Source organism: Mesoplodon densirostris, chromosome 1 (assembly GCF_025265405.1).
Source record: "Mesoplodon densirostris isolate mMesDen1 chromosome 1, mMesDen1 primary haplotype, whole genome shotgun sequence".
NCBI lineage: Eukaryota > Metazoa > Chordata > Mammalia > Artiodactyla > Ziphiidae > Mesoplodon > Mesoplodon densirostris.
Window position 1 is genome coordinate 203,236,989 of NC_082661.1, and position 144,179 is coordinate 203,381,167.

General features: G+C 42.8%; 2 protein-coding genes across 5 annotated transcripts; both read left to right on the forward strand.

Moving 5' to 3' along the window:
• The first annotated feature begins 1,086 nt into the window (after window positions 1-1,086).
• GUCY1A1 (guanylate cyclase 1 soluble subunit alpha 1) lies at window positions 1,087-62,319 on the forward strand. 3 transcript variants are annotated; one of them, XM_060114513.1, is made up of 9 exons: window positions 1,087-1,312; window positions 31,558-31,947; window positions 38,990-39,051; window positions 42,982-43,040; window positions 44,347-45,056; window positions 46,558-47,043; window positions 50,575-50,718; window positions 55,617-55,771; window positions 60,044-62,319. In XM_060114513.1, exons 2-9 carry the CDS (start codon window positions 31,690-31,692, stop codon window positions 60,243-60,245), a joined length of 2,076 nt encoding a protein of 691 aa, XP_059970496.1. In that variant the 5' UTR covers window positions 1,087-1,312; window positions 31,558-31,689; the 3' UTR covers window positions 60,246-62,319. The 3 variants fall into 3 exon arrangements, with proteins under 3 accessions (XP_059970496.1, XP_059970503.1, XP_059970505.1); XM_060114520.1 differs by lacking the exon at window positions 1,087-1,312 and adding an exon at window positions 1,452-1,736; XM_060114522.1 differs by lacking the exon at window positions 1,087-1,312 and adding an exon at window positions 2,284-2,332.
• Window positions 62,320-84,704: 22,385 nt separating this feature from the next.
• GUCY1B1 (guanylate cyclase 1 soluble subunit beta 1) lies at window positions 84,705-131,817 on the forward strand. 2 transcript variants are annotated; one of them, XM_060114526.1, is made up of 14 exons: window positions 84,705-84,809; window positions 85,343-85,416; window positions 98,228-98,328; window positions 99,854-99,972; window positions 112,661-112,858; window positions 115,750-115,980; window positions 117,246-117,362; window positions 118,328-118,461; window positions 122,830-123,027; window positions 126,130-126,367; window positions 127,346-127,486; window positions 128,893-129,047; window positions 129,305-129,479; window positions 130,592-131,817. In XM_060114526.1, exons 1-14 carry the CDS (start codon window positions 84,807-84,809, stop codon window positions 130,613-130,615), a joined length of 1,908 nt encoding a protein of 635 aa, XP_059970509.1. In that variant the 5' UTR covers window positions 84,705-84,806; the 3' UTR covers window positions 130,616-131,817. The 2 variants fall into 2 exon arrangements, with proteins under 2 accessions (XP_059970509.1, XP_059970515.1); XM_060114532.1 differs by having other exon boundaries at window positions 129,353-129,479.
• The last annotated feature ends 12,362 nt before the right edge of the window (window positions 131,818-144,179 follow it).

Below are 144,179 nucleotides of genomic sequence, written 5' to 3' on the forward strand. Positions count from 1 at the left end.
GCCTTTGCTCACAAGTTTGCCTCTGCCTGAAAAACACAGAAGACAAAAACTTCCTCTATTTTATCTTTTCCCAGATATGATCTGTGCTTTAAGGCCTGACTCTACTGCTATCCTGATATGAAATAGTCTCCAGTCAGACGGTATCTGTGCTTCCTCTGAGCTTTCAAATCATTAGCTTTATCTTTCTTAAAATACTATGAAATCCTCTTTCAACTATGCGATACCGGGTACTTCTTATTTGTTTCCTCTTAGGACTTAAATTCTCTGAAGACAAAAGCCCTTTTGACCTAAGAGATTATCATGCATCGGGTGTAGAGAAAGAGATGGTTTCAGAGATGGCAGATCTGGACCAGTTGCCGGATACTAAGGCAAATTTTAGTTAAACGCCCTTTTTCTTATTTAAATGTCTTTTTTCTTATTTAAATGTCTGTTTATTCTGACTGATGTTTGCCTTGAAGACAGCATAGTTGTCAAGGCTGCGAGATGAGTCTAAAATAGAGAGATTATGTGGGTAACTGGGGAGAAATATACGAATTGGAGGTAACCACGAACAATGTATCTCAGAGTTCCTGGGTTTGAAGAAAGATCGCATAATTATCATGACTAATTATGAATTCAAAATGAAACAGCGTAATGAGATTTTCTGAGGTCGGAAAGGTGACTCAAAACACTTATATAAGAACTTATTTTTCTGTTCTGGAATACACACATACACACACACCGCACATCCAACAAACAGAACGAAATGTACCGAACCAAGCAGAATCAGGACCTTACTGGAAAGATGTAAATGCTCTGCAGCCATAGAACTGCATTTGCAAATGAGCAGATTGGCTTTAACCTGAGAACCAGGGCATGAAAACCTGAAAACCATCCATGCAGAGACATCAATTTCCCAGCAGAAATGCTGGAGTTTCTAACTACGGAGAACTGAGGTTTTTCCGGCCCAGTGCATAGTGGAAAACATTGTTTTTTAAGTCGGCCAAATTTTCCTTGCGTTCCCTCCCTCCTTCTCCTTTCTCTTCCTTTGTCCCTGTTCCCTGGTCTCCGTCTCCACACAGGAACTGCTGGGAAGGCGACTGGGCGGCTGGAGTACTCAGTCCCCCTGCCCTAGTATGGTCGCAGTGGGTGACACTCAGCCCCGACTGGCTTTCCAGGAGCAGATTTCGGTGCAGTTTCCCTACAGTTTGGCTGCTAGAGTCCACGCAGAAAGCAGGGAGCCGCCGTGGGAGCCCCCCGCCCCCCAAGGCGACCGACACTTGCGGGGAGGGCGCGCCGCGAGCGGACCGGGGCCCGGCGTAACCTCACCATGGTGCGTTTCAGCCGCTGCTTTTTCTCAGTCTTTTGGTGCAGGGAAGGGGAGGGGTTCCGAAAAGACCGCAGGGAGAGGCGCTGCGGGGGATCCTTGGGGCTGAGAGCGGGGGGAGGAGAGAAGGAGGGAGAGAGGGAGAGAGAGAGCTGCAGCCCGGGGCCGGGGCTGCCTGAGCGTGGGCGCCGCGCGGGAACCGGGTTTGCTGCGCGCCGCGCCCGCCCCGCCTGTTGAGCGGCAGCCGGGAAGAAGCGCGGCCGCCGCCGGCGGTGGGGACACCGGTGCAGGGACCGGCAGGTGCCGCCGCCGGGCTCTCCTCTGCCGCCCGCCGCCCACTCTCCTCCTGCGCGGGCGGCGCGGATCTGCGAGGCGCGCCCCGGAGCTGCCGGCGAGCCGGAAACGCAGCCCGAGGTCGGGACGCCCCCGAGTAAGTGGTCGCCGCGCGCCCTCGCCGGCCTCGGTTCCCGGGGGGCGGCCCTCTCCGCGGCCCCCCGTCCGGGCCCTCGCGTGCCCCCCCGGAAGCCCTCCTGTGCTCCCGGGGCCGGGCCCGGTTCCCACGCCGGGGGCAGCTCCGCGCCCCGGGGCCCCGCGGCGGCCGAGGGCGGAGGGCCCGCGGGGAGTAAGGCCGCGCGGGCGTCACCACAGCCTCGTCCGGCCGCGCTGCTCGTGAGCGGTTCGCGCTCCTGGGGGCCGGGCGGCTGCGACCCCGGGATCGCTCAGAGGGGCCGCCGCGAACTTCCAGGGGGGCTGCCGGGCTCCGCCGGGGAGTGTGCGTGTGTCTGCGTGCGTGTGCGTGTGTGTGCGCGTGCGTGTGTGTCTGTGCGTGTGTGTGTGTGCGCGCGCGTGTCTGTGTGTGCGCGCGCGTGTTAATTACTGCTTGGGGATCCGATGCCCACTGTGACCGCGGCGGCCTGGGGAGCGGTGGGCGTCGGGCCGGTGCCCGCAGCCTGTCCTGGGTGGTCCGAGCAGCCTCGCGGTGGCACTTGTGTGGACGCTCCGCTGCGAGTTGTCATGTGATTTCAGGTTATGCATTCCGTGTGTCTTTCCTTTGCTCCCTCGTTTCCCGGGGTTGCGCCTTCATTTTGCACTTGGTGAACAGTGTGTATCTTCTGAAGTAAGCCAGAAGGTTGAACGTGTCGCTTAATTGTGACTGGGGCGTCTTGGTTTCCAACACACTGAAACCCCCTGGAATTTTAAGTAGAACAGGTCATATATATACAGTTTTAAATTAGAGCTTGATTTACATACCAGGGTCAGTCCTGTGATAGTTATTTCATCAAATGCTTACCTCCTAACCAGAACTGCTCTTGGGAGGAATATCGCTGACCCTCTGATGACACGTGGATAAGCGTTAGAGCCTTCAGTGATGGATGTAGATTTTTATACCTTGGTTCCTAGTGTGGAACTAATCTGTTGCTTTTCCTGAAACGGCTGTGTTTTTTTGTTTTCTTTGGGAGTTGTCATTTCAGGTACTATATTATGAAGAGTGACAAAAATCAATAATAACAGCAAGTAACAGAAATATGATGTCTAAAATTTCGAAGCAAATCTTAATTTGTCAAAAAGCCGTGTTGGCAGTGTTATGCTTTTGGTGAAGTTTGCCGGTGTAGTCTGTGCTCTCTGTTCAGTTATTACACAGCTCGGTCTGTGAATTGCTTCCGGGGATCCTGAAATTGTATTTAAACGTTTGAGTCTCTGCATTTTTAGGGAGATAATCCAGAGTCCTCAGATATCTAAAGGGATCTATGACCCAACAGAAAAATAAGAAGCACGGAGTTAAAATAAATAAGCTATACTTTTCACGTCAAAACAGTAGGCTCTTTACATCAAGCCTGTAGACATAAAGTAGTAGGAAAAATTCTAGAATAATTATTGGTACAGTAATTAAACATCTCATATAAAACAGACCCACTTGTATGTTTTTAAATGTATCAGCGAGGAGACTTAAGTAGCTGAAGTTTATTTAATACAAATTTGTAATGAATAGATGGGTATTCTGTTTTTTCTTGTGCTGTAGGATCTTTTTTCTAATGTATGACAGAGAAAATAAGAATTTTATTTTTCTCTCTTTGAGACCCAACACAAATAGAAAGTACTTATGCTTGGTGTGGTGTTTCATAGTGTATGACTATAAAAAGCCCCTTTAAGTCCCCCTACTAGGTATCTGGGTATAAAATAACATGTCCAAGATACTATTTTGTCATTTTTTTGTCGTTCTTGAGAATGTAGAAGGAGACGTAGCTTCCCAAGGTTTGGTCCTCAAATCTCATATAACTATGGTTTATAAAATGATCTTGTGTTAAAGCATTATGTTAAAAAACTTTTAAAATTAATATTGGATTAAAGACTAAAGAAGTAAGTGATAACTCAAATTGTTATTTCCATTATGAATGTTAGATTTTCCAGGAAGTTGCTTAGCTTTCCTTTTATTTGCTAGGATATATAACTTTTGTATCATTGATTTTTATACCACTTAATTATAAATATTTACCCAAGCAACTCTTCTGAAACATTACAGTTTATTACTTTTCTGCATATTTGTAGAAACAGTTGCTTTTCTTTCTAAAATATCAATAATTTCACTGGTTTTTAGTCTCTGGGCCATCTAGATGTTTTCAGTAAATATTCGTTAGGTGCCTGTGCAGCAGTTTTGGTTGGGGCTCTCCATCTTAATACAAGAAAATCTTTTGGCAAGTTTTAGGTCTTTAGATGAACCAATTTAGCCGCTCATAGATGAGTTGACTCATTCGGCATTGGAGTGATTTTGTGGCTATCCTGACTCACATTTGCTTCTTTTGTTTCTCTCAAACAGTTTGGAAGTGTCTGACCTAGTTCATCTATTTCTCGCTCCCCTGAGTGCAGACCCACAGGCTTGTTCTTCCTGCAGCCTTCAGGCTTACAGGGTCTGAACAGAATTATTTGCCAGGAGTGGGGAGCTTTAGGCCAGTCCCCGCCCAGCAGCAGTAGAAGAGTGACTGCCTTATGAACCCTGAGGGGCTTTGGGCCATGATCCTCCCTCCCCCAGGCCCAGCCACAGAAATGTGATTATCAACTGCGTGTAGTTGCTTGCCTGGAATCCTTTCTGGCCGTTAATAATCTTTTTATTAAAAATAAACTCTCCCTTTCAGAAAATCAAAGGCAGCTTAAGTTAATTCACTCGGGTACCACTTCTTCCTTCTCACCACAGTAGGAATTAGCAAGAAGCCAACAGAAGACAGTGGCTTTGGGAGTGAACACCCCAGGAAAGGCACCCCCAGGAAAGCTTCTTAATCCTGAAGTTTTTCCAGGTCTGACATAACTATGTGTCCCCTTTCACTCTGCTACCTTACATTAAAAATACCTTTTTAGGGACTTCCCTGGTGGTCCAGTGGTTAAGACTCCACGCTCCCAATGCAAGGGGCATGGGTTTGATCCCTGGTCAGGGAACCAAGATACTAATGCCGTGCAGTGTGGCCAAAAAAATAAATTAATTAAAAATATAAATAAAAATACCAGTTCAGACAGGGAAGCCAGAGAAAGACAAATATCATACGGTATCACTTGCATGTGGAATTGGAAAAAAAAAGATACAAATGAACTTATTTACAAAACAGAAACAGACTCACAGACATAGAAAACAAACTTATGGTTACCAAGGGGAAAGGGACGGGGAGGGATAAGTTAGGATACACACTGATGTATATAAAGCAGATCATCATCAAGGACCTACTTTATAGCACAGGGAATATCTTGTAATAACCTATAAGGGAAAAGAATCTGAAAAGGTATATATATGTGTGTGTGTGTGTGTGTGTGTGTGTGTGTGTGTGTATCTGAATCACTTTGCTGTACACCTGAAGCTAACACAACATTGTAAATCAACATACTTAAGTTGAAAAAGAAACACCTGTTCAGATGTCTGTATTGCTACCAAACTCAGATATCCCTCAGGATATTCATCCTTGGATTCGCAGTAGCTGACACATAGTGGGTGTCTTCCTAATTATTGATTTAAGTTTTTTGATGCCTTGATGCTGTAGGTATTCTGTTCGACAGTACCATCTAAGGAGTAGTATCTGTTTTTCAAGGAGGCTACATGGACTGTTGTGGTCTTGGTCCTACACACATGCCTGTGCTTTTCTCCCATGGGGCCTGCAGGCTGTTCAGAGCTGCTTCTAACTGTTAATTCTTTCACCATCGCCCAGCTACCCTTGGTCTTTCTAAATTTACACCGTTCACGGGTGTTACCCTCTCCCTGTGACCAGTGCTTATTGACTTCCTGAATATTCCACTTCCCTTGGGAATCTACGCTAACAGAGGATCTGCTTCCTACACTTTGATCAGCTGTCATTGCTCAGAAGTTCATTCAGCATCTACGCGCTGGATCCACAGGACCTCAGCCTGCGCTGCTTCGCTTTGGGAATCCACTGGTGTTCACCCCCCGCCCTCCGGGCCTTCCCATCACTCAGGGCTGCCCAGCTGAAAAAGCTGAGCCTTCCATATTCTCCTTCTGACCCCACCTCCTGTCCTTCCAGTAAGCCCCTCACTCGGCACCGCGCACACCCTCCTGTCCTGTGACTGCTCCTTGGCCAGTCCCGATCTTCTCCGGTTTTCCTCTTTGCTCAGCGCACTGACGTTGGACAGCCATGTCAGCTCTGCTCATCCCTTAATCTCTTACCACTAGCCCTACCAGCACCTGAGTCACTCCACCTTCAGCTTCAGGGATGGTTAACATTGCTCGGAAGTTATTCTGTTCTTTCCTGGATAATTCCTATCAAATTCCCCATAAGACATGTTCCAGAGTCCTCCAGGTTTTCCAGTCCAAATTATCTTTATTTTTTCACTTTTAGCAGATGATCTTATTTCCAAATTCAAGGAGAATATGAAGATCAATTTAGGCGAGCTATTGATCAAGATTCATCTTGAAATTCAAGGAGAATATGAAGATCAATTTAGGCGAGCTATTGATCAAGATTCATCTTGAACGCGGGAGGCATTCCTTTATTTGACCTGCTCTGAGCCTAAGAACTCTTTCCTTATAGTGAACTGTACTATTTGCCTCTGTAATATTCATATGCCAATTTTTACCTCTTAGAGTACTTATACAGAAACCTTTTCTACATAACAGAGATATAATATGTCTATGATCTCTATGGTAATATTCATTTCCTTCGACTTGTCCTTAATTGGCATAGGTCGAGAATCCCATTATCATCAAGGAATTTCTCCTTCGGATGAATTCCTGTTTTTCTGAAAGTGTGGTACTGAGAGCTGGGCAGACAGGAACGGACTAACATCAGTGGACTTGTCTGGCTATCTCCTTTGGGTACCACATGGTAAATCATCCTAAAGTCAAATTTGTCCTCTCCCCTTCTATATTTTTGGCATCCATACTGCACTGTCTAATTAGGCCTCTTTTTGCATACTTCTCTGCAAGTATACTTCTTTTCGTCAATTTGTACATTTGGCTACTAGATTTGGGACTTAAAAAAATACTTATTGCAATTAAATTTAACCTTTACCTTTCATTAGCCTGTTGTTCCAGAAGGTCAGGATATTTTTGGATGCTGATTCCATGATACAGATTAGCTATTCTTCCCCATTTAGAGACATGAGCAGATGTGATCAGGATGCAGTTAATATCTTCATCCAATAACTATGCAGAGTGGAGAACGGGCAGGACGTTTGGTCCTAGACGCCTTCCCTTGCTTTGCAGGAGCCCATGAATTAGTGGTCTTTATAAGGCCATTCGGGCAGCGTTATAGTCAAGTGATTCTCCTTCCTCAGCGTTTACATTCCTTCATGTGGGCGGGGCGCATGCATTCTGTGACAGAAGCAGTCAGGTTCCTTGCTGGACTGCATTTCCACTTTCTGCAAAATAGCTATGAAGTAACCCTGTAAAAACAAAAGGAAATAGCCCTGGGCTCCTTTGTAATGATGGGTTCCTTTGACCTCTCCCTAGCTGGTAGGTAACAACACTGCACACTTTGGGCGCTTACAGATGGTAATGTTAAGAATCTCGTGGGAGGCGTGCCTGGAATCAGTGTCAAGCTCTCAAGGCTAAAGTTGGAATCTACCTTCTTTGTTTTGAAAATTGAGACCGTGGCTGGCTTCTTTGCTCCCTGTCACCCCTCCCTTCACATAACATTTTAAAAGATGATTGTATCTGTTCCCCTATCACATCCACACGTGCTTTCAGTACTTTGTGATGAAATTTTTCCAAATTAATGGATTTAAACTCATTTAGAATATTGAACATCATACTATGGCTTGGGCCTTAAACTTGTTACTTGATTTTTATCTTGCTTTTGCCAGTATAATGATATTTTCTCGAGGAACTGAGATGGAAGCAAACCAGAATCGGGTAGTTATGCTGGTCCAGTCAGTCACCTTCGTCTGAATTTCTTCACCCCCAGCAGTTAGTGTGCTCTTCCTATAGCTAATAAACGCTGTTAGCACCACTGTGCCTGGCAATAATAACACGAATTTTTTTTGAATTTGTAGTCTTTGAAAGCTTCAGCTTATGTTATGTTTTATGACACACTTTTCAGAGGTTAGTCACTTTTTTGTACCTCTCAGGATGAAGTGTTATTATGGATTATGCGTGTTACTGAGGAAGATGCAAAGTTTATGACATTCCTGCCTGAAGGGGCTTAAAGTCTGTGTGTGGAGATAACCACCCAGAAACAGCCTTGGAATTACACATGTCAGCACTTTACCAGGAGCTTAATATTTGTGCTGCAGTTTTAGAAACTTTTCAAGAACTTGAAAAGCCAGAGTCCCACAGGAGGGTAATGCTGAAGAAGGCTTTCTAGGGAAGGTCTGGCGCTGAGCAGAGATTCTACAACAGGATGAGGATGCTGGACTTTGCAGGACCTGTGGGATTTAAAGAGTGGGAAGAGCGGAGTGTGAGTGTGTGTGTGAGGGTGTGTGAGGTTGTCAGTGCCTGTGTGTGAGTGTGAGGGTGTGTGTGAGTGTGTCTGTGTGAGGGTGTGAGTGTATGTGTGTGTGTGTGAGGGTGTGTGTATGAGGGTGTATGTGAAGGTGAGTGTGTGAGTGTGTGTGAGACTGAGAGGTCAGTGTATGTGTGAGTGTATGAGAGTGTGCGTAGGAGAGTGTGAGTATGAGGGTGTGTGGGGTTGTCAGTGCATGTGTGTGAGTGTGAGGGGTGTGTGAAGGAGTGTGTGAGTGTGTCTGTGAGTGTGTGTGTATGAGGATGTGTGTGAAGGTGGGTGTGTAAGTTGTGTGAGTGTATGAGTGTGTGTGAGGGTGTGTGAGTGTGAGGTCAGTGTATGTGTGAGTGTGTGTGTGAGTGTGTGTGTGTGTGTGTGTGAGTGTGAGTGTGTGAGACAAACCTATGGATGGAGAACCGGCAATGCCACTTCTCACCCCATACTCTGCAGCATCCCTTTGTGGGAAACACTGTGACCTCCCCTCCTCTTCTGGATTCCCTGGCCCCTTGCTGGGTCTTTGAGGGGCCCGTGCCTACTCAACCTTTACATCTCAAACTAGGCTCTACTTCCTAGAAACTTGCCCTGCTCTTCCAGGTCTGAATCGAGGGCATTGTTATGTTTCCTTGCACCTCCCTGTTCATCCCCTGTGCTATTATTTATCCTTGGCTATAATTTTTTTATTGAAGTATAGTTGACTTACAGTGTCATGTTAGTTTCAGGTGTCCAGCAAAATGATTCACTTATATATATATATGCATATATATATATATATATATATATATATATATATATATTCTTTCTGAGATTCTTTTCCATTACATGTTATTAAAAGATATTGAGTAGAGTTCCCTGTGCTATACAGTGGTCCTTGTTGATTGTCTGTTTTATATACAGTAGTGTGTATCTGTGAATCCCAAACTCCTAATTTATCCCTCCCCCATTTCCCCTTTGGTAACCATAAGTTTGCTCTCTGTGTCTGTGCGTCTGTTTCTGTTTTGTAGACAAGCTCATTTCTATCACTTTTCTAGATTCCCCTCTAAGCGATGTCATATGGTACTTGTCTTTCTCCATCTTATCCTCCGCTGTAATCACTTGCTGAATTGACTGTTCTCCCCAATGGGAGGAGATGCCATTTCACTTTAGTTCCCATTCTGTTCACAGACACGTAATAAAAGTACTCCAGGGATCACGAGCGTTTGGTCAGAATGTGTGATGTGAAATGGGCATGTCAGAGCAGTGAGTGCTAGGAAATACCGACAAAAAGAGTTAAGGTTAAAAGGGGTTAGGTTACAACTAGACCAGGATGTCTACTGAACCTTTCTTTGTTAGGTTTTGCGGAACCATTTTGTTGTTCAGAGTTTTGGGGAAAGGATGTGTGGCATATGCATTACTTTTCAGTAGACCTTCATAGTCAATTCCAACCCTTCAGAGTTTTAGATGCATCTCTAGACTTAGGGAGATTGTTTGAGTCCTCACATTGCATCAGGTGTTTCCATTCATGAGGTTGACAAACCCTAGAACTTTAATAATGCGTATTTTTATTAGAGGAGTCTGGTTATGTTACTAGTCTAATTTTATATGAATGCACTGAAATTGCTAGCTGCTTCTTCTCATTCATTTTGCAGCTTCAGATATCCTCTATTACAAGTAGTTAAATGATACATGGCTCATAGGATTAACTTAATTAAACACAGGACAAATAATTTCAACATTTCACTAGTATAATATGAATTTTTAATTTGTGTATTGGTGAATATAAAACTGAATCAGTATGGGTTAATTCGGAATTTAGAGGATTACAAATATAATGTGGAAGATACTTGGATAAACACAGTCACATAGTCGAGACTTGATAGGTCAAGATTTGAGGCAAGAGATTCTTACCCTGGATCAACACTGTACGTTTCCAAATGTGCTTAGCAACAGGCAATCCTCCCAGTGAAAACTCGGGGTAAAATTTCATTTTTCAATGTCTTAAAATATTTGCAGTCACTAGTGACTAATGACTCACATTCTTCTTTGTTCGTCTCTACTCCAAGTAACAATATGCCACAGCCTCTATTTGTGGATCTTTTCTGTGGGGACGGTTTAGAGTAATATTCTTAAGCTCTTGTTGTGTCATCTTAGGCTGAAAAGTGTTCCCCTGGTGGTGTGTGTGAGAGCTGTGATGTTTCTTGACAGAGCCTATTGCATAGCAGGCTGTCCTAAGTGAAGTTGCTGTCTTCTGGTCCTCCTCTTTCCCCGCTCCCTCTGAAGCTCTAAGAGTTTATCCTGACTTAGGCTGGGTTGTCACCTGCAACTCACCTGCTGGCTCGGCCAGGAGCAAGAAGGTTGTGTATCACAGGTATCATGAGGCCACACCCCACAAACGTTTCTCTACCATCGGCCCTGCCCTGTGGCCAGCTCATTTGGATTGATGCGGTCCTGTGGAGTGTATCTCTGGAGGCCACAGGGAACTGTTTTACCCAGAAAAGCAGCACAAGCTTGTTTGTCCAAGAACAGAAGTCACTTTTATTATGTTGCCTTCTGCCTTCAATCAAGACCATGGTTTCTTGAATATAGTCTTTCAAAGTCAAGAGAAAAAGGAAAGTGGTAGACGTCGCATGTGGGGCTTAAGAAAGGCAGGTGAGTCGGGTGCCTTGGGCAGCAGGGCGCTTAAGCAGCGAGGAGGAGACCCGGGGAAGCCCTGGGAAGAGCTCTTTGTTCACATGTTTTCTTCCCTGTTCGTCTTCTTTGTCGCTGATGAAGAACCATCCCCTTGGGGATGGTTAGAACATTTTTGCTCACCAGCCTTGATCATCCGTCTAAATCCAACTGGAGTAAAATCTGTTTAGTTATTCCTGTCTTAATACTGGCTCTGTTTCAGTGCACAGTGGATGTTGGGAGCTGTGTGCCGTCAGTCTGTTTTACTCACAGTAAAATGGTGTTTGGCTGTGGTTGCCTGCATTAGCTGTCTTTGACAAATAAGCGTTGGTCACTGCTTGAGTACCGAGAAGTGGTGCTGCATGCTGCGTGTCACACGCCGTGTAAAGTGGTGTAGAAACGGCGCAGTGCTCACAGCTTCCACTGGGTGATCTGATGGCCGCACTTCACCTCTAACTCTGCTCCCATGTCTCAGTCACCCTCCTACTAGAATATTGCGTCACAGCCATGTTGTCATAGCTGCAGTTTGTCACCAAACTCTTTCTTGTTTTCTCTTTTTCTTTTGCGCATACTCTTCTGCTCCTTGGAATACCTTTTCTTGTTTGTTATGCCTTGTTATTTCTTACTCATTCAACAAGGCTCAGCTTAAGAGTCATTCATTTGAGAAAGCACTTACCAATGTACCGTGTCAGCGTTTGATGCAGATTTTCTGTGTCCCCATCACAGCATGTCATGGTAGTTCACACTTCACTGAATTTGTGTGTTTTTATCCTGTTCACCCACCAGCCCCTACATGAGACCCTCCTTTAGGGTTTAATGTTGGCTTCTTTGTATTTGTTTGTTTTTGTTTTTAATTCATGAAACCTTATCCCTTAGAATGTAGTAATAGGTGCTTAATAAATAATTTGCAGGATGTATGAACAAATGAATAAACGAATGGTTGGATGGATGGGTAAATTCAGGAATTCAGGTAGACAGAAAGATGAAAGATTTTACATAGGTAGAATAATTAGAAAGAAGGGTCTTAAAGAAAGCATCTGTGATGGAGTCCAGAGCAGAATATCAGCTTTAAAGGAGAAAGCTATGGTCTTGTCCGGCATTGGAGAGAAGCATGCGTTGCCGGATGGAGAGTAGTGTGATATGAAGGTAAAGCGGTGGTGTGTCCACACGGTTAGTGAGGTTGAAACTTAAAGTTTAACATCTGTGAGCAGTAACTCTGCATTTGGTAAAAGAACCCACAGTCAATATACAATCGTTTGAAGTGAAAAGGAATATGTTTTCTATATTTAACACATTCAGGTTGCTCTAGTGGAAGTATGAAAAAACCCAGCCTTACACTGATGCATAGTTGAAAAGGGAGGAGGGGTTTAATATGTTTTAAGACAACTGTACATATTCTTTTGGTATAAAAAATTCAAAATTTGAGAAGTGATCATTTCATAAAGGTTACTTGCCACATGGGTTCTGAAACCATGAAAATCCATTGTTCTGTGAATGGAGCCTTTATTCCTTCATGAATTTGGAACACCATGGTCACTGGAAAATACTGGTTCCCCTTGTTTTGCAGGTCTTCCAAATGTTGACAAACTTTACATTTTATATTATACAGTATCAAAATAATCACATTAATTAACATCACCACTGATCTCATCAGTACTGGGAAGCTGTCAGGCTACCATGGCAGATGTACATGGTGCAGCTGTGGATTGAGGACATTTTCCAGTTCCCTCTTTCTAAGCAAAAAAAATCTGTCTTTAAGTAGAGGAAAAGTATAAATAAATTTTTCTTTACATTCGAATAAGTATTATTGAATTCTAAAATAATAACTGTTAAAATAAAAATTTTAAATTTGGAAAAGCTAATATAATTTAATATCATTGCAAGACAAAACCCCAAAGTGTAGTTACTTCTTGTGTTTACATGTAGATGTAAGAAGAACTTGGGAATTTCAAAATAATGATTTTTTGGACAATAATGAGGTTACAGAGAACAGAGCAAGTATAACGAATGAAAGGTAGAAGGAGCACAGTAGAAGTTCGGAGAACAAAGGGAGTTAATACCTGAATATACACATCCATACCCTAAACCTACTATGGTAGAAAAATCTACAGGGGCATGCATTTCATTAGCTGCAAAATGATGACCTTGTAGATGTCATGTTAACTTCCAGAAAGCTGCACTGTGTACTTGAGAGAGAATGACAATGGAAAGGACACATGGTATCCCAGTGCTGTTATGAAAGCAGTTCTGACCTTGCACCTTCTAGGAGAGGCTCTCAGGGCACCCCAGGGTGTGCAGAACTTGGAGCCCTTTGACAACTACTGCTTTGTTAACCAAGCCTTGAACAAAGTAGCATCAAGGGGCTAATGTAAACCTAATTTCAGGTCATAATAGTCAACATTCATTAAGTACATACTATATTCCAAGCATTGTTAAAACGCAATTACCTTTCTTGAAACCCTTCAGAGTGTTCTACCCTTATCATTTAATTTAAGATGAGGAAACAAAGTCAAGAGTAGAAAACTAATTTGCCTAAATGTCATACACTGAATTAGTGGTGGAACCAGTCTTTTTAGCCAGGCAGGGTCTATCCTCTAAAAACTATGCTTTAGGACTTCCTTGGTGGCTCAGTGGTTAAGAATCTGCCTGCCAATGCAGGGGACACGGGTTCAAGTGCTGGTCCAGGAAGATCCCACATGCCACGGAGCAACTAAGCCCGTGAGCCACAGATGCTAAGCCTGAACTCTAGAGCCTGCAAGCCACAACTATTGAGCCTGCACTCTAGAGCCCACAAGCCACAACTACTGAGCCCACGTGCCACAACTACTGAAGCCCATGAGCCTAGAGCCTGTGCTCCGCAACAAGAGAAACCACTGCAATGAGAAGCCCACGCACCACAACGAAGAGTAGCCCTCGCTTGCCACAACTAGAGAAAGCTGGCGTGCAGCAGTGAAGACCCAATGCAGCAAAAATAAATTAATAAAAATAAATAAATTAATTAAAAAAAACTATGCTTTACCACCTTAATGGCTTACATATAAGTTTTTCTGTTGGTTTGTATATGATTTTACATATAATCAGTAGCATTTGTTTTTAAAATAGATTAGACTCTATAGCATTATGAGCTTTAGCGTTAGGTTTTGATGATCTATGAACTTCCAAATAAAACACATAAAACCAGAAAAAAATTAATACATTTAATACAAATGATAGAAATTCAGTTAAATTAAAGTATCTTTAAATTCTCCACCAAAGTTATGACTGTAATGTTTAGGAAACTTCTTTTTTTTTCATATTAACTCGAAGAATGTTTTGTTGGATTTATAATTTAAGGTAAAGAGGGTTTTTTTCTTCTTTCAGCCCATACGTTTTTTTTGCATTATCTGCTATTCTCTGTTCTGGTGAAAAGTAAGTAAAAATCATTTACTCCCTCTTTGTTATATTTCTTTTTTTCACCTCTGGATGTTTTTTAAAAGTTTTCTTTTTATCTTTGAATTTCAGAGGTTTGATAACATTATGCCTAGGTGTAGTTTTCTTTGTATTTATCATGTGTGGGGTTAAATGAACTTCTTGGATCTGTGTTTGATGCTATCATCAAATATGGAATATTCCCAGACATTATTTGTTCAAATGTTTTTCTGCTTCCATTTCCTCTCTTTTTTCCCCTGGACTCTAGATACATGTATGTTAGACCTTTAGATATTGTTCTACAGATTTCAGATGCTTTTCTATTTTATCACTCTTTATTCTCTTTGTGTTTTTGTTGGGGTTATTTCTATTAACCTGACTGCATGTTCACTGATCCTTTCCTCTAATGTTAAATGGAACTCTTTATTTCCCTTGCTGTGATTTTTCATTTTTAACATTTCCGATTGCTTCTTTTTCTTTATGTTCTGTTTCTTAATGGAAACTCCCTATTTATGCCTGCTATTCAACTAGGCCACTGGATTCTTTAATATATTTATCACGGGTGTTTTAAAGTTCCTGTCTGGTAACAACATCTGGGCCATTTCTTGGTCTCTTTCTGGTGACAGTTTTCTCTTGACCGTGGGTCACTTTTTTCTTCCTCTTCTCATGTCATCTATCAGGTCTGTGTGTCATGTACCACATACACATATTAGGCTGTGAGTGTGGAGGACCAGCCCATCTTATCTTCAGGGTCCTTGGTGACCTAATCTCTCCTCCAGCAGCTAAAAGTCTGATAGACATTTAACCAGCCACTCTTGACCCCGGCCTGTGGGAGATTCTGCCACCTTCCACCACTTGATCTGGGATGAAAATAGCCCAGGTCTCATCTCTTCCATGGCTTCTTATTTATTTATTTTGGAATTTAGTTCATTTAGGTTCTTTTAGTCCTCCACTGAGTTGGGGTGTTTTGTTTTGTTTTTTTTTTTAATGACTTGGCTAAGGTATGACACTTACAATAAACCTCAAATACAAAAAATATACAATTGGGTAAGATTTGACAGGTGTATACGCCTTTAACCCATCACCACAATCAAGGTAGAAGTCGTTTCCGTCACCCCTAAACAATTTCTTGTGTCCTTTTCCAGTCAGCACCCCTCCTCTGTCTCCAGGCAATCGTTGATCTGCTGTCCGTAAGTCCGGTTTTGCTTGCAGTGTCTTGGTTTTATACAAAGTACTATTACAGTGTGGACTCTTGTATGTGCAGTCCCATCACTCAGATAATGATTTTGAGACTTACCTTCTTTCTTTCATGTTTCTGCTGGATAATAGTCCTTTTCACATATGGCTATACAACATCTTTTTCATTCATTCACGTGATCGAAGACATTTCAATTGTTTCCAGTTTTTGATTGTTACAAGTAAACCTGCTTCATGAATGTCTGTGTCCAAGTCTTTGTTTGTATATGTATTTACCTTTCTCATGAGTAAATACCTAGAAATGGAATAGCTGGGTGGTATGATAGGGTGTGTTCAACCTTTTAAGAAACCACCAAACTGCTTTCCGAAGTAGTCTGCTCCTTTTTACTTTCCCACCAGCAGTTTACGAAAAATTCCCATTATTCCGCATCAGCATCAAGTCTTGGCATTGTCAGACTTCTACATTTTAGACATTCTAATGGTTTTTTGTCTCACGACTAATATTACTGAACATAAGGAGATGTTTATTAGCTAGTATTAGGTTTAGGTGCGGGTGGGAGTGTTGCCGAGTCCAAGCTCGCTCCGCTTGCCATGATATATCGAAAGACGCGGTGTTGACGCAGGCAATAGGGACTTTATTCGCAAAGCCGGTCCCGAAGAAGCATCTTAACCAGGTTTGGATGCTAGTTTCTTTTATAGAACAAGGAGAGGGAGGTGAGGAGGTAAAGTACAATTAAAAAGGTAATAAGTTGTAGCAGATATTTCCGGTTCCGCCCAGACTCCAGAGGGGATGTACGAATTTCTTCCTTCCTGCAGACGTTCACAGGTGGGCCTGGTCAGGGTGTTTCCTGTGAGCTGAACAAAGGTATTTTAGCTTCATGCTCATGACCTGGGAGGCCGGGTTCCCAGAGATGGGCCATTATGGATAATTTAAGCTTATAGGCAACTTGATTATAGTGATTAACTTGTAGCAAAAAGCAACAGAACACAAAGGTTAAAGTAAAAGAAGCAGCTCCAAAAGCGGAGTCAGATTTGTTCTTCCCTGTTACAGGACCTCATGATGGGATTAAGTGCCCTTTTAAGAAGAGATACCTGAGAACTTTTGCGTCTCTCTCTCTCTCTCTCTCTCTCTCTTCTCTCTTGCCCCCCTCCATGTGACAAGGTAGGCATCTGCAAGCCACAAAGCCAGCTTTCACCAAAACTCACCCATGCTAACACCCTGCCATTGACTTCCAGCCTGAAGAACCTGAGAAGACGTGTTAAGGTTGTCGCGGGCACCCAGTTACCCAGTTTGTGGTGCTGAGTTACAGCAGGCCTGGCTGACCACCACACCCCCTGACCCTCTTCGGTCTCCCAACAAACCCCTCTGTTTGAACGTGTGTCCTCTTCTTTTTCATTCTCAGCATACTTTCCTGATCTCTGCTTCTGCATCTGAGTCATAACATCCTTCTTCAATTCTTAAGTACGAATATTTCCCCAGAGTCATCCATTTGGCCATCTTCTCTCTCTTTTGCGGCCCTTTGACATTGAACAGTTTGACTTAAAGTCCTGATTTAAATGGCTTCCTCTATCTAGAGGACCACAGATTCATATCTCTAATCTGTTTTACACTCCTTAATTAAAGACTTCAATTTTCAGGTGCATCTCTACCTAGATGTCTCGCTAAGAATTCAGGATCCATGTGTACAAAACACAGCTGACCATCCCTTTGTCAAACTGGCTTCTGGGGCCTCTTTCTATTAATGGCCCAACATCCTTCCAGACAGAACCTGAGTCATCCCGCTCCTCAGACCTAGTCATTGGCCACTGATGCCAACTTTAATTTTGTAGTATCTCTAGCACCAACCTTTCCTGCCTTTCCCACAGCTTCCTGCATTCCCCCCACCCCGTTCACCTCGCTGTACTTCCTCCATGCGTGCCCTTTTGCTCATGACTTCATGTCCAATCTCTTGTCATTTTCAAATGAGCTTAGTGAATTTCATGCATTTCTATGTGTAGTGAGATTCTTCCTTTCCAAAAAAGGTAAACATTAAATAATAAAATAATGAAAGTGATAAAAAAGAAAAGGAAAATAATTGGACAAAAATAGTAAAAACGAATAGGACGGCTCATACAAAATAATAAGATAGAAAAGGGAAATACATAGGAAAACTTTTTGAAAATGATTTCTTCTCCAGTTGTGTGTTGCTTACATATGTGTATTTGTGCTGCACGTACAAAAGGATCCAGGGAAAATAAAGGGAAAAGACTGAGTGAACCATATAATAAGGACTTAATATATCTGTATCCCATCCATGTTTATACCAGATGACTCCAAGCCGGTAGTCCTGTCTTTTAATTCCAGCATAAAATTAACTTACTAGGAGCGTAAAGTTAGATAAATTGCAACCTACATTGGCTAGTTAGATTAAGGCTGGAAACATACTTAACTTTCAGTTAAGTGGCAAAGACAGGGTAATGAGTAAGTCAGGCTATTTAGAAAATATGTTTAGAGAATTAAAAAAGGACTAAAGATAGCTTCTTGAGAAAGTGCAAAAGGTGATGAGAAAATCGTGAAAAAGAGCCTGGGGAAATGTTTCAGAAACTGTAGACAGCCAAGCCAGTTTTGCAGCATGTATTGATGCTGGTGCGAGGTGAAGAGGAAGGGTGACCCTCCGACCGGACCAAAATGGAGCATGTGTGGTAACTCTCAGATCAACAGGTGTGGGACTTGAACTCAGAGGACGGAGCGTGGAAATGTTCTTGAAGCATCACAGCCATTGCGGGGCCTCCACGGATGGAGGGGGCTTCTCTGCCTTTCAGTTGAGGAGGTGACCAGAGTGTGTGGAGTGATCACGTGGCCTCAGCTGCTGAGCGAGCTCTGTCCCTCAGGAGCTTTGGGGTTTGGGCCAAGTCACGAGAATCTGGATTTCTGTTCCGCCGTTTGCGAGTGGGAAGGACTGCAGTTAACAGCCTCTAAGGTCTCCTCAAGTTCTGAACTTGTATCATGTAAGTGCCTGTGTCCTTATGTTGACTTTTGTGTAAAAGATATTGAAACACAGGAGACACATTGTTTGTGTTCGCTGTGAACAGGAAAGTTTCTTCGGACCCTCCCTGTTTTCAGTTGGTCAGAGATGAGAAGGCCTTAAAACAATGTAGTTGTGGTTTTGGGTTTAATGGGAAAGAACTTGCTCTCTCAACATGCCCCTTGGGGTGTCCAGACACACACCTGCAAATCTGTGTTCAGAAGCCAGGTGTCATTTCTGGTAATGATTTCTTCTGAACTGATCCTAATGTAGAAACTCAGAAAGAAGTGAATTTCTGTTGGAATTTGCTGCATTTCTTCGGCTGGCCTGGTTCCAGCATAAGCTTCAAGGACCGTGTCTCAGTGTCAGTGACAGAAGGCCATTTTCTGTCTCAAGAGTCAGAAAGAGCTGAACGGAAAACTCTAGAAGGCCCGTGACTGCCCAGCAGCCTCTAACCAGTCAGTGACCTGTGTACCACACTCCCCTGGAGCTGCCGGAGAAACCTCTCTCCCCCCGCCGGAGGTCTCCAGGACGGGAGCCTTGGGTGAATCACAGAAAAAGGAAGATCTAACTCAAAAAATCTAACTCTCTTCTGTGTCAACATTACTCTAATCCAGCTCTGGGTTTTTTTTCACCTTTATTAGCCTTTTCCCTAGGATTTTAAAGGAAAATTTCTCAGAAAAATATGCTTTCCCATAATTTATTCCTCTCCTTTACAATAAAGATGCTTTAAGTGTGTCAGAGGCAACCACAGCCTTTCTAGTTGTCTTTTTTTTTTTATAAATTTATTTTTGGCTGCGTTGGGTCTTCATTGCGGTGCATGGGCTTCTCATTGCGGTGGCTTCTCTTGTTGCGGAGCACGGGCTCTAGGCGCGCGGGCTTCAGTAGTTGTGGTTCACAGGTTCTAGAGTGCAGGCTCAGAAGTTGTGGCGCACGGGCTTAGTTGCTCCGCGGCACAGTGGGATCTTCCCAGACCAGGGCTCGAACCCGTGTCCCCTACATTGGCAGGCGGATTCTTAACCACTGCACCACCAGGGAAGCCCCTCTAGTTGTCTTCTGATTCTACTTTGATTCCTAAAACCAAAGAGGCTCAAAGAGACATTTTGCACAACGGGGTCTCCTTAGAGTTCACGGGGTCCCGAGAGGGCCCCTCCCACCTGCGTTTCCGGGATGTCTTCATTCCCTCGGTCCCAGGCCCAAAAGTCTGACCTTCATTTTAGCAGATAAATTTAACCTTTGTTTTCCCCGACTGTATGTACTGCCAGAACAATTTGAGTAATAATCACTATGGTATGTAAAAGTCCCCCATTTTTCAGTCACCCCAGAGCATTGGCTTTATAACCAGATGGGCCTGGGTTCACCTCCTGTTTCTGCCAGTCACTAGCAACGACCAAGGACAAGTTCCTTAATCTACATTTTAGATTCTTCTTGTGTAACATAGACACACTCGCTCCCCATCAGATGGTTGTGAAGATTCAATGAGATAATGTATATGATGTCTATAAGGTCAGCAGACTGAATCTATAAAGGACCAGACAGTAAATATTTTAGGCTTTGCTGGCCTTGGGGTCTCTGTTGCAATTACTCAGCTCTGCCACTGTTGTTCCAAAGCAGCAGCCTTAGGCCACAGGTAAATGGATGCGCTTGTAAACATTGAAAAGCCCTGTTTTCCTCCTTTCATCAGTACTTCACTTCCGACAGCAACTGTGTGTGTTTCCTCCCCAAGAAATTCCCGACACCAGCTGGGCGTCCTACAGTTTCATTCAGTTCTGAGACCGTATCCCATGGATTAAGGGCTCAGCCCCACAAGGCTGCCCCAACTTCAGAGCCTAATCACAAATTCATGCCCACAACCAGCTCTAAATGGAAGCTTCCCGTGGCCCACCCGTTGGGTTCCATATTATGCTAGAGGAGACCACAGAATTCAGGAAACAGCTTGCTTACTATATTACCTGTTGATTGTAAACGGATACAATTCAAGAGCGGCCAGATGGAAGAGACCCACAGGGCAGGTGTGGGGAAGGACCCGGAGCTTCCATGAGCTCTGGGTGCATCATCCTTCTACACCTCCACGTGTTCCCCAGCCCAGAGCTCACCCCTGCGCTTGGGGTTTTCTGTGGAGGCTTCGTTATGTAGGGATGATTGTTTAACTCATTGCCCATTAGTGATTAACTCAACCTCCAACCCCCCTGCCCGCCCCGGAGAGATCTGGGAGGGATGCAAAGTTCCAACCTTCTAATCTCAGGTTGGCTTCCCTGGCAAGGAGGCTCCGTCCTAGGCTGCCCAGGGGCCTCTAGCCACCAGCTACCTGGTTTGCGTAAAATACACCATCACTCTGGAGATTCCAAGGGTTTGGGGAGCTGGGTGCCAGGAAACAGAAAAGGGCGAGAGTGGGCAGAGACCAGCTATATGTTTCTTATTATGGCACAACATGGCTGTGTTCCAGTGAAGCTGTATTTGTGGACACTGCAATTTGAATTTCATTTCTTGCTTGTTTATCATGAGACATTCTTTCGGCTTGCCTCCATTACATAATGTGAAGGCCATTCTCAGCACAAAGGCTGGACGAAACCGGGCAGTAGGCTGGACCTGACCCACAGGCCAACCCCGTGAGTGCCCAGTGGCCTGCTCAGGGCTGGCTTAGCTTTGTCTGACCCTCCCGTTGGCTCACCACCCGCGCCTCCATTGCCATGCATTTCTTTGGGTCTCCTTGGTTTTCTCTTTGTTGGTGCCTGTGTGGCCAGGCGTACGCATCTTGATTGATTTGTTCTTGGTGAGGCTGGGAAGGTTCTGTCTCCAGCAATGCTCACAGATCTTAAGTTTTTATGACTCTGTTAGTTTGTGGTCTTTCTTCTCAAGGATCTTGGGAAAAGTTCCAAGGGCTGGATTAGGAGAATCCAGAGTCATTGTTGTGTCTTCTTCCATAATCTTCCTTCCAAATATGACAGGTTAGAGCCCAGATGATTTGACTTTCTTCCACCATAGAGTGAATTCTGTGCTCGTAAGGTCACCCTTCCTTCCCATCAAGGAGAAGCCACCTTAATGCCTCCTCGTTGTTCAAAATGTTAAGTCAGATGCTCCACAGATATGACAGTCAATCCCAGAATGTACTATACTCTTGTCACAAACCCTGTTTTAGTCAGTCGCTGGGTGAGGTACCTTGATTTCACAAATATCTTAAAATTAACATTCCAATAAGTGTCTCACCTCTCCCTCCTCATCACCTAAACCTTTCTACAGAGTAAGTCAACTTTGAGAAGGTAAGTAGATAAAAGGGTTAACACCGAATCAATTTTGAGAACAGGTAACTTATCAAAGTAATGATAGGAGAAAAAATATTTTTATAACAAATACTAATCATTTGTCAATCTAGTGTTCTAGGAAAAGAAAATCAGATACCATGGAATTTCTATTTTACCTTGGTTGTTATGAGTTTATTTTGTTTAAAAAATTTCCACATTGGGAATAATGTGTATTTATTGAAAATAATATGCACTCCAATGACATAATAATCGATTGATATAACGAGTTTGGTTTAATGAGTAGAAAAAGAGATTTAAAATCTAGCATAGTTCTTCAATGTTTATTCTAATATTTTATGAAAGAAATTTGGCATGCAACTTATTAGCTAATAGAATTACATAAGATGAAACCAAAATAGCATCTTAGTGCCCTGGGCTGTGCTGTAAACTCTATTATTTTGTAATTCAATAAAAGGAGCCCTAACTATTGACATAGATAACAACTTTCTTGGTATGCAGTAGTGTTCTTCAAGTGGAGAATGATTTTTATATTTGTGGGACACCAAGCACCTGATATAAATCAGAGTTCCCTTAGCTTTGAAAAGTGAAGAGAAAAAATATCATAGCTTGAAAATATTACCTGTCTTTCTGAGAAGATAGAATACACTTGTCAATCATTTATTTAGTGACCTTCTGTGTGATTGTTCTGTGGAAGGCCTTTACATATATTTTCTCTGATCCTTCGTATATCCCTGTTTCATACCATTTTACCAGTGAGGTAACAGAAGCTCAATGAAGTTAAGAAAATGGTTCAGTGTCACACTACTGCTGAGAAGGAAATGTGCTGGTTGACATTTATTCAGCACATACTGTGCTAGGTGCTTTCCTAAGTACTTTATATGTATCGATGTTTCCCTTCACAACACATGGATGAAATCGTTGTTATTAGGATCCCTATTTCCACATGGAGAAAGTGGAGGTGAAGTTAGGCTAAGAATTTGACTCAAGTCACAGAGCTGGTAGAGGGTAGAGGAAGAGGCAAAGGCAGAGCCTTGGTCCCGGAGCCTCACTCAACTCCTCACATGGGGTCCATTTGGAAAGATTCATCAGGGTATACTACCTAAGTCATAACGAGATCTGTAGAGTCTTAGAGATTGTGACTTTTTTGGGTTTTCTCCCATGTAGTTAACTGGGCTTTTCAACTTACCTGTTATTTATTTATTTTTTGGCTGCACAGCTTGGGGGATCTTAGTTTCCCAACCAGGGATTGAACCTGGGCCCTGGGCAGTGAAAGTGCCGAGTTCTACCCACTGGACCACCAGGGAATTCCCGCCTTACTTGTAAATTTCAATCAAACATTGTTGAGAATACAGGCACTTCTTATACAACATAACTTCCTAAAAAACTGTGTGTTGCAAAACTACACACTAAAAATAAAAGGATTTATGGGAAGAAAATATGTTGGGGTGAAACCAGTCAGTACTTATGGACCCTAACAAAAGGTATAACAGTCCTAACAAATATACAAGCTTGGTTAAAAAGACAAGCTGAATTCTGATGAATACCGCGCTACAGTAGTTATAGGACTGACTTAAAGGAAAAAAAAGGTAGCTTGATTGGAAGGGACTATATTATAGGAAAGCACAGAGCCTGCTGAGCTATAGAGACAAGGAACCCATGAAGGAAAGTCTATAACAGGTTTTTCCAAGACAGGGCGTGTGTTCAGACTGAGCTGAGGGGACCTGCAGGGGTGGGTGGGTGTCTTCAAATGTGACCGCTACTTTACGCTGACATTATTCCCCTATTTATTAGTATGAGCCAAACCACAATGCAGAAATACACAGTGTTTATCTGCAAATAGATGAAAACAAGATGGCTTTTTATAGAGTAAAAAGGCCTTACTCGTCTCCCTTAACCCTTTTCATAATAATAATCACTATATTTTCTGTAAATGTTTTTATTTTTATTTAATTTTATTTATTTTTGGCCTCATTGGGTCTTCGTGGCTGTGCGCGGGCTTCTCATTGCGGTGGCTTCTCTTGTTGCTCTAGAGCGCAGGCTCAGTAGTTGTGGCTCATGGGCTTAGTTGTTCCGGGGCATGTGGTATCGTCCCAGACCAGGGCTCGAACCCGTGTACCTTGCATTGGCAGGCGGATTCTTAACCCCTGCACCACCAGGGAAGCCCCTGTAAATGTATTTTTAAATGACTATGTCTTTGTAAGGAACTATTTGAGCAGTATAACTATGATAGGGATTAGAGGAATAGCTGGAGATTATTTCATGTGTTTGAGGAACAAAATATCGAAACGTTTATCTGATTTCCTCATGACCTGCCATAAGTGGGAATGATATTTAATTTGAAGAGATAGTAACTGTATGCATTCAGATTTCAGTGATGATTGTTAAAAGCACAGATATTTAGGATTTATAGTCCCAAAGGTTTTACTCTTTAACTAGTTATAAAGCATCCTGCAGACACTTTGCTGTAACAATTGAGAGTCAAAAAATGATCATTCTTAGAGTTAAAAACCTCCCTACTCTAGAGTGCACTGAACTTCGCTTTTACTTCAAACTTGTCACTGAATTGCCTGCTGAATGCAATAAGAAAGGTATGGATCACAGCCACCCTATTTTCAAGAAAGGATTAGTGTAGTGTGTTAAACATAAGTTATGTCCCGTAGTGTAGCTTTAGTGAGGCAGTTGTTTCCAGCAGAGGATGCTGGTATTTTGGGTCCCCAGAGCTGAGGTTGCCGTGGACTCGAGTTGACCTCTTAGTTTTGGGGAAGGTGACCAGTACTGGCTCTTAGGAACAAAAATATTTAAGAAAAGCACCCTCCACTCTTGCAGAGAGCTAGAGATGCCTTGCACCGGGAGGGTGAGTCCCTGGCCTGGAATCTGAACAGCAGTCAGCTTGCCCACGTCTGGGCTTTTGAAGAAGGAAGAATTGCTTCCCTAAAGGGGGTTTCAGTAGGAGAGTTGAAGCATCCAGCTCCCACGAGGGGTTTTGCAATATTGAAAACTGCACATCTGGGCTTAGTGATGGCCTAACGACCAAATCCTGGGAAGTGAACTGCGGACCATTTTGGTGGCCGTCCTTGGACCCTGGTCTCCCCTCCGCGGGGCTGGGGTATTGAGAAGGTGAGTCCGGGGCCTGTGGGCTCCCTTTCCTTCATCGCCACGTCCCCCCAGGAGACACAGCCTGTGGGTTCTCTCTCTGAAACACTGCAGGGGTTAATCCACTTTTTATCCTCAGGGTGTCTCGGTAATCCCACCCAGATCGGCCGCCTGTCCAACTCTGACCCATCCTTCATCCTGCATTTCAGATAATCTTTTAAAAATATCCCGGGCTTCCCTGGTGGCGCGGTGGTTGAGAGTCCGCCTCCCGATGCAGGGGACACGGGTTCGTGCCCCAGTCTGGGAAGATCCCACATGCCGCGGAGCGGCTGGGCCCGTGAGCCATGGCCGCTGAGACTGTGCGTCCGGAGCCTGTGCTCCACAACGGGAGAGGCCGCAACAGTGAGAGGCCCAAGTACCGCAAAAAAAAAAAAAAAAAAAAAAAAAAAATCCCGATCTCACCTCTTAGTCACTCGGCTGATTGCCCTCAGAAGAGAGGGGTGGCTTACGCAGTGTGGATTACACGCTTGCGTCTGGGCCATCCTGGCCTCCCCGGGAGCTCCCCGACTGCTTGCTCCAGCCGGGCCGGGATTGGTTCAGTTCCTGGAACGTGACTGGGTCCGTCCTAGCCTCCAAGCGCGCTGTTCTCTCTGGGGCTCTCTTCACCTGGCTCGTGGCCACTGTTCAGCTCGCTGTCTCTTCCTGCTGGGACTGGGTTTGGATCCCTCGTGTTCCTGCTGGGACTGGGTTTGGATCCCTCGTGTCCCTCCTGGATCACAGTGTGGCTGTCCTTTAATAGCACACATCACACTGGGAACTGTCGTGTCAGGAGGAGTTTTCCTAAAGGAAGCCCTCCTACGCTGCTGGTGGGAGTGTAAGTCGGTGCAGCCACTGTGGAGAACGGTATGGAGGTGCCTTTAAAACTAAAAATAGAGTTGCTGTTATGACCCAACAATCCCACTCCTGGGCATCTATCTGGGGAAAACCATAATTCAAAAAGACACATGCACCCCAGTGTTTGCATCAGCACTATTTATGGTAACCGGGTCATGGAAGCAACCTAATTACCCATCGACAGAGGAATGGATAAAGAAGATGTGGTACGAATATGCAATGGGATATTACTCAGCCATAAAAAAGAACGGAATGATGCCATTTGCAGCAACATGGATGGACCTAGAGATTATCATACTGAGTGAAGTAAGTCAGACAGAGAAAGACAAATGCTATGTGATATTGCTAATATGTGGAATTGAAAATATGGTACAAATGAACTTATTTACAAAGCAGATACAGACTCACAGACATAGAGAACAGACTTGGGTGACCAAAGGAAAAAAGGGGTGGGGGAGGGATAAATTAGGAGTTACAAAAAAAAAAAATAGTTTTTCTACTGGATTGTAAGCTCCACGTGGCTGTGATGTCTTTTGTGTGTGGCTCTGCCCTTGTGTCTGGAAGAAGATCCCACACAGTTAGGTCATCCATAAACGCTTGTTGAACAGAATGAAAGTGAACAAATGAAGGAATGAAGTAATGAAGCAGGAAGCAATCCAGGGCATCAAAGAATCCATGGGAGTGGAGGTTATGAAAAGCAAAATGCCAGCGGCAGGGGGAAGTCAGGTGTGTGCAGAGCTTTAACAGGAGCTCATGGTTGAATTTAGCAAGGAGGTTTGGGTGATGTTGTAGAAGCAAAGCCAGGGCCTTGTAGGCACAGGAATAAATCTCGTCTGAGGGGGTGAGCACAGCCCAGGGGCTGTGACCAGAAGGGGAAGCAGAGCGGACTGGGGAGCTGGGAGCAGGGCCTTCACTGGCCCTCCCTCCGCCCAGCACTGCACAAACTTGGAAGTTCTCACCAGCTTTTCTACTACTTTGTCCTGCTGTCCTGATCTATTGCAGGGGAAAGTTCTATAAATATTGCTTACTGCCAGGTGAAAAGAAACACATTTTAAAGGCCTGATTTTTGGATTTTTATTTAATAATTTTTCAGCTTTTAAGGAATGAAAACATTGGATTTTCTGACCATGAAGCTGTCTTCTTGACGTTTATTTATGAAAATGGTTGCTACAGCTTGGGCCGGGGTTGGCACATTTTATCCTTACTGAGGGAGTTTGTTTTGAAGTTCTCTCTTCTTTCAGCTACTCTTCAAAATCTGGACTTTGGAATTTAATCTTAAAACACTTACATTTCTTGAATCACAGGTTTCATCATGGCTGGGCGCTAAGTCTGGCATTTGACCTGCTGTTGGAAAACAGGCTTTCTGTGTGAGAGAATATGCATAGGGTGCTTTCTTCAGGTTTTTTTTTTTTTCATGTGGTAACAAGGGTTTTGTGCTTCATTCTCTGCTAGAGGTTCATGATGGAGAATCCCATTACCTGCACAGCAAGGCATCCTCATTACTTTTTTAAATTTTTATTGGAGTCTAGTTGCTTTACCATGCTGTGTTAGTTTTAGGTGCACAGCACAGTGAATCAGTCATACACACACATAGATCCACTTTTTCTGCCTCCTGATTATTAATTTGAGGCCAATACATGGGTCTTTATTCTCACCCTAGTGGAGTTAATCACTTACCGGTAAAGGGAGAGAGCAGTCAATGGATTTGGAGGCCGTTTAATCATCAACCCTGGGGATGGCAAGTACCTCTCCGAGTTTCTGAGAATCTCTCTCCCACTGCTTGCCAAGGCCTTGTCACCAAATTTATCACTTTGATTCACTTGTTTTTTCCTTCCCCTGTCATTGCCATCTCTACACCCAGCTCTGTACTGGATTCAGGAACTGACCCAACTGTTTCTGAAGTTGCTGCTAATGTTACACGTAAAAATCGTCATTCGTTCTGTTGAAGAACGTAGTCTGTCTTCCTGGCAAATGCAAGACAGACACGGGTTTCCAAGGTGTCAGCACTGGGTGCATCTGTTCATAGTGTAATCTCATCAGCTGAGCAGATGATGGATGCTAATTGCTTGTTGATACATATGTGATTTAATGAGACTAAACACTTAACTGATCTTGAAGTATGCACAACTTGTTTCCTGTCGCTGTTTTTAGTTTTTTTTTTTTTTTTTTTAAAAAAACATGTTAGTCACATTGGCTGGAAATTAGAGCATTGTGCCATCTCGGAGAAGAAAGAATTTCCAGGAACGTTGACTGGTCAGTTGTATCCTGCTCTAGTGAGATTGAAGAGAAGATGAGGGTAAAATATCAGGTTTGGGGACAGGGGTTGAAATCCAATTTAAATGAGAAGATTAAGCATAATGGAAGAATTTACATAAACTACATTATGTCAAACTCCTAGGTCCAATACTAAAATTATAATAGGTACCAGGATAACTTACTTGAGGAAGAAATTCCAGACCTGCATCAGCTCCAACATATAATCTTGTATTTTTTGTGGCCTTCTTTTTTTTTTTGAGTGACCTCTTTTCTAGTTATTGTATTATATGTTTACATAACTGAAACCATGGCATTCAATTAATACTGTTCTTCTTCCTAAAAATTCATATAAAATAATGGTATTATAATTTTTTATGAATGAATATTTATTTAATATTATCTACTATACTCTCCTTTATTATCTTCAAGTTCCACAGAACTGGATCCACAGAGGTTCTTTATTTTAGGGGTGGGATGGGGAAAAGAGGTGAGGAAGTAACTCTGACCCTATAGTCAAAATTATATTTGGATTAAAATGCTTCAGTTAATTTGCTCAGCTTTTTGCAAACAGCAGTCAGCACACTATGGCCTGTGGGCCCAGTGCAGCCTGTTTTTATGGGAACACGTCCATGCCCGGCCCTCTGTGTATCTGCTGTGGCTGCTTTCCTGCCAGCAATGGCAGAATGGAGCCACTGACTGCAAAGCTGAAGTGACCTATGGCCCTTTACAGGAAGGTTTGACCCTGATCTACAGTGTGTGTGAGGACAGGAATTAGTAAACAGTAACAGTTATGTTGAGATACATTAAAGACTGAGAAACAGACACTTGTAGAATTGAATCTTAAACGAAGCCTGGTTGAGAGCCCTAGACCTGTAGGTTTTTCAGAATCCAAGTAACCGTTCCTGCATCACCAGATTACCTTTGGGCCACTCAGCAGCCCGCTGACAGAGACGGTGCCCTCTTCTCTGCCCACAGAATAAAGTTTCTGCTCCTGAATGGGGAGGATCGTCCTTGGAACCTTCTGAAGATGAGTAAATGACGTGTGATCACAGACTTGGGGCTTGACTTTAAGAAACGGAGAGTCACTTATATGTGTAATCTTAAAAAATGATACAAATGAACTTATTTACAAAACAGAAACAGACTCACAGACATAGAAAACAAACTTATGGTTATCAAAGGGGAAAGACGGGGGGCAGGGATAAATTAGGAGTTTGGGATTAACATACACACACTACTATAGAGATAACCAACAAGGATCAACTGTATAGCACAGAGAACTCTACTCAATATTTTGTAACAACCTATAAGGGGAAATCATCTGAAAAAATAGGTATATATGTGTATAACTGAGTCACTTTGCTGAAACTAACACAACATTGTAAATCAACTATAGTCCAATATAACAAAAAATTTTAAAACGAAAAAAGAAAAAGAAGCAGAGAGTCCTGGCAACTTCTTCTGGCCAGTCAGCATCCATCATCTTCCTCAAACCTGATAACCCAGCAACACCCCAGGGGCTGTCAGATGTGAATTTAGCTTCCTTATTTGTTCCAGTTTAGGAAGTGAATTGTCCATTGTTGTAAGCTTGTTAGTAACTCATCTATGACAAGTTACAAGCTGGTGCTTATACATATTAGGAACATATTGAGAGCACTGAGGGGCATAGAAAAGACAAAAAAATAATCAAACTCCAGTTCCAAAGACCGAAATATAAGATTTTTTTTTTAGCATCTTTATTGGAGTATGATTGCTTCACAATGGTGCGCTAGTTTCTGCTCTGTACAAAGTGAATCAGCTATACATACACCTGCCATAAGATTTGATCCCGGATGATTCAAGTACCACCAGCCAGTGAGCAGGAGAATTATGCTCTTATTTGCTTTCTAATGTAAACTTAAAAACCATATCTTTAAGATAAACTAATCCTACTGTATAAACTAAGCCTCATTATTTAGAAGCTAGTCTCACTTGGTAAAATATGAGTTTGGGTTCATCTCGAAGGCATTGGCTATGGAGTCAGATGGACCTACATTTGAACCCTAGTTCTGGCACTTTCTAGCATTTCAAATGGAATGACCTAAACTTTGAGCCTCTGGCCCATTGGAGATAATAATATCTATTCCCAATGGTTTCTGTGTGGCTTAAATGTAAATACAGAGTTCCCAGCCCTGTACCAGGCACTTAGTGGTGTTAAGTAACCATGGGTTCTTTTTCACTCTTTTTTTTGTGCTTTTTGGTTTTCCAAGTATGGAAATAGTTGGTGGACCCAAGGTAATCAAGATCATTGTATTGGGTTTTTTTTGTTTTTGTTTTTAATAAATTTATTTTCTTTATTTTTATTTTTGGCTGTGTTGGGTCTTCGTTGCTGCTCACGGGCTTTCTCTAGTTGCGGCGAGTAGGGGCTACTCTTCATTGTGGTGCACGGGCTTCTCATTGCGGTGGCTTCTCTTGTTGCAGAGCATGGGCTCTAGGCGTGCGGGCTCAGTAGTTGTGGCATACGAACTCAGTAGTTGAGGCTCACGGGCTCGGTATCTGTGGCTTGCGAGCTCTAGAGAGCAGGCTCAGTAGTTGTGGCTCATGGGCTTAGTTGCTCCACGGCATGTGGGATCTTACTGGACCAGGGCTTGAACCCGTGTCCCCTGCATTGGCAGGTGGATTCTTAACCACTGCGCCACCAGGGAAGCCCGAGATCATTGTACTGTTGATAAGCTGAATTTACAACCACACGGTTCCACTGAAAGGTAACTAATGAGACGTGGGTTGTGAATTGTGTGGAGACTCAGTCAGAGCATCAACAAAAACAAAAGTAAGAGGGAAAGTCGGCCAGAAGGGCCATGCGTGTGACTTCAGGGACCCCTAGGAAGAGAGGCTTTCTTGGTTTACCCCGGTGTTGTCTGGATTCAGATCCAGAGACCCTTGCAAATCCAATGGCATGGACTTAGGAATCAGGAGTTCTTTGAAAAACTATTACGTGTTTTGCATTTTGGTGATATTTTTATGTTATTTTACTATTTATAGAGACAAGTATCTTCTTTGCCAGTAATCATTTCAATTAATTTTTTTCATGTAATCCTTTTCATGTAAAAGTCAGTGTTTCAGATCTGATCACATATACTTGGGCCTCATTATATACATTTTTTTCTTTAGGTATGTTTAGGAGACATTAGACATGCTATTCTGATTTTTCAGAAAAGACAGCACAATGAGAATGTAGCAGTACCAGCAGTGACATGACATAGACTGAGACTCAGCCTCTGCCATAAAACCCTTGTGTTTCACTCTTGTGGCATCACACAGGACCAAATGGGCTATAAAGATGAGAATCAGTAGTTTGTGCTAAAGACATTTTGGAGAAAATTGCATTCCGTTTGAAAAATATTAAAATACTAAAAGGTAGTACTAGTATACTAGGATGCATACGTATTAAATAAAGATCTTTACCAGATGTTCCATCCATTAATTGACATTTGCACCAGAATTTTTTTTTTACTTGAAAATGACATAGCACTGTATGGTCTTTGCTTTTTCACACCTGCCTTTCTCTGTTTCCGTAGGAATCCAGAGTCGCCCGTCTTTCTGTTGTGACCTTCTGCTGCCCCTGGACGCTCCAGACACCAGTGTCGCTGATCCCGTAGTGGCTTCTGTGGCTCGGTCCCCGTAAGAGCAGCCGCCAGGAGGTGACCACCATGTTTTGTGCGAAGCTGAAGGACCTGCAGATCACGGGCGACTGCCCCTTCTCGCTGCTGGCCCCGGGCCAGGTCCCCAACGAGCCTGCGGGCGAGGCGGCAGGGGGCGGGCCCGCAGCTCCGCCCGAAGGGCAGGGCCTCTGTCCCGGCGACCCCGGGAAGAAGCCGCCCGGAGGGCTTCCTCAGAGAAAGAGCAGCCGCAGCCGCGTCTACCTGCACACTTTGGCAGAGAGTATTTGCAAACTGATTTTCCCGGAGGTGAGTGCCTGGCCTTTTGAGATTTTACTGATATTTTGAAAATGGCAAAAGGATGTTTTCCTAAGGAAATGTGAACACTTGCTTTCTCACTTTCAAGGCTACAGTCGATGTAGACTGTTTTCTGGAAACATTTTAAAACATTTTTTTAAAGCAGTCATTTTCTTGGGCTTCCCTGGTGGCGCAGTGGTTGGGTGTCCACCTGCCGATGCAGGGGACACAGGTTCGTGCCCCGGTCAGGGAAGATTCCACATGCCACGGAGCGGCTGGGCCCGTGAGCCATGGCCGCTGAGCCTGCGCATCCAGAGCCTGTGCTCCGCAACGGGAGAGGCCACAACAGTGAGAGGCCCGCGTACCCCCCCCCCAAAAAAAACAGTCATTTTCTTAAATTGTGTTTAATCTGAAAATGTTTAAAATCTTTCATGCTTTTCCAAAGCATCCTGCACTCTGACAAGCTTTACGACTTTGGGCCGCTGCTTCACCCTTTGGCCTCAGCATCCGTACCTGAAAATGGAAATGCTCAAACATAGAGTCTGCATGGGCATTAGGTGAAATAATCCACAGCTCTCGCCACCCACAAGGACCCATTTTCTACTTATGGATGCCAAGCTAGTTTTTATGGATTCATTAGCTATATTTTTAGAACTGAATTCCTTGAAGAATAACTCATTCCCTGCTGGGTTTTCCTAAGAGCATCATCTGTTCCCTGGCAACTTGCTGAGCTGGGAAGACCGCCACATCCTGCTGGTTGAGTCTGATGTCTCCACTCACCCCAGGCCTGACCTGCTTCCTTGAGTCAGGGTCACGGGCCTGCCCGTGACACCCACCTGCCCTCAGCTCAGACACATCTTGGTGTAGCTCTGTGAGCTGGGCTGCACAGCCTGATGCCGTTTTGAGATGTGGAGCGCAGCCCTTAAGGGAATTCTGGAAAGACCGATGCTGTAAGGTCTCACTTATATGTGGAATCTTAAGAACAAGAAGAACAACTCATAGAAAGTACAGACTGGCAGTTATAAGATAAATGAGTGCTAGGGTGTCACATGCAGCACCATCACTGGACCTGGCACTGCTGTGTGATGTGTAGGAAAGTCGTTAGGCAAATCCTTTGAGTTCTCATCACATGGAGACTTTGTTTTTCTTTTTTCTTTCTGTTCTTTTTACTGTATCTATACGAGAAGGTGGATGTTAGCTGAACCTATTGTGGTAATTATTTCACACTCTATGTAAATCAGGCCGTCATGCTGTGCCCTGTAAACTTAGACAGTGATGTATGTCAATTAATTCTCAATAAAACAGGGGGAAAAAGAACTCTGGGGACAGAGCATAGACCAGGTAAAATATCTTTGGAATGGATGGGGCGTGTGGAGGGTTCCTTGCCCCTTGGGGTCAAAGAGAAGAGCTACTGAAAAGCTTCATGGTGTGTCTTCCTCCCTCTGTCGGTGTTCATGGTTTTATATAAATTCGCATCAACTGGAAGACTGGGGATTGATGTGGTGAAGCTCCAGCTCTCATCATCCATGGATGATTTTTAATTGACTCCACACCACCCTTGTGCCTGTGTGAAGCACTGAAGACTGGTGACTTTTAGGACTGGAAGGGACGTCAGAGAGAAACTTGTTTCACTCCCAAGAGGGACTAGAGAGGCTAAGTGACTTGACCAAAGTCACACAGCTTTGGAAGGATAGAGCAGTTACTGCTGTCAACCATATGGACTCGAGTGACAAAGAAGAGACTTGAATTGAAGCTTGAAGGATGGATACATTCGAATTAGCAGGAAGTGGAGGGAACTTAACGTCAAATATAAAAAAAAACACAGTAGTACTTTGGTTCGTGGCCTTTGAGATGGAAATATTTAATTATTCTCTCCCTGCTCCAGTCACTAGCCAGCCAGCTTTGGCTGGGGTGAGGGATGTAGCCCTTCTCAGGCAGGTGGCTGGCATCACAGTCTGGGAAGCGGTTGGTACTCTCATTTCCAAGGACAGAGCGGGAGGCACAGGGATGAACAGATGGTGAGGTTGGACAGCTGGAGACCTTCCATGCTTTCCCTGGGTCTTGTCATTACCATGTTGGCTTCATTATTCTGTTTGATACACTTTGAGTTCCTACAATAGAAGTCATACACATGTTGGAACCTCTTTTAAAAACATTCTGAACACCAAACATATATGTTCCTGTTTTCCTTTTCTTTACTTAGAAGGATCTGTGTTGTTTGTTCATGAGCTCACAGGAATAATCATCAAGGTTTGACTGCGCTGTCATGTAGCAGGGAAGGCGAGGATGTAGGCCTTCCAAGAGGCATGAGGGGACCCTTGGCATCAAGGACCAGGACTCTTTTCCCACAACTGAGGCCATTTTCATTAAAACCGGGAACGTCCCAGGGCCGTGTAGTAAACAACCTAGATTACTTCATCCCCTGTCCGAACATCTACGTGTCTTTGATTAAGTAGGACTTTTTTTTTTTTATTAGTTTCTGCTTTATAACAAAGTGAATCAGTCATACATATACTTCTGTTCCCCCATCCCTTCCGATTTATGGATAACCGATTCTTTTTAAGTGGACAGATTTAATGCTTACTCTACTGTTCAGTTTCAGTTCTATCAGTAACCCAAAGGAAGAGACTCCAAATAGCATTTGATGGCCCCCTAGTCCTTGCTTTCGATAATTAGATTTAACGCCCCAATTATGTTTTATGGGGGGACAAGTATATCCTTAGCAGATTTAGAGTGGGAGATGGCTTTCCAGAGTTGTGGAATCATAGGTTACAGAAGTCTTTTTGCTCATCTAGTGCAAACTTTTCATTAGTTTGAAGAAATTGACACATAAAAGCCCACTTGCTTTAAGTAAAAGATAACTGAGGAGACGGAATGTTCTCTGCACCTCATTCCTAATCTTTTGCTCTTTCTGTTACATTGTTAGCTGATTTTTCTTGAATATTCTCCCCAGTAATCCTGTAAGCTCCTCAGGCAGAATGTCTTTAAAGAAATTATGATATGATATTAGCCACAGTTGTAGCAAATCAGAACCCACTTCCTGAACGGAATCAATTGAGTCAGATATACTTATATAAAGTAAATCATCCCAAATCCAAGACCTTGTGAGATTAAGAGGGTCTGAGGGCACTCCTGAAGTCTCTAAATGTGCTGCAAAATATTGGGTTGCAAGAGAAAAAAGAGAAGCAGTTTGACAGCATCCTTAAGAGGGAAATATCCTTGGTCTAGAAAATCATTAAAAACTGTAGAAAACACCCCATCCCAGCTCCTGCCATACTTAAAACCTTTCAATGACTTTTCATTGCTCTAACATAAAAATAAACTTTCTTAATATAGCCTCCAGGCCAAAAAAAAAACTGTAGAAAAGTTAAAAATCAACTGAAATAGCAACATATCCATAAACCAGACCAATGAAATTCCATTCAGAGTGTTCCCAACAATATTGCACCAAACAGCAGTTGTACCTGAAGTATTAATATATGAGTATCCTCTAGGGCTGTCCTGCAGTGATTGATTCTGTGTCATGAGGCCTGAGGTCTCAGGAAAGTTGAGTCCTGCTCATGGATTTCTTGTGAACTGCGTCATGTCAGGGTCTAGGCTCAGGTTGTATTGTAGAAGCCCTAGCACCAAGGTAGGAAACTATGCACCAGCAGCCTTTACCAATGCATGTTTTGTCTGAAAAGCTTGTTGGTTTTGTTTTGTCTTGTTTTGAATTTATAACAAGTTTCCAGAGGTGCAGTGGTGGGTGATGAAAGTAGACAGGAAAGCCTGGTAAGCCACAATATCACCAACTTATGCTACTACAGCTTGGCTGGGACTTTGGAACTTTCTTCTTTAGAAAAACAAATTCCTTTTTTTTAAAATTTTATTGGAGTATGGTTGATTTACAATGTTGTGTTAGTTTCAGATATACAGCATAGTGATTCGGTCATCCACATGCATATATCCATTCTTTTTCAGATTCTTTTCCTGTATAGGTCATCACAGAGTAATGAGTAGAATTCCCTGTGCTGTACAGCAGGTCCTAAGTTCTGATTCAACATGGAAAGTCAGGAAGACACCTGTTCCACAAACCCCAGCAATGAGAGTGGGACCATTTCTCCTTTCTTACAATGGCAGCATATATGCTAGGAGGAAAGGACTAGAAAAAGAAGTCCCTGGTGGCAGTGGGAAGGAAATGAAAGACCAGGAAGAATACAGACTGGCAAGGATAAAACCATGTACCTGGTGTTTTAACCGAAAGGTCAAGAGGAGGAGAGAGAAGGGTGCTGTCTCAACCAGCGCTCGGGGCGAGGAAGGAAAAAGTCTTTGGTGCCAGAATTGGTTGGACTGTCTTTTCTCATTGCTCATCCAAAGGTCCTGGTCAGAGCAGCAATTCATATATAAACAAATGTAATGAAACTATTTTAAATTGGAAACAATCTAAATCCATTTTTGAACAAGCTGAAAGAGTAACACCTCTGTACTGGCTTATATCTTCTCACTGATAGAAATATTATGGACCAAGCCTTCAAGACTGAATAGCTGATGGGGGCACGGGGGTGGTGGTCATTCATTCATTCATTCATTCATCCCATCACTGTGTAGCGAGCATCTCCTGTGGCCAGGTACTATCTAGGTGCTGGACATGCAGTAGTGAGCAAAACAGGTATTCCCTGCCCTTTTGGAGTCTCTATTCTAGTGGAGAAGACAGAAAATGAGAAACAAATGTCAGGTAGCAAATGCTTGAAAGACAGGCTCGTGCAGAGGCAGTGACCCTCATTATGTGGCTGACCCCTTTTCCCATATGAATAGGTTTTACAGAAAGATGGATGGGGTGGAGCTGAAACTGGCCGTCTCACATATAACTGATAAGAGTGCCAATTGCTACAAACTTTTATGAAATTAATTTGGAAAGAGCTACTGAAAATTAAAAATCCACAGACTTCAAGGGTTTCACTGAAAAAAAATATAGCTTATGGACATAAAAAGTAATATATGAGAGAAAAAAAAAAAGGCCCTTGAGAAACTGAAGATTCTTGAGCACCCCCGGCTGATCTGCCTCATTTATGGTCTTGGGTTTAATGTTCCCTTCCTCCTGCACTGATTCAAGCGACCTGAGGAACAGGCCCCCATTTCTCTTCCCAAACCCGTTCCCCACCTGCCAGGCATCCGGCCCTTCATCGGAATCTGCCCACTGTTCCAGCTCTTCTTTCCTCCTGAGGCAGATGTGTCCTCTCTCTCCTTACCGGAAGCGTCAGAAAAATGGTTCTACGTGGTAAATCTAAGTTCTCCTTTATTTCTTTTCAGCCCTTGTATTTTCTTTCAAGAAATTTCACATTTCTTTTCTAAGCTCTATATGCTCTTTAAAAACCAAAAGTTGGGGCCTCCCTGGTGGCGCAGTGGTTAAGAGTCCGCCTGTCGATGCAGGGGATACGGGTTCGTGCCCCGGTCTGGGAGGATCCCATATGCCGCGGAGCGGCTGGGCCCGTGAGCCATGGCCGCTGGGCCTGCGCATCCGGAGCCTGTGCTCCGCAACGGGAGAGGCCACAACAGTGAGAGGCCCGCATACCGCAAAAAGAAAAAAAAAAATAATAATAAAAACCAAAAGTTTTGGGGCTTCCCTGGTGGCACAGTGGTTAAGAATCCATCTGCCAATGCAGGGGACACGGGTTCGAGCCCTGGTCCGGGAAGATCCCACATGCCATGGAGCAACTAAGCCTGTGCACCACAACTACTGAGCCTGCGCTCTAGATCCTGCGAGCCACAACTACTGAGCCCACGTGCCACAACTACTGAGCCTGCGCTCTAGAGCCACAACTACTGAGCCCGCCTGTCACAACTACTGAGCCTGCGCGCCTAGAGCCCGTGCTCCGCAACAAGAGAAGCCACCGCAATGAGAAGCCCGTGCACTGCAACGAAGAGTAGCCCCCACTCGCCGCAACTAGAGAAAGCCTGCACGCAGCAACGAAGATCCAACACAGCCATAAATAAATAAATAAATAAATATTTTAAAATCACCAAAATTTATTTTCATAATTCATTTCATTAAAGCAGAAGCTTGGTCTATTTTGCTTAAGTTTACTGTCTCACTTGACCAGTGGAAATTCCAAGAGAAATATAAATAGTTCTCAAGGAAAAAGGAATTTCACAACTTGGGGTATAGCCAGAGAATTCTCCACTGTCCTCTGGGTAAACCGCACAAAGAACTGGTGGCTATATACACACATAGATACATATGATTTTTTTACAGAATGCAAAGAAATTACCAGTGCTTTACTTCCCACTTATCAACAAGCTGTTAAGAGAGATTAATAGTATTGAAACCAGTGTTTAAAACTCTGCAGGCTTATGTACAACTATCTTGCAATCTAGGAAGATTCATGAGATACTCAGAAATCAATAGAAGAGAAGAACACTGCAAGTATTTGGTGAAGATTATTCGTTCAAAGAAAGGAAATGAGTGCAAGATCGGGGAAATCTGAGATTTGTTTCAATTGGTGATCAACTGACCTTGGTGACAGATTGGATTTAAGGGATAAAAGAAAGGGGAGGGACATACTCAGGAGTTTTCTAGAGCAGGACACGTAAACCGTACATGAGACAGAAATGTGGGTTTTTGGGAAGGGTGGAGGTCACTGGGGTAGCTGGTGTGGGTCTGTGGAAGGAGTGTGAGTCTCTTGGCTTGAGCGCCCCTGAGACTGAAGTCCTGGCCACACACCCAAGGGGTTTCCAGCCCCCGAGGAAGGGGTGCCCGCGATTCCTCCACGAAGGCTTGACTTCACCAAACCAGGTCTCCTGTTTGATTCCAGCTCAATGGCTGTCAGTGAGCGCCCACCGAGGGCAAAGCCTACATCCAGACCCAAGTGAGTCTGAGAGCTTTGCTTCTGCCCAAGTGTGAAAAACCCATAGAAAATCTATCCCCTTTTCCACAGTGTCAGTTCACTACACTTATTAAAGTAACTGCTTCTGCTTCTTCATAAGGAGCTTTCAGCACCAATTTTCTGTAAAGTATGTATCTTCAAGAATATGATTATTTAAGGGAATGTTTTAAACTTTTCCTTTCAATTTTCAGTTTGAGCGGCTGAACCTTGCCCTTCAGAGAACACTGGCAAAACACAAGATAAAGGAAAGCAGGTAAGTTGAATCACTTTAGTTGCACGAATCTCCTGTTGCAATCGCTGACACAGCTACTAATAACCAACACTGAGTGATGCATGCGTGTGTTTTGAATCATTTTGGTATGCCGGGAACTGGGCTAACACTCATATGAAAGCAAGTGTATTCATTTTATATATAACTAAGCTCAGGTTCCTGTAAAATATCTGGGCTCGTATAGCTGTTCAGGCAAAGGCAGAACTTAGTTTCAAGCCTTGGGTTTTCAGAGCCCATGATTTTAACCATGTTGCCCTGTGCTGTTGCTTTTAATAAGTTCCCAGAAGGCCTGTTCTTTCCTAGCAAGGGATAGCTTCTGAAATGTTTTACAAAGGTAAGGCATGGGTTAGAGCAGAGTCCTTGCTGGAAGAACACTGCCGAGAGGCTGGGGCCTGCCTGTCCCTCCCCCATAGCCTCGACCACAGGTTCAACTTTCAGCTCCTGCATCAGGAGGATGGGAAAGGATACAGGGGCAAGAGGAGGGCCACTCAGGGGTCTGGGGCAGTACTCAGGGAGGTGTTTCACTATTTTCCTAACTGGTTCGGTTATACTGGTGTGCGAATACCAGTTCCGTTTATACTTTGTTCTTTTACTCTGTCTTTGAAATTTTCTTTAAGAAAGCTTTCTGTAGCAGTTTCATATATAAGGTAATTAAAAAAAACAAAACAAAACAAAAAAAACAACCTGGGGGCTTCCCTGGTGGCGCAGTGGTTGAGAGTCCGCCTGCCGATGCAGGGGACACGGGTTCGTGCCCTGGTCCGGGAAGATCCCACATGCCGCGGAGCAGCTGGGCCCGTGAGCCAAGGCCGCTGAGCCTGCGCGTCTGGAGCCTGTGCTCCGCAACAGAAGAGGCCACAACAGTGAGAGGCCCGCGCACAGCAAAAAAAAAAAAAAAAAAAAAACAAACCCTGACTTTTAGAGTTCATTTTAAAAATACATCTCGGCTCATTTACTGCTGGTGGATAACTTGATTTGGCCTTGTTTTGGTTTTCCTGAAATCAAGGGATTACTCCATGTGCAAATAATACAATAAACACTTGAGTTCAAATTTTCAGAATTGAACTTGGAAGTTTTGCAAACCAGTATCATTGTCGGGAATATTTTACAAGTTCATTCATCTGTCTGCTGCTCAGGAGTGGATAATCGGCTCTGCGGATTATCAGGGCTGAATTTCCCTTGCTGACTAACTGGTTCCACACTGTAGGCAGCAGGCAAAGCCAAGAAGGGGTCAGAGACAGGTCCAAAAAGAGAGAGTGTGAATCTATGTGTCTGACAGAAGCTGTGTTTACAGAGTGATATGGAAAGCATTCCAGAATGCCTCTGACCTTAATTCTCAGTCAGGCTGATAAGATAGCCAACAAGTTCTGTAGCTGTGCTACTGTGTCTGTCTGCCTAGGGCTTTGGCAGACAGTTTACTCAGAATTTATTCTCAGGGCCTTGTGTCCTGAAATGTGCCTAAGCTAGATGCAGATATTCAGTTAGGATGTGTTCCCAGAGATGTATCTCTTTAAAAAAAAATTCTCAAAACTTAAAAAAATTATTTTATTTGGAAATTAAAAAAAATCTTTTACCACCTCCCTGACTTCTTAAAGAGTTGATCACACTTTTAAATTGTCCTAATCACTATTCCACTGTTGAAATAAGATGAAGGACCTTTTTTCTTATGAGACTGCCTGCTGATATGCTAAATGGCTTCTCTCTGCTTTCCTTCTTTAGTTCTTCAAGACATTGGGCCTTTCTCCCCATCTTTCTGGCAGGTCAGCTGCCGTTTCTACTGCAGTCAGTTTGCTGCCTGCTGAGGGTACCTTAACTGCTCCATCTGCCACCTCTGTTAAGTCAATGAGTTTTAGTACAGCCCGTTATTATACCTCTTTGGGTTGGTTGCACAGAGAGCTTTGGGTTTGTTTCTTTTTCTAGGACCTTTTGATCACATCACAGCATCGTGTGTGAACTTGTGGCTGGTGTGTGTGTCTCTGTGTACAATATATGCACATTTGCTGGTGTCCATGCAGGCTTACACCTCTTTTTTTATTTTTTTTTTGAGGGTAAAGAAAGGGAGCTTATTTTGTTTTTTGTTTTTTGTTTTCTTTTTAAATAAATTTATTTATTTATTTATTTTGGCTGCGTTGGGTCTTCGTTGCTGCACTTGTGGACTTTCTCTAGTTGCGGCGAGCGGGGGCTACTCTTTGTTGCGGTGCACGGGCTTCTCATTGCGATGGCTTCTCTTGTTGTGGAGCACGGGCTCTAGGCGCACAGGCTTCAGTAGTTGTGGCGTGTGGGCTTCAGTAGTTGTGGTTCGCGGGCTCTAGAGCGTAGGCTTAGTAGTTGTGGCGCACGGGCCCAGCTGCTCCGCGGCATGTGGGATCTTCCCGGACCAGGGCTCAAACCCGTGTCCCCTGCATTGGCAGGCAGATTCTTAACCACTGTGCCACCAGGGAAGTCCCAGGGAGCTTATTCTGAATCGCACTATGTGTTGTTTGGATTAGCTAAGCTTTGCTGGGAGTTAGCAGAAGAGGTCTCTGAGCAGCTTTGTTCTCATTCTTTAGAAAAAAAAAAAACAGAAGTTGCTTAAGGAAGAAGAAGGAGCAAATGTAAAGACTGGAAACATAACATAATATATAACAAAGGGTTGGGGGGGTCTCTAGATAACATAATATATAACAAAGGGTTGGGGGGTCTCTAGATTCAAACTAGATATAATCAAACTATTTAGATAAGAACATACAGAAATATATATTTCTAGTAACCTAGTATTTTAAATAATTATAAGCAGTATACCTTTATGCGATCAAGTAGACAACAGAGCAACTTCCTTCTCAAAAATGTTTCCTTTTGAAACTTCTCTACATATATCAAGCTTTACTGAAATCTTTTTAACATTTTAAATTCATGCCTGTTTCCTCTTGGCTTGTCTAATGGCAAGCTGAACCACAAGTAGAACTTGGGTATCTTTTAATACACTTCAGTAGTTTGTCAAAATTGGTCATAATCAGTCTTCACTATCAGAAATCATCAAAAAAACAATTAGGCAAACAGGAATCAACAAGTTGTCCAGTTGAAATTACAAAAACCTTCTATCAGTCAAAATGTATGCTATTACCCACTTTTGTGCTACATAAAGCAGCGAAGAAGTTGAATAAGGAATAGATTTCTTTAGTTACTAATTTTTATGTAAGATCAAGGATAAAAGTTTAATGTGATGATGTCTGAGAGCTAAATATATAGAACCCAAAACTCAAAAGCAGGATGTACTATGTATTTGCTTTAGAAAATAATTAAGAACTTACTTAAAAGTGAAATCCCGGGCCTCCCTGGTGGCGCAAGTGGTTAAGAGTCCGCCTGCCGATGCAGGGGATACGGGTTCGTGCCCCGGTCTGGGAGGATCCCATATGCCGCGGAGCGGCTGGGCCCGTGAGCCATGGCCGCTGGGCCTGCGCGTCCGGAGCCTGTGCTCCGCAACGGGAGAGGCCACAACAGTGAGAGGCCCACATACCGCAAAAAGAAAAAAAAAAAAAAAAAAAAAAAAGTGAAATCCCTCAGTACAGAGATTTTTCTTCTTGGTTGGGTTATCAGAAAACCCCATGCTGATTTATTTTCATCTTTTCCTGCCATTTCATACCACTGGTTTTCTGCCAGTACAGCCTCTATACTATTAACCAATGTGAAGTTAGCTTCAAAGGTAAATATACTTTATAAGAAATGATGAAACACTCTAAATCAGGTATATTTGGGGGTTTTCCAACATTGTTTTGGGTTTGTACATGTCACTGCTCCTTTCCTGTAAACTTGACAGTCAAGATTTGCCTCTACAGAAAAGGTAAATTATTTTCTGTCATCATTTCTGTATGTTATAATCTGAAATTTTAGCATTCACTTGTCAGTTTATAATTTAAGTTATTGAAATAATTTCAGGAAATCTTTGGAAAGAGAAGACTTTGAAAAAATAATGGCAGACCAAGCGATTGCAGCAGGTAATAGAATTAAGTATATGCAATTAGGAAATAATTATACCTGTAGAACTAATGTTTTACCTGTAAACAAACATTTTCTATTCCTAGAAAATATTTACCTGGAGAACTAATATTTTCTTTAAAATATTCATATTTATTTTTTGGTAGCTTCCAGTGTGAAATATTAAATATCATGTTTTGTGTTAACACAAAGAATAACTCTTTTTCATACTATATGTCTTTGTTTGACCTCAAACATTTCCTCTTACAATGTTTATTTGCTGAGAAGTAGATAAAGCTGCGTGGGAGGCTGACTCATAGGCATTCACAGGCTTTGGTCTTGAACTTTAAGTGTTCCTCATTTATGCATGAAAAATTCTACTCAGCAAAGTAAAAGAAGTAATTTTTTTTAAAGGTTGGAAGCAATCATGGGGAAAAAAGTGAGCAGTGCTCTCATATTAATACCTAGTTTGGAGGAAACAAGCAGATGAGTGACTTTGTCATACTGTCCTTTTCAAAGTTTGAGTACATGAACCAACAGGTTAGATGTTTCTCAAAGTACAAGATATGAAGAACTTGATGATGATGATGACAGTGACGATGGCTGACTTGTACTGAGCCCTCCCTGTGGGTCAGGCGCGATTCTAATGTGCCTGCCAACCGTGCCATGGCAGTGCTGTGGACAGGGCACTCGGGTTTCCCTAAGTCACAGATGAGAATAATGTGGTACACAGAGTGTAAATAACAGAGGACATTAGAGAGAGAAGCTGTGGAAAGTAGATAATATATTCCAAACACCTATTCAGTCAGGTAACATCAAACAAGAATGCTATTTTACTCAGAAAAAAAATTAGTTCATATCATCTCTAAGGAAAAATGACAAAATTGAGTTTCACCACCAGTGATTTAAATTAATTCCTGTATCTGATGCTTATACTCCAAGGGGGCTGGGACCCCTTCACCAACATGTACCACTGTTTCCTTTGTTAACAAGGTGGGAGAGCTTTTTTCTGAAATGGACTTGATCCTGTGATTCCAATTGCTCTTTTATAGTTAAATTTCAGGGAGATAAAAAGTCATATATTATACTCAGTTGATCATTCTTACGTAATTAACTGACTTGGGATTCATATTAGGAGTTATCCAAATTTTAGAAACTAATTTATTTAGATAATTTAAATACGGGTAGTTAATTTTGGTTGGAAATCTTATTAGCAGATAGAAAGCAAACTAACTCGGCAGATAGAACAATATTAAAAACAGTAACAGCACATCTCTGCTAAGATGGCGCATTTGATACGGCAGAAAATGTATTATATGCTTTCAGGAGTCCCGGTGGAGATCATCAGAGAATCTCTCGGTGAGGAGCTTTTTAAAATATGCTACGAAGAAGATGAATACATCCTAGGTGTGGTCGGAGGAACCCTGAAAGACTTTTTAAATAGCTTCAGCACCCTTCTGAGACAAAGCAGCCACTGCCAGGAAGCAGAAAAGAAGGGCAGGTTTGAGGACGCGTCCATCCTATGCCTGGATAAAGATCCCGATTTCTTAAACGTTTACTATTTCTTCCCCAAGAGGATCACCTCCCTGATTCTCCCCGGCATCGTTAAGGCAGCTGCTCGCATCTTGTACGAGACCGAAGTGGAGGTGTCCTCGACACCCCCCTGCTTCCACCAGCACTGCAGCGAGTTCATGGACCAGCCCTGCCTGCTCTACTCCGTCCACGTCAAGACCCCCCGACCGTCCCCACCCCCGGGGAGGCCCCCGTCCTCGCTGGTGATCCCCGCCTCACTCTTCTGCAAGACCTTCCCCTTCCATTTCATGCTGGACAGAGACATGACCATCCTGCAGTTGGGCAACGGCATCAGAAGGCTGATGAGCAGGAGAGACATGCAAGGGAAGCCTCATTTTGATGAGTACTTCGAGATTCTCACTCCAAAAATCAGCCAGACCTTCAGCGGAATCATGACCATGTTGAACATGCAGTTTGTGGTCCGCGTGAGGAGGTGGGACAACGCCGTGAAGAAATCTTCCAGGGTAAGACGAACGTTATACTGTTGTGAATATGGAATCCATTGTTTCCCATTTAAAGACTAGCGATAAAAAAGGTTAAAATATACACATTACTTGAGATGTTTTAATACAACATTTCTGTTTAAGACAATTCTAAAATACTTTGAAGGGTGGAATAAATTTAAGACAAGATTCCTTCTGCATTCATTTGCTTGCTTACTTAAGCCATCACTGCACAGGTATTTGTTGAATGCAGTCTACCTTTTACCATCTTTATGGAGTATTTTATAACTGAATTAGAAAAATATTGATGTAAAAGTATGGTTTCAATCATCATGAAATAGCTGACTTAAGTTGGAATGATAAGAGGAATTCTACAACAAAGAAACAAAAACTTGTTTCTTACAGGAGGCAACTAAATGGATTTTTTCAATATTTAATAGACATGGAAAAAAATCAATAACTTGTTTGATTAACTGTTAGAGAATGTGGGAAAAAATGTTCTGCTCTCATCTCATAATAGAGAGCCATGGTAATGATTTAGAAAAATGTTTGGGAAATCACAGCCGACAGTACAAGCGAGCTCAAAGAAAGGCTTATGACGCATCTAACTTCTGGACACACATAAAACAGCAGACATGCTGTCTGTCCCCCCAAATGAAAACAGCTTTATTACTTTTTATCATAAAAGTAGTATAGCTAAGTGTTTTAAAAATAGGTAATACTTAAAGGTGTTCATTGCAAAATCAAAAACATTAATTATATACATTTTTGTTTAAAACAAAATATACTATTTACAACTTTTTTTTTTAAATCACTAAACGATATCTGTGGGCCTCCTGCCATGTCATTAGATACCCGTCTGTTTCACTTTTTCAAAGGCCGTGTCGTATCCCATCATGTGGTTTTCCATTTAACCGTTCACTATTGAAGGACACCTGGGCTGCCTTCTTCCGCTTTGCTGCCATGAACACACATGTACACGTTTGTCTCATTCACACAAGTGACCCTGTCATCCAGGACAAACACATGAAGCCCCTGTCGCTCAGGGCTCCTCGTGCCATCCTTTCTGCTGCTGTCCACAGAATGTAGTAGCAGAAGCATCCGCGTGCCACATAGTGAGAAAGCCCTGAAGCAAGAGTTTGGGGCTCTGTTGATTGAACATCATGAGTTCTGTGTAGCCTGTACTCCAGTATATTCTCCAAATGTCTGCATGCATTTTAGAATTCATAGTAAATTGCAACGATAAGAAAGCATATTGTTTTTGTTGACCAGTAGAAAAAAATCAAGTCTAAAAATAAAAGGAGGGACTTCCCTGGTGGTCCAGGGGTTAGGACTCCACGCTTCCACTGCAGGGGGCGCAGGCTCGATCCCTGGTCGGGGCACTGAGATCCTGCAGGCCTCACGGTACAGCCACACACACAAACCAAAGGGATTATCCCTGTACCCACCTCCTCACCTTTTGTCTCAAAAAGCTGTTGGGAACTTGAATAAGCCACAACGGTTGGTGCTTCTTCCTACGCAGGTGATGGACCTCAAAGGCCAGATGATCTACATGGTGGAGTCCAGCGCCATCCTGTTCCTGGGCTCGCCCTGCGTGGACAGACTGGAGGACTTCACGGGCCGGGGGCTCTACCTCTCGGACATCCCCATCCACAACGCCCTGCGGGACGTGGTCCTGATCGGAGAACAGGCCAGGGCGCAGGACGGCCTGAAGAAGAGGCTGGGCAAGCTCAAGGCCACGCTGGAGCAGGCCCACCAGGCCCTGGAGGAGGAGAAGCGAAAGACGGTGGACCTCCTGTGCTCCATCTTCCCCTGCGAGGTGGCGCAGCAGCTGTGGCAGGGCCGCGCCGTCCAGGCCAAGCGGTTCGGCGACGTCACCATGCTCTTCTCGGACATCGTGGGCTTCACGGCCATCTGCTCGCAGTGCTCCCCGCTGCAGGTCATCACCATGCTCAACGCGCTCTACACCCGCTTCGACCGGCAGTGCGGAGAGCTGGACGTCTACAAGGTAGGGGCCGGGCCGGGGGCGGGGGGTGGGGTGAGGCCAGGGGCCCCGGCCTGGGAGCAGGCGGTGTGCCTCGGCCGTGCGCGAGTCCTCCGGCCCGAAAGGGCTCCGAAGCCGCTCATTCCAGAAAGGACGAGCCTGTGCCAAAGAACAAGCACAGAGGGCAGGAGTGACAGAGCCAGGGGGCGGGCCGTCGGACCCCCAGAGAGGGCAAGTTTAAAAGACAGCCTGGGCTTCCCTGGTGGCGCAGTGGTTGAGAGTCCACCTGCCGATGCAGGGGGCGCGGGTTCGTGCCCCGGTCCGGGAAGATCCCACATGCCGCGGAGCGGCTGGGCCCGTGAGCCATGGCCACTGAGCCTGCGCATCCGGATCCTGTGCTCCGCAACGGGAGAGGCCACAACAGTGAGAGGCCCGCGTACCACCAAAAAAAAAAGAAAAGTGAGCCTGAGCCTCGACTGTGAGACCTGAGATGAACTGTTAAGGTGAGATGTTTCAAGGTCAGCCTTGCACAGGCAGGACGTATCCTTTCTCTCTGCAGAAGGAAAGAAGCACGAGGACTGCACGAATTGTCTTCGAACGGATTCATTCAGTACAGGGTAACGGGATCCTTTTCACAGCCGGGGAAGAGCAACCCCAGTCAACGGCTTATGGGGTTACTGTACCCAGGCCAAGGGCAGAAGGAGGCGTGTCTTCAAATCTCCTTTACTGCCTTATTGGTTTTGTAAGCAGAGAAAGTTAAATAACCTTTCTTATTTCTGAAACAGAGGATATAACACCCACCCACAGAGTTTATATGCATGAATAACACGCATTATGTCCCGTAATTTTCATGAACACGACTGTTACAAAGATTATGGTAAAAAAAATAATCTGTCCTTCATCAGCCAGCAGGCACTGAGTGCCTACAGGGTAGCAGCCATCATTCTAGGCTCTAAGGATGCACAGAGATTGTCCCTGAAACATAAGAAACTATTTTTTAAATGTAACTTTTGTTAATAAGAGAACCAATGAAGACGTTTTGTGTCCAGCTTATTTCTTTAGAAGTAAAACATATCTTCTTGCTGATTTAAAGTATTTTACATTGTCCTAAATACTGGCATAAGCAATAAAGCATGCTTCTCATTTATGTGGCTTGAATCATCTTTTAATTTGCCCCGTAAAAATCTGGCATTTCAGAGCTTAATGCAACATGAAAATAAATGATTAAAGAGGAAACAAAAATTATTTATGGGACTCTATAAGCCCCTCCTTTGTTCCAATCTAGATGCTCGAAGTAAAATTTTCCTTTTAAAAAATTTGTAACAGGAAATTCCAGACAGAGCTATGATTCCCTTAGGAAAAAAGAGGTCCATGCATAATTACAGATAAAATAATTGGCTTCACTTAGGTTAAGCCTCATGGCCTCTTGTGGAATTCACTGTATTTATTTGTAGACAGTTTATGTCTTGAGAATATCTCCTCTCAGAACTGGGAGGTCTCCTTGTCTTCTGCAAACTGCTGTGACTGCTCGCAGAAGCTGCCCGCCGCTGCACGGTTCACCCTGTTGAAACTTTAAAACATGGGTCATTCCTTCCCCGCGTTCAGAATCTTGTTCCTCACGACGAGGATGCGGGCGCAGAGCCCCCTGGGGGCCCAGCCGCAGCCCAGCCAGAGAGCCTGCATCCTTGTTTCACCCGCTCTTCACGCCGACTCTGCGTGGAAACACCTGGAGGTGCTGTGAACAAATGGGGGAGGGTCCTCGCCTCGGAATAACCTTAAGATATAGAGAGTGTTCATCAGGGCTGACCTGTGCCCGCGGTGGCTTCCAAGGAACAGTCAGGCTTGTTTATTCCAGGACCCGATGGACCAGGGCTTCATTCAGTTGCATTTCCCTTCTGTCTTTCAACCTCTCGGTCGTTTTCTGCTTATCTGAGTGTGTATTTGTCTGTTGTTTCAGCACATCCTTACTGGTCCTCCAGCGATGGCCAGCGTGGGGTGGGGGGTACAGTCCCTGTGAAAAGAGTCCACGGTGGGTGGGCGGGCAGAGGAGGGACACACAGAGACGCACAGGGCAGATTCCCTGTGACACTGGGGACGCGATACCACTCTCACCTCTGCAGGGGCTGCAGCAGCACAGAGGACAGCACCCAACACCCAGTAGGGGCGAGGGTGCCCTTCTCCTACTTAGTAACGCTTCCTGAGCCCTGTGACAGGTTAGCCGTTAGCCTGAGCGCTTCTCTGCCTGTGGTGCCGAGGAGATGCTCTTGGGATGCCCGGCCGCTGGGCTGTGTCCGTGGTGAACAGCCTGGGCCCCAGTGATGGAGGAGTTGATGAGACAGACTCCGAGAGCTTGTGTCCCACTGGGAGAAAAGCCAACCAACACGGGCGTAACTCCACAGCATCCCCGTTGGTGTGCTCTCCTGGTAGGAAATGGAGCAGGTATGGGGCCGTGGGCGGAATCGGCCTCCCTCGCCAGGTGTGTGTCAGCAGGGCCCGAGGAGACCAGGGACACGCCAGGTGGCCACCTGCAGGAATACTGTTCCAGACCGAGGAGTAGCAAGTGTTTGGTATGTTTGAGGGGAAACAGGTGGCCGCTGGCTTGGAACACAGTGCGCAAGAGGGAGAATTAGGAAATGGATTGGGGGCAGCGGAAAGGCAGGGCAAGAACTTGGGGGGCATGTTAAGGGCCCCGGCATTTATTCTGCATGAAATAGGGAGTCACTGAAGTTTGTCCCCGTTCTCTTCTCTCTCGTCTCCATCCCCCTAGATTAGAAGCTCTGGATCAGAACAGTGGTATGATCTGATAAGTTACAATTAATATTTAGAGGAGAAAAATGTACCTATTACAAATTGGTGGCTTATGTGTGGATTTAAAGTAACCATTAGCTTTCTGTACTCAGGATCACAGACAGATAAAAATCACTCGTAGCAACAGCAATCATGACAATGATAATAATATACATGAAAATTACAGAAGAGCCTGATTTCCAATAGCTTTCCAGTCACCACTGTCTCTGCCTCTGGGCTTGACATCTTGGTTTCTACACTTTGTGATTAATATTCATGTGGACAGTTTAGCGTTGCTATGACAACCCCAAATGTCCTTTTGAAAAGCTAAAATGGCAGTTTTAACCTGGCACATCCTTATTAAATTCATAGGGCCTTGATTCAGTAGTGACTTTGTTCAGAACGCTGTATTTTATTCTGAGAGGGTATAAAATCACCCAGTATCTTAAACAGTTTAGTATAAACCCAAAGTATGTCATTTGCTTCTACAAAACCCTTTTACGTGGTGGGGAAAGAAGGAGGTGACTCAGTGGCGATCCTGGGAGTAGAAGCCCCTCCCGACACTGTGTTCACAGCATGGCACTGCCGCTCACCTTGTGCGTTTCCTGGGAAGGAAAGCCTTTTCCAAGAGTCTGTGATTTGCTCTGATGTTCCATTGGCCCTGAGCGCTGAGGTGTCTGCTGCATGATTCTTAATTTCTGCTCTATGATATGCACTGTGATGCTTCCTCAGCTTCTGTTTGTAATGTGGAAAATCTGTTGTGCGTAGGTGGAGACCATCGGCGATGCATACTGTGTGGCTGGGGGCTTGCACAAAGAGAGTGACACCCACGCTGTTCGGATCGCACTGATGGCCCTGAAGATGATGGAGCTCTCTGATGAAGTGGTGTCTCCCCACGGAGAGCCCATCAAGGTGAGGCGTATCACATCCTGGCTAGGAGATATCAGGACAGTAAATGCTGATTAGTTAGATCCCAACAGAATGGTCTCCAGCTTGCTTTACTACGCGGTGTTAAATGGCTTACAGATCACTTAGAGACCAAAGACGCCATCCATGGCTTGAGCTTTGAAAAAATGGTTCCCAGACCCGCACTTCAGAACCACGGCTTCCTCCGTGACCTGGGAGCTGGTTCCAGAACCACACAACCACAGCCAGGCAGGGAACCACTGTGCTCGGAAAGCAGCTGTGTCCACTGCTGTCTGCAGAAGAAAGTTGCAGCTACTTTAATTGCATCAGCAACGTGGAAATACTGCATCACGACTCTTCCAGAATGAATGACTGGCAACTGGGCTCCCTGCTAAGCAGGGGAGAGAGAACACAAAGGCTTCCCCAGCCGTGCTCACAACAGGAGTGCAGGCAGAAATGCAGGTTTCCAGAGCTCATGCAAGGGCTTCTGATTCACCACACCTAAGTACATCTAGAACCTTCAAGGGACTTTGGAAAATGGAATGTTTAGTTTTTTGATCCCTGCAGGGGAGGAATTACACGAGAATGAAGTGGGCTGCTAATCCACCAATATTTTCCAGGACACATAAAGTTCCAAAATTTCTAGATGAGCCAGATCCCAGAATAATAATGTCTTGTAGCAGATGAGAAAATAAAATTAACACACTAACCATTGATTTAATAGATAAAACATGAGTGGAATATCCTTATTTGTCCCACTTGAAGTGAATCTGCTATTTAATTTTTATAGAACAACCTCAGTTGATGACCTTCAGAAATGGGCCTTTGAAGTAATATGGAATCCTATGTGGCATGATATAAAATATATAGAGAAGGAGGAAAAAAATTGGAAGTTTAGCCAGGGCTCTCTCCACTGTTAATAGAAGCCATATGTGTAAGCCTTCACAACTATCTTCTAAGTCAACTCTCATCCCAGTTATATACCAATGTGTGACACACTTCCCTAAAATCAGTGGCGTAAAACCACAGAGCCGTGATTTTGCACTGATTCTGTGCGTCGGAATTTGGATGAGGCAAAGCAGGAATACCTTGTCCATTTCTCACAGTATCTGCCACCTCAGCTGGGAATCCTCAGCGGTTGAGGGCGCGTAGGGTAGCTGGGATTACACCACTTGAACCAGAGCTTCACTTGCCTGCCTGGTTCCCTGGGTGGGGGTGGCAGAGGGCGGGGCCCAGCCAGGACTATCAGCCCAGGTGCTCACCTGTCACGCTCCGCTGGGGCAGCCTCAGGGCCGTCCCACTTCTTACATAGGGGCCATGTCCTGGTGAACAGGTCTGCATCCACTGCATGGCCTTTATGCCCTGACCTAAGGAGATACACTGTAACACGTCCATTTTGTCCTACTGGTCACAGCAACCCTAAGCCTGCCCACAGGGGAGAAGACTGAGACCCCAGGTTTCAATAAGAAGAGTGCGACATAATTTTCAACTGTGCTTTAAAAGCTTCACAGTATCTGACTTTTCCAGATGCTTAATTTCTATACTTTTTTAGAAGAGAATTATGTGTTTTTTTGTTGTTGTTGTTTTCTCTTTTTTTTGGTGAGGAATCTCATAGCATCAAAGTAAATGCTTAAAATATCCAGATTAATAATAAAACCAGTGATCTCCACATAAATGGATTTCGTAATTAAGATGTGTATGTTTGGGGCAGGGGGGTTAGTGGCATGACTTTTGATATTTGTAGAAATACACTTTTAGAGTTTTGCAATTGCAAGAATTATTTATAGCTAGTTTCAAAGATAGATACCTGGGTGATAATAGTTTAGCTTTACTGACCTGTAAAGTCAGATGTTAAATCACCTTTTTCTTTGTATTGACCTGCAGTCCTAGGAAATATCTGACAGCCTTAGGGGCTACTCATGAAATATCACAGACGCAGAAGTACAGAGTAGTTTTAGTAGAGAGAGGAGCACTAATGTGTATCACAGGGCGCAGATTGTGACTTAAACATCATCTTATTTAAAATTTTTATAACAACATTATGAAAAGGCATCCACAATTCACTGCTAGACAAGAGTAGTTGAGTCTCTCACGGATCCAATTTGGAGTCATGTTTCTTACCCTCCTACCCCACGGCATAGAATCACAGTGAAAGAATAAGAAGTATTTCCTTTTTTTTTCAAACTCTATGTTTTCTCCAGCGTGTCATATGTACAAACCATCTACGCACTTATTCCTACCGACTTCCTCACTAACGTCCACCCACTGAGGCTTGGAAGACGGTGGGTGGACACTATCTCATGATGGAGACCAGGGCCAGGCTGAGTCAGGAGGTGCAGAGTGAACTCGGACACAGGCTCTGGGAACCTCCCTCCCCGCCCCAGAACCTGTGTGCGGAGGGGCTACATCAGTAGTGGCCCCAAAGGGGAGACTCCCCAGCAGGTTTCCACTGGGGGCGTGATGGGCCTGTTAAACTTTGGACTATTTTCATGCTTGTAAATTTGAAAAGTTCCCGGATAAGGAAGCTTTGGGGTTGAGTGTGAGATTCAGGGCTGGGGGAGGGGAGTTGGGGGGCAGGCTAGGAAGCAAAGAGACACTGGCTTTGTCTGCGTTGTTTGGATGTTTATGAGGAAGATGCATTTCCATATTACTTATGCAATAGAAACAGTAAAACGCCATGATAAACTTGTATTAAAAGCTAGAATGACTAGGTACAAAGAGAGAAACTGATTTAACCAGAAGAGTGCCCAAAGACAGTAAAAACTTCTAAAATTCTGCCTGATATTTATAAGCAGAAGATAGCCTTTTGTCACCTTATTTTATGTGTTTACATTGTTCACTGTCATAGTGTTTACATATAGAACCATATTCTCCTAAGGAAGAAAAAGCTGGAATGTAATAGACATTTATGTTTTTCTGCTTAAAGTAAAACTTGGATGAAGAAGGAACTTTAGGGCTTCCCTGGTGGCACAGTGGTTGAGAGTCCGCCTGCCGATGCAGGGGACACGGGTTCGTGCCCCGGTCCGGGAGGATCCCACATGCCGCGGAGCGGCTGGGCCCGTGAGCTATGGCCGCAGAGCCTGCGCGTCCGGAGCCTGTGCTGCGCAACGGGAGAGGCCATAACAGTGAGAGGCCCGCGTACCATTAAAAAAAAAAAAGAAGGAACTTTAAAAATAATCCAACCCTGCATTTTTTAGGTGAGGAAAGAGTACAAGGGAAATTTGGAGATTCAGAGAAAGTCAGACTACCAGATGCAGAGAAGAGACCAGTGGTCCCAGAAGGAAGGGGTTGGAGGGAGGGGAACGTGGGAGTGAGGGTTAGATGTACAGACAACTGGGTGTGAAATAAATAAGTTACGAGGATGTAATGGACCACACAGCAAGTACTGTTATTTTATGACAACTCTGTGGGGAGTGTAATCTATAAAATATTGAATAACTGTGTTGTACGCCTGAAACTAATATAATATTGTAGGTCAGAGTACCAGCTATTAGCACAATTTTGGTTTCTAATACAAATTTCCTGATTCATGATGTAGGGCTTTTGTTTGAAAATTTTGCAGAATTCATGATTTGACATGTTATAAGCCAATGATTCTCAGAAGTTTCTAGAAGAGGTCTGAAATTAGCTGTAAAACTAGGGAGATCAGGAGTCTTCTGGATTCTAAAGGACATCTAAGTCACTGAGTACTTGGCCTCTGTGTACAATACGCACATCTAATAAAACTTGTTTTAAATGGTCAGCTAAACATAGAACTGAAAGTAACATGCATGGTATCTGTCATTTAAAACATCCCCCCTTTAACTTGCTTTGCTGCAGCAGTAATTTAAAATCTGTACCTCCTCTGAGATCAGTATTTGGAGCTTCCAGAAGATCCCACTTTAAAACACTGTCTTAACTGCTCTCCAGATCATTGATAACTTGCAGGACGCCTCACTGCTGTGGCCTCTCCGGTTGCAGAGCACAGGCTCCGGACGCGCAGGCTCAGTGGCCATGGTTCACGGGCCCAGCCGCTCCGCGGCATGTGGGATCTTCCCAGACCGGGGCACGAACCCGTGTCCCCTGCATCGGCAGGCGGACTCTGAACCACTGCGTCACCAGGGAAGCCCCCAGATGTTTTTGACTGAAATGTGTGTAGTCACTATGACGCAGGCGTCAGCAATGCCAACTTCCCGCTTCCTCCGTCATTTTCTGCTTAAATATTACAATTCTCTTTCTGCACTTGGTCATTTGAGTAGTGAGGTAGTGTTTGACATAAAGTCCTTTTAAAGCAAAACACCTAAAAACCCGCCCTCTGCATCCTGAGCACTGGCTTCTGGGCCCCCTCTGACCGCGTTGGGAAACAACTTCTGGGCTCCGGAATCAGGTCTCTCTCACCAATGGACAGAGCAGGTTCACGTCAACAGTCCACGGGCACTTTGGTCACCGTGGTGACTGTGGTCCGTTCGTGGAGGGCTTCGATTCAGATGTGGAAGACAGTTGAGATAAAGGATGCTCTGTGCGAACAGCGGCGCAGTGGTTGAGAGTCTGCCTGCCGATGCAGGGGACGCGGGTTCGTGCCCCGGTCCGGGAAGATCCCACATGCCGCGGAGCGGCTGGGCCCGTAAGCCATGGCCGCTGAGCCTGCGCGTCCGGAGCCTGTGCTCCGCAACGGGAGAGGCCACAACAGTGAGAGGCCCGCGTACCGCAAAAAAAAAAAAAAAAAAAAAAAAGAGGCGAGGCTGATGGCGGCCTAGTGGTTTTTACGTGGAGGTGGGGAGCAGAGGGGAATCGGCTGCAGGCTTGGAGGAAGGAGGGGGTGAGGGGAGAGCAAGCAGCCCAGTGGTCTCGACAGGCACACAGCCGGCGCTGACTAGCGGCAGTGTTCACCCGTGACCGGAACGTTGCGTTGCCCTTGCTTTCAGATGCGCATTGGACTGCATTCCGGGTCGGTTTTTGCCGGAGTTGTCGGAGTTAAGATGCCCCGTTACTGCCTTTTTGGAAATAATGTCACCTTGGCTAACAAGTTCGAGTCCTGCAGTGTCCCCCGGAAAATCAACGTCAGCCCTACCACCTACAGGTATGGATCCCGTTCAGTGCCTGAAGTCTATTCTTCTCATTCATACGCAGTCGTCATTTTTGTCTATTGGTTTGTTTCATTCTTCATAACTTGTTCTTGCTTAGATCATCTTAAAGGAAAAGAAAAGCCATAACTTGTATCATCCTCACTTTAACTGTTTTTTTTAACTGATCGTTAGCCTCATGGGAACTTTGATCTCCAGCCCGACCTATGATTCTCCACTGAGCTAGACTCGTACGTTCTGACCTGTATTTCTGCTCGGGTGACTAACTGGCCCATTACAGCCAACGTGATCCTATTAGAACAGCTGATTCCCCCCCGCCCCCGAAGACACCCACTTCCCACCGGCCAAGCTCCATCCGTCTCCTGACTGGGTGGTAGAGGGCCGCCGTGCACCTGGTTGCTGGGACCAGCACCCTGGGCATGCCCTCTCCTTCCCCGTGTGTGCCCCGTCCCCACTGCAGATGAGTATGCTGCACGCACCGCTCCTCGCCCCCCGACCCAGTGCCACTGCACGCAGGGCTCCTCCCCCCACCCCCGTGCTGCTGCACGCAGGGCTCCTCCTCCCCCATGCCACTGCACGCAGCGCTCCTCGCCCCCCACCCCGTGCCTCTGCACGCAGCGCTCCTCACCACCCCAGCCCCCGTGCTGCTGCACGCAGCACTACTCACACCCAGGCTCCCCTCCACGTGGTACCCATGTTCTCTTCGTGAAGCACAGGTCAGATGCGTCCCCCCGCCTTACAAGCCAGAGCAAAATTAAACGTGCAACCACGGACTCACGTGCTTCCTCTCACCAGGGTCCCGCCAGACCCTACCCGCAAGGCTTCTTCCACTCCCTCCTTATTTCACGGATCTCCTGCAACCCAGACTCGTTTTTATGCATCACACTCACCAAACCGATTCCTGAATGGAGGATGCTTTCTTTGCATTTTTCTCCCGGGTCATCCCCTGCCTTCCTCCTTCTCACATCAGACCTTAAGTCAGAGGCCGCGTCTTCACAGACATATTCCTCACCCGCCCTGGACACACCCTCAGGTGCTCATCTCAGCTCATCCTGTGTTTCTTAAGTTCAGGACAAGCGGAGATTCTATGAGAAGTTATACAAATATGAAAGGTAATTATTTCTTTGCAGAGCTTTATTGATAGTACATTGAATTCAGGGATGGCGTTTCCCAGTACAGTAATATTAGGAAGTGTTAACTTCCTTGATATATTTATGAAGCACATGTAACTTTAGGACACAGACTGCATACCCACAACCAAAAATATCCATTTCCTTCAAACTTCCACTTCCAAATTCTGATCAGTAATTTAGAATGTAATGGCAATTAGACATTCCTTTCTTTTAAATGTCATGAGGAGTTTTCTTCTAGGGGACAGTTTCCCACATTTTTGTTTGTTTTTACTGAAGTGCAAAGAACGCACAGACACTAGGTTCAATATCGTTTGAGTTTGGGGTCAGTGGATTAAAGGGAGGGTTGCGTGCAGTGATGCAGGATCATTAAAGACAAAACTGGCAGGTGCCCCGTGCGGGCGGGAAAGTTGACCAGCGACACAGAAGCAGGACTTGAATTCCACCAGGGAACAAGGAGAATAAGGGATTATGGGACGATGACCAAATTAGGAGAGTTGATGCAGCCACTTGCAGGAAACTGTGTCCGGTCAGGAGAGATAAAGAAAAACTCCCTCCACATGTGAGCATCTGCCCTGGGACTGTGGCTACTATTCTTGGATCTTACTCAAGCTTTCTTCTGAATGGTTTTATTTTTCCAACCTGTTTTTCTTACAAATTTGGATCTTTTTAAAAAGATGATTTAATGAACAAAATATCTGTAAGTCTCTTTAAAAAGCATGGGATTTGTAGGCAGAAGACATGTCCTACAGCACAGGGCTTACCAGATGTGTGATCTGGAGCAAGGCTCTTCATACATTCAAATGATTTTCTTTAAAGCCACTTCTGAATGCTCCAGATAGAAGAATAAAACCAGAGAAAAATAGATTCCACCCATACCCTTTTGCAGCTTGCCTTGAATCCACTCAATACTATGTTTTTGAGATTTTTTTCTTGATGAAATATAAATCCAGTTCATAAAAATCTGGTTCATTTATTTACAGTATTCCTAATGCAGTGGTGTGCTGGTAAACCAGCCTGCGGAGTGAAGTGGATACTCCCTGACTTCTAGCATTTACCAGTTTTTAAGGTGTAAATACTATCACTGTGGCAGGTTTCAGGCTACCGATGGTTTAACTGGCTTGCAGAATTCCAGAGTGTTTAACAGCTGTTTCTCACAAGCTGGTACGAGATAAATCTAGCATGTCCCCATATGTGCATGTGATATAATATGTATTCTAGAGTATAAATAAGCCAGTCTGTCTTCTATCCATGGGTAATTAGAGGATTGCCAGTTTTTCATTATTATACAACGTGATTTGATAAATATTCTTATACATATGTGTCTAGATAATATACCTACGAATGGTATTCCCAGATCGTGGGCTATACCCAGTTTCGGCTTTACTAAGTATCAGTTAGCTGTCCAGATTGGTTTCACCAATCTATTGGTATATATTGGTAATATATATCAATAGAATCCACGGTGTCTGAAGGTTTCTATTTCCCAGTGACTGATATTATCAGACTGATTGTTACCAATATGACAGGTGTTATGTGGTATCTAATTGATGCTTACTTAATCCTGTTCAATTTATTTAATCTTCACAACTGTCTTAAGAGACATGTATTATTTTAATTCCCATTTGAAAGGCTAGAAATCTGACATCTTTGCTGTTATTCAAACCTACATCTACCAGACTTTGAAGCTTATACTTTCAATTGTGTGGAATTCTGTAATTTTTCATTATATATTACCAAATACTATGCCTTAAAAATAATAGGTACTCGGGCTTCCCTGGTGGCGCAGTGGTTGAGAGTCCGCCTGCCGATGCAGGGGACACGGGTTCGTGCCCCAGTCTGGGAAGATCCCACATGCCGCGGAGCGGCTAGCCCCGTGAGCCATGGCTGCTGAGCCTGTGCATCCGGAGCCTGTGCTCCACAATGGGAGAGGCCACAACAGTGAGAGGCCCATGTACCAAAATAAATAAATAAATAAATAAATAAAATAATAAGTACTCAAAATATTTACAAATCCATGACTAAAACATCATTTCATTAGTCTTATGATTTTGCAGACTACATATTTATTGGTGCACTGATAAAAATTAGTTGATTGAACACTCCATGTATTCTACTTGAGGTCTGTGATCCTCGAGACGTGCACCTCTGTCCAGCGGTTTTCTCAGCACACAGAAGGGCGTCAGGGTCCCGAAGTCTCGTGCAGCATCGTCACTCTTTTCATTGCAGACTGGGGAGTGGAAGGGGAGATATGAGGAGAGATTTTCTGCAGAAGCTGGTTTAGAGCCTGTTTCCATCCATGGCCCGAGTAATAGATCAGAGAGATGCTTATTAAGTTTGCATTTGACAGAGAGCTAGAGAAGCAAGTGGGAAGAGGAGACAGTAACTTAATCAAAATGATTAGAGTTTCAAATGAGTTTATCGTCATGGACAAATGCAGCAAATAATAAAAGCCTGTAGAACATCTGAATTTAAGGTGAAATTTAATTCTTAAGAATTTAAGAAGAAAATATATTGCAAATATCAGATAGTAAGTAGAGTGTCGATATATACAACTAAATCTCACTTTAGTCCTACTAACCTAGAATTCATAAAAGTTCTATTGAGAGATCTCAAAGTTACTCTCACATTTTATATATAGATATATATCTTATATAGAATTTTCTTTCACAAGTTCCTGCCCAAGCTTACTTCTCAGTAATATTTAGAAAACGAATGAATTGACAGACAATGTCTTATCTCTTTCAACTCTTCCAGTTCTGTAACATTATTTCCATGTATTTTTTGCTATTATTAGACTTTTTGCATTGTTTTGGGTTTTTTTCCCCACTGCTGTGAATTGCACTGTTCTATAGATTATAGATGATACCTTTATAAGACTATTTTATAGTTATTTTTCCTCATATGAGTGAACTACATTATTTGGTACGGCTTTCTATTATTGTGCATTGATTCCTTGCCATTCTTCTGTGAAGACGCTTATAAACATCATTAGGATTTTTCCTGTCAGTGACACTGAAGATGTCTGGTTTATTAATATTCTCAGGAATGTTCCTTTAGTTATGTCACCTATTCTTGATTAGACAGTTACGTCCGTCTTAAGTTTTATGATTAATATTTGCATTTCAATATTTCCAGATTACTCAAAGACTGTCCTGGTTTTGTGTTTACACCTCGATCAAGGGAGGAGCTTCCACCAAACTTTCCTAGTGACATTCCTGGAATCTGTCATTTTCTGGAAGCTTATCAACAAGGAACAACTTCAAAGCCATGGTTCCAGAAGAAAGATGTTGAGGAAGCCAATGCCAATTTTTTAGGCAAAGCATCGGGAATAGATTAGCCAAATATACACCCAATTGTTAGTCTCTGGGTTTGAGTCCTTGGAGCGTGTGTGGACCTTCTGAGAGCACACTGGGATGGCAGCGAGCTGAAAAGCGGTAGTGACATTTGGGGAGCTGTCACCATCTGCTTTTCCTTCCACTTAACATGACAAAAATGTATTCACCTCAATATTCAACTCTTCAGTGAAAAAGAGAGAGAGAAAGAAAGAAAGAAAAGAGAGAGGAGAGAGAAAGAAAGAAGGAAAGAAAGAAGCCTCAAACAGTGACTTTGGGGGAATATTTCTGATATATAAGAATAGCTTATAACCTGTACTCAGAACTCAGCGCCTTGTTCATATATCGGGTGATTGTAGTGACCTGTACAGCCTGGTGGAGTCACCTGCCTTCTGCCCTGGCCAAACACCCTGGTTATCAAAGCGCTTCTTCTAGTGTTGGTTGCCTTAAAAACGCTTTTTGAATAGAAACCATAGGCTTTGATACCCTAAGCTCTTTGAACCTTTCAGGTCTGCATTTTGTTACATTTCCTCATTTAACTGTTAGCATACATAACAAAATAGATTGAGGCTTTCTTCTGTTGCACTTTTTTCTTTTTCTTTTTTTAGAGAAAATAAGCCATTGTGGGTTAGATGCAATATGAATCTAAAGTAGGTCTTCTGTAAATATCAAAGATGATTTTATAAAAATATCCTCCACAACGTAATGTGTCATAACAATAAATATTTCCTTTTCTGACATTTTTAAAAGTCTATATATGGGAAAGGCTATTTTAATCCATAAGAGCAATTTCATTTCTCTTAATTCATTTTTGTGTCATAGTCTTCAGAATAAAAGATGGTTACAGTCTACATTAAAATGCAATAATATTATTCTAATTTACTTTACCCAGAAGCAACATGGAGTTAAGGCAGCATTCAGGGAATTAATCATAACGTACAGAAATAAAACATATACACACACAGCACTAATTTGGACCTATTTCAGCAGACACCCTCCATTGCCAGGCTGAGCCATATAAAGTTCCATTAGGAAAATCTAAGTTCAGAAGTGGGAAACAAGACTTGTTCTTTTTGCTGATAGCTTACTTTTTAAGTGTTTGTGTTCAACACTTTGGTGTGTATATATGTCCTTGGAACCATCAGGACTCTTTGTCTTAAGTACACATCTGTGAATTTTTTATTCTAGCGAAATTAATTCAATGATATTTTTAAAGAGGGTGTTAATATTGATGAAGAAAATTATGCTGTGATTTCATTGTAGAAATTTCAAAACATTTTTCTGGAACGTGAACTTTTAATAATGTTAGTCTAAGATCTCTGGTGAACTAAGTAACATGTAGAGTTTGGTTGGAGATAAGGATCTGATTTTAAAAAGAACGCAACTTCAAAGCAAGAGAAAGCTGAACATTACAGTGTTTAAGTCAGTATTTGCAGAGCTATAGATACACTGAACTCTTATTTGGGGATCTGAGGGGTAAGTCAGCTGGAATTTTTAACAGTTATCTCCACTAGTCCCCAGGCCAGTCCATGGTGACCTCAGGAATAAAGGCCATTACTGGCTGGCCTCTAGCATCCCTGGCGTATTACTGTACATATCACAATAATTATTATTTACTCAATGATGCTCCAGTGTCTTGAGGTACTGAATAGGGCTCATTAAATACCAATTCTATTATTGGAGAGTATCACAGGCCTTGGGAAAATATCGTCTCACAATTATATGAAGTTAATAAAAGTATTTAAAAGGAAAGTAAAGACTTAAATACATTTTTCTTTCTGGAAAATGAGCCCTTATTACAGGGAAAATATTAGGAATTAAGGGAAATTAAAAAGCATAAAATAATGTGTCTTATTTATCACCTATTTAAGCAGACCCAAATTTGCTAATAATTTATGTTCCAAAAGTTGTAAATTAATTAGAATTCAAAAAATATTTTCTGTGTGTGTGTGTGTGTGTAAACACACACACATAGAACCAATGGAGGAAAATGTGAACAATCTGTGTAAAAGCTCCATGGGAATTCCTTGTACAATTCCTGCAACCTTTCCATAAGTTTGATATTTTATCCAAATAAAAAGTTACCAAAAATGTATTTTCTCGAAAACATTAAGTCATCTGTGATAGATTCCCCAGGCCAGCCTGCAAAGGCTCGTTAACTATGGGATACCTCAGAGCCCTTAAGCAAGATGGACATACAACATATCCATGAGGGAAGGCACTCAAAATCTGCGACTTGGATGCTAAAAACTTTAAGGAATCCCTTTTCCATCTCTGTCTGATCCACTTTGGAGGGTGGAGGTGAGGGAGACGTATTCCTGGCCAGACCACTGAGGGTAGGCAGGGACAGAGCCCGAGGGTATGTTCGCAAGGACAGTGAGGGACCCGGACGGGGGCTTGAGGCTGGCGTGGTGTTGAGGATGCAGAAGAGGATGGACACAGAGGGTCTCTGACAGGGTTGGGAGCCAAGGGTTCTGAATCTTACTGCCAAGTGAACTGTCCTGAAATATATATAATGTGGGTCCCAAGACACCTGTTCCTCCTAAGAACGCCAGGAGCGGCTCTTCAGGTTCTGTTGTTTCCATGACTTCTTGGGTGGGAAGGGCTGTTCCAGCGTTTTACTGGCCTGTCCTCCAAATCCCTCCTCCCTGACGTTGCCAGTCCCTCCGGGGCAGCTATGGTGAGGCACAGAGCAGGCTGCTTGGCCGGGGCCGGGGGGCTAGCAAGGGAAGGAGGAGTGACGTGGGGAGTGGCTGGGGGCAGACTCGCCCTCGCCCCGCGAGCGCTACCTGCAAAGCCCCAGCGATGCCTAAGGCTGCGTGAGGCTGGAAAGCCACGCCCAGTGAGCCGCTGGATGCTTGTGGCTGTAAATGGTGGGCTTTACCTGGATACGTCGTTATTCCTCAATGGAAGGGACTCTACAGGACATGGCCCTTCCCCGAACCACAGAACACAAAGAGCTGTCGTGCCTGCTGGTGGGCTTGGGTGCGTTTCCCCCTGGAGCCGGCTGCGTGGGAATAAGTGAAGTGAAGGCCGGTTTGCAGGGTGAAGGATGTGGTGTGACACACGGGCGGGGGGAGGGCGGTTCGGAGGGGCTTGGGCCAGAGGGGTTGCAAAGCCTGTAAAGGAGCACGTAACACGTCCTGCAAAACCAAACCTCAGGTTGCTGCAGAGACGATAGGGAAGTGCGATGCCCTTGTCCAAACAGGCTAAAAGCAGGGACAGCTTGCTTTACTCAGCAGAGAACACCAAGAGGTAAATGTAATCCAGAGTTTACAGTGTTGTGACCTACATTCTCTGCTGGAATTCTTCCTCAAATCCTGGGAAATCTGTGTTCTTTTGTGAGAAAGGGAAGAATAATGCCTCCCACTGTGAGAGGCGAGAACTTCTGGAAGGGATTAGCCCTTTGCAGTCCTGGTTGCCCTCAGCTTCCTTTTGCTCTTTGCCTGTTTGCTTCCAGACTGCAGGAGATGTGTGGCTCCCTTTAACTGCTTCTTTTATGGTGTTGGTGACGTGTATTCACTTGGTGTTCGTACTTTAAGCCACCTGCAACGTTTTGCACTTTATTGCCACCTATATTTCTCCTGAAGCAGCCTTGCCCTTGACCTGTCACACCTGCATCTGTTTCGACCAACTCACACAATCCACACACTTTTACCTCTAAAACTGTCCTTCCTGTATTCAGTGCCTGCAAAACCAAAATAGCATAGGTTTCATAAACGCATAGCTTTCAAATTTTTAAAACTAAGCTAAAGGGGAAAAATGTGATATTCTAAATGCTAGGCTTCTTTTACTATCAGTGCAAATTCATTTTCATCGTAATAAACTTAGTTTCAGGAAAATGTTAATATCTAAGATTTAAACACAGGGATCGAAATCAGGACAAAATTTAATTTGCAGATCTAGGACTTAAGCTCAGATATTTTGGTAGAAGATTTTCGATAAGGTTGTGCTGCCTTTCCATTTTTTTAAGTGTTTAACGTTAAAACATTCTGCCATTTGCAACAATGTGGATGGATCTGGAGGGTATCAGGCTTAGTGAAATAAGTCAGACAGAGAAAGACCAATTCTGTATGCTATCATGTATACGTGAAATCTAAAAACTAAAACAAACATGTATATAACAAAAAAATATTAAATTGCAACTAAACCTTACAGGTGGTGAAGATCACTTGGCAGAAAATGAGTTTGCATGATGCCCAAATCTTATAAAGTATCAGCTAAGATGTTTGTTTAGTCTGAAAGGTTGCCAAACCCATCTGTATTGAGGGAAGAGCTATGAGGTCATCTCAGGGAAAATTAAAGCAAAACAAAATGCTGTTACAGAAGTCGAACAATCCATCGTATTACCAGCCCCGACTAAAAAGGTAAAGCTGAAGCCTTTTGGAAAGTTATAGTGACAATGCTCACAGAATTCTGTGCCTTTGGAAACAATGATGCCCCACTAGGCGGCATCCAGGACTGTTCAGTCACAGTGAGCTGCTTTTTTCCCCAGATAAATTGTATGTCGGAAAATTGAAGTGGATAAAAACGTTTTAGTCTTTGAGAATGTACTGTTCCTTCACCTCCTCCCACATGTAAATTAGAGATGCTCTGCAGGATCTACGACACAGCTTGATAGTTAGTAATCTAGAGCAGTGTTCTCCAGACTTTTGTATTCTGCACACCATTAGTAAAATCTTTAGGACGCTGACAATCTATTATAAGGATATAAAAATAAATTTCATCATATAAGTATTATTAATATTTATGATTAATAAGTATATAATACGCTGTTCTCAGTCTGAAATAATATAGTAATAAGCTTATTTTTAAGCAAGCATGAATATAAATAGAAATTCTAGTATTTTCTTCACTTACCCCAGTGAATCTTCTTTATATTTTACTCTAGAAACTGTTACAACAGGCCAGTGGGTCTCCACGTTCACTGAGTCACAAATCACTTTGACAACTGGATAAAAGATAAAAGATATAGGCCATCACCCTTCTAAAAATGTGCATATGCCCTTACACCCCAAGACTGACGTGTATTTCCAGAGGTTTGGGGATTCCCTGGAATGTACTCCTAGGCCACCGCAGTGAGGTAGCAGAGACCCTCAGGCTAATAACTTATTATCTAAAAGGGAAAAAACAGCAAATCCTATTTGAAATGAGAAGAGAATGAAGAACTAGAAGAAGTCTGTGAGTTTTGGCATAGATGTGACCCCTTGATTTTTGAGGAGAAAAGGGAATAAGTTCTTTTGCTCTTGATTCTACGGAATGATTGATTCATGGGGCTTCACATGTGAGCAACTATATCTTTTTAGCAAATATTTAACATATCTCTCAATACATTTTCTCAAGTTTTTGGTAAATGTGCACTGCTCTTGGTATCCCACTTTTTCTTCTAGTTTAAGTACTTCTTTTCATTTTTCCTCTACGTGAAATAGGATAGCTGTTGAACCTCGTGTTGAAAACCTTCTTGATACTAACAACACTTCTTTTATGATTACTGTCACAGTTGCTTTAAATAACACTGTTTATTTTGAGTTCTGCTTCTGGCAGAGTCGCAAAGTCTATCAAAAATTTATCCTGTGTCTCAGAAGCTTGTTAGATATTGTTGCCATATAAATATTGTAATAAAAGTGTTAAATAAAAATCTTAAAATTTAAAATGAGTTCTGTTTAAAGAGAAAATGAAACATCGAATCAAGTAAAAACAATATTTAATACATTTGTTCTGTTGTGGGTCTTGCCGTTTCAGACAGAGGAAACCTCTAACACAACAGTGGGGAGAAAAAGGACCAAAAACTCTTAATTCAGGCCTTTGCTGTGTATCGGTCAGTGTATCCAAAATCCCTTTTGAAAAAGTTATTGTTGAATACAGTCCCGGTATAACCAAAATACATTTCTTTAGATCTGTAAAATTCCTATTTCCAACAAAACTCATATTCAAGTTTTTCAAATCACAAATAAAACCAAAACCATACATTTTTTGAAAACCTAAATTTAAGAATAAAACTGTGCTCAGCTCATCCGAGTGTAACGGTGAGTAGCGTGAGCTCTGGGGTCCATTTGCTTTGGCTGCAGGTTGCTAGGAGACGTTTTTCCATCACTCCCTTGCATTTTGTAGAGAAGCAGGAGGACTGGCTGCCTTTGATTCACACGATCTTTTCAAGAATGTCTGCACAGCAGGCAGCCTTAGCAAATAGAGATAATGCCCTCCCGCAGAGCAAAAGCGCAGCCATATTTCCTGCTCGTTATGCAAGATTTGCATTCCTAAGCTCAGGGCTTCTGTCCTATAATGCAGCTCACTGTGTATGCAGAGATCACATTGTCCTGTGGAAGTGAGGACCCAGGAAGCCAGTGCAAGATGAGGCTGGTTCTCCATGTCTCTTGACATCGTTTTGAGTGGTTTTGACGCAGGGAATCTCGTGTCTTCCTCCGGAATTCATGACACTATGGCAGTTTAACGTGTTACCTCACAAGTAGAGTAAAATCTTACTCTTCTAGTTCTTGACAGTTTGGCAGCGAGGAAGGGATGCTGATGGAGACACGGCTTCCTAGAAGAGGATGGACGAGGCTCTTGTGGGCCGATCAACAGGATTTGAAGGAAGAGTCCATGGGATTTGGTAGCAAAGATGGTGACCAAGTTTCATGTTCCACAGGGTAGTAAGTGGTCGTCTGTTTTATTGTCTGCTAGTGAGGAAGGATTGGGGGTGGAGTTTCATGTCATGTACCAGGCAGGAGGTTCAAATTCAGCTGTCTCAACGGTGGCTGCGTTGTTGCTGACACCCTTCTGGATGAGAACCTTTCTCCCCAGTCAGGTTGCCAGCCTCAGATGTATGTTATCGTCATAACCACTACAAAGAACAGTCCTGGGCTAGAGCAAGGTTCCAGCCCTCTTCAGACAACAGTAATGGAGAGGGACATTTACACTCAATGAAAAGGAAGACGATCCACATGCCCTGTGAGCAGAAACCAGGTGAAGCACTGAAACGATGGCTAGTTCACCTGCGGATGCATCATGCTTGTTGGGAAAGGATGGCAACAAGGGATTCCGAGGCTTAGCTCTTCCTGCAGACTTCCACGCCAACCTTAGATCCTTGCAGAGATGACAGTCAGAGGTCTTGGACTTTTTCCGTAGTCCTGGCTGCCACGAGGGAGCTTGGTTCTTTGGGGGAGATTTCCCTGAGACACACCAACTCCCGTAGAAACCACAGATAAGGCATTGCTGTAGGTTGAACCGTGTCCCCCCAAAATCCATATGTGGAAGTCCTAGTCCCCGTTCCCTCTTTGGGAATAGGGTCATAGCAGGTGTAATTAATTGAGATGAGGTCACCAAGAGCAGATAGACTAGACCCCTAATCCAATATGACTGGTGTCCTTAGAAAAAGGGGAAATTTGGACGCAAAGTCACCCAGGGAGAACCCACGTGAAGATGAAGGCAGAGATCTAGGTGAGGTTTCCACAGGTCAAAGAATATGAATTATTGCCAGAATCAAACAGAAGTTATGTGAGAGGCCCAGGACATGTCATTCTCACAGCCCTCAGAAGGAACCAACCCTGCTGACACCTTGATCTTGGACTTCTAGTCTCCTGGGTTGGTTGACAGTAAATTTCTGCAGTTGCAGCACCTGGATACTTTGTTCTAGCAACCTAGCAAAGTCAGGTAGGCAGTATCTGGACCTTTCATGCCCTGAATTGGATTTACGATGCTGATTCAAGTGACTAGACAGACTGACAAAGACAAGTGACTGAGGTCAGACCCACAGCCCTGGAAGACGTCCTAGACCTTGCACATCAGCTGGGCAAGAATTTAAGGATATTTTCTTAGTAATAGGGCAACTCGTGCCCCAGATTAAAATGATCCCCTTAAAAAGAAGTCACTGTTATGCAAGTCAGCCCCTCATCAGCTGGAATGAGCGAGCCCCACGGCCCCGGCTGGATTCAGCGTTGCTGGGCTGCTGAGTGCAGGGTCCCCAGGCCGAGGTAGACGGTGTCAGTCATGAGGACCCGGCCTCGTGCTCCAGGGTGCTGGACCCAAGACTTCGGAGGCTCTTTTTGTGGAGCCACAAGCTGGCTCCAAATTACAAGTGAAGACTCCTGGCTTAGCGGGTTGGAGCGGCCCTCTCCCTCTGCATTCCCAGAAGGGCCTCTCTCTTTCAGGAGAGAGCCGGTTAGGGGTGAGGCCCAGGTCTCTCTGCCCCTGGTGTGTGTGTGTGTGGAGTCACGGGTCTGAATATTGGGGGGTGGGGAAGGGAGAGTGAAGGGAATTGAGGTTTTACGACTGTGCTGTTTACAAGTCGCCCTCCTAGCTGGTTCCCTGGTGGGATGGGCGTGTGAATTACATTAATGGGGTTTAGGCAAGAATCACAGTGGAAAAGGGACGTCAATGCGCCCCGTGGGGGGCCTTTTAGGCTCATTCACTGTACTGTGGTTACACGCCTGTCCGAAAGTCCATCTGGAGTTGACCTGTCCACGCTCCTGCTTCCTTGGGCCTCAGCGCCCGAGGGGCTTCTCCTGAGGCGACGTGCACACCATGACTCCGCAGCTGCAGGTCCTCGGCTGCAGGTCTCTGGTCTGATAATTCTGGTGATTAGAGCCCTGACGGAGAGAGAGTCAGCCTTCACTGCGAGAGCCCTCCTTGAGGGTTACACCTGTCAGCCCCGACAGCGACCTGCAGCCCCTACTGCCCAGCCTTACTGGTCTGCTGCTGTGAGGCTTCTGTTAAAGCCGAACGCCTGACCTGGAGGGCCGTGGGGCTTTCCAGCCTCTTCTTCCATTTGGGGCAGCTCGACTCAGTCCCAACAAGTAACAGGGTGGGAAGAGCCCACAGCCTCACCTGGTACGTGGAAATGGCTTGTTCAGGAACACAACTAGCCTGGCCCCTCGGCCTCTCAGCTTTACAGGAAAAAGTGGCAGCTGTCACCCTGGGGGCAGCTTTACACGCCCTCTGCCACTTAACAGCAAAGCTACTGGTTCAACCGAGCCCTCGGTTCACAGAGGTTTCCAACACGTCTGGGCCTGGTTCACTGATGGTTCAGCTGAGCTGAAACCCAGGGTCTTGCTGTATTTTCACTTAGCCTTGGGTTGCTGCTAATATTCTAGCTCCTTCAAAAACTACATACCAGCAGACTAAAGGCTCCTGTATTTGGGGTCTTGACAGTGGAAACAAATCACAGTTGCTGATGCTATTTGCACCGTTCGTGGTAAGTGCCTCTGACAAGGGCCTGCTCTCCGAGGAGGCCGCCTGGACTCCCGGGGCTGAGTGAGGCTGCGCTCACGTTCCCGCCATCACTGCCTGGAGCTGTCCTTGTAGCAAACATAACACAGTTGCCATCACAGGCCAGGCGCCCATATGGTTCGGAGTCAGAGATTACCCCTGCCGCCAGGCTTGTGATTCCCACCAAAAGCGGCCCCACTTGTCTCCTGGTGAGAGTGGCCAAATGGCTTGGAGCATCCCCCCTCCCCCAGTCCTGCAGACAGACCACATCACACTTCGACCCCGCGTGAGGCCACCGGGCTGCACCACCAGTGTTGACACTTTTCAGGTCACAGTGCTTAAGTTCTAGGCAGATCAACTCACTGATGTCACATTATTATAGCCTTTGAAAGTAAACTGAATATTGTTTTCAGGTTTGGGGAACAGTTACAGTCTAACAATGGCGTATTTTTATTGGGAAATCCACTCAGCTATGTGCTGATAGATAAGTTCTTCAGCTGGCCTTCCTTGTTTCCTACCACCCACCAGCGCCTGGGACTGCTGACAGGAGAACAGCCTTCTCAGAAAGGGACTAAAATTTCTTTTGGTTCCACCCCCAGCACCTCCTCCTGGTTTACACACTTTGATAAGGAAGCATGATGGCTAAGTGCAGTTGTCTCAAGAAAGGAATCATCTCCCCTCGGCTGCTTCCTGGGTAGTGAAAATGATAAGGATGAAAAGAATAACTAACAGTAGAGCTACCATAGGACCCAGCAATCCCACGCCTCAGCATATATCTGGAGAAAACCATAATTCGAAAAGATACCTGCACCCCAGGGTTCACTGCAGCTCTATTCACAATAGCCAAGACATGGAAGCAACCTAAATGTCCATCAATAGATGAATGGATAAAGAAGATGTGGTACATATACACAACGGAATATTACTCAGCCATAAAAAAGAATGAAATAATGCCATTTGAGACAACATGGATGGACCTAGAGGTTATCATACTAAGTGAAGTAAGTCAGACAAAGACAAATATCATATGCTATCACTTATATGCGGAATCTAAAAAAAGGTACAGATGAACTTACTTACAAAACAGAAACAGACCCACAGACATAGAAAACAAACTTACCAAATTTAGGAGTTTGGGATTAACATATACACGCTACTATATATAAAATAGATAAGTAACAGGGACCTACTGTATAGCACAGGGAAGTCTACTCCATATTTTGTAATAACCTATAAGGGAAAAGAGTCTGAAAAAGAAAGTGTATATACATGTATGTATGTGTAACTGAATCACTTTGTACACTTGAAACTAACAAAGCATTGTACATCAACTACACTCCAACAAAAAAGGATAATGGGAAAAATAGACCTAAACTGAAAATTTTGGATTTTGCTCTGAGCCTTTCTGCACAAGATGCTTCTCTCTGTCTCTCAGCAGAAACCAGGCCAGCACAGCTATACAGCCTCTGGCTTGGCAGCCCAGATACAAGAAGACCTAGAAAATTCAGACTTAATTCTGGTTCATCCGCCTGGGTTCCCTTGCGGGAGTGACCTGGCTCCAGATCGTAGGGATGAAGGGCTCTGGACTGAGCTTCCTCCTGTCGAGTCCCTGTACAGTGGCTCACCCGGGCACGAGCAGGGAATAGAACCCATGTCTCTAGGTTTTATAAAAAATGCCCTTGTGTTTCCTGTACCTGATTATTCCAGATGAGTGGTCTGGGCAGAATTAGGGGAGAATTGGGAAAAGGCTGAAGTTATAGCTACTGAAATAGGACCACAGATTCACGGTGGTCAAGGAGCAGCCATGGTAGTCGGTGGCCCCTGGGGAGGGAGCAACTTGTCCCCAGGAGATACTGCAGAGAGAAGGGTATTCATGGTCTTTATGGTCCATTGTCAACCCTGGAGCCTTTCTCACAAAGGAAAAGGCCCCAGGGTGGCTACCCAAACTGTTTTAAATGCATTGAATTGTATTGATTTCTGGGGCTGCCATTTCCTGCCAGACAACTCTGAAGGTGATTTAATTGCCTTTCCCCTTAACCTGACTGATTCTATCGGCACAGCAGGGTGTAGCTCCAGCTCTGTAGCTCCTACACACCTGTCTGTCTTCCCCACCCACTCCTGTAGCTGCTTCTTGGCCTTTTCTGGGGCCAAATGGCTGTCTTCGGCTGCTGGTGTGGGTCTGTAGGGCACGCATGCAGGGCCAGCTGCCCTCAGGCAGGGCCTCCATCAGAAAAGACTAGACTCATTCATTCCAGCTAAACCAGGAACACTCACGCCCACCAGCTTGCCGGGCAGGGAGGAATAAGGAAGAAATACCAAATCTTCAAGTGCTCAGTGCACCACCAGGAATTGGTGAGGAGACCTGGGCGTGAGGACCGGGACCTCTCCAGAGTGAGGCCATCCTTGTCTACTCAGGGAGGGTAACTGACAGATTCTTTACGCATCTACTGCAGGTTGTTACCCCTGTGATGAGAAGGCTGCTATGAAATATTCCCCAGTCTTAGCTGACGTCAGAGAGACCACCCAGGTCCTGGAGGCGTTCCACTCAGGCTCAGCTCAGTGGTCAGGGTCCTTAGGGATGATGATAACACTGCCTTGGACTTTCCCCTTGTGGTCAGTGTGGAGTCTGAGCCATCACTAGCAGGACCGGCTGGAGAGCACAGGCTTTGGAAGACAGGCCTGGCGGTTGCTGGGGCTTGTTCTGCCGGCCGGGTCCAGAGCATCCGGGGACAGGGCGTGCTTAGGGTCAGCCCTGCAGGGTGGCCTAATAGCTGCTTGGAGTCCTGTTGACAGTACCTGGAATTAAATGCTGTATGAGGCAAATTGAACACATTTGGGTACAGATCTTTCAATCAGATTAATCCAAGTGCTGTACTGGCAAACTTTCCCAGATGCCACGACGATGTAGAATTAGGGGTAGATGTCATTGCGAGACAGCTCTCCACGGGCCCCTCATACGTGTGCACATCTTATGACCAGAGGCTCTGACTGCCTTTGGTCCACACTGTCTTTCCAAGGGTGTGTGTATAGCCAAGTGCCTTGGAAATGGAGACAGTATCTCCCTCTAGAGCAGAGGGAGGGATGTTTACCATCCAGTACACAGGATTCAACTCCCTAAGCCCAGGGCTGCTATCCTGGAAGAAAGCCCACTGCACGCACAGATGTCCTCTGGCCCTCTGTGTGTCTCCCTGTGGGAACTGGGACTTGGGAAACTGACCTCTCTGGCTACTGCCGGGGCTGTGAGGGATACAGTGCTCACCACCGTTCTAGGACTGTCGTGTCTTCTGCCAGCATCCTTGAAACAGCATTAGGCTAACGTGCTGGCTTGCAAGTGGGATGTGGTTAGGACAGGGTGCCAACATTTTTAAATGAGACCATTTTGCACAGAAGCCTAGATCACAGATCTCACTCGGGAATCTCAGTACATTTGGCATCACCGTCCTATCAAGGAATATCTGTCCCTGAATCGCAGCAGCCGCATTTGGGCTGGTAAGGTTTCAGCAGCCCGCTGCAGTCTCCAACACTCCCTGCTATCTGAAGCTTGTGCTAGGGAAGAACAAACTCCACCTTGGAGCAGCTTCTTTTACTCTAACCTTTGTATCCCTTTGCTCTTGCTACAAGTTAAGAATGTTGCCTACAGCCTGAAATATACAAGGTAGGCTCTTCTCAAGGCTCTAGCCTAGGTGTAACACTTTACATTCAAATAGAGATAAAAAGTTGCAGAACAGAGCATAACAGCTGCAAGAACAAAGGATTCTGACACCAGGAAGTTTGCAACAACTAGCCACACCCCCTCTCCTTTTAGTGTAAAACAAGCCTGAATGCTAACTTGGGGAAGATGGTGCTTTGGGACAGTCCACCATCTGCTCAGCCTGCTGGCCCGCCCAGTAACAGCGTTATTCCTCGCGCCAACAGTTCGGCTCTCGATTTGTTGGCCTGTCCAGCGGTGTGTCCAGCGGTGAACCGTAGGAGCTTGGACTGGGGAACAGACCTGCCCACACTGCCCCATCAGCTTCCATTCCCTGCAGCCCCGTGGGCTTCAGAGCCATGGTCCGTGCATACCTCCCTAGTAGAGCAAAACCTGCTCTGTGAGAATTATGATAAAAAGGACTGTTCACCATGTCAACAGCCCTCCTCTGTCGACTCCCATAGTTCATATTAGGGTTGCCTTAAACTTCTCCCCTTGGCGTGACTAAACGTGACCTGATTCATGGTCTTGAGAACTGTGTGTGTTGCCAAGAATACAGGTTCTGTACAGTGAGGTTTGCTCTAACACACGTTCTGCCGTAGTACTGGCAGGAGACAGCCGTGTGTGTCTCTTTGTAGATGCCACAGTGGTGGTCGGTTTGCATCCTGGAACTGGCCATAGAACAGGATTTAACAGCCCTGGGTTCCGTCCTCAGAGGGTCCACTGATCGATTGCTGTGACACATCCCAAGCCCTCTGCCTGACGACTCTGACTGAGACCAAAGTCCCAGCTCACACCTGTGCTTCCTGCTTACGGAAAGAGTAGCCGTCTTGACTGCAATCTGGATCCCTAATGTGAGGGCACGTCACAGGCCCACCCGAGTCTGGACGGACAAAGCCTGGGGGAAACAATTTCTTCAGCTTCCTGCCCCCGGGGAGGCTGTGTGTGGTACAGAAAACAGCAGCATCCCTAGGGTAAGCAATCTTCCCTTTGCAAGGCTGCCAGCCGGTACCTTGTTCATTAAGACAGGCAGATCCTCAAACAGACCCCCGTGGTCTGGCGCCCACAGGAGCCATTTATTTCTCACATAACCAGACATTCAGGGCTTGACCGACGAAGCACTCTCCTCGGCAGTGTCCCCCGGGCACAGACACCCACCCCGTCGGGCAGATGGGAAAGAAAATGGGCAAGTCCCTGTGGAGGGTCATGTCCAGGGCTGGAGGCGAACATGCCCCTCCGTTGGCTAGAACCCTAGGGCGTGGCCAGCCTCCCTGGAAGGGGCGCCAGGAAGTAGGCTCCCTTGGCTGGTCAGCCTGACCTCTGGCACAGACGTTTACCCGGGTCCCACTCGGTGCCACACGATACTGGAAGTTTCCAGAGAACCAGGAGATAAGTGATGTGGGCCAGACCGGGCCCGTCGTCAGTGCTGCCAGAAGCAGTGTAACCCGCAAAGTAGGTGACAGAGAGAGAGAATCGCAACGTGGCAAAACCCACCCGCTCCTCCACGGAGGGACTTGGATGCCCCCGCTCTTCTCCCGCGTCAGGAGACCGTGGACGCTGCACGCTGAGGGAAGCGTCTTCCCAGGATGAGTGTCACACAAAGAACAGCGTCCCTGCCAAGCGACTGCTATGCTAACAGAAGCTCATTGCTGCCAGGGCTGGACGCTGTTTGCACAGAACTTTCTGGTCGCCGATACGCCCTGCTTGAGAACCTCTTATAGTTTTCCAGGGGGAGTTCCTGCCGTTCGTTTTCCAACCTTGGCATCAAGGGAGAGAAGCCAGGAGAACTGAGCATGAGACGTACCCTGGGGACCGGACAGGGGACCTCTAAATGTGGACCATCTGCTTTAGAATCACTGGAGGAACGGGGTGCTTGGTAAAGTTGCAGATTTGCACAAACAACCACAGACCCGTCAATTAGAATGGCAGGGTTGGGGCCCCAGAATCTGCATTTTAACCAAACGCCTCAAGAGATCTTTTTAATCAGAGTTTGCAATTCCAGGAGCCCCCTGCAGACCTCCTCAAAGGGCTGGGTAACTCTGCCAGTGTTTACCCACCGATGGCAGGGCCTGCTAACCACAAATACCTCTCCAGCCATGTGGATTTTGCTATGTAAGCACTGTAACCCGCAGTTCCCTGCTTCCTGGGTCATAGCCACAGTCACGGAGGTGGAGGGACCTCAAGCTTTCTGGGCTTCTCTCCCCGGCTCAGTAGGTTACAGGGATGATCCGCCTGGTCCATTACCCCGAGTCTAGAGCAGAAGAGATAGACCATCCATGCTGGACCACACACCATCAGGAAGACAAAATGACAGTCAGTAAGAACCTGTGCCACGGGGTGGTCACTAAACCACAGATCAAAGATGAAACAGTAGAACTAGGATCTAGAAATGCCAACCGCTGGGTCCACAGGGGTTTTTTTCCTGCATTTTTTTCGTTCTCAATTGTACAATCAGTATCTTCAACACAATCCGTGATAAATCAGTTTTTGGTTTGTATTCCCAAGCTCATCCCTGAAACGTGACTCATTTCCTCTGGGTTTTTTCTCTGCCCCCAAGATGAAGAGTTTCATCTGCTGCTCCCCCACTCTTTTCCCAGCCTTCGAGCTTCACTGCTGGCTCTTTCTCAAATCACATTCTCAACTCTCCGGATGAGCCATCTCCCATTACATATTCCTGATGTTCAAATGTGATTTAAAAAAAAAAAAAGTGTTTGGAAACAGACCAAGGATTTTGATGGTGAAAAGACAGGCAGGAAAATACTTTAGACCCTGTAATACACCTACCAGCACAAAGAACTCCCCAAACCAAAAACTGTTAAATAACGCTATATCCTTGTAAAAAAGTCACACACCCCCGCAATCCACATACTTATGTAATACATGCAACACAACTGACTCTTTGGGGTCACCTTTCAAGGAGGAAATGAGTAGAATTACACATAATTTACGTTTTCCCCACTATTTTCGTAATCTTCCTCATGATTCTCATTATTCCTAAGTTTCTTTTACATTTAAGTCAGCCAAAGATTCTGTTGCTTGCAATACAGAACTCTGACTGATGGAGAGACCACATTCCATGACAATTAATCCTGGGGAAACATCCTTCTTTCAGAGAAGGCTGTGGCTATCCATTCCAGGGTGGGTGCCCTACACCATATATAAGGTACATCACTGAGATGTACGTCTGAATCACAGCACAGCCAACAGGGGAAAAGAGACAGATGCATATAGTGACAGGACATGTGCAACAAGTGGGAGACCTTCCACTGCCATCCACACCTCTGACCTCGGCTTCTACCATCACATCCTCCCTGGCTTTGACACTCCTTACTCTCTATTATACGGACTTTTGTGATGACACTGGACCTGCTCAGAAAATCCTGGGTACTCTCTCCATATCAATGCTCCTTTTTTTTTTTTTAACATCTTTATTGGAGTATAATTGCTTTACAATGGTGTGTTAGTTTCTGCTGTATAACAAAGTGAATCAGCTATATGTATACATATATACCCATATCTCCTCCCTCTTGCGTCTCCCTCCCACCCTCTCTCTCCCACCCCTCTAGGTGGTCACAAAGCACCGAGCTGATCTCCCTGTGCTACGCGGCTGCTTCCCACTAGCTATCTATTTTACATTTGGGAGTGTATATATGTCCATGCCACTCTCTCACTTCGCCCCAGCTTACCCTTCCCCCTCCCCGTGTCCTCAAGTCCATTCTTTAGGTCTACGTCTTTATTCCTGTCCTGCCCCTAGGTTCTTCAGAACCATTTTCCTTTTTTTCTTAGATTCCATGTATACGGGTTAGCATACGGTATTTGTTTTTCTCTTTCTGACTTACTTCACTCTGTATGACAGACTCTAGGTCCATCCACCTCACTATAAATAACTCAATTTCATTTCTTTTTATGGCTGAGTAATATTCCATTGTATATATGTGCCACATCTTCTTCATCCATTCATCTGTCGATGGATACTTAGGTTGCTTCCATGTCCTGGCTATTGTAAATAGAGCTGCAATGAACATTTTGGTACATGACTCTTTTTGAATTATGGTTTTCTCAGGGTATATGCCCAGGAGTGGGATTGCTGGGTCGTATGGTAGTTCTATTTTTAGTTTTTTAATGAACCTCCATACTGTTCTCCATAGTGGCTGTATCAATTTACATTCCAACCAACTGTGCAAGAGGGTTCCCTTTTCTCCACACTCTCTCCAGCATATTGTTTGTAGATTTTTTGATGATGGCCATTCTGACTGGTGTGAGATGATACCTCATTGTAGTTATTTTTTATTTTTATTTTTATTTTTTATTAGTTTCTGCTTTATAACAAAGTGAATAAGTCATACATATACATCTGTTCCCACATCCCTTCCCTCATGCATCTCCCTCCCTCCCACCCTCCCCATCCCACCCCTCCAGGCGGTCACAAAGCACCGAGTTGATCTCCCTGTGCTCTGCGGCTGCTTCCCACTATCTACCTACCTTACGTTTGGTACTGTATATATGTCCATGTCTCTCTCTTGCTTTGTCACAGCTTATCCTTCCCCCTCCTCATATCCTCAAGTCCATTCTCAAGTAAGTCTGTGTCTTTATTCCTGCTTTACCCCTAGGTTCTTCATGACATTTTTTTAAATTCCATATATATGTGTTAGCATACAGTATTTGTCTTTCTCCTTCTGACTTACTTCACTCTGTATGACAGACTCTAGGGCTATCCACCTCATTACAAATAGCTTAGTTTCATTTCTTTTTATGGCTGAGTAATATTCCATTGTATATATGTGCCACACCTTCTTTATCCATTCATCCGATGATGGACACTTAGGTTGTTTCCAACTCCGGGCTATTGTGAATAGAGCTGCAATGAACATTTTGGTACACGTCTCTTTTTGAATTATGGTTTTCTCAGGGTATATGCCTAGTAGTGGGATTGCTGGGTCATATGGTAGTTCTATTTGTAGTTTTTTAAGGAACCTCCATACTGTTCTCCATAGTGGCTGTATCAATTTACATTCCAACCAACTGTGCAAGAGGGTTCCCTTTTCTCCACACTCTCTCCAGCATTTATTGTTTGTAGATTTTTTGATGATGGCCATTCTGACTGGTGTGAGATGATACCTCATTGTAGTTTTGATTTGCATTTCTCTAATGATTAGTGATGTTGAGCATCCTTTCATGTGTTTGTTGGCAATCTGTATATCTTCTTTGGAGAAATGTCTATTTAGGTCTCTGCCCATTTTTAGGTTTGATGTTCTTTGTCATGTGAAGGAAGATCTGGCAAAATACATTCTAAATGCCATTATAATAAATACATATGTTTGATAAACATACTAATGGGTACATTCAACGCAGTTATTTTGCTTCAAATGTCATTGAAATTGAGGAAGATTTTTATCACGTCAGCAGAGGATAAGTTTCAATTTTTTACATTGCTAATAAAGCACCCATTCCGGAAAAAAAGCTCGTGCTCTGTATGAATGGATTAATGGATAATTTGCTTCCTCTTCACTATTTTTAACTGATGTTTGTTAGAAAATTCATAATATTATTGTATCTTTTAGTTAGCTTTGGATCTAATTTTTAACACAAGAGAAAAGGACAATTCAGGAGGTGAAAGGTAGACGCAGCTGAGAGATCGTCAGATTGTCCCTTGTCACCCACCACTTCCGACATGAGTCCTTGGCTCACCCACTTACGAACCCCAGTCAGTAAGGGACAGAGTGGGCAGCTCTTTACAGTTTGTGAGACACTTTCACACAGGTCTCCTTTGATCCCCCTGGCACCTTAGCCGAGGAAAGTGGGCCAGGCACTTTGGTCATGGTTATAAAACAGGGGATTGCAGACCCCGCTAACTCACCAAGCAGGAAACCAGCAGGGCTGATCCAGATCCTCAAACTACCAGGTGTCAGCTCTTTTCACTGCGCATCTGGTGCCAGGGGACACATCACATTTCTATAAGGTGGACACTTTGAGTTTCGCCACAGTAGTGGTTGACTCTAGAAAGAGCAATATCAGCAACAGCCAATGTCAAAAGCACTGCCAGCAAACAGCTTCTGAGTACTTCAGACCTGCCTTTCACTGCTCAGGAATCACACTTGCATTAAGCCATTTGCTGTTCACAATAAACCTGTGAGGCGGGTAATATTTTTAATCTTCTCAACACTGGAGTGTATTGATCTGTTACTTTCCCCATTTGATAAGAGAGAAAACGGTGGTTCAAAAAATAAAGTGACTTGTTCAGTGTCAGTCCTCTACTAAATGGTGAAAAACAAGCAGTCTGACTAAAGAATCTGTGCAATTAACTACTACACTATATTTTGTCCCCATAGCTGACTGTTCTTTTCTTTTTCAATTAAGAAAAGATAAAAAGTAAGGTATTCAAACAGTTGAATTTGTGGCTCTCATTCTCCCCTATTTCCTTTTGTATCAGTAATGCTCAGTTGTAACTGAACACAGACTAGAAAGTTTAATGCAGTATCTAGAGGCTTCTTAATGCTGTGGACTCTTTTGAAAAAGACACACAGAACTTAAGTGCTAGATTCCAACCACTAGTGGATGAGAAAAGAGGAAAGTATATTTAGCTCTGGCTTCATGGGAATCTTAAAATCCTCCAGGGCTTCTGAGGACAATAATTCATTACTTTACTAATTATTACTTCTTAAATAAATGGCTGACATTTAAAATTTTCATTGTTCCCTGACAAAGCGAAGTGCATAGAGCTTTCCCGATATAGAGAAAGAAGGTTTTTACTAAATGGCCTTTAAAATAACTTTCCGAGCTCAAAGTAGATGAATCTTTGACATGTTCGTGGTAGATCTATTTTTATTTTAAAAAGTCTGTAAGTATGGACTGTGGCCAAGGTAAGCTCAGTGAGTTTTATTTTAATCAATTTGACTGCAGAAGCATATGAGAGCTGAATCTGGTTTTCATAAGCTTTTCTCAGAAATAAAATATATTTTATTTAATTACGTATATTTCAGTATAAATATAGGTGACGAGTTGACTTACCTTTAAGCTTCTAATTATTACAACATCAATATGAAGCATCATTTTAAATTCTCTTTAAATCTCTTTCCATTTATTTACAGAGTTTGAGCATTTTATGTGTATATATATATCCATGTATATATATATATATATATATATATATATACTTGTATATATGTATATGTGTGTGACTGCATTTTTTGTTTGTTTATAAATTCTGATAGCACGATAAACATTGAAAGGAATTTGGTACAGAAGAGTAACTTCAGAAAGTGCTTCTTTTAATATTCAATAATACCATTTTCATGTGACTAAACTTACAGTTAATTTGCAAATTAAAAGGCAATCTGAACATCACCTCTTTAGGAATCTGAATTATTGAATCTCCTTTTTTCCGTTGGTCCAGAACCCCATCACATAACATGTCATCCAGAACTTAATTTTCTCTTTACTCATAAGCATTCTGAATTCTCTGCTGTAAGTACTGAAGTGGCTTTATTAGTGAAAATCACAGGAGGGGTGATTACTCTGTGCTTACCCAGCACTAAGCAGCAGAAGCTTCACGGAGGAAAAAAAATAATCAGGCTCTGAGCCATACAGATGAAAGAAGCATATGAATATCAAGCAAAACATTGTATAAGGAATTGTTGAAATTAAAGCACACGATGCTCTACGACATGATCCAAAAAGAGAAGCCCTAATACCCTGGTAGGAAAAAATCTGGCAAAACACCAAACCATTGAAAAACAACGCACAGACCCAAAAACAGCCCCGGAAGTTTTCCTCTTTATCCCCAACCTAAGGTTTGTTATCTTCCCATCACTGGAAAAGCCTTGAGAACAATGCTTACAATACTCTTAATGTTTAACTTACCCAACGCATTTATTTTTATTCGCTGAAAATGTGTCATTTCAGCTGACATTTTGGAAAGCCACATATTGCCTTTTTACTTATTTATTTTTCATGCATTAGACTGATCTTCAAGTAGTTTGCGTTGACTCCGGGGGATGGGGCGGGCAGGCTAAGCTGTTCCCCAAGCACCTCCTTTTCCTCTGTAGCTGGTTCTCCTCAGTTTGGCCGTCCAGAAGGGAGCCCAGTAACAAATTGTTTCCGAGAACACAGCACAATCTACTTGTGACCTGGTTGCTCCGCTCCTATGGCAGCCGTGGCGACAGGGGGTAGGGCGCTGGCAGAAGCCTAGCGATCTGCTTTGGGTCTCTCATGGCTGGCAGGGTCCCTTCTCTCCCTAAATGTCACATCCTCTGTAGTATCTGTGGGCCAAAGGAACATCGGCAAAGTTTCCTTTACACTCAGGTGACTATGAGATAATTAGAAATGCAAACAGTATAATATACTGACAAATGCAAATGGTTGTTGGACAAAAAGGGCCATGTGGGCGGAAGTGTGAACTTCAGAGAGGGAAAACAGTTGGCAGGGATGCTCATCCCTCACTTCCTCTCCCATCTTTCTCCAGGTGGACTTTCCTCATTTTCCACCACGACAGAGCAATGTTCTCTCCCTTTTACTTGCAGAGTCTAAGGTGCAGGACACTGCAGCACGCTCTGGACTGAGACACAACACAACTGTTGTTCAGAGGAAGACAGGTTGAGATATAACAACAGGTCTTTTTAACACGTTACAAAAATATTGCATCTGCATACTTTGATGATGGCTATTCTGACTGGTGTAAGGTGATACCTCATTGTAGTTTTGATTTGCATTTCTCTAATAATTAGTGATGTTGAGCATCTTTTCATGGGCCTGTTGTCCATCTGTATGTCTTCTTTGGAGAAATGTCTATTTAGATCTTCCACCCGTTTTTTGATGGGGCTGTTTGTTTTTCTGATACTGAGCTGCATGAGCTGTTTGTATATTTTGGAGATTAATCCCTTGTCGGTTGCTATGTTTGCAAATATTTTCTCCAATTCTGAGGGTTGTCTTTTCATTTTGTTTATGGTTTCTTTTCTCTGCAAAAGCTTTTTAAGTTTAATTGGGTCTCATTTGTTATTTTTGCTTTAATTTTCATTACTCTAGGAGGTGGATCAAAAAAGATGTTGCTGCAATTTATGTCAGAGAGTGTTCTGCCTATGTTTTCCTCAAGAGTTTTACAGTATCTAGCCTTATATTTAGGTCGTTAATCCATTTTGGGTTTACTTTTGTGTATGGTGTTAGGGAGTGTTCTAATTTCATTCTTTTACATTAGCTGTCCAGTTTTCCCAGCACCACTATTGAAGAGACTGTCTTTTCTCATAATTCAAAAAAACACATGCACCACAATGTTCACTGCAGCACTATTGACCATAGCCAGGACATGGAAGCAACCTAAATGTCCATCAGCAGAGGAATGGATAAAGAAGATGTGGTACATATATACAATGGAATATTACTCAGCTGTAAAAAAGAATGAAATAATGCCATTTGCAGCAACATGGATGGACCTAGAGATTGTCATACTGAGTGAAGTAAGTCAGACAGAGAAAGACAAATACCATATGATATCGCTTATATGTGGAATATAAAAAAAGGGTACTAATGAACTTATCTACGAAACATAAAGAGAGTTACAGACGTAGAAAATAAACTTATGGGTACCGGGGGTAAGGGAAGGGGAGGGATAAATTGGGAGATTGGGATTGACATATACACACTACTATATATAAAACAGATAACTAATAAGAACCTACTGTATAGCACAGGGAGCTCTACTCAATACCCTGTAATGGCCTGTATGGGAAAAGAATCTAAAAAAGAGTGGATATATGTATATGTATAACTGATTCCCTTTGCTGTACACCTGAAACTAACAAAACACTGTAAATCAACTATACTCCAAAAATTTTTTTAAATAAAATATTATATCTGCATAGAAAAAAATAAAAAGGTACAGAAGGTCATGATACAAAAAGTAAAAATCTTGGTTCCAGCCACTGGTTCTAATTACAGACAATAGTCACCTCAAAGCTTTCCTAGGCATCTTCCCAGAAGGTTATGTTTATAGTAATGTGTGTGTTCTTATTATCCAAATAGCACCTTACTCTATACAATGATTTTATATATAAAAAAATGAAGGTGATTACATACATGTGCCATGTGTTTATTCAACAATGCATCTTTCTGTATCATTATGTATCTAGCTTTTTTATGATTGCATAGAGTAATGGGCTATTTTAATGGTTAAAAATTTGTAGTTAATATTAAATAACAGTTTAATATTTTAATAATTATATAAGGTATGAAAGCCTCTAACTTATTAAAAAATCCACCATTAGTGATAGAAATTAGTACTTTTATAGGTTGTTGTCTTATTTGTCTGCTATATAGCATTTCTGTATCAATTACGTTTCAACATCCGTCTCTGGGTACAGAAGCCAGTACAATTTTTATTGCTTTGACATTTTTCTCTATTCTCATCATAGAATCTCATCCTGGCTTCTTGGCTCCACTGAGGCTGGTGCCTGGAAGCACGGCTTGTATTTCCTTCCTCACTCTTGACCTAACACAAGTCAACCGTGTCCATGCACCTCGGGCACAGAGTGTTAACCAGCAGACAGTTCCTGCTCGGTCATCTTCTCCCCGCGGTGGAGCTCGGGGCAGTAACTAACCTAAGTGCCTGGTAGAACGGAGACCGGAAGTAGATTAATTAAAAGTCTGCTTGTTTGGTACCCGGACTTTTCCAGTTCAGCAGTTCCCTCGGAGAAAGAGCAACAGAATCCAAATTGTGGCCAGCTGCGGACTCCCTGGAGTCGTGGCTCCTGGCTGTGGTGCGGGGTCAGGTGTCCCACCCGGATGGAGTCCAGCGCCCCCTGGACTTGGCAGCGCAGTTGAGTAACGGGTAGATCTGGTTGACACGATGCTCATCCAAACTATGTTACTGAAAATTTTAGCTCTCTCAACTAGTCTCATTGACGAAAATTGGAACGTGATGAGCGCAGTCTTACGAGCTTTCAGTTTGCCATAAACGATGTTGAGGGAACAAGCCACAGAGGAAATGTTTATCTGCAGCACTACACTAAACAGGAGGATGCTGACCACGAGGGCGTATTCCTTTCAAGGCGTGTGCGTTACAAGATAGACACACACACACACACACACACACACACCCTCCTTGGTCTGCACACACACACACCCTTAGTCTGCACACGCACACCCTCTTTAGTCTGCCCACACACACGCACGCACACGCACACACACACCCCTCAGTCTGCACACGCACACCCTCTTTAGTCTGCCCACACACACGCACGCACACGCACACACACACCCCTCAGTCTGCACACGCACACGCACTCGCACACCCTCCTTAGTCTGCACACACACGCACACGCACACACCCACACCCACACACACCCCTCCTTATTAGTCAGTGCTCCCCCCCGGGGCAGACCTCTGCATAAGAATACGTTTGATGGGAGGACGCAGCAGCTGCATCTCCCCGCCCCAGAATTGGTGCGCGAAGCCGCTGCGGCTGTTCCGCCGTCCCTGCCGCGGCCTCAAACGAAAGCTCGTCAGCGGGCGGGGCAGCACCGCAGCCACCGAATTCCCTGCGCTGCGCGGCCGCGGATTGGTCGGGAGGCGGGGGGCGGTGGCAGCCGGGGGCTCGGCGCGCGGGCGCTACGCGGGGGGGCATCGGGGCGCGCCGGGCCGGGCGCCGCCGCCTGGGTCGCTCGGCCGAGCGGGCGCGGACATCATGGTGAGTGCTCTCGGCGCCGGGCTGCGCGTCCCGCCGGCCGGTGGGGCCTGGCCGCCGAGGGGACCGGCCGAGCGCCGCGGACGCGCGGGGGCCCGGGGCAGCCTGGCGGCTCGCTGGCGTCCGGAGCCGGCAGACCGGAACGGCCGGGGTCGCGGCGGGGGCGGCCGGTGCCCGGCTTCCCGGAGTCCGCACCGCGCGCGGCCTCCGGAGCTCTGGCAGGGGGCGCTCGGCCGAGGCGCGGGGCGCCCGTCTCAGGCGGCCGGCGGCCGGGGAGGGGGCGGGCTCGCGTCCCCTCCGGAGGCCCAGCCCGTCTCGGCGGCCTGGGGGTGGGGAGCACGGTGACCGAAGGGCTCTGCGCGCGGCCGGCGCCAGGGCCGCCTCTCCCCCGCTCCCGCGCCCCCCGGCCGAGCGGCCGCGGAGGAGGCAGAAGCTGGGGGCGGGGTAGCGGGCGTGGGTGCGGCGGCGGCCGCCGGGCCCCCAGGCGCCTTGCCCCGCAGCCGGTCCCTGACGCTCGGCTCTCCCTGGCCCCGCAGTACGGGTTCGTGAATCACGCGCTGGAGCTGCTGGTGATCCGCAACTACGGCCCGGAGGTGTGGGAGGACATCAAGTAAGTGCGCGCCCGCCGCCCCGCTTCCTGCCCGGGGCCGCCGCGCTCCCACGCTCGGAGCCGGCCGGGAGGGGCGGGCGGGAAGGAGCCCGGGGTCGCGCGGCCTCCGCCCGGGCGGGCGTGGGAATGCGCTGCCCCCGCCCCGGCGGCTCCCACGCGGAGGGGCCCGGGGGACGGCGGGGCCTCGCAAGCGGACCGAGACCGTCTCGCGGGCCCTTTGCACACCTTGCAGGCACGCGCGGCAGGGACGCCCTTCCGGGATGCGGACACTCCCTTCTGAGCAGCTGTGAGCGGAGCGCGTTTTTCCCCCTGAAACGAAGGGACACCTCTCCCGCCCCCCGCCCCTTCTGTCCCCCCCGTCTTTTACGTCTGGTTTCTGCTGTGGTGAAGGCTGTCCGCGGTAGGAGGGCACCCTAGTTTCTGTCCAGAGCTGTGAGCCCAGTGCTCTGCACGTGCGCGGAAATACCGCAGCCACTGGGAGTTTAGACCTGCTGCAGCGACCGGGGCATCGTCCCTGTGGACCCCTGAGCGTTGCAGTCCAGCAGCGCTCTCTCCTTTTCTTCCTCTCACTCTGGTGAAATTTGCGTGTAACGTGTATGGATGACCGCAGCCAAGTCGCCACACCGACACCCAGTACTATCTGGATTTGCAGCCTGGGACAGCAGTGCGACTGCCACAGGCAACCAGAGGGAGAGAGGGTGTTTTCCCCGGTGGGCAGAGAACACCTTGCTGTTATTCACTCTCATTGCCTGTGCTCACGGATTTCCTTCTGTTACGTCAAGCAGGTGATGCTTTATGCTGTTTGCTCCTAAATGTATTACAGTTAGTGGCAGTGAATGCCAACAGGCTCTATCACGCAGTTCCGCGATAGTGATTTCTTCTACAGATCTGTTCCCGTGGAAATGCCCAGGATTAAATATTAAGCAGTAGAATGCAACTTTTCCTCCCCTCGGGTCTGTACCCTTGAGCATTGTTTCAGGTTCCATAAGCCATTTATGTTGCCCACGGAGCACATCTACTTACTATAAAGAGAAGTGGGGATTTGAGAGTTACGTGGTTCAATCAAATGAGAATCTAGGCACTAAAGCTTACTTTGGGATTTGAACTTTCTATCCACCTTATTAATACCTTCATAATTTTTATGTTTCTTGGTAGACAGAGTTATAGAGAAGGCAGGCATCAAGAGTAAGATGTTAAACAGTGTAACCTCAGTGTAGGATTGTTTTTAAGCCGCTTTCTCTGTGAATGTATGAAAACACCATATGTATCTCCCACGTGGTAATGTCTCATCCGTAAGCTAGAAATCCCCAAATTTCCTGGTGGATGTGCGATGGCAATGAATATGTTTAGAATTTTGAGAGCACAGGATGGCTGTTGTGGTGAAACAGTCTTATGTATGTTTATTGGCTTAGAACGTGTGTCTTACCCATTATCAGTTTCAATCACTGTCAAATACAGAAATGAAAAATAATACCTCATAGGGAAATGTGTCGGAAATTTAAACATTAAAGTATCGAATGATTTGTTTATGTTGGCCGTATTTTCCACAGAGAAGGTCAAAAATATCTAAAAATTTACAAATCCCCTCGATGTGAGAACTTAACTCTACCAAATCACGTTAAGAATGTTGTTTCATTTTCCTTTAAAAAAAGTATTAATTTTTAATTAAACATCAATATCGTCTAACTCATGAATTTATTTTTAAGTAGCATCAAGCAGTATCCTTCATCTGTTTAAGTGCTAATAATTTAAATCATACAAAACATTTTTTTTTCTGGTACAGTGAAGCAAATCATATGTATCTTTTTCCTACAGAATGACCTCAAGGATTGTGTGCCCCTGCAAGAGAAATGCTATTAGTTATACTAGTGTTGGCAATCCAGGTGTTAAGTTTGATTCTCTCTTGTCTCAGCATCCCTCTTGGTGGAGCCCATCTTGTCTTGGATATGGTTTAGTATCTGGACGAGAGAACCTTGCTGAGCTTTCTGCATGGAGGACCTTAGAACAGCTCACTGTCAGGACCCCTGAGGGATCCCTCTGTGCTCCCTGGAAGAGTATTTACTTAGATCCACAGAGATTCTCACTGCCTGGGGGCAGGACAGGAGAGGTTGGCAGGGTTTAAGTTTAAAATGCTCCCTGGGAGATTCTGAGTCCTCCTCTGGCCTCACCGTCTGCTCCAGGGAGGGTTGCTGCAGTCACTGGTCCAAGATACTTTCAGGTTTACCTTTTTATGGAAACTGAATATATGAAAAAAACTTTTTTGTCTCAGTAAATTCCAGACTCCTCTAGCTTCCTTTTTGCTCTGTGAGAAACTGTCTAAATTGATGTTTATAAAATTTCATATAATACTTTTTTGGTTTAGGGGGAAGTGGCCATCCATCCTTCTTCAGAATGTATGCCAGACATTTAAGGACAAGTAAAATCCTAAGTAACAGATTCCAGACAGAAAATTCTAAGTGGGTTAGAGCCAGAAATGCTTCATTGTAAACTCCGTATCCACTTACACTATTACCAACAATATAACCATTTCACAACAGTTTTAAATTCCTCTTTGTAAGAAAATGAAAAATTGTCAAGACTGAGGGTCAGCAAACTTTCCCTTAAAGGGCAGAATAGTAAATATTTTAGGTGCTGCAGGCCACGAGTCAATAGTGATGATATTATGCGTACCTGTATAACCATTGAAGTGTAACCACTTTAAAAATGTAAAAGCCATTCTTAGATCCCCAAAGAGCAGAAATCAGTGTTGGCTGAGATTTGACCCAGAGACTGTAGTTTGCCCCTCTGATCTAGATCATAAATATATGTAAAAAAAGTCAAAGAGACCTCTGAATCTACCTCAGATCTTGTTTTGTTGGCGTCCTTTCAGTTTTGAGATGGCCCTTTCTGGAAGCCGTGGGTCCTAAGGGATGAGAAATATCAATCGCCATTTCAGGAAAAACATCAAGTCAGGATATACATATTAGAAAAGCACCTAAATACTTGATTTAATGACCATGTCTGTCACCCTGCCATCGGCCCTGGCTGCGCTAACGTTGCATCAAATTACTGGGTCCAAAATCTTGGTATGTGATTTGGAAGTGAAGTAATGACACTGTTAGTTGATAAATATTGGAGTATGTTCCTTTAGAAGGCCGCCAGGAAGATGATTACTTCCCTGTGTAAAGAACTCAGACATGTTTGGTATGTGTTGTGAGATTTATCTATAGCAGGGCAGCGTACTTCTTCATTCAGTGACTCAGACCTGCTTTCATTCTCTAGTTAAGCTTATTTTTAAGGAGCACAGTCTAGTGTTCGGGCATTGAGGATGGAAAAATGTTTGACATAATCCTTGCTTTCAAATAGAGTCTAGAGATATCAGGATATTTCTAATCTTATTATATCTTGATTTTTCTGCCTGTAACTCAAACATGGAAGCATTTGGCTGTTGGATAGCATATTCTGATCTTCCAGTTTTGAAATTAATGCATCTACTTGAATTTGCTAATCACGAATTAATCATTATAGTTCATATAAGCAAATGTGTGGCTGTAAGCTAGTTATGCGACTTTCCCAGTTGCCTAAACTCTCCAAGACTCAACGCTATAAGGAAACAGATAATAACTACTTCATAGGGTTGTCATATGTTGAATGATGCCTGTAAAGTGCTCAACACAGTTCTCGATAAATAACTTTAATAAATGGTAGCTGTTAACGATTTTCACTCTAGAGCCAGAGTTTTTCAGCTCGTCCCTTCCCCAGCTCCGCCTACATAAGAGTAATCCGTTGAATCCACATGCCACATCCCTCTAAGCGTGCTGTTATTTGAAGATGCAGCATATGCTCTTTTTAAGAATCATTAATTAGTTTGTTTCATTTTTTTAGATCCCATATATAAGTGATAACATACAGTATTTGTCTTTCATTTTCTGTAGTGAATTATTTCACTAAGCATAATACCCTCCAAGTCCATCCATGTTGTTGCAAATGGCATTATTCCATTCTTTTTCATGGCTGAGTAATATTCCATTGTGTATATCTACCATATCTTCTTTATCCGTTCTTCTGTTAATGGACACTTAGGTTGCTTCCATATGCTCTTAATATTCATTTTGTCAAAACAAATTAAAACCAAATAGTGGGCCACATTTTGCCACGTTTTAATCAGATTTTCCTATTCCTGAGGCGATATAATTAAATTTCTATACCTTCCTATGTTCTTGCTCAAGTAGGTTTTAAAATATTAACAGTACGTTTTATTATAAAGCTGTTTAAAATTTCCAAAGTCCTTTCCTCTCTAATTTCACGAGTGCCACAATACCCATTTGAAATAAGAAAGGCCTTTTCTACCTCAGTTTTTTTCCAGCTTTATTGAGATGTAATTGGCCCATAACATTGTGTAAGTTTAAGGTGTATGATGTATGGATTAGATATGCTCGTAAATTGCAGAATGATTTGTTCCTCTATTGAAAGTCTTTGTGGTCAGTCTTCAGATCACCCAAATGTGGGACCTTTCAGTCCACACGGCCCGCTCACTCTCAGCACCCTCATGGGCCGGGGGTCAGTTCCTCAGCCAGGCTGGCCTTTCCCGTCCAAGAGGGAGGACACCTGTGCTCAGTAGGGTTTCTCTCCGCACGCCCCACTCCGTCCTGCAAATGGAAATACTTTCCAGCTTTGAGATGGCAAGACAAATCTTACTTCTTAAGGGAAGACTTCTTTCACCTCCACAGCTGTACTTTTCTTTTCCTTCATAGCACATGCACAAGTTTATAATAACTTATTTGTAGTATTATTTGATGAACAGCTGTCTTATCTCACTAAAGTCTAGCATCTATAACTAGCAGAAGCCTTCTTTCTCTCTGTATCTATCTATCTATAATATGTATATGAATTATCTTTCATTTTTTAATTTCCAGAGAATAGAGCACGTGTATATTCATCACACTTAATTTTTTTTTTCTGTAACCGGGATTTATTATGTCAGAACGGTGACATCTTCAACTACTATTTAATAAAATATAAGCTCCGTTGATATGGGCATTTCTGATATTAACAAAGGCAGAAGATGTATCAGTAAATTATAACGTCTCTTTTTGGGAGGGTCAGCATTCACACGTGGATATAATAAAAGGATTAAGAACACTGCTGTTGGATTACCAATTTCATAAACCCCAAGACACTTACTGGGTTGGATTCAGGGCAAGATTGAGTCCTTTAGCAAGTGTCTCAAAGGTGCTGTTTAAGGTCAGTATCATAGACTGTAAGTAGACGTTTGTGATGCTGAAATTAAATTTAAAAACCAGATGAGAATGCTCACCAGGACCTTCAGTGCTGAACGTAACAGCTCATACATGTTGGACACTTACCATAGGTTCCGCGGTAGTGGTCCTGAAAGCTTTGTACTTGTTAACTCACCTAGTCCTCACATCCACCATAGAAGATAGATGTGTTCATTATTCTTCTTTCATAAATAAGGGAACTGAGTCTTCAGGACTTTAAATGCCTGCCTCAAGCCACTCATTTGTTAATCATCAGAGCAGAGATTTGGACCCAGATAGGCTTGTAATGATCCTATTATGTGCTTTTCCCCAAACAAGGACTTCACGAGCTTCTCCTTTCTGATTTTCCAAAGACCATTTAGCATGGAAATGGGCAACATATATGTGTGTTACTGCTACCATCTTTGTTTTTGTTTTCCTGTACTTTTCACGCGCTTGCCAGGTGCTTGTGGCTGTTATATTTTTACAGGTGGTTTTATTCAGGAACAGGACCTCTACTAAAGAAAATCAGAGCCTCAGAAATTCTGAGCAGTTTACGTCGTTTTGGAAGCACTCTGGGCCGCTGTGCTCGTGAGCCGAGTTCAGGGTAAAGGACACACAGGGCTGAGGGACTCATTTGTTTGACGAAGCTGCTGCCGAGTGCTCCTTTGAAATGTTTGTGATTGTGTTTCCAGAACTGGGGCCGTTTACTTATGAGGCTGTCTCATGGCAAGCTGGACACAGTCAGAAAAAAAATACCATTATGTATCCAGAGTGGTACTTTGCCTAAATCCGTGTCACTTGTGAGAACGTGACTGTCACCATTTATAGGGCTTGGATGAGTGAAGACACTGGCTTGAGAGGACTGACCTTCACCAACTGGAAGGGGGTCCGAGCAGGAGGCCTCTCTCCTCCAAACCCCCTAAACTAGCCTCTCCTTTGGGGATTCAGACTTTTTGGGAATCATCGGATTGTGCTGTTGAAAATTGAGAGGTAGTTAATACTTTACAGCCACTCCAAATAAAGGAATGTAAAATTTTAATTTTTAGGTGTCATACATCGTAATTGCCTTGTTTTATGGTGGGAGGTTTTAATTTTAACACCAGGTGGACACAACCCAGCCTTGAACGTCCTTACCTCTCACTAAAATGGACCATCCTAGGATTTATCATCACGACGATATCTGCGTACTGTCTTTAATACAGCATGTGCTGGGATAATAGTTTTTACAGGATCAGCACCCTTGGGAGCTGTCGTTGGTCAGGTTGATCGTTTGACATGTGTTGATCTTTTCTGCCTGAGACCAGACCTTATTTTGAGACTCCTGTATTCAGCCCGTCCCATCTAAGAATTCCCGTTTTCATACCTCGCTGGGAAGCTTCTTTACCTACTAGCCAGCAGTCTCTGTAGTATCCTAAACTTCCTTGAAAGGTGTATAATAGCAGGAGCTCAGTGTCAGAATATGAATTCAGTTTTGTACATTCACATTTTGAAGATAAGGAATATCTCCTTAGGTATGGAGTTATGAGAAATGCTGCTTGGATATTTCTGACAACTTCAAATAATAAAAAAATTCCCAAGTTTGAAAACAAACTCTGAACTTCTGCCGGTAACGTGTGATTGTTTGATTTTTGGTAGGGAGTTTGGAAACACGTGGAGGGAAATGTATTTCATTCATTCACTCACTTCTTTTCAAACATGCACACATTCACAGAGTGTGTGCTCTAATCCAGGCATCTGGGCTAGGCACCAGTGATTAAAAAAACAAAACCATCAAACCTCACCATAATAAAAATAGCTGCGACCCTTTTGGAGAAAGGTAATTTGTGTAAATAAATGATCAGTTTAAATTCCGACGAATAGCCATCTCTAAAAGTAAGTAGGAAATGAACTGCTACTGGGAACCTTTTTTTCACGTATACAGACTCAATTTTCAAATACTACATATGGCTACAAATATATAGAATAGAGTTATTTCTTGTTTTATTTCCAGGTGAAAGTTAGAACTTTATTTTTAAAGCTCTTGGGAGAGGTGGAATTTGTTTGGGTTTGGCTCTCCAAAGTAATAAATTCTATCAGCTAATCAACACACTAAGTGCAACTTTAGTTTAATTGTTTGGATGCTGAGTGGAAACCTCTTCCCGCGCCGTCCCCGCTTCTTCCGCTCTCGCCGTTTCCCCGCCTTTGTCGTCTTCAGCTACTGACTACTGTCAGTTAGATGTTCGGGACATTGAATGTGGGAGGCCTTCCCCCTAGATTCTTATTCCACCAGCACGGCCCCAGGTGGCGCGGTTCTGCCTGTGATAGGTGAGCGCGCGCATCCTGAGGGCGGTGTGTGTGGGGTCCTTCCTCTCCGGCATGTGCAAGGGATGACTGTGACCTGGGATGAAACCACTTGAGCTTCTTTCCATCTGGGTTTACGTGGTGGTCAAAGAAAGTGCCTTTTCATCTCACCCCACCTCACCTAGGCAAACTTAAAACTGAACCTTCTCTAAATATTTATTACTGTCTGCTGACCTCTTTCAGGGAGTAATGCACCAAGTAGAAAGATCTAATGCTTAACCCCCAAACACAGTTATTAAGTGTACAGGGAAAGATAACACAAAGTACGGCCAGTCACACTATTTGGAAACAGTGGGAGACTGTAGTCGTCTGGGTTTATCCGGGGGATTGTTACAGTCGTAGTGGGAAACAACAGAGTGTAATCACACACACCAGGATATTTGATGGTAGTGTCTCATCAGTTGCCATTTGATAGATGAACAGCGTGGAATTCATCTTAATCCAGTTCGCCTATGGCTTGATATGGTCTTTTTTGTCAGCTAAAAATTATTGGGAAAAAAAAAAAAACATGTCCAAAGTGTTTCATTTTGGGGAAAATTTTCAATCATGTTTCTCAGAGAAGCCTGTGTTTTCCTCACATGTAAACCACATGTCATTTAAATAACGGGGAATTATATAATTGTCTTGTGTAATGCAACATTCTAAACAAAATTGCTGCCCCAAAATATATTCTGAATAATGAATGAGTCTAGAAAATTTGGTCAAGGTGCATGGCTGAATTTGGATAATTTAAGCACAAAAGGAATTCTACGTATCAAGAAAATAAATCAAATATTGTTAGAAATGTTGTATGTGTATATTTGAGTCACCCTTTACTTTGCTTTTAGGAGGAAAAAAACCCTTGAAAGTTATGGGATGACAAAGTGAGGGGTAGAGAAGTATAAGGTGATGTTACCTGAATTATGTACGGTGTTTATGTAATCCGAATAGTAGCTTACTTCCCAAGCTTTCTTTAATTTGTGGGTCACCCTCTGGGATTTCAGGTAGCTGGTGAAAAGACATTTTCTTCCCTCAAAGAACAGGTACAACTGAGAGATTATTGTTCTCACGTCTGTGCTCTCTGGAGGCCAAAACATTTGACAGCAAAGAGTCTGAACGAACCTAAGTTTACCTCAAAGTTAGAAGAAGAGCAGTGTTGAGAATTGAGAGACATTCACTCAAAAGTCTACTGACTTCAATGGCCATATTGCCAGAAATTAATTTTTTGGTTATGGCTGCTTTGGCTCTGTAAATTCTCCTGTTCAGTGTAACTGAGCAGACCAGTTGTCAGTAAAGTGTTTGCAATATCTCCAATTAGCTTTTACCGCGAAAAGGGAAGAATCTGAAGAATGGGCTGCAGAAAGACGTGCGTTGGGTCCAGAGAGACGAGGTCCCAGACGAAAGTGTGGCCTCTGGACCCTTTGCTGAGAGGTAGCTTCAGGAAGCCTCTTGTGGTCACTGCTTGACCTTGCATCCTGCCCCTCCTCCTCTGCCCTCCCCTCACCCGTTTATCCTGCTCTCCTTTCTTTTGTAGCATTTATCACCTCGTAATAAATTATAAAATGTGCATATATATTATGTAAACATAATAATATATAACTATGGTAATACATGAATATAATGATACATGCTTGTTGTTTGTTTCCATCTGCTAAAATGTAAAGCTCTTTGAAGGCAGGAATCTTCATCTGTTTTGTTCATTCATATATTAAAAGTGCTCAAAAAGGGCTTGGAGCATAATAGGTGTTCAGTTATTTGTGGCAAGACTCGTTCCCCAGGGGGAAAAGGACCCAAAGGGCGACCCAGAGTTCCCAAAGATTTCTAAGACAAATGTAAATAAGGAATTCTAAGCACTTTGAATAATTTATTGCAATTCAGTGTGAGATTTTTGAGAAGACGATTATTTCATGTACTGCTGTTTAATTTATATCTCAGCCTCCCTCCTGGGAGCATGTTGGGCTTGATTATTGCAGGAAGTAAAGCTTAAAAGATACGGGCACTTATTTTATTAAAGCAAAAGAAAGAAAAGAGGGAATGCATTGACTCATGGTTAGGGGATTTCTAGGGAAATGGCCATTTCTCTATTTTGTGCAGAAGAACTTTGTATTCTGTTTAACGGTTTTGAATTGGTGACTGTTTCTGAGAAACTGAGTTCATTACAAAAACTTACGTCATTCGATTTATCTCAGTTGGAAGAAAAAGAATAGGGCATAGTGAGAGCATGAGTTAATTTGTCCTTTATTATATATTTAATTAAAATTTATTTATATTTTATTAGAATGCCCTAAATCAGAGGCTTCAAAATTCCAATCTGTAGGCCAATGCTGTTTCATAATTAAAATGTTAGTGACAAAATGAGAAAAATTAGACTCTCCATATCCTGCAAATCAGCAATTTCTTTTCTAGGAATTTATTCTAGAATAAATTAGAATTTAATTTAATTCTAAATCTAGAATTTTTACGTAGAAGTATAAATAATGCTACAAAGATATTCATCACAACATTTTGTTTGGACTTATGAAAAAATAAAAGGACTTTAATATCTACTAAAACTTCAGTGTGCCTAACCAATGCAATTTTATGTAGTCAAGGTATAGAAAGGTATATTTATTGACATGAAAAGATGTCCATCAAACAGTTAAGTCACTAAAGGAGGTTTTAAAGCATTATGATCTGGTGTGTGTTATATACGCAATTATTTTCAAGCATAAGGAACCTGAATATAATACCAGCGGTGGTTGTCCCAGGATAGTGGAGGATTGTTTTAAGTTTTTCACTTCATATACTTTATGATTTTATACAGTTAGAAATTAGAACGTGTAAGTTACACAATAGCATTTATCAAAAGGTAAGTAAGTGTTTTTACATTCTATTTTCATAATTTGGGGATATTTCACTGACTTTTGGTATTAAAAAGACTTGAAGTTTTGAAGATGTGTTCCTTTCATTTAACAGCAGCGTATGTTCAGCCAAAGGGAGAGTTTCACAGCTCTTATGTAGCTCTTTGATTTTTTTGAATATATAGACATGGCAAGCACTGCGGTCATCAGTTATATATATCAGTTATATACATAAAAATGCTTCAGCAGCTTAGAACACACTTTTGCACTCTTCATCTCACTACAGCTGTGGAAGGTGGGTTATACTATTGCTCCCATTTTAGAAGAGAGGGTTTTAAACAAATTTTATTGAAGTATAGTTGATTTACAATGTTCATTTCTGCTGTACAGCAAAGAGGTTCAGTTATACACATATATACATTCTTTTTCATATTCTTTTCCATGACGGTTTATCACAGGGTATTGAATATAGTTCCCTGCGCTCTACAGTAGGACCTTGTTGTTTATTCATTCCGTATATGATAGTTTGCATCTGCTAATCCCAAACTCCCAATCCTTCTGTCCCCCAAGAGAGAGGGGTTTTAATGCTCACATGCTTTATGTGACTCGTCCAAGTTCATTCGACTAGGAAATCCTGGGCTCTGAGATTCACGTCCTCGTGCCCACCAAAATCATGCCTTTCCCCCCATGTGCGCTGCTACATGTAACTGCAGGCAAGTCAATGGACGGCTCTGAAGAGCCCAGCGGTGTTTGAAGAACTGTCCACCCTCCCCGGGCCCAAGCTGTGCTACCATTTGGAGCAGACACTGGTGTCACAGCCACGGGCAGCCACTGTGACAGCCCCACTCCTGAGGGAGAGAAGGCAGGAGGCCGCCAGGCCATGAGGAGCTCTCCCCATCCCTGTGGTGAAACTTCACCCAGTTATGTTCTCCCCGAGCCGCCTGTTTTTGTGCATCTCACGTGGACAAGGGGTCTGGGACCTCGGCTGTGCTCTTCCAGGGCAGGCAGTGTTTTGAACAGTGGATTTCTCCTCCCGTTCAGACACTAGTTTGAGAGAAACGAGCTAAATCCCATCAGAATGAATATATAACCATGACAACTATTTAACTGATAACTATGATTTCCTGTCACTAATCCTGCGTGTATTGTGAGTTACTGCACTTAATATGCTGAGGATGTGTTGGAAGATGTTACCTGTCCACCGGGCACCTCAAACTTCACGTGTTCAATACAGAGCTCTGGGCCTTACCCCTTGGTCCACGGCCAACCGGCTGTCCCAGTTCAGCCTCTGGCGACAGCATCCTTCCAGCTGCTCCAGCCAAAACTTCAGTGTCATCCTTGTGTCCTTCCCTTCTCTCACGTCCTGCGTCCATTTCATCAGCGAGCCATGTGGAACCTTCATGTACACCGGGATCTGGGCCACTTCCCTCCCTCCCCTGCTTTCACCCTGACTCAGGTCACGGGCCTTTCTCGCCTGAATGTCCTGGTGGCCTCTAACCTGGTCTCCTTGCTGTGACCTTGCTTTGTCCTTGCTATGACCTTTCTGTCTTTGCTCTGACCTTGCTATGACATTGCTCTGTCCTTGCTATGACTTTGCTCTGTCCTTGCTATGACTTTGCTGTGACCTCTCTTTGTCCTTGCTCTGATGTTGCTTTATTCTTGCTATGACCTTGCTCCATCCTATGTGCCTTCCATCCACGCTCAGTGCAGCCCCAGGATCCGTCCCCTCACTGAAGCTCCTGCTGCTCCTCCAAGGCCCTGGGCTGCCCCCGCCAGCACTTTCACCTACTCTTCCCCCGGCCGGGGCTCCCAGGCTGCTCAGGGCTCCCTGCAGAGATGCTTCGCACTTGACTGCATGGCCAGCTTCTCAGTGATGCTTCCGGCTGTCGTACTTGAGTCCCTTACCCCCTTGCCCAGCTTTATTTTTCTCCAGACTACTTGCCATTATTATATGTCTGTGTGTGTGTGTGTGTGTGTGTGTGTGTGTATCTTAGTTACATCTTAGTTCTATGCCTAGAATACATTTGTTCCAAGAGGTTGGTACTCTCTCCTACTAAAGGCTGTATCCCTAGTGCCTCTAACTGTGCCTGGCACATAGAGGGACTCAACACATATTTGCTGCCCATTAATTTAACCAAAAGTTATTTCATGATTATATTTAATATCAGGTATAGTATTGAGCATTAGAGTGCTATACAAATGTTAATCTTGTTAAAACATAATTAAATGTATCATTTTTAATCTGGGGAGGGGGGATGTGAAATACGATCTTTGTAATCACTAGACTTTGAGGTACCTGTCACTGATTTAACCAAATTTGCCAAAAGTAAATTCTGTTCCAGATACGCAGCCATTTCTTATATGATCATTGTAGCTGTTCTTTTATCTGTCTGTCTTGTTTTTGTTTTCTAGAAGAGAGGCACAGTTAGATGAAGAAGGGCAGTTTCTTGTCCGAATAATATACGAAGATTCTAAAACATATGATCTGGTTGCTGCCGCAAGCAAAGTCCTCAGTAAGTTAAATGTGACTCTCCTTCTTTGGCTAAAGCCACCGTAGACATCCAAAGGCATGTGTGGCCCAAGGTCGCGGTGTGAGCTGCATAGGACATGTGCCGCCCAGCCCCGGCCTGGGGCACAGTCACGTGTAATGTTAGCCTCAGGCCACACTGAGTCCCACTGCTCTTTTTACAGACTCTTTAGAGCAGAGAGGAGCTCTCTGCCCCTCCCCACAAAAAGCCATGTGTTGAGGAAGGAAAAAAAGTATTGATACTTAATGTAATAAGTTAATAACGCAATAATAATTTAATGTTGCCATGTCAACAGCACAGTCATTACAAAAGTGTAGAATGCAGAAAATATCTCCAAATCTCTTTTGTAATCACAGGTTTTGTTAGGTATTGGTAAAAGAAACAAGAAACTGAGGTCTGCATCAGACAAAACTCATGCAAGGAGGGCAAAGTCCAAAAAAAAAATACTTCATGGGAAAAATGTTGTTCTCAGAGTAGTATCTCACATCCTAATAGCACTTAATTTACAGCTAGGCTACAGGTTGGATAGATTAGATGGATGCTTTTTGGCTTTGTCAAATATAGCTAGCAGAGCAAGTGCTACCTTTTGCAGGATACAAGAATTACCAAAAAAAATATGGTAAATTGTTAATAATAAGAAGAAAAATATCTTGCCTCATTGGTAATCAAAACCGACACAAATGTGAAATAATTTTTATACAAATTTGGCAATTAAAAAAAAGTATCTAGTGTAGTCAAGGGTAGAGTTAAAGAGGAAATTGTGCACATTTAAAATCTGTTGGTAAGATAAGAGATTTTTTAGAGAATAATTTTGCGTCATCAGTCAAAATCTTAAAAAATGTTCAAATCCTTTAGAAATTTTTCTTAAAGAAATGATTAGATTTATTAACATTAAGAGTTATGGGTGTTTTCATTTCAGAGTTACTTACATTATGAAAAATTGGAAAAGCCTACGTTTCGAGCAAGCGGGCATTGGTGAAATAAATTGTTGCATATGTGTTGGATAAAATAGTGATTAAAATTGGTATTAAGAAAAAATTTAAAATTTTAGGCAATATTAATAATTGAATATTAAGAAAAACACAGGGTCTTAGGGTACATACTATATGCAACCGAGTTATTAAATATGCATATTTATATAAAGAAAAATAATTTTGCACCACAATATTATCATGTGCATTCTTGATGATTTTCAAGATCCTTCTGTATTTTTTGGAAAAAGTAGGTTATACCTTAAGTATAAGTTTAAAAAAGCTCAAAATTTTGTCATGCAAACTGAGAAACTGCTTTGCTTTAAGTACAAACTTACCCTGTTAACACGTCAATACGCTGTCTTCTCAGATTTCATTGTATTTTCCTGGCCAGATGTTTTTCCTGTGATCTGTTCACTCTGCACAGAAATTGAGGATATTTAACATTTTTTATTATGCACTTGTCTTCATTCCTCCCACTAACAATTTTCCATCTCTAATATATTTTCTTTCTGTTGCCTCTCAAATCTATAAACTAGATCTCAATGCTGGAGAAATCCTCCAAATGTTTGGGAAGATGTTTTTCGTCTTTTGTCAAGAATCTGGTTATGACACAATCCTGCGTGTGCTGGGATCTAATGTCAGAGAATTTCTGCAGGTGAGCAGTTTGAGGTTCTGGAGCTAAAAGTTCTGAGTTTTTGATTTTCCAATGTAGTCTCTAGAATCCTGTTGTTCAGCCAGCTGGATGAGTGTCTAGCTGCTGAAATGGAATCATAGTGACATTTTTCCTAATTCACGTAAAATAATAATTATTGGACGGTCTTGAATACATTTTAGCATTTTTCCTTCATATTTTTTCTTTAATTTTTGGTACTGATGCTGAATACTCAAGTTGTAAAGTAGTGGTCTCTGAAAGACTCAACATGTGATCTGTGCAGCTCCCTTTTAAAAAATTATTCTTTGTGCTAGTAGCTGTGGTTTTATGTATATAACATGGGTTTATTTTCTACTTGTAAGTCACTCCGAGTTTGCATAGCGTAATTAAATAGTGTATCAGTATCTGTGATGTTCTACCTGAAGCTCGCTGTTTCGGAGAAAGCGCCTGCCACCAAAACAAATTTGAGAATCATTGCTCCTGGTTACATATTAGTTAATCTACTCTGGAGAGGAAAATAGGAAATCTTCCAAAGTCAGTCTCAGGTGAAGTCAAAGATAAATAATGTCGTCAAAGGCCTTTGTCTTCTTGTTAAGATTACCTTATTTATTTATTTTTTTTATTATACTAGCAAATGACACAGTAGGTGGGAGACTATTTTGGGATTGACTGTCCTATTTTAAGCACAGGCATTTGTGAGACCCTCTTCTTGAAATGTGTTAACATTGAATGTTATGTGGTTGTTTGTAAAGGATATTTCTAAACTGGCTGCTGAAAGCAGCCAGATCTTGCTGGAAAATGATGTCAGTGCAATACTAGCTGAACCGGAGCCCAGTTTGGGGGGAATGTAAACTACTTGCAATCCAGCTGCATTATTGATTTAACAGCCAAAATAAGAACTGTAGTGTTTAATCAAAATGTTGGTGGTTTACATAGTGACATTTTTCTTATAAACTAAAAACAGCATTAAATCAAGATGGAAACTCGTTTGTGGTCCCTGCCATGGATTTACGGAAACTACTGGTGTCCAGAAAAGCTGCCACTTCCAAATGAAGTAGCTGCCAGGAGATATTTAAATTAACCTTTAACAGGTTGTATTTAAATGGATTACTTTACATGGATTAAAGTTGAGATGTAAAAGTATTTTGGGATCTGGGGGTTTTGAATACATTTCCATTTTTAATACTTCTGTTGACTGCTGTCACCTCAGCTAAGTTTCAGTTGCAGTTCCTCTCCCTTAATTTTAACATTGTCAGTGGCCACATCTGTGTCAACAAACCGTTTACTTTTTTTTTTTACCCTTTACTCATTGTGACCGACTGCTAGGTGTGTAGTGGGACAGCAGAGGATGCGCAGCTCCGGAGGTTTCTCCTGTTCTGTAGAGCTGCCCTGCCCGGCAGGATGGTCTCCATGTGAATGCTCAGCCTGTGAAACGTGCTCTGGGTAAAACACACACCAGGCTTCAAAAAGAACGCAAATAGCTTATACCTATTTTATGTTGATTACATGGTGAAATGATAAAATTTTGGAAATACTGAGTTATATAAAAATGTATCATTTACATTAATTTCACTTGGCTCTTTTTCCTTTTTTAAACATGGCTACTAGAAAATTTAACATTACATGAAGACTAATATTTGTGACTCGCCTTAATGGCTGTTAAGGCCTTTTATTTTCCCTGGGCAGCGTTATTTTAAATAGTCCTGAGTCTGTTTTCCTCAAAGTCAATAGGCAGTTTTTAGTTAATATACCTTTAAATTACACACGATTTTATTTTATTTTTTTCTTTCGGTGCAAGTGTGAACAATGAGGAAACTGGAAAGTTAGAATACTGTAAAGTTTTCATCAGTATTGTCTATTTTTGATTGAATTGGGTTTTTTCCTGGTTTTGAAATTAATATCTTAATGGCAAATTGGCTACATTAACATACTGCTTTTCTTAAAAGTAGATATTTGTGTTATGAGTAGGCTAATTACAAACAAACTAAATGGACCGTTTTTCTGTAAAACTGACTATGAAATAGAGCAACTAATTTTCTTAAATTGTTTTAAGATCCTAGCTTGCATTTAAAAATTGACATTCTTCATTATATAAAATAATAAAACATTCTTCATGGTAGACTTTAAAGAGTTAGATAAACTGGGCCTTATTCTAAGGATAGTTAAAAGATTTTTTTTGTCTTTCACCACCTGACTTTAACCAATCACTAAATCCTTAGACTCTATGTCATAAATACTGAATTTTCAGAATCCTACCACTTTTCTTCATTTCCCTACCCTTCCGTGGGACAGTCTACCATTATATACAGGACGGATCGGTTTCCCCATCTCTCTGCATGACCCCTCCATCTCCTCTCCATTCTATAACTAGTGACTTTTCTGAAATGCAGATATATCTCCTCCCATTAGTTACTTGCTTAAACCCTTCAGTGATTCCCAGTTGCTCATTGGAAATGTAAAAAGCAATTAAAATAATTGAAACTACTCACATCCCCGTCTATCTCTCCTCTTACGCTCCCCTAGCCCAGCCAAACAGGACTTCTTCCAGAACTGTTTCGTTTTTTTTTTTTTTTAAACTTGCTCTCTCCATCCTCTGAGCTTTTGCACCTGCTCTTCCCTTTGTCTGGAACACTGTTCCTGCTCCTTTTCAGCTGGACCTGTCCTCTTCATCCTGCTGGTCAAATTACTTCTTCCAGGAAGGCTCCGCTCCTCTCTCCTGGCTCTACCCTATTTGAATCAGGGAACTGACATTTCTCATGTTTTGACAGTACATCTATTTCCTCACCCATAGGAGGTCTCACACCATAGATCATTTCCTGTTTGGGGCTGGAATGTAAATGCCATGAGGCCGGAGGTCATGTATAGTCTCTTTTTTCTTTTTTGCGGTACGCGGGCCTCTCACTGTTGTGGCCTCTCCCGTTGCGGAGCACAGGCTCCAGACGCGCAGGCTCAGCGGCCGTGGCTCACGGGCCCAGCCGCTCCACGGCATGTGGGATCTTCCCGGACCGGGGCACGAACCCGTGTCCCCTGCATCGGCAGGCAGACTCTCAACCACTGTGCTACCAGGGAAGCCCTATGTGTATACTTTTTATTTGACCCAGGCTGTATTATCCAGATAATACCTCTGTTCCTTTATACACATTTTATACTCAAGGAGATGCTGTATAAATAGTATCTGTAATTTAGTTCCAGAAAAAATGTTTGTTTCTCTCATGGATTTTGTCATTTCATTTGATTAGTGAACTTAAACAATTTAACAATTTACCAGCTTGAATAATGGACAGTTCTCCTTTGAAAGGCTTTGCTGCCAATAGCAAATTCCCGGCTCTGCTTATACACTCTCCCTTGCATTTTCAAAGTCATTTTAAGAATTTTTACATCATGCCTATTTTTAGTCTACCTCAAGACTTTCACGAAAAGAGCTACACATCTTAAATGGATAATGTAATAAAATGTAGGTTTTAGAGGAAACTTTTTAGAAACATTATTCTTCCAAAGACATCACACAATTTGGAATTGATTTTTGCTAAATGTCCTATGAAAACATCAGTTTGTGGACTATTGATAAAAGTAGATAGTCCTTGCAATTAATTATTATCCTTTTGCTGATTTAGTAACCAAAAACATGATTTATCAAAAAGAGTTAAACAAGGGACTTCCCTGGCAGTCCAGTGGTTAAGACTGTATGCTCCCAATGCTGGGGGTATGGGTTCGATCCCAGGTCAGGGAACTAAGACCCCATATGTGGTGTGGCCAATAAAATAAAATAAAATAAAATAATAAGTAGAGAAGAAAAAAAGATAAACAAGAATAGGAAGACATTTTGATTTAGATTTTTGGATTTTACACATTTTATCTGGATTTATTAAAGGTAAGACTATATTTCAGCAAGAATTTTTTCTCTATTCTGCCACTTTCTTATTCTTAACTTAGGAATAAAGTGTGGTTTCATGCTGCTGCTGTAGTAAATTTCTATCTGAAGCTTCTAGTGTATTGATTAAAAGAATGCACAGAACAGATAGGATTTGAAAGCTCCATAAAACATACAGCTGGTAAGGAATGTCCAATCTGATGGTATTCCCAGCCTAATCCACGCTCCCCTTTACCTTCTGATGCCCTATTGCATTACTGCAGATTGTGTTTTCCTCAAATAGCCACACTAATGTCTCCCATCTCACACGCTCTGCTGCAGTGTGATTGTGCTTCTCCCCCATGAAAAGGTGGAGTCCCCTTCCCATGGATCTGGGTTGGCTTTAGTGATTATTTGGCCAGTAGAATACGGCAGAAGTAACATTCTGATACTTCCTAGGCTAGTTCATAAGAACTCTTGAAGTTCCCATCTGAGTATCTGGGAGCATTTGCTCTTGGGAAGTTCCCTGTAGGAACCCAGCCCATGACACGAGACGCCCAAGCCACAGGAGGGGCCTGTGCAGGCCCTCGGACAGCGCTGCTGGCTGCGCCCTCAGCTGTTACGATGAGTCCATCCTAGCCTCTGTCTCACTCCAACCCGAGGACTTCCCACCTGAGTCCAGACAGCCCACAAAACCATGAGAAATAATATTAGCGTGTAAAGCCAATAAGTTTGGGGTGCTTTGATATGCAGTGGTGGATAATTGGAACAGCACTCTGTGTCAACTTGTTTTTCCTTTTATGTTTTGTGTCTGTGTTTGTGTGTGTGTACATGTGTACATATATTTACGGATGGATGAGTAGAGCTTTGAGTTGTCCATGTTTGAAGAGATAAGATGGTATACGACCTCTGGGTTTGGAACCCAAGTCAGTCCACAGCAGGGCTACTGATTCATTTCCAGTGGTGTCTTGTTATTTATTATGCTATATATTTTTTACTTCCCCAATAATTTTACAGAGGTAAAATGAAACCTAAATGAGCGTGGAAAGCTGACTATTGAAAAATAAAGGAACAATTTGCAATCTTAGAGACCAGTCAGGATTTAAACTATGAGCCTTCTTAAATATGCATAGGAATCTCAGTGGAATAAGCAAACAGATATTCTGTCATCCTTCACTGGAAACACTGGCTTCTTCCACTACTTTGGGTTTGGTGGCATTTTCACTTACTTTCCCAGTTCATAGACCTAAGAGTCTTCTGCCAGGGCCTTTGTTCAGCCTGCAGTGGGATTTTCTTCAATCTGTGTCGTCTCCAGGGTTTGGCTTCTAAAAGACTACACTGTAATTTGGCCAGCCCGCCAGGAGCAATCTGGGGTTGATGGCTGATCTGAAAGTCTTAAATGTTTGTGCAAAGTGTTATTTCGGGAAATAGGATTTTTCCTGAACAGCTGTGAAATTCTAATATTTCCCTAAATTATTTATAATGTTTCTTAGAAAAAAAATGCACCATTCATTTTATTTTTAACTTTTGAATTTCAAAAAGAGCTTTTCTCAAAATCCCAAGCACCAGTTTCTATAACCTGTGTCTACCTGAAAAAAAACCACACAATGTAAGAGCCATGAGTTGAGTTGATTCAGTGTCTTGCTGAGGACCGTAGGCAGGGACACAGCCTCTCGGGTGACTCTGAGAAACCGTGGCACAGATGGAAGGGGCAGGTCAGTGTGTATGTGGTGTTGGTGAAGGGCTATGTGCAGTCAGGCGCACGTCTCGGTACCAGACGTCTGCTGGCCACCAGGAGCAGGGATCTTAGTTAATGGCTTTAGTGCTTTTCTGAGTGGCGGAAGATGCAAGAATCCAGGCTCATCAGAATTTCCTAACTACCTGAGGGCCTGTTCTAACATGTTTTTCATCCCTGATCTTCACCCTGAATTCTTCCCTGGGTGTATTGAAGGTCAGCAACTGCAGGGGCTCCATGACTAAATTCTTGTAGAACCAGGTGAGGAGTGGCATCCCTTAGTTGGCATCTGCAATTTTAAAGTTGACATGCTAGAACTCTTGAAGGAAGATAATATTTTAGAATTGTAAGAACTTTTTCTTTGAATAACTCATATATATTTTCACAATTTTACAAAATATTGATTGTCAGAAGTTATATATGAACGAGATTTTTTTAAACATGAATTTAAAGGCAGTATTATAATAAGTGAAATAGCTTACACAGGTACTTCTATGACTCTTTGCCTTTTTTTTTTTAATTAAATTTTCTCTTGAGAGGATGGTAATGATAACTATAAGTAGTTTTAAAAATATCACCATTTAAATATTTTTTGTGACTCTGGTACAATTTCTTTTTAAATAAGGCCTTACATTTCTTTTAAAAAAGAGTCCCTGTAGCTTTTCGGTTGGAAGGCTATTTCTCGAGGAGCAGCTTTAGGTAGAAAAGGCACAAAAGTATCATTAAACATTGACCCTTACTTGCTGTGAGCTCATGCTACTGATGCCCGGACTTGGTGCTTCCCATTATGTAGGGGCGACTTTTCCACTTTATCAGCGTCTTGCTTGTTTCAGTTTTTCACATTCAAATTCTAACATAACATCTTTCTTAGAAAACTTAAAATGCTTTTCAAATTGCATGACTCTCACAAGTAAATATTGATGTTGGTCTTGCTTTTCAGAAGTGTGAGGGATAAAAAGAAAGGAAATGCTGTCCCTCATCCTCTTTCCTTAAAAAAAGGGAGGTTTGCAGTGACTGATTTTTAAGATTCTTTCCAGCTCTAGACTGCAATAATACTCTCAAGTAACACACTCAACTCCCTTCTCCCCATCCCCTAGAATAAGGATTCTTTTTTCTTTTAATTAGTTAATTGATTTTTTTGGCCGTGCTATTCTGGCTCTGTGTTTGCGGGGTCTCAGCTCCCCGACCACGGATTGAACCCAGGCCACGGCAGTGAAAGCCCGGAATCCTAACCACCAGGCCGCCAGGGACCTCCCTAGAATAAGGATTCTTGAACGCTGAAAAATCTCTCTCTTTCTCTCTCAACAGTTTCAAGGCAGGGTCTTACGACACCCATTTATGTGCATCATTTCGGAATTTTTAATTAGATGCCCTGGAAACAGGGGAATGAGGTAGTTAACTCCCGGAAACTTTGCCTCTGTAAGTATGTATAAGCTTATTTGTGCCATGCATATTACAAAGAGAAATTTTGCATTTATTTTGAAGCATTCCAAGATGTTTAAAAATATGGAACTTCAAAGTAATATTTCTCAAAGGATTAATAAATTCTCTTTTGGTCCTAAATCTGTGGGGTGTACTAAATCCCAGGACACCAGCACTAGTTTTTTCTTCTGTAAATGATAAAGGCTGGAGGACTTACAAGTAGCAGAATTCCTGAGAAGCAGTACATTCATCTTGCTTGTAGGAAAAAGCAGTAAAATGATACCAGGACATTCAGAGAAATGAAATGAAAACCTCAGACCAACCTTTTGGCATCTTGAGGCAAAATAGATGAATGAACCTGCTCTCTGTTCCTTTCCTGTTTCCTAGTGTCATAAAGCTAAGGAGAATGACATGAAAGCGTATTTGAGGTTTGCTTTACTGTTTCCTGGGAATCTACTTGTGCTGAAATACATGCGTTGACTTTTTTTCTTTCTCTTATTTGTGTACTTCTTTGTAACTAGCCATTCAGCTCTTTTCTTTGTATAGCCACCTCCACGGGTATATTTAGAAATAAAACAAAACCAGTTTTAATTGAAACTCTTGTTTTCCAAAATATATTGCTACAACCATGTGGACGAATAATCAGCTTTGTATAGATGGTGTTATAAAATGTAGACAGACAAGGTTTTTCTCTTGGCTATTATGAGTATCTTTGTTGTGGCCTTTGAGGTTCCTGCAAACAATTATAGTCTGTGAAGAAAGTACATTTTTAGCAGTACAGATGTACTCAGTTGAAAATAATTTAATATATAATCATGAATTCCATTTCTCATAATAGGCAGGCAATGGTAATCACTTCAGTTTTGAGAGAGTAAGACCCAGTAAGGGAAGCTGTAACTAAAGAAATCCCAGGAGTACTTTTTATGGTTAGATACTACCTAAAGAAAATCAATATTACATTAAGTGGTGTTAAATCTTTTATGCTCCAGGAAAGCACTTTAGTTGTCTAATTAATAGCAAACTCGACAAAACAGTCAGTCCCTGGAGAGTTGGTTACCACAGAGACGTGTTAAAAGATTGACATGACCTCATGTGTCTTGATTTCCCACTTGCTTTGGATTGATAAATTTAAGCAACATTTTATTATTAATACTTTAGTATTAACAATACCTTTAAGGCAAAAATTAAATTAAGATGGCGTTATTTAATTAAATTATTTAAATTAAAATGTCCCCACATATAGGGAGCAGTGCCTGTCCCTGTGTGACTCCTGGCTCATCTCTCGCTTTCTTTAGCATCAGAGATGCAGAGAAGGTGAATGGTACCATCGGTACCGCTTCCTGCCATCTGCTTACCTGTGTATAGAAATGTGCTCATATAATATGACACAAGATGAAAACAGATGAGTGTGAAAGTAATCTAGGCATATTGACTTAAGATGTACTGTATGTGAACATTTTATAGAAGAGAAATTGAAAAAAAAATAATCTACATATTTCAAGTTACTGTTTGACTCATTTTTAAATTTTTTCATGAAAATGAGCCGCAACACAGTACCCGGGCCTGACTACATTAGGAAATTATTTTAGGAACAAGAACAGAAATTTAATTTAGCAGCAACAGGCTGAATTTTGACTTTGCAGGGAACACATACAAAACTCTCTTGATGATCTTTTTTCTCACCAGCTTTTCTATGACAGCGTTTTTGCAGCATCAGCAGACGTGTAAGGGGTCTGGCAGGGTTATGAGGGGCAGTCTTCATGTCTCCCTTCCCAGGAAAGGGTTCCCGTGGGAAGACCTCATCATAGGAAAACCCTCTGTGTGACTTAGCAAGTGAAGTCGTCTCAGGCCTTCAGCTGCTCGAGGTTTCTGTAAACTGTCCGTCCTTAGCATCTGCTGTGTTGGGTTCCTCTTACCTGGTAACGGCAGCCTGTGGAGCAATCAGGACCACTTGGTATTTGAGTTAAGAACTGGCCTGACTTGATTATAACAGGTGGAACTGGTGGGGCAGAAAACCAAATTTTAGCCCTAGGCCTGAAGGCATTTCAAAAAGAAGCCAGCTTCACCAGTTGAGGGGACTGGAGCCATGTATCCCAATCAGAATGTCAGCCTTCGTGACCTCAGCTCTTACCTGCACTCTGTGTCTTTGGACCCCCATCCTTTAGTCTAACCCTAACCCTTGTAGGCACCCAAAGCCACTCTGCACATTGGTTTGTGATCTAAACCATGAACTGCTTACAGTTTGGGTCCGTGTGGTGCAGATCTGGGCAGGCCCTGTCCCCTGCCCCCGGCTGCAGCACACAACCTGCGTGACGCGCAGTGCACGTGCTTTATACGCTGCACAGACAGCGCACGGATGAGCGTTTGGCGACGCAGGGCCGCACGTGCCCTCACGGAGCTGCCTCCTGCCATACTCGCGCCGTGTCCTAACTGACGTCTTACTGGATCCTTGTTTCCGTAAACTGGCCTCTCTGAGGCATCTGGAACGAGAACCGTCCTTCCGTTTTGGCCCCTTTCCACACCTCCTTTTCAGATGTGCTCCTTGAGGCCCAGGGCATCCTGAGACCGTTTTGCTTTTCCCATTCTCTTCAGCAATAATCACCAGTTATTGACAGGTTCCTATTTGGTGAATTAGCTGTTTTACTGCTACCATGACAAATGCCCACAACCATAAGTGCTTAAAACAACACACATTATTATCCTGCACTTGCGTAGGTTGGGAGGCCATAGGGGTCTCCCTGGACCATGGGCAGGGGGCCAGCAGGGCTGCGGACGGGGATGGAGGATGGGGAAGGTTTCCTCGCTCGTTCGGGTGTAGGCAGAATTCAGCCCCCGGGGCCAGACGTAGGGCTGTGGACCAGTTTCCTTACCGGCCATCGGGGGGCTCATAAGGCCCCAGGCCCTGCGTGCGGTGTCCTGTTCCTCAGACCCTGGTTCCTCCTCAGTTCCCACATCCCTCCCTGCAACCAGGAAAGGTTCTTGGCACCTAAGGACTCAGTCACTCATGGGATTAGGCTGGGGCCCAACCATAATCTTCCCAAGCAAGGTCCATAACCTTAATGCCATTTGCAAAATCTCTCTTGCCACGTGAGGTAACATGTTCAAAGGGACTAGGTCTGGAACCTTGGGGACACCATTATTTTGCCTACTACATCTGGGGTGGGCTCATGCTTTATATACATCATTTTAGTTATTTCCATTTTATCAGAAGAAATCAAGCCTTAGAAAGGTTGGGTAGGTTGGCTACATTATCATGAAATGACAGTGTCATGATTTAAATCCAAGTCTGCTTGATTATTATTATTATTATTATTTAGTTATTTTTTAAATAGTTGAATTTTTTTTTCATTTTTCTTTTTTTTTGGACACACCATTCAGCTTGCGGGATCTTAGTTCCCCAACCAGGGATCTAACGTGGGCCCTCGGCAGTGAAAGCACGGAGTCCTAACCACTGGACCACCAGTGAATTCCCAAAGTTGGCTTGATTTTTTTTTTTTAATAATAAGTGATTAATTTTATATTGGTTTTTTTTTAAAAAACATCTTTATTGGAGTGTAACTGCTTTACAATGGTGTGTTAGTTTCTGCTGTATAACAAAGTGAATCAGCTATACGTATACATATATCCCCATATCCCCTCCCTCTTGCGTCTTCCTCCCACCCTCCCTATCCCACCCCTCTGGGTGGTCACAAAGCACCGAGCTGATCTCCCTGTGCTGTGCGGCTGCTTCCTACTAGCTAGCTATTTTACATTTGGTAGTGTACATATGTCAATGCTACTCTCTTACTTGGTCCAAGCTTCCCCATACCCGCCGTGTCTTCAAGTCCATTCTCTACATCTCCGTCTTTATTCCTTCTAAAGCCACCTTGCTCTTAATTCCTGTACCATGCTATGCTATGTGTGTGAGCTACTATATTTGTGCAACACACACACACAACACGCATTATGAATTAAGTGTTGGAAAGCCATGTTGCACCCAGTCAGTAGTATAGCTCGCACCATTTCTTCTGATCTTTAAACAAATCTTTTTTTTTTTTATTTTTAATATTAGAGAGTAATACAAGAAAGTGGGGAATTTGGTACATTCTAAATTAATCACAAGGCTATCAGAACAGAAAATATTTATTTGCAAATTTATTAGTTTTCCAAGACTTCAGTTCCAAAAGGTTCAATTTCACAGGTTAGCTATGAGGCTGTACCTTGCTTGGAGACTATAAATGAACATGAAGAAATTATACTGATATAATTTCCAAAATGATTTTAATTACTAAAATATTATTTCACAAAGAGTATGCTTATATTTTCATATGCTTATAACTCTGATGTAGTTTTTGAATTAATAGTCAAGTTCTAGGATTGTAGTGGAAACAAAGTGTAATATGTGATCACTTTGGGCATTCCATGCTGGTTATCATAACATAAATATACAACTGCCCCAAACTCTTGTAAATATGCATACCTTTGTCTTAACTCATAACTGTGTTTCTTTTTTCTGCTTCAGGCATCCGTTTTACACCCCCTTCTTTGTTTACCTTCCTTAAAATGTTTCCACTGTTAACAGTCACAGATATTTTTCTTTTTTTAAAATTACGGAAATATAGTTGATTTACAATGCCGTGTTAATTTCTGCTGTACACCAAAGTGATTCAGTTATCCATATATATACACATTCTTTTTCATATTCTTTTTTTTAATGCAAAGGTTTATTATTTATTTATTTATTTATTTTTAAAAAATTTTATTTACTTTTGGCTGCGTTGGGTCTTCGTTGCTGCACGCGGGCTTCCTCTAGTTGCGGCGAGCGGGGGCTGCTCTTCGTTGCGGTGCACGGGCTTCTCATTGTGGTGGCTTCTCTTGTTGTAGAGCACGGGCTCTAGGCACGCGGGCTTCAGTAGTTGTGGCACACGGGCCTAGTTGCTCTGCAGCATGTGGGATCTTCCCGGACCAAGGATCTAACCCGGCTCCCCTGCAGTAGCAGGCGGATTCTTAACCACTGCGCCACCAGGGAAGTCCTCATATTCTTTTCCACTATGGTTTATCACAGGATATTGAATACAGTTCCCTGTGCTATACAGTAGGACCTTGTTGTTTATCTGTCTATACACAGTAGTTTGCATCTGCTGACCCCAAACTCCCAGTGCATTCCACCCCGCCCTGCCTTGGCAACCACAAGTCTGTTCTTTATGTCTGTAAGCCTGTTTCTCTTTCGTAGATATGTTCTTTTGTGTCATATTTTAAATTCCACATATAAGTGATGTCATATGGTATTTGTCTTTGATGTACTTCACTTTGTATGAGCATCTCTAGGTCCATCCATGTTGGCATATGCAAATGGCATTATTTCGTGCTTTTTTATGTCTGAGTAGTATTCCATTATATATATATATATATATATATATATATATATATATATATATATATATATATATATATATATGCGCGTACCACATCTTCTTTATCCATTCACACAGATGTTCTTAATTTCGTCACCTTAGTTTCAAGTTCTCTGTGGCTCTTGCCTTACCGACGTCTGGATGCAGCAGGGAAGGATGTGCCCTGTGCGTGTTCGCATGGCCCGTGGGCCCCTGAGCTCAGACCTGAGTCTGCTTCCTCAGCCTCCTGTCCCGAGGGCAGCTGCCCCCTGGGAGCAGCGCTTACACGCCGCTCTGTCCTCTTCCTTGCAGAACCTCGACGCCCTGCACGACCACCTCGCTACCATCTACCCGGGTATGCGGGCGCCTTCCTTTAGGTGCACCGACGCAGAGAAGGGCAAAGGGCTCATCCTGCACTACTACTCAGAGAGGGAAGGCCTGCAGGACATCGTCATCGGGATCATTAAGACGGTAGCTCAGCAGATTCACGACACTGAAATAGACATGAAGGTAATGGTCAGTAACTGGGGCTCTTCTGGGCACAGATGACATGCGGGGTGTTAGAAAGGTGCTCTGAACGTGGCCCTGCTCAGCGCTGCTAGTGGCGCTCGGCAGAGGTAGAGACCAGCCGTAACAGTGGCAACGCTGGAAGTCTTCTATATCTGGCCTGGAATGCATATACAGGGTGGTTTTTCCTTGTGGGAACAGATTTTTCTTTCTAATTATATATATTGCTCAAGGCAACGGGAAATTTAATTTGCACTTCCTGTGAGCTCACACTAGCTGGGAAGCAGGAGGACCCGTGTCTGGCTGAGCTGTGGCCTTCAGAATACAATAAAAACCCTGTAACATGGACACATTCTAAAATAATATGAAATGAAATATTATTTTACTGCGTTTTTCTGTGTGTGTGTGGATTTTTTGGTCTGTCCTTGAAATGTGGTTCGAATATTTCATTTTTGTGGGCTAAAACTTTTGCTTTTTTTTTTTTTTTTTTAAATTAGATCACTTGGTAAAAGAAGCTGGTCTCAGACTTTAAAAAATGTGCTGCTGTTGATAATTCACACTGTCAGTTTTGAGTGATAATTTCAAGGTATTGCTACAATAGCTGTGCAATAAAGGGAGCCATCATTTTTCCTTATTTCTAATCCAGAGAGTCACTCCCAGGGAGCTGTGTTTTGTGTGCTCAGCGTATTCAGCCCCAAGAGACATTTTTTCAGTGGCCCTAGGTTTGACAAAAGTGGGCAGAGGGTACCCTATTTCAGTTTTCTTTCTTTATAGAAAATCTAATAGGCAGTGCTTTCTTAGATCTATAGTTACATTCTAACGTGTGGGAAGCCCACACTTTAAGTACAGTATTACACAAATAGAAATTGTAACATTTAAATTAATTTAGAAAAGTATGCAGTATATTTAGTCTCGTAATGTCACATGCGATTTCACGGGTGTTTTTTCTTTCAAGAGTTGGTGTCATTTTTTACGTGATCCCCAGGTGCATCCTTAGTTTCTCTACAACTAGAAAGTGGGAGTATGGATAACGTAACATTATCAAATCCAGAGACATTTAAAAATTAAAAACTTGGGTCAAGGATTGAAATTCACCCGTGATTAGGAATCTCACTGGAATTCAATTAAAATTGTATATGCCTTTCATTTCCAACTTTGGATCCTGACACCGAACTAACACTTCACTTATAGTACATGAGCCTGTATCAAGGGGGTTGTAAACACTGGGTCTGCTCTTGGTTTGTTCATTACGTAGCCAAGCTGAGCAAGAAGTAAGGGCATAGAAACTTGACGAAAGCAACATAAACTGGGGCACCCTTGGAAACTGCAGTTTGCCATGGTTATTAGAGCCTTTGGTATGGGAGGTTGACAGCAGTAGCACTCTGTATAATTATGGGGTTCACTTTATACATCCCACTTATACAATGTGGGTTGTCTTGTGACCTTCATTTATTCAAGTATTCCAATATAGATGTCTGAAATATTTGCATTTGGTAATTATATTTGGTATAGTTAATGTTTTTCAAAGGCACTGTTTTAATTTCCTGAGGTATTCTTAGGTTGAATCCCTAAGTTTAATAGGTCCAGAGCTACCAGACAATTTTAACTATTTCAGGAATATTAGACCATGTCATGAAGGTGATATACGAAGGAGAGGGTAAAAATATGATCAGAAAAGCTGTTCATTTTGCTGATTTAACCAAAGCAAAAGGGTATAATTGAGGAATTCATTAGTAAATTTAGGTTGCATATAACTCAGTTCTTCTAGCTGAAATGGAAACACAGCAGAACATCAAAATTTTAAGATTGTTTTGTTTTGTTTATGAGACCTTAGGGAAATCAATCTTCATGGGGCAGAATTTTCCAATCATAAATAAGAATATTAATCTTTCATCAGTGTAGTAGATTAGTATGACAGTTTTAGTAGTAATATCCTGATTTCACCATGAAACTACATCTGGGAAAACATATACAATAGCGGACATATTAATTGAGGTTTGTTCTTAAGTGTCAGAGTTTGCTGCAGTGAACTAAGGAAAAAAGGGAAAAAGAGCAATGTTTTGCCTTCATTTAGCTGCAACTGAAGAAATACTCATTCAACTATTTCCCATTTTGATCTGGCTGCAATTTGAGATATGGTTTTTTCCCTTTATAAGAGGATGTGTTGCTTGCAGTTTCTTAAACTCGAAAGGAAAAATCTTTTTTAAAGCTTAATCATTTATTTGCCTGTGAATAATATTTAGAAATGTAGTTATTCTTTAAATTAGGGAGCTTCGCTCATGATCATGATTACTCCCATAGAATAAAGTCCTAGATTTGGAATTAAATCAAAAAAGGTAATTTGGGGAGGGGGGATTTTTATGCATTTTGTCAGTCTATTCTTCAGAAAGATTAGTCAGAATACCCCCATTAGTGGCATGTGACGTGACTCTTCTTTTGTGTCCTACCTCATTTGATACTGTCATTTTATATACTTGCCAATTGATGGATAAAAAAATGACATGGCATATATTTTTAAATATGTATTTCTGTCATTTCATTTCCCTGTTTGTGCATGTCATTTTTGATCATATTAAACATATCACTCTGTATGATGTGTAGGGTGTCTACTGTACGTGTGCCTGGCTGAGGGGTGCTTTCCCCCAAATTCTACCAAAGAGGCTGCATGGACCACTAGGGGACTCGTACCAGATTGGCTATCTTTCTGTGAATTTAGTCAGTCTTCAAATTTCATAAATCAATGTTCAGAAATAGTTTTCTATATTAGGTGTGTATAGTGTTTGCATATATTAAATTTTAAAAGTTAACCTGCTAAATGCAGTTCGCATCACCAGTTTCTTAGGTATTGTAACTAAATGCAGACAATTAACACCATTTCCCCTTTGGGCATCCAGGTTATTCAGCAAAGAAACGAAGAATGTGATCATACTCAATTTTTGATTGAAGAAAAAGAGTCAAAAGAAGAGGATTTTTATGAAGATCTTGACAGATTTGAAGAAAATGGTACCCAGGAATCACGCATCAGCCCATATACCTTCTGCAAAGCTTTTCCCTTTCACATCATATTCAACCGGGATCTCGTGGTCACTCAGTGTGGCAATGCCATCTACAGAGTCCTTCCCCAGGTAAAAATACATCACACTCCCTTGCGGCCTGAGACAAAAGGCCACAAAGACACTATTGTTACAGGTGACCATTCACACCTTTAACCCTTTGCTTATATATCAGGTAACATGGAGCACACTGTATGTCACAGAAGTTCTGTAACTGTAAACTAAGTATGTTTGAGCATACTGCAGCTCTGCCTAGGACAGCTACTTATTTTTTTCTGTTTTAATCACAAGGGCAGTGGGAGAATTCTGTGGGAATAGTGTACTTGTTTTAATGAGGAAGTGAGTAACTTTCCAGTAACATAATCAGTTTTCACTTAATTTATTCAACATGGAGGAAATAGTCACTGAATATCTACTGTCTGAAAATAACTTTCAAAATCAACCACTGACATTTGCAGGGAAAAGAAAGGAATTTAAAATACACCAAAGAGGAAAGCAATAGAGGTTACCGTGGGGTTTAGTAGAAAAAGCATCAAAAGACAGCAGTTGGGTGATGCCAGGAATGTATGTTTGACTTGTATTATTATTATTGTTATTATATTATCTTCTTATTCAGACCCATTGTCAAGTCCTCTCTTCCTACTTTTCTTTTCTCTCCTTTTCTGACTTTTGGAATTGCACATGACGTGTCTAGAGATACTTTTTGCTTGTAATTAAGGACACAATTCAGGATGAACTCACATGGGATCTGGCATGAACCCGTAAATCTGGAAGCAGAACGATGTGTGGACTGGGCTGTTATGCTGGCTCTGCCTCTCCTCCATTGATGACCTTGACTGTGTCACGTCCCTCTTGGCCTGCTTTCCCCTTGTTATACTGTGAGGCTAGAGGGTGGATGGAGATCACTTAGTGTAAGCTGTCACTCACTTTCCCTTTTATTGTTAATTAGCCATCTCCTGATAAACTATGAGTGTCGTGGGTGGTTTTGCTATTTAAATTTCATTTTAAGCCATGGACATCTAACACCTCATGCTACAATTTAAAAGCTAAGTTCCATTCTTTTTTCTTCAAAAATTCTTCTCTTGTTTAGATTAGCTTATATTTGAATATTAGTCCCCTGATTCCATATTAGGTTTCATGTTCAGGCAACTACTGGATGTTCATTTAGTTGCCAAGCTGCTTAGATGATGATGTGAGTCCACAGTTGAGGTCACTTTCCTACATAATAATTACGATTTTCTATGTTGCAGTGCTGTTGAGCTGGTCTGATCTAATAACTACTATCAAATCATAAGAATTATCGACTAAGTATCCTTTTCTTTTCATCTGCATTTTAGCTCCAGCCTGGGACCTGCAACCTCCTGTCTGTCTTCTCCCTGGTCCGTCCTCATATTGACATCAGTTTCCATGGGATCCTCTCACACATCAATACGGTCTTCGTGTTGAGAAGCAAGGTAACTGAGATATTATTTCAGTAAATGTGAGGAAGTAAGGTCTGTTACAGATTAGAAGTGTTCCACAGGGAGAATTAGCTGCAAAAACATTCTGTGAGATGCACAAGGTATAGAGAGAGAAAAACCAGAGCCCGAAGGGAGTCCTGTTTCAAAGGCAACGGCGCTGATTTGGGGGTTGCCTGTAGGGCAGTGGGACCCTCTCCTCTGGTTAGAAGAAGCACGTGAGAGTTTGGAGAAGGCCTTGCCCAGGCTGCCCGGGTGCACACAATGAAACCAACACCTTTTACTCAATATACAGCTACAGACTCCTGTTTTAGAAATCTGGGGAACTAATAAAGATTTTTTAAACTTCACCCAAAGCCGCTGGTTTGTTGTTCCCTAAATTGTCCGTTATTCTTCAGGGCATTTTTGTGGGGAAATACAAGTGATAACATTTTCATTCAGTTGATAGTTGGTCGTGCCCAGATCTCGTAGTTTCTGTTCTTGGGGCTGTTGTAGCCCAGGTGTTCCAGAGGACGAAGCTCATCATCGTTTCCGCCCTCCACCTACAAAGGTCTTCCCCGCACCTACTTCCTGTATTTGGAACCAGCTGCTTCCAGCTGCTCTGTGCATGTAGAGGTGGGCATGGAGACACTGGGTCTGGTCTTTGCTAGAGCCTGGGATTACGTGCTGTGGCCATGGTGGAAAATCAGAAATAAGACTCACTGAAGCTTTCCATAAAGATGTGAAAGTAGCACAGCTACTGTCTTTCTGGGTTCAAAGGAAACGGTCAGTTGGCTTTTCTGCAGTGATGTAAGGCTGTCTGCTTGTTACCTGGCGGACTCTGGTGAAATGCCTCTCCTGTTCTACCTGGGCCGATGTTCTCCCTTACGGTTTGGTGGGAATGAAGTCTCTGTGTCCTTCTCGGCTGAGTCGTTAGGTAGAGACAAAGGCATGAGTGGACGGTTGTGTCTTGCCTTTTCCAGGAAGGGTTGTTGGATGTAGAGAAATCAGAGTGTGAGGATGAACTGACGGGCACTGAGATCAGCTGCTTACGGCTCAAGGGCCAGATGATCTACTTACCTGAAGCAGACAGCATACTTTTCCTGTGCTCACCAAGGTAATCACTTCGAGGTGAATTACAATAGATAGAAGTACCCATCTTGCGCTAATGAAGGAGTCCAATATCTTTTTATTCAGTTGTTTCTACAACGTATGCTTAGACTTCACAACTCTTTTTATACGCCTCTCTATAACAAGGATAACTTCATTGAACATTTGCAATAAACTCGGAAGAAGTCATGTCTTCTGTTTTATTTGCCATATCTTAGTCAATTTGCTGAGTGTTTTTGCCATTAGATTAGGGGATACCTAATCTGAAGGTAGCTAACTCTGTAGCTTTGTACCTTCCAAAGACGCATGATATGTCCATAAGCAAACCTTTAAAGCATGTAATGCGATGGCAGAAATACATGGTTATATTTGGCACCAAGAAATTACTTTTCTAATGATTTCTGGATGTAAGCTATTTTATATTAAAACTATTTCACTACTTTAACTGAGATACACTATTCAAAATATAGTTTTAAGTTGACATTTATGTAAATAACGTTATTTATAATAAACATCGGGACTTCCCTGGTGGCGCAGTGGTTAAGAATCTGTCTGCCAATGCAAGGGACACGGGTTTGAGCCCTGGTCCGGGAAGATCCCACATGCCACAGAGCAGCTAAGCCCGTGCGCCACTACTGCTGAGCCTGTGCTCTAGAGCCTGCGAGCCACAGCTACTGAGCCCACGTGCCACAACTACTGAAGCCCACGTGCCTAGAGCCTGTGCTCCACAAGAGAAGCCACCACAATGAGAAGCCCGTGCACCGCAACAAAGAGCAGCCCCACTCGCCACAACTAGAGAAAGTCCACGCACAGCAACAAAGACCCAATGCAGCCAAAAACAAATTAATCAATTAATTAATTTAAAAAATAAATATAATAAACATTAGAGGGAAGTAAAACTGTAGGTTGGTATTTTCCCAGCGTGACAAGCATTCTACTAAAAGATGCATGGGAATTTAGAATAAGAAACATATATCTAAATTTACTTGAGAGCAGTATACATAGATAACTGTAGAACTTGTTAGCTGATATTTTGTGTATTTATAACTTTGTGCAGACAAAATGTATGCACATTATTTAGTATCACTCAAGAAAAGATGTTTTGGTGGGCTATTGATTAAAAATTTAGTTTAAAGTCCAACTGATCACTTTTCATTTAAAGATATTGTCTTAAAATTTCTGAAAAATCAAATGAATTTTGTAACACCTTCCTTGGAAATTATTAATATGGTATTAAAGACTCTATAAGACTCATGATGGGTTTTTCCCCTGAGCATATATATTATGAAAATAAAAGAGACAAAATTAGGGAATATGAACTCTTTATATTTTTTATTAATAACCTCCATTGATCTAACTATATCTTCAACTGCTACAAATAAGTGGTCTTCCTTCTGCCTCTTTCCAAGTTGAGCATTGGTAGAATGACAGCTTCTCAATAGGGACAGTTTCTATTCATGGAGAGAAAGGTTTCTTTGGAAATAGAAGCAGGAAATTTAGAGTCTACTTGCTAATCGCCATATACAGAAATTGGCTACATAGTGACACACTCACCGATCGTCATATGGGAGCTGCTCATGTGTATAGAGAAATCAGTACTCACACAAAATGAGATCAACTGAAAGCAGTTTTACTTACAAAATAAATAACCCCAAGAGGAAAAAAGTTACTGGCACAAAAACAGAAATATAGATCAATGGAACAAGATAGAAAGCCCAGAGATAAACCCACGCACATATGGTCACCTTATCTTTGATAAAGGAGGCAGGAGTATACAGTGGAGAAAAAACAGCCTCTTCAATAACTGGTGCTGGGAAAACTGGACAGCTACATGTAAAAGAATGAAATTAGAACACTTCCTAACACCATACACAGAAGTAAACTCCAAATGGATTAGAGACCTAAATGTAGGACCAGACAGTATAAAACTCTGAGAGGAAAACATATGCAGAACACTCTATGACATAAATAACAGCAAGATCCTTTATGATCTTAGAGAAATGGAAATGGAGACAAAAATAAACAAATGGGACCTAATGAAACTTAAAAGCATTTGTACAGCAAAGGAAACCATAAACAAGATGAAAAGACAACCCTCAGAATGGGAGAAAATATTTGCAAATGAAGCGACTGACAAGGGATTAATCTCTAAAATATACAAGCAGCTCATGCAGCTCAATATCAAAAAAACAACCCAATCCAAAAATGGGCAGAGACCTAAATAGACATTTCTCCAAAGAAGATACACAGATCACCAACAAACACATGAAAGGATGCTCAACATCACTAATCATTAGAGAAATGCAAATCAAAACTACAATGAGGTATATAACCTCACACCAGTCAGAATGGCCATCATCAAAAAATCTACAAACAATAAACGCTGGAGAGGGTGTGGAGAAAAGGGAACCCTCCTGCAGTGTTGGTGGGAGTGTAAATTGATACAGCCACTATGGAGAACAGTATGGAGGTTCCTTAAAAAACTAAAAATAGGACTACCATATGACCCAGCAATCCCACTGCTGGGCATATACCCTGAGAAAACCATAATTCAAAGAGTCATATACCACAATGTTCATTGCAGCTCTGTTTACAATAGCCAGGACATGGAAGCAACCTAAGTGTCCATCGACAGACAAATGGATAAAGAAGATGTGGCACATGTATACAATGGAATATTACTCAGCCATAAAAAGAAGCGAAATTGAGTTATTTTTAGTGAGGTGGATGGACCTAGAGTGTGTCATACAGAGTGAAGTAAGTCAGAAAGAGAAAAACAAATACAGTATGCTAACATATAATGGAATCTAAAAAAACAAAACAAAAAACAAATGGTTCTGAAAAACCTAGGGGCAGGACAGGAATAAAGACGCAGATGTAGAGAATGGACTTGAGGACACAGGGAAGGGGAAGGGTAAGCTGGGACGAAGTGAGAGAGTGGCATGGACATATATACACTACCAAATGTAAAATAGATAGCTAGTGGGAAGCAGCCGCATAGCACAAGGAGATGAGCTCAGTGCTTTGTGACCACCTAGAGGGGTGGGGTAGGGAGCGGGGGAGGGAGATGTAAGAGGGAAGGGATATGGCGATATAAGTATACATATAGCTGATTCACTTTGTTATACAGCAGAAACTAACACACCATTGTAAAACAATTATATCCCATAAAGATGTTAAGAAAAAAACGGGAAAAAAAAGTTAATAGCTCATTAAAATAATAATAAATAAGTTTTGAGAACAATGAGACATAATTTGATTAAGTTTTCTCACTCAATATGAGCATTTTAACCCTTCATTTTCATTTTACAGTTATAGTCATTTTTCCTCTGCTCACTGGAAGGTCTTGTAAACCATTTGGTGGATGATCTGACCTCTTTCCTGAAGGGTGTGTGTCAATAGTAAACTGATCATTTTATTTTTCTTTATTAGCATGCTAATTTTTGCTTTGATTTATGGACATTTCTGCTGAGAATATATTGCAGGGAGACATTTTATTAATCCCAATTTCTTTAGTAAAGTCACAACACAGTTATGTCATTTTAGAGAAATTATTATTATGTACGACTGGAAATAATTACTTTGCATTTAAAGAATTCAAACCAAGAATGTAACCTTCAGACATTTTAACCAAATACTAAATTTTTTAAAAGTCAACTTTTTACTTACCATATCTTCACCGAATCAATAAATATTACATTGTTCTAAGAATGACTTAAGTTACAAAGATGCATCAAATTCAGCAAGAGCAAATACTGTTTCAAATAAATGAGAAAATTTGTCAAAGAAAATAACAGTAGTAGAAGAAATTAGAGCCAGAAATAAGAGTAGAATAGAAAGTGCATGTTAGAAAGTCATGAGTACAGAAACGTCATGTTGAAGATGGGTCATAAATCAGGTTGTAAACCTTTCATCATCGTCTGTGAAAGAGAAGACACCTAGTTACGTCATAGAACCCCTAAGGCAACAATGAACTAGCTTCTCAGAAGAAACACTGTTATCCTTGTTAAAGAGAGTAAAGATAACTTCTTTTTCATCTCTTCATAATGAGGAAAAACTGTGGCAATAATAAGTAACAGGCTTGTGTTAAAAACCCGAGCGGGTTTCGTAGGGCAGTTTTTCACATTATCTTTTAATTTAGGCTGATGGCGTTAGAAAGTGCCATTTGGCAAAAGTGCATGTCAAGTTCACTGCTCTTTTGATAGATGTTTAAATATTGAGAAGAATGAAGCACATTCCTCTCGCTTTTCTCCAGATTTTCTTCTGCCTGACCTGCTGAATGGCAGGCGGCAGGATTAGACTCCTGGACAGGAGCCAGGGCAGTGTTACCGTGGGGACCCTGGGGACTGACAGTGCCTCCTTCTCCCTGTGACAGTGTCATGAACCTGGACGACCTGACCCGGCGAGGGCTGTACCTGAGCGACATCCCCCTGCACGATGCCACGCGGGACCTCGTGCTGCTGGGGGAGCAGTTCCGAGAGGAGTACAAGCTGACCCAGGAGCTGGAAATCCTCACGGACAGGCTGCAGCTCACATTGCGTGCTCTGGAAGATGAAAAGAAGAAGACAGATACGTAAGCACGTGCCCTGTGCTTAAAGAGGGCGGGCAGGGCTGGCAGGGCTGGCCTGCGTGGTAGCCGGGGGCTCTGCCGTAGTTAAGACTGACTGTCGGGCTGCTCGCTGCGCAGCAGGCCAGTAAATCCAGACACAAGTTGCTGGGGCAAGGAACAGTGATCGTAGTCGGAAAGACGGCAGACCCAGAAGATGGCGGGCTCATATCCCAAACGACCATCTGGCCTGAGTTAGAATTCGGGATCCTTTTATACTAAAAGGGGCGCGACCAGCCAAAGGGGGGCGGGACCAGCCAAAGGGGCGGGGCTAAAGCCAAAGGGGTGGAACCAGCCAAAGGGGCGGGGCTAAAGCTAAGCACTTCCTGGTTCCCGGCAGCGTCTGGGGCTGGGAGGTGTGAATATCTTCCTTCCTGCGGCCGCTCCCTGGTGAGCCTAGTCAGGCTGTTTCCTGGGAGCTAAACAAGGGTACTTAGCTTAAGGCTTATGACCTGGGGAGCAGGGTTCCCAGAGATGGGCCATTGTGTACAATTTAATCTGATAAGCAACACCCCGTTAGTGGTTAGCTTGTAATACAACACAAAGGTTCTTCCCTATAACAAGACTCCGAGGCGTGGGGCCCGCCGTAGGTCTGGAGTCCTAGGTAAACTCTAACATCACTTAAATAGAAGTTATGCACACAGAAATCAATCAGTCCTAATAGTAATTTTACAAACCAAGCTGGAAGAATATACACTAAAGCATGTCTCTGGAAATCATTAGAAGAATAAGTCAAGTGCATATTTCAAGTCCAACTACCCGTTCATCCAGTTCTTCACACAAGAGGTGTACCGAGCACCTTCTAGGTGCCAGGGCTGCCCAGGTGCTGGGGGACACTGAACACTGAACTTAGATTTGGCCATTATATTTTAAAAGCGTTCTGTTCTTGGACTCCAGATTATTTTTGGGTTCGGCAGGTGTGAGCCTGACAGACTGTAGTGTCATCTGTGATGACAACAATTGCATCTGTAATTTGATACATGAACAAAGGGATCAAAACACAAAACTATTATTTTTCTACGAATGGTGGATTAAATTATGAACTATTGGGCAAGTAACATTTAAGATAATATTTCGTTTTCAAATAATTCATTTAAACAATCGTGCATACTGCTTGGCCTTGCTTGAGCATATTAATTAAAATTAATTAAAAGCATGAAATCACTGACTTTTGTAAGAGAATTTTAGCGGTGGTCTTGCGTGTTCATTTTTAACGTTTGTATAATAGGAAGCTATCTTGGAGAATTGACCTTATCTTCCTTCGTGTAAGAACTATGTCACTCTACTTGACACCATAGGGTTGGTAACAGCACCACTTCCTGTCCTTTTCTTGCATTGATGTGTGTGTGTTGCCTATGGATGGATGCTGTGCCCACAGGTAAACACATCAATTAACTGTTTATTGGCAGCTTAGATAGATAGAGAATCCACGTAAATGTCTGTCTTCATCCCTAGCTTCTTCCTGCCCTTCTACTTTGTATAATGAAGCTGAAAACTGTAGTTTCTTCGACACCACTTTACTTTCCTCACGGCCCTGAAGGGAACCCCTTAAGCGTTCCAGGTATTTGGCAAATTTCCAGAAGTATGTGGGATGAGGTGGGCCATTCAAATTCCTCCTACTGCTCGAGAAACAACTCAAAATGTGTATTTATCAGTCTGTGGTACATCTTCCACCATGAAAAATAACACATTTTATGGAGCTTGTAAGATAGTACTTAGGCCAAGGCTCACAGTCACCTGTATTTGTAAGTCTGAGTTACTCAGATCCTGCTCTGGCTGTTATATTAGAAAACCACCAAGGTTTCCATCTTCGTTGGTATTTGGTTTTCAAGGTGATTTAATTATAAACATTTACTATGAATTTTTGTTGAAATGAAGTAGTTGTACTGGTCACATTTAATATTCAAATACAGCTTTAAAATATTGTATAAAATGTTCTCTGTTTGAAAATGAAAAGTGAAACACTGAATAAATTCCACTAAAGGTAGCGAAAAAATGAGACCTCAGCTCCATTCTGCACCTTAAACTTGGCACCGGTGCCGTCTGGCTTAGGGGAGAAAGAGGCTCGGAGGTGGTGTCTCCTCCTATGCGCTGTCACGTCAAGGAACCGCAGGTCTGCCTGCTTCCACTTCTCTGCTCAGCTCTCACCCCTCCCGTGTGCTCCCCACTCTCCCCGCTCCCCAGGGCCCCTGGTCCCATCAGCGTGGTCTCGGGATTGTCAACGGAAATAAGCTCTTTTCTTGTCTAGACCAATTTCTACCTGCTTTATCTGCTTCTTCCATGAAGGAGTGAGGCAGGAATGAAACAGAAAAATCTGCCCTTTCTTCCTTCCTTTCCTTTCCTTTCCCTTTCTTCCTTCCTTCCTTCCTTCCTTCCCTTTCCCTTTCTTTCTTCCTTCCTTCCTTCCTTTCCTTTCCCTTTCTTCCTTCCTTCCTTTCTTTCTTTCATTGAACTATAGTTGATTTATAATGTTGTGTTAATTTCAGGTGCACAGCAAAGTGAATCAGTTATATATACATATATACATATTCTTTTTCAGATTCTTTTCTGTTATAGGTTTTTACAGGATATTGAGTAGAGTTCCCTGAGCTGTACAGTAGGTCCTTGTTGGGGAAATCTGCTTTTCACGTCAGATAACAAACGTTGAGGCAGATGGCTTATCCCTGAGAGGTGAACGTGTCCCTGGTTTTGTGGGATCCATACAGTGCTAAGTGCTTGAATGGCTTCTTTCATCCTGTGAATATCACAGCAGGAGCATCGACCCACAAGACCACGCAAGACAACTTCGACTTCCCAGTGTCAGTCCTCTGTTTTGTCTGTCTGTTTTGTTTGGCTTATTTTGATTTGCTTTGAATTGGTTTGGATTTGGGGATGTTCTGTGGGATTAAAACAAACCAATTATTTATATTTTCTCAACTTGACTTACAAAGATGGCTAATAGTGGGTGTCCTGTCAGAACCCAAGCCTGCACAGTGCACGTGGCATTGAAGTCTACGAAGTGGGCCGTAGAGGCACTGAAGCTGCTCTCAGCATCTCTCACTGTGGCTTTGTCCTCACCCCTCTGGATAGGTTGCTGTACTCTGTCCTTCCTCCGTCCGTGGCCAACGAGCTGAGGCACAAGCGTCCGGTGCCCGCGAAGAGGTACGACAACGTGACCATCCTCTTCAGCGGCATCGTGGGCTTCAACACCTTCTGCAGCAAGCATGCGTCTGGGGAAGGGGCCATGAAGATTGTCAACCTCCTCAACGACCTCTATACCAGATTCGACACTCTGACAGATTCCCGGAAAAATCCATTTGTTTATAAGGCAAGTCCAGGTCCTGTCCTAATGCAGTGCCATTCATGATTCTGAAGTTTCAAGCCGTGGCTTCCAGAGGCACTGCAGTCACCATTCCCTGACTGTAGCCCAGCAGGCTTGGTACGGGCAGCTCTCATGCATTCGTTATTTACCATTTTCTTAAATAATTACCTCTCATTCTAAAACATTCTCTTCCTTGTAACCGAAATGAATGGAACAGACAATTCCCTAGTTAAAATAAAATGTTAAATCCATGCAGGTGGTTTATCACACATAATATAAACATGGCATTCGTGTCTGTGGTCTGTAAGTGACATTTTTACTGAAAGGTAAAAGGGATTTTCACAGTAAAGAAATCATGGAGCATAAGAAGGGGACTCAGACCTGCTTTTAGATGACATCAGCTTGAAGGGAAACATTTATAAGGCATTTCTGCCCTTGGTTTCAATTAGTAACAAATATGAAATTGGAAAAATGACGTCAGTGGAATATTGCTTCGTAAAGGCAAGAATGTGAACTAAACCACCCCCAGGCATCTGGAGTCATAGAAGTGCCACAAGGACTATTTATTTTATAGTCTTTTTCCGAGCAACAGTGTAACACTTGGTGAGTGCATCATAAAAATCAGTGGTTAATGACCAGGATAAATCACTGAACTGGGGGCAGTGGAGCTTTGGCCCATCCAACCATCAGTGTTTTAAGGGGAAATAGGGTAGTAAATTGTTCTACTGGGTAGTAAGCATATCTGAGCTGAGAAACCGGGATTTAACTAGAGGAAAACTAATGCCTGTAATCAGACTCCCAAGTGCCAGATGTGTACATTTCCAATAATGACGTTTCTTCTTGTTGGAGTTGAAGGTATCAGAATTTTAAGAGATTCAGGGGAGGAAAGTTGAAAGTTATTGATAGCAATTGGAAGAACGTGTTTTGTGTAAGGGTAGCAAGTGAAACAGTCATGTTTGTACTGACCAATCTGTGCCCTGCTAGGTGGAAACGGTTGGTGATAAGTACATGACGGTGAGTGGGTTACCAGAGCCCTGCATCCACCACGCACGTTCCATTTGCCACCTGGCTTTGGACATGATGGAAATTGCTGGCCAGGTCCAGGTAGATGGTGAATCTGTTCAGGTTAGTAGATAAAACAGATATTATAATGGTAGTAATAGACCTTTTGGACAACCGATTTATATTCTTGACCAGCTAATCATTATTTACAAGTAATAATATCTTGACAACAAAGACTAAGATTTTTAATGTTTTTTTTAATTGAAGTATAGTTAATTTACAATGTTGTGTTTCTACTGTACAGAAAAGTGGTTCAGTTATACATATATAATATGTGTATTCTTTTTCATGTTCTTTTCCATTATGGTTTAATACAGGATATTGAGTATAGTTCCCTGTACTATACTATAGATCCTTGTTGGTTATTTATTTTATATAGAGTTGTGTGTATATGTTAATCCCAAACTCCTCCTGATTTATCCTCCCTCTTCCTTTCCCCTTGGGTAACCATATATCTGTTCTCTATGTCTGTGAATCTGTTTGTGTTTCGTAGATATGTCCATCTGTGTCATATTTTAGATTCCACATATAGGTGATTTCACATGATATTTGTCTTTCTCTGTCTGACTTCCTTCACTGAGTATGATAATCTCTAGGTCCATCCGTGTTGCTGCAGATGGCATTATTTCATTCTTTTTTATGGCTGAGTAATATTCCATTGTATATATGCACCACATCTCCTTTATCCATCCTTCAGTGGACACTTAGGTTGCTTCCATGTCTTGGCTATTGTAAATAGTGCTGCAGTGAACATTGGGGTGCATGTATCTTTTCAAATTATAGTTTTCTCCAGGTATATGCCCAGGAGTGGGGTTGCTGGATCATATGGTGGCTCTATTTTTAGTTTTTTTAAGGAACCTCCATACTGTTCTCCATGTTGGCTGCACCCGTTTACATTTCCACCACCAGTGTTAGAGGGTTCCCTTTTCTCCACACCCTCTCCGGCATTTTTTATTTGTAAACTTTTTAATGATGGCTGTTCTGACTGGTGTGAGGTGATACCTCGTTGTAATATTGATTTGCATTTCTCTAATAACTAGCGATGCTGAGCATCTTTTCTTGTGCCTTTTGGCCATCTGTATAAACAAAGACTAATATTTTATTGAACCCATTGTACTACATTCTTCCATAGAAATGGGAAACCTGTCCACCTGTTTGAAATCTTCTTTATTCCATGTACTGAAAGTCATGAGGATGAGATAAAACCCCCTGTCCCTTCTGGTTTATTTTTTAAAATCTCTTTCCTGTGTCTCATGTAAGTTGCCAGATTCACATCTTTGAAAGCTTCAAACTTGACAACAAGAATGTTTCTCTTGAAAGATTTTTGTGAGGGTTTTTGTCTGTAATATGCTTGGAGTTCTAGAGAATTCTTAGGATTTTTATATGATGACTCTATGTTATTCTTTAATATAGAGTAAGCAGTAATTCAGATTACTGAATTTATTAAAGGAGAGCTTTGATTTCTGCAGATAACCATAGGGATTCACACAGGGGAGGTAGTCACGGGTGTCATAGGACAGAGGATGCCTCGCTATTGTCTTTTTGGAAATACTGTCAACCTCACAAGCCGAACAGAAACCACTGGACAAAAAGGAAAAATAAATGTGTCTGAATATACATACAGGTAAGAGACACATCTAGGAATTTACTGATTTGAAAAATGTCTCTTTGCATGTGTTTTAATTCCCTGGGTGCTTTTATTACCTTTAACATTTATCACCTCTGCTCTTAGGATTATTTATTATTTATTTGAGAAGATGGTGTCATTATTTACATTTGAAGTGATTCTTCACCATCTTAGGAGTTTCTGCTATGATCATTGTTACTAAAACCTTGAGGTATCTTTAAATAACTTTGGTGTGTGTCACTTTCTCTGTGCAGCCATACTCCACGCTTCTCTCCCTGTTCCCTGTTCCCTGTCCCCTTTAGATGTCTCATGACACCAGAAAATTCAGACCCACAATTCCATTTGGAGCACAGAGGCCCAGTGTCCATGAAGGGCAAAAAAGAGCCAATGCAAGTTTGGTTTCTATCCAGAAAAATTACAGGAACAGAGGTATGACTCATCAGAGTGTAATTCCTTTTTTAAGACAGACTGTAAACATGGGAGCTAAATCATAATCACTGAAAACACATTTCATTTGCAAAGAATTCTTGCTTACGTGAACTCTTCAGTAAAGCAGCAGAAATCCTGAACCATTAGTGGGTTAGAACAATACAGACTTCTTAGGGGAGACTTCATGGTTGCTGGTTTTGTCCTCTAATGAATTTAAAACCGAAGTACTAGACAGAGGAGACGTGGTTTTGGTTGTTCCTCCGTAATCTGGCTCAGACCCAGCTGGGGAGTGGGCGGTGAGGGGCATCCCCGGGCCCTCCCCAGCGCCCTCAGCTGTTGTGAGGTCGCCACCAGGGCCAAGACGGGGCCGCCTTCACGGGAGGTTTCCTAACTATGACGCTCCACATCCTTGTAAGGGCCACGCTGTCACCTCGGGGAATGTTTGGGCATCTTTGGACATCCTAGTCCCTCGTGTGTGTTTCCTGGAGAGAAGAGTGATTTACACTTTTCCAGAATCTAAATGATTCCGCAGGGAAGCTATAGGTGCATGCTCGTGCCCTGGGTGTACTCCAGCCTGAACCCAGGTGCTGGGGGGCCTCAGAACTCTGGCGTTCGCTCGGGGGTCCTGTGACCCAGGGTGGCTCATGACACCGAGGTCCTGCCAGCTTTGCCCCCGCCCAGTGGGTTGCATCAGAAGCAAGTCTGATGCTTTGTTCCCCGCTGATGCACTGGTTCTTTAGAGGGGGTGAGACTCCTTGACTATATGTCTTTTCCTGGATGTACACATTCCTTATAAATGCTTTTAGAGTAGAAATCCTAAAAGGAATGGAACACCAAGTTCTGAAATATTTACCTTCATCTTCTCTTCACTGTTTTTACTTCTGGTGCTAGCTTGCTTCCTGATGTTCTTCTGATAAATTAGCTTCCCTCCAGCACTGCTCATTTTACTTGGGTGCTTCTGTCTCATCCAGCGTGATGGTGGGAATGACTTAGAAAAACGGTAGATATCAATGCAGATCAAATTTTATTTAAAAAAAGAAAAAACCTTTTGGGAGTCCTACAAGCTTTATTATCACTGAAAATTAATACCCTATTTTTTCCACTTTGTAAAGGAAACAAAGCAGGATGACAACTGAATCTTGGACCTTGAGGTGAAGAGGACGGGGTGAGATCCAGTCTTCCCCTAACTCATGCCAGGCCTGGGAGCAGTCACTCCCTCGGTCCTTTTCCATTTCCCCAAGCCTTTCTCCTAGTTATCTCTTTCCTTATTCATTATTCAGCTTTAGCTCTGCTTTTGAGTATTTTCAAGGTTTAGTATATTATCTGAGGTTTGGCTTCATGTGGGTGATGTGAGCTTCACGTGTCTTAAAATCTACTACAAGCATCACCTAATGTGGTGACTTGCAAGTAGTAGGCACCCAATAAATATTTGTTGAATTTAATTAAATGAAACAGAACAGTATTTGGCCATGTGTCTATATATATATTATACACACACACACACACACACACATACACACACACACCATGGTTTTCCAAATCTGTTCAGTGCTCTCTCTCTATATATGCATATGTGTATTTTAATGACTATAACATATAAAAATTTTATCATGTTGGTGTATATCATTATAGAAATCATTTTCTAAAGGAGTGAATTCAGAATTTTAGGGAAAAAATGCAATTTATTTTCAGACTCCCCAAATAAGAATTAATATATCATGCTAAGAAAATACTCACTATTTTGAATTATGCTAACTTTACTTCAGAAATAGAGAATACACATTTCTGTTATTAAACTATTGGGTTATTCATTCAGATCACATGGCAATTATAATTCCTCTAAAATGCTGTCGTTTGCATTGTACCCCTTGTATAATTATAAATCTCACTAATCCCATGCAGCTGTTAAAGCCACACTGTTTCACAATGAGCTATTGTGTTAGTTTGGGGTAAATGTTAGGGGCTCTGACCACATCTAGGGAAAAAGCTGGAAGCATGGCTGGGGTGTTCCTGTTCGTCAGAGCCCCTCCTGGCCCTTTATTCCCAGAAATTAGCTCCTTTTTCTTAGCTTACAAGAATGTGACTATATCCAGGGCATCATGTTCAGAAAACTTACTTTAATTTCGACATAGAATGCATTCCTGTTGGACTCATTAGCCTGTTGTCCTTCAATATCTCTGATAATTTATTAACATCTATCTTTATAAAATATAGTACAACTACTTTCGTGTAAAAATGTTTGTCTTTACATTTAGCATTTCCTATCAGCACATTGATATTTGTATAAAATGTTCTGTGTTCATGTGTAAGAGATCCTGCAATAAATTATTTTTTCCACTTGTCTGTAGACAGTTTTTAATTCAATAAAAATGAAATGAATAGTCTTGTCGGTCATTTGATTGATCAGTGCCATTTTTGGAAATACATCTTATCACTTTGCCTGTTATAGGTTTTCATTTTGATTCCCTGCTGTTAGGATAAAGCTGAATGGTCCCTCTTCATCAGGCCTGTTCCCAGATGGTATTTTTCTTCAATGACAGCGGCAAGACCATCCTTGGCAGGGGTGGGGAGGATATATGCACAGATACATGTGAAGTGACACTGACGAGCTCCCGGCATTTTAGGGGTGAAAGACACGTACAAATAACTAAACCGTCTGATATTCATAGTGTTGAAACATATTCAAGACACAGAAAGAATACTCAGAGCGTGAGAAACAGGCCGGAAGTGGGGTGGGAAGAAGAAGGCGGGAGATCAGCTGGATTTTGTGATGGTTTTGTCTAAAGGTGAATTAATGCGTCCCTTGTAGAAGCCTACTCTCAGTGTTCAGCCCTTCTGGGTAGCACCAAAAAAAGAGAACCAAATGTTATGTAAAGGTAGGAGTTTCTCAGCTTGATTTGAGGATAATGTGTACATGTTTTTAAACTTTTACAGAAGAATAGCAATTTATACCCACGCACAAATATATTTCAGAACCAGTTCATTATCTCATTTTACTTAAATCTTGAGGGATTCACCAGATGACATGTTCTGTCTCTTCGTCATGGAAGATGTGACATTGTGGTTTGTAGTAAGAGATGTATGTTTGGTCTTAGTCCCCATCCCCTTTCTGGCTCCGAGCTCCTACAACTCTAGGAATTTCCTAAGTGATGAAAATGACAAAGGTGTCTTTCCTCATGTTAGTGACGTGACTCGGGGCCTGCGCTGGGTTGGGGGGAGCTTGTTGCCAGGTGAACCGACCTGGAGTTCAGAGGGTGGGAACTTTTAGTCCCACCCTGACCCGCGGCGTCTCCTGGGAAGGGAGAGGGCCTGGAGGTTAAATGCTTGCCAGCAGCCAGTGATTTCATCAAGCGGGCCTGTGTGATGACGCCTCCAGGAAAGCCCAAAGGTCGGAGAGCTTCCGGGTTGGTGGCCACGGGGCGAGGCAGGGGTGGGCCTGAAGCTCTGCGTGTCTCCCATCTGGCTGTTCTGAGTCACATCCTCTTGTAATTATCCAGGCAGCTAGTAAGTAAAATGGCTCCCTCAGTTTGTGTTTCTCTCTAGCAGGGAACCTTGGGTCTGCAGCCGGTTGGTCGAAAGCGCAGGTGACAACCTGGCCTTGCTTTGGTCTCCAAGTGGGTGCGTCTTGTAGGGCTGAGCCCTGAACTTGAGGAATCAGAGGCGATCTTGGCGTAGATGGTGTCAGACTGAGCTGCATTGTAGGACACCCCGCCGGAGTCCTGAGAGTTGCTCTGTGGTGGGGAAAACGCCCCACACTGTAAATGGGTGCAGATTCTTACAGGGGAAGAAAAGAGTCACGTCTCTGCTCACCGTTAAGTAGGTTTCTCTTTGCAGCCTCGCTGCCGGCTCTTAGGACCGCTAGGGGGCAGCAGAGGGGCAGTGCCGAATCGAAGGGGGGGCGGGCGGAGGGGGGAGGGGAAGGACACGGGGCTCTCGTAGGAAGCGGCGCTCGCGCGTCTTGGCTCCGGACTGAAGGCCGCTCCCTGCGTGCAATCTGGAATTCATCCCTCCCACTGTCCCCTACGGTCAAAGGAACGTCATGAAAATAATTATTTTTACGCCATTATGACCGTTTGTGTAGCAGGAAATCTACTCCCATGCATCATGTTCAGAAATTTCACCCACATTTTTCCTGCTGATTCTGTAGGAAGGTGTGTAAACGTGTCAAAACAGGCCATTTGTACTAGAAGCTATAATTTCGTCCAGAATAATTATAGGCAAGCTAAGTTGCATGTAGCTCATGTTAAAATCTATCAAATACAAATAAAAGTATTGTTGGGCTTCCCTGGTGGCGCAGTGGTTGGAGTCCGCCTGCCGATGCAGGGGACGCAGGTTCGTGCCCCGGTCAGGGAAGATCCCACATGCCGGAGCGGCTGGGCCCGTGAGCCATAGCCGCTGGGCCTGCGCGTCCGGAGCCTGTGCTCCTCAACGGGAGAGGCCACAGCAGTGAGAAGCCCGCGTACCGCAAAAAAATAAATAAATAAAAATAAAAGTATTGTTTTTTGACAAGGAGAAAATTGGAAAACCCCTTATTGTGCATTTAAAAATGCATTTAAATGATTCTCTCTTGCTTCTACCATATTGGAGAGAGGAAATAGTATAGGGTAGATGTAAAAAAACAAACAAAAGCAAAAACTACTGTCCGGAGGGTCAAGAACCTGAGTCCAGTTCTGGCAAGGCCAACCCTGTGGTCTTGGCATGTTCTTTAACTTCTTAGATTCCTAATCTGTGAAAGGAGCTGGACAAGATGATGTCTATAGTTAATTCTTGCTCCAAAATTCCAACGTTTCTGTGGTAAAAATTTTAGGGCAAGGATGCTGTGACTTTGGCCTGGCCCTCTGGGGAATTCTTAGAAAGACAATCCAGTCTTAACTCTTTTTAAGTCAAGGAACAACTTAGCATTTAGCAACTTAGCATTTTCAGATGATAAAGGACCTTCCATCTTCACGTGACGATTCTTTTGCAATGTTTTTGCATAAGAAGCAATTATGAAGCACCATTATCTTTTGACAAAGCTAAGACTCTTTATAAAGATTTAGTTCATCACTCAGGTACCACCCACACTCCATTCTCCTGTTCATTTGTATTCCTGTTAAAGATTGTTCTTTCCCTGTCGACCCAACCTGCTATTTTTGCATTTGACAGGACTATTACCCAGGTATTAACTAAAAATTAATCATGCAAAAGGCAGCTGCTAGAAGTTTTGCACATGTATATACATGAACAGTTTTTACTTTGCTTGTGCTCAACAAAATGTCCCAGAACTGTAGGGACTTTTCAGACTTTAGTGGGAGCAAATGTGCCTACCACACTGACCACAAGCTCTTCTATGTGATTTTACCAAAAAGTTGCTCCTGATGTATGTATTTTTGAGATTCATAACTCTTTAAATACAGCTCTTTGCATTCCTTAACAGGTAAATCCCTTTTAAAAAGATTTCTTGTAAAAATAGTGTTAACACTATAATAAAAGTTACAAACTCCTTTATAAAATGTGAATTTCTTTAAGTGTTGTCCGTATTGCAACTGCTAATTGAACTTCGAAGACAAGAACAAGCTAAGGGGTGATCAGAGACCCTGCTGTCCCTGAAGCTTAGGACAAAGCCTACATCACCAGATGGCAATCAGGGGGCAATACTACAGTCACTACAGAATGCCTTTGTCCCCAACATTGTTTGGAACATTTTGCGTGTGTTGAATCCTTGTAGCAAGCCATTGAGTAAATATCCTTATTATCACCTCCATTTTACTTAGAAGGAAACTCGGGCACATAAAATTTGGGTTCCTCCCCTAAGGTCAGACAAGAGTGAGTGAAGAACCAGTAATTATACACAGTAACCAGATACAGAGCCCATGCTTCCAACCAGTGGTCTCTGAGACCTCTGAGACCTCTGCTCACCTGAGGTGAGCAGAGCAGAGGTGAGCAAAGCAGCTGGCAAGTGATGAACTTCCAGTGTGTGTCTAAACATTAGAAGATTGTCGGTCAGGTAATAAAGTTCTAGTTGGACAGGTGGACAAAGAGCGTGAGGGAGATATGACAGGTGGTTCTGGTCCCGCATCTGATGACTAACACTAAGAACAGGATTTGGAAGCCTGAGGCACAAGTAAGGGACCAACACAGGTCTAGAGAAGGCACACAAGGCAGCAATCACAGGATAGTACAAGAGAACCCATATGGTGTGCACTAGGAGAGATATCCTGTTAGTTATTTGCCCCATTGTGCCTGAAGACCAGATTGGCCTTAGAGTTTTCAGGCTGTGAGACCGACTAATTCAAGAGGGGGCTCTGCTGGGCTGGAGGGGGAGTAGAGAAAGAACATCATTGGCTGAGTCCTTCCATGAAGGCAGCTGCTCAGAGTGAAGACTGCTAGCTCCCTGGATGTAGAGGAAGTCCTCCAGAGGGTGGCAACCTCATCGTCCTGCACCTGCCCCCGTCACTAGCATTTTCTATTTATCTGTGAGGGCTGCTGACCAAGGGAACGTTTTCTGACTTTCTTTTCTAAGGCTTCAAACAAGGTCTCTCAGAAATATACAAGACATTTCCTTTATTTCCCATCTTCTGTTGTACCTGGATGTAATCCATTTCCATTCTTCTATTTGTTCTAATGTTGATGACTAAAAACAGATATCTCTGTGACAGTGAAATATAAAATCTTTATTCATTCTTCTGGTGTTATATCAGTTTCCAAGAAAAGGAGGGACCCGACTTCTTCAGTGTTTCTTAATATCAATCTTATTTGAGCAATAAAATAAATAGTGATAATATTGGATTGTAACCAAAGTATTAAAAAAAAAAACCTTTCTGAATCCATGCTGATTAAAATAAGTGAATGGAAAAAATTTAAATAAAAGAGGGAGATAGGACAACTCTTCCTTATGGAGTAATTCCAATAGAAATAATTACAAATGAATCAGCTACTTGGGGATAAAAGGGAAAAATCTGGAGAGTCTGAGTAGATCTAAAATGAAATCAAATTAATTAATAGGTACCTGGAGCTAACCTATTCCATATTTTTTGGCTAGGAGATTCACTTCGCTGTAAAAAGTAGTTGGAGTACTTAAAAATAACTCACTGTGTTACACTCTACTTAGCATAATAGAAAATTTCATTTTTCTCAAAATATGTTCAGGGGACAACACTATACATGTATTTATAGTATATCCCCCCTTTCATATTTATATATTTTGTTGTATTAAAGATTACATGACGCTGTGTCTAGCACACCGTATATTCGTTCGGGAGTCTTCTTACATTACCAGATGGCAAGTCCGTGTTTTCTGTCCTCCATATTCTATATGCTTTGACAGATACTCAAGTTTGCCTTCTCATTAAGCCTTTGTATAATACAATTTCATATATTCTTTCACAAAATTTGAATATTGTATACACCATTTAAGTCTTTCAGAATTTTCCCGTATCATTTAAAAAAAATGTCATTAATTCAATGAAACAAAATTTTAATATTAAGTTTATTTCCACTTTTTAACCATTACAAGTAATACTGCAATGAGTCTCATAAATTTTTGTGCTTTTTTCTTATTATTTTCAGAGGATACACTCAAGAAGAGCAATTTCTTGATAATAATTAATGCTTCTTAATGTATTTCTAAATTACCCTTCAGACAGACAGTGAGTACTTTAGGACAGTGTTCATTTTCCTGTCAACACGACAGAGTACTATTAGTATTTTTATATTCATTAAATCTTTCAAGCCCTGATTTCTATCTCATTATTTTCTTGTATTTCTGTAATTATTTAGTGAGTTTTAGTATGTGCATTATTTCCTGGCCATTCTCATCTCTCTCTTCCTTTGGGTATGGCATATTTGCATTCTTTGACCTCTTTATGGGTGGGATGTTTGTTTTTATGAACGCTTTGGAACACACTATGTAATAGGGATATTAGTATTCTGTTAACATGCACAGTATTTTTCCCTTAATTTTCATTTCCTTTTGTAATGTTAGTTTTGGTTCAGCATAATATCCTGGTGGACTTCTCTTCCTTGTCTTGTAGACATTATGACAACCTCTGACCGTGTAGAGAGTCGTATATCTGTGTAGCAGAAGTATTTTATGTGGAGTTTTTTTGTCTCTGGAATGCCCAGATCACAGAGACTGAATTCTTTTACAGTAACCTGCATCATGCTTATAAGACCATGCATCTCTCAGTGCAGCAAAACTGTGTATCCTTTCCTTCCCTAAATCATGTTTAAGAATGAGTGCTGTAGACATCTTTAAAAGAATCATGCATGAGATGAGACTCCTGCACTTCCCATGTCGTAGGGGTAGGTACCTCCTTTCCTTTCCTTCCTTACTTCCCCTCATTCTCTCTCACTCTCTCTCTCTGGCTCTCACTCTCACTCATTGTCTCTCTCTCTCTCTCTCTCCCCCTCTCTCCCTCCTGCTCAAAACAAAAATAATATAGGGCTGTTTATTGTAAGAAAGCTCCTTTTTGGCCTCAAGAGGTTACAGGAATAGTTCCAAGGAGATTTTGATTTGCTCTTAATAGAGATAGAAATTTGCCAGCACTTTAGAAAGATGTACTAATTTATTCAGAACATCCGAATGGTCACTGACAGAAGTCACATTTAATTGGTGATATACTGTGGTTGTTAGCATATGAAAAATTGAATGTCATTTAAAGTTGATATTTGAGTCATCTGAGCTACTTCTTCCTCTTTCCACAGGTATTTACTTATTGCAGATGTTAAGAACATGGAATAATGGATTTGCATAAAAGATGCCAGATATTATTGTGTGGATAATAACTGACCATAATGTAGAAATTGTTGAGCAACTTTTGCAGTAATTCATCTCCTTTCTTATTTTCTCAGAACCCCTAACTTTGGAAAAATCTGTGTCAATTGATTCTAAATTGGATTTGTAGATCTAAATCCCTTTTCGTATGACTTGTATTCCTGCCATTCCGCATTCTTTATTCTGATTTTGGATATAGGCATTCCAATGAGATCATTTTTATTCTTGCTAAGCCCTAGAAGAAAACTTTCTATCACCTTAAATCTAAAAGTAATTACTCACATGCCAACATTCATTTTGCCTTCAGATGAAGAGTGATGCTCCAATAAGCTTTCAGAAGTTTAGTAATGAGATGATTTAACAAAATAAGAAACAGAGTCCCTACATTAGATATATATTTTTCCAAAGTCATCCATTCATTACTTGCTGAATAAATGAATTTATTTGTTTTCTGAATGATTTAAAATAACTGTTCTTACCCACAAGTACCTACCGTGTAGCACAGGGAACTATACTCAGTATCTTGTAATAACCTATAATGGAAGTGAATATAAAAAAAGAAAACAAATATTTATATGTATAACTGAATCATTTTGCCATACACCTGAAACTAACAACATGGTAAATCAACTATATTTCAATGAAAATTTTAAAAAAATTAATAAAAGAAAAAATATGCACCATAAAAATGCTCATTAAAAAATAAAAATAAAATAAAATGTATTATGGAACTTAAAATAAATAAATAAAATAAAGTGTTCCTTTTTCTAAACATTGTTTCTCATTTTTTTTCTTCATGACAAGGAAAATTGCAATAAATCTCGGGTGATGACTACTCGCAAAGGAATAGTCAGAATAGAATACATTGACCGGCAATTTTCGGCAGTAAATTCTCAGTCAGAAGAGTTTTTCTTCCAGTAACTACCACACTCACCCTGATCACTCGCCTCACAACTCGCCAAAACAACCCGACAATTCGGCCGATGCCTATAATGATGTTAGCCTAAGAGCCGTGCAATACTTGCTCCCTCGTGTTAAAGGGGACAGAGTTTAGGTAGGACCCTCTGCCCGTCCCACTGACCCTCTGGGCATCACAGTCTCCCTAGCAGGTTACCATCCTCTGAATCCAATCAGAACTACACAGATCCTGGTCATGGTTCTGCTGCAGCAGCTCCTTACTTTCCGGTAATTTCTTGTTCTCTAGAGAATCTCAACTTCCAACATGCCTCTTAATGTCTACTGAATATTTACAGCAAAAATAAGATGCATACACATCAGATTGGACCAAGAAAACACTTAAAAGGCTCACATTTTAATCTGATGGGAAACACAGTCTGTGTGAATTAAGACAGCAAAGTCAGAGACTGACGTGGCAGTAGACAGTCAAGGTGGAAAAGCACGTTCCAGAAAATCCCAGCAATTTTGCTTCTAATAACATAACCAAAAGGAAATGTACAGTTCCATTGCAAGATTTTTGCTATAGTAAAATACTGAAATTATGTAAATATGAATTAGTTGGGGAAGAGTCATTGGGTATGACTTATTGATGGGTATATTTATTGATGTAATTTTGTGCAACAAATAAACTAGATCTTCGTGTGTTAACATGAACACACAGTAAACATGTAAAATAAAAAAACTAGGTTTTAGACTGACATATATAGCACTGACTCAATCCATGTAAAGTCTGAGGGAGATAGGGCAAACTATAATATTAGTTAAATATGAATGGTAGGCACATGGCTGTTTATTATTTTCTTAAAATTTTCAATTTTTCATTATATTTAATAATCCCAAAAGTGTCAATTGCATATATCTCATTTTCTATGTTAATTTCTATATAAAGTGTTCAATTATCTTATTTAACTACCGATTTATTATAACCTTTAAGTAATTTTAAAATGAGTGCTGATTAAATGTCATACAGTATTTAGACAAAAAGGAACTAAGTAGAGATTGAATAATCTGGGAGAATGTAAACAGAGCAGGCAGAACCTTGAAGAGTGCAGAAGATTTCAGAACTTCCATGAAAAGGAAGCATATTGCTGAAAAAGAGGAGAAGATGAGGAGAGTTACTGAGGAACAAATCATCCTGGTGACTTTGTGGGACAGAGAAAGAGCTGCCCTGGATTAGTGTGACCAGAAAGAAGTCAAAAACGATGCTGACTATGTAAAATGGACAGCTTGCAAGGGGCGATGGGAAATTGGAAACTGTAAAATCATTTGGGATGAGAGAGTGCCACGATAAGAGAAACATAATACCTAAGACATGTTCTCATGTACTACATTGTTGAGAGGAGGTGTTGAATTCTGGGAGACTATTTATTGTCCAGTTTCAGGAATGAAAGCCTGCCTTAAGGTAGTGGCCATGGAGCATGAGAGAAAATGAGAAAGGAGAGAACGTGTCCAAGGAGAAAGGACAGGATTTTGTGATTAGAGGTGGAACACACGCTCTGCAGGAACCAAGCATTGTCAACAATCCAGAAACAGCAAAATTAAAACAACCAGCTCAATAAACAGTACTTAGTAAGAAGTTAGTGGGCACAGAACAGCTCGAGAACCGGGAGTTTCACAGTGCCTTCAGTGATTTTGTCTGCTCCGGGAATCCTCAAGCTTGGTTTCCATTTTGTATTGATTTTTTTTTTTTTTTAACATCTTTATTGGAGTATAATTGCTTTACAATGGTGTGTTAGTTTCTACTGTATAACAAAGTGAATCAGCTCTACATATACATGTATCCCCATATCTCCTCATATATACACCACCAAATGTAAAACAGCTAGTGGGAAGCAGCCGCATAGCACAGGGAGATCAGCTTTGTGACCACCTAGAGGGGAGGCATGGGGAGGGTGGGAGGGAGGCTCAAGATGTATTGAATTTTTTTTTTTTAACTTAGAGGTTTCTTTCTTTCTTTCTTTCTTTCTTTCTTTCTTTCTGGCTGTGTTGGGTCTTTGTTTCTGTGTGAGGGCTTTCTCTAGTTGCGGTAAGCAGGGGCCACTCTTCATCACGGTGCATGGGCCTCTCACTATCGCGGCCTCTCTTATTGCGGCACACAGGCTCCAGACACGCAGGCTCAGTAATTGTGGCTCACAGGCCTAGTTGCTCCGCGGCATGTGGGATCTTCCCAGACCAGGGCTCGAACCTGTGTCCCCTGCATTAGCAGGCAGGTTCTCAACCACTGAGCCACCAGGGAAGCCCCGGTATATTGAATTTTAACCGAGTTCATGCTCACAGCATTGAAGAGGTCTCATGACGGCAGGAAGAGTTTGCAGTGTGCCCCAGACACTGTGCACTCGGGACGTGCACCGTCGTGCAAGCCGGCACTGGGCCATCAGCCCTGCGGCTTCTCCAGTTTCTACTTGTCACCGGTCGTGAGGGGTTCTCAGGGTGTGTGGCAGCGCTTGGATCCCGCGCAGCTCAATGAACAAGCCCAAATGCAGCTGCAGGTGCTTCCCATGACCCACAGTCCTTGGCCAGATGCTCAGTTATCTTGGATCTGAGCCAAGTTTACTTCCATAAACTCCCTGAGTTTCAAGGTAATTCCTCCTTGCAGTTGGAGGGGAGGCCACAGAAGCAAGACTTCATCCTCAGCCCCGTCTCCCCAGGTACTGCCTCTAATTCTCACTGCAGCAACTTCTACAATATTTGACCCATAGAGACAGACCCACTAAAACACCGACGACAATCAGGACTTGTAGCTTCCAGTGAAGGGTGGGAATTTCCTCTCCAAAACATGCTGAAGATGACAAGTCTCACAAGTTTTCTGATAGTCCTTAACCACTTGGATGACTCAATTCCCTCCTTAATCCATTATTTTTTGCACCTTTTAGTAGAGTTTGATAGAGGAATTCAACTCCATATGTTACTTTTCCAAACTTAAATTTACTTTTTCCTCTGGCCAATCAATCTCATGAGTTATGAGATCAATGGGGAGTTTTAGGTTAACTCCTGAAAACATACCTTTATCCTGAGATTATAGTTTACTCAAGTTTCATTTACATTTACGTTTATAAGTACAACTGTGAATCTTTTATTATGACATATAGCTGCTGTGGAGAGCTTAAAAATATACTTTACATAACACATCTCAGTTAATATTACTTCTCAAACTTTCCCCCAAAGATCTATTTCTATCTGAAATGCACTGCCGGTTAGCACAGGACTCACCGGAGGCCAGTGGTCACTAAACTTCAGGCCCATCTGGGCTGGTGGAGCATCCCGTACCCTAAACTTTAAGAAACAAATTTGCAGCGACACAGGATTCCAGGGATTATTTTGAAGCACTGACATTCTACCTCCCAACCCACTCACTGTCCTATGGGGAAAGTTCTTTGTTAATTCGTGGCACTCTGGCCAGAAAAAAACAATGATACATAAATGTTCTTATTTACCAGAAACAGACTGTCACATTTCAGCCTGTATATAGTGTTCCTACAAATGCATCCCTCTGTTCTGAGTCTTCATTGGCCCTCACCACTGCCCCTTAAACAAAAAGAATTAATACACTTTATTTGTTCGAGCAATTTTAGGTTGACAGAAAAACTGAGTGGAAACTACAGAATTCCCATATACTCTTTACCCCACCACCCCCTAGATTCCCCTATTATTGATGTTTTGCGTTAATATGCACATATTAACTGATGTCCCAATATTGATATATTATAATTAGCTAAAGTCCATAGTTTACATTAGGGCTCACTCTCTGTTTCATACAGTCTACGGATTTTGACAAATGTCTAATAGCATGTGTCCACCACTACAGTATCATGCAGAAAATTTTCACTGCCACCCAAATCTCCTGTGTATTACCTGCTTATCCCTCCCTTCCCTGAGTCCTGTAAACCATTGATTTTTCTTCCTTCTGTTTCTGCAGTTTTGCCTTTTTCCAGAATCCCACATAGTTAGAATCATACAATATGCTGTCTTTGCAGACTGGCTTCTTTCCCTTAGCAGCATGCATTTAAGGTCCTGCCATGTCTTCTTCATGGCTTGATAGCTCCTTTCTTTTTATGCCATTGCACTTTTAACACAACAGATTTTATTACAATCAAGATATTAGTAAATCCGCCCTGATGGAAGATATAAATGCTTTCCCAGAATGGTTGGCAAGTCTGATGCCCCATCAGTTTGCAAATACAACAGTGCATCGTGTCTACACATTACCCTTCTAGGTAGCCTCCAACAATGCCAGGACCACTTGGTTCAATGCCCCAAGTTCCGTTTCCCAGGTACCGACTCTCTCAAGACGTTGACACCAATACTACTTAAGCCTAAGTGTAGTAGCCACTGTGTACTTGTTATATATTATGCACGTTCATGAATAGCGTCCCCCAGAGATCATGAGTTCAAATATTCAGCTTCGGGGTGTGCCTCTTCCTGAAGATTGTTTGGGTGATTCATCAGTAACATATGGGCATACAAAAGTATGAATATGATAGGAATAACTTGAGAAACAAAACCCAGTGATGATTTCAACCTGCTCTTCGTTCAGGAAGGTCCACAAGGGATGCTGACTGATACCTTTTCTGCAATGACCTCAAGTAGTTACTTGGGTTAACTTTATAGTTTGGCTTCAGGTCACTTTTCCATCTTAGAGGAAAAGCAAATCCAGGGATCTTCTCGGCATGGATCATGACCTGCAGCCACTCCTGAGAGAATTAAGAGGATGAATTCTCTCATGACAAAGCCCTCTCTCAGGAAAAGCACGACTGCATCCTCTCCCGATGTTATTTGTATTCACGTGCTCCTCCCCACCTTCCCAGCCTCTCCCTGTCCACTGTTCACCTGTCCCAACTCAGACTTGGCCTTTCAGATTCAGCCATCCTACCCACTAACAGACAAGTAGCAGAAATCGCCTTCCTGGAATGTCCCCTATTGTCCATTCCCGAGAAGAAGCATCTTCCAAAGGCAAAGGCTCTGGGAACAACATGGCTATGGGCAGAGGC

Coding starts and splice junctions, on each gene's coding strand:
- GUCY1B1 (XM_060114526.1), top strand. Junction 115,981..117,245: donor TCTACAGAGTCCTTCCCCAG/GTAAAAATACAT, acceptor TCTGCATTTTAG/CTCCAGCCTGGGACCTGCAA. Junction 117,363..118,327: donor TCTTCGTGTTGAGAAGCAAG/GTAACTGAGATA, acceptor TGCCTTTTCCAG/GAAGGGTTGTTGGATGTAGA.
- GUCY1A1 (XM_060114513.1), top strand. CDS start 31,690: ATGTTTTGTGCGAAGCTGAAGGACCTGCAGATCACGGGCGACTGCCCC. Junction 47,044..50,574: donor GAGAGCTGGACGTCTACAAG/GTAGGGGCCGGG, acceptor TGTTGTGCGTAG/GTGGAGACCATCGGCGATGC. Junction 55,772..60,043: donor GTCAGCCCTACCACCTACAG/GTATGGATCCCG, acceptor CAATATTTCCAG/ATTACTCAAAGACTGTCCTG.